This window comes from Mobula hypostoma, chromosome 16 (assembly GCF_963921235.1).
Source record: "Mobula hypostoma chromosome 16, sMobHyp1.1, whole genome shotgun sequence".
NCBI lineage: Eukaryota > Metazoa > Chordata > Chondrichthyes > Myliobatiformes > Myliobatidae > Mobula > Mobula hypostoma.
The window spans coordinates 61,320,076-61,464,254 of record NC_086112.1 but is presented as its reverse complement, the minus strand read 5'-3'; positions in this window follow the sequence as shown (position 1 = coordinate 61,464,254).

Sequence of the window (144,179 nt, the reverse complement as noted above, 5' to 3'; positions counted from 1 at the left end):
GCAATTGAGAAACAGTGCATGAAGAGGTGAACCATAGCAATTAGTGTTCAACCTCTCTCTTGGAGAGGGAGAGAAGCCAGCAGGTGGAGGCTGAAGATAGTTGCAATCGAAATGGATACGTGGGAATCAGAAGGAGAAGGTAGGAGGTGAGCAAAGGAAATGGGAGAGGGAACCATGGAGACTAATGGAAAGAGGCATTTGAGAGGGGCATTTAGGAGAAAGGAATTATAGGCAGGAACACCGAGGGAAGGGATCAGCAAGCAGTATATGACAGAAGGGAAATGAAAAAAGGTAGTGTATAGACAACTATGTGCCTGTGTTCATGAAGAGTGGGGAAGGGAATCCATCTATGTGTACTAAAAATATTTTATGTCTGTGCAGCAAAGCCTGGACTACAATTGTCTTGGACTTGCTTGCCATTTGGCTGTTTGCACTCCTCAGCAGAAGCAACTCATTCTTGGTTACAAGGGATTGCCTTTAGAATATGAACAGAGTCATATTCTATACCAAGAAGTCCATTATTGCATCCTGCACAACTCTCTGTGGAGATGTAAAGAAAGCGAATGGAAGAACCAAGTAGAAATGAAACAGGAGACAGCTGAAATCAGCCAGCAACTAACCTACCGGTAGCTCATAATGCCTTTAAGTAGATCAGAATCAGGTTTATAACATTGGCATGTGCCATCAAATTTGTTGTTTGCAGAAACAGCACATTTCAATACATAATAAAAAAGCTATAATTTGCATTAGAATTATATATAAAATTTAAATTAACTAAATAGCAAAAAATGAGATGTAAAGAAGTGCTACTCACTTTGGTTTCAGATTTCATTGAAGTTATTGCATTAACATTGGAGAAAAAGAAAATCAATGAAACTGTAGATGCTCTAAATCTGAACTGAAACCAGAAAATGCTGGTAAAACTTAACAGGTCAGGCATGATCTGTGGAAATAGAAATGGCAAGAAAGATAAGGACAGCAAGTTCCTGGGGGCATCTCCACCTGGAAGTTGCCCTCCAAAGCACACGTTATCCCGACTCGATAATAAATCAATGTTCCTTCACCATCGCTGCATCGAAATCCTGGAAATCCATCCCTAACAGTACTGTGCATATACACTTTTCTCAAGGATTACAACAGTCCAACAGGGCCTCCCAGTACCAGCTTGTCAAGCGATGGACAAGTAACTGTTGGCTTAGCCAATGGAATCCACATCTATTGAATGAATAAGAAAAAGTTAATGTTTCCAATCTGAGACCTTTCATCAGAACTGAGAAAAAGTCCAGGTCGGGAAAGTAGTGTAACACCAAGAAGTACCCTGAAAAGGTGAAATAATGTAGCTGCTATGATTCAGCTAAGTTCCTTGTCTGTGTAATATACTGCAATTGTCATAATGCTATTTAGCTTCGCCTACTAAGTCTCGCCCATAGCAACTGACCCAGTTTTCCAAGGAGTTTCCTGATTTATTCCCATACTGCGGACATTGTTCTTTGTAATTCTACATAATATGTACAATTGCCATTACATCTTAGATCTTTATGGAATATTTCAGCTGCTAGGCATACAAAAACATTTGAACTTTGAAGACTTTAGTTCAGTTAAACCTGAAAGGCTGCACATTTACCAAAATTTTATCCTTTTTTGGCTCACAAGTACTAAACACACAAAAGGAGTAGATAGATAGATAGATAGATATATAGATAGATAGGTATACTTTATTGATCCCGAGGGAAATTGGGTTACATTACAGCCGCACCAACCAAGAATAGAGCATAAATATAGCAATACAAAAACCACAAACAATCAAACAACAAAATGCAAACTATGCCAGATGGAAAATAAGTCCAGGACCAGCCTATTGGCTCAGGGTGTCTGATCCTCCACGGGAGGAGCTGCAAGTTCGATGGCCAGGCAGGAGCGACCTCCCGTGCCACCAAGTATTGTATCTCGGTGGAATATGGCCAAAGTCCAACAGTAAAAATTCAATATCCGGTCTACAAACACGTTCCTCGATCGTAATATGACCCGGATTGCACCATCTGTTGTTAACCAGAACAGTAAACACCCAACTCCTTTACGCTTACCGCTCTCAGTGCACTTCCGGTCAGCCCAAACGGTCTGGAAACCGTCCATGGAAAAGTTTTGATCGGCTATGTCCTCGTGCAGCCCCGTCCCAGTGAAACACATAACACTGCACTGCCGAAATGTTCTCTGACGCCTGGCTAGCGCCGTGAACTCGTCCATTTTATTACTCACCGAACTCCACTTCTCCATAAGTCTCTGTTGTCAAGCTAGTATTATGCTAGCTTGGGTGAGAGTGCAGACCTTCACATTTTGCCTTTGTCAGAACCTTTGTAAAGTACCTACAGCTGAACAGTTTATAAACTTGTCACTGTCGCATCAGGAATGACATTATGATTATTTATGCCCAGAAACTGGACAGAACCGAGATTTGGTGTGAGATGGTTGTGTTTAGCATTAATACCATAACATTGATGAAGCTTCTTTATCTGCTAAGTGTTGCAGGATTCCCCTGGCTTGATGCAGGTAACAGATCTTCACTTTGAGGAGACCAGATGCATTTTCTGCAACTATCTTAGTACACGCTTAGCTCTCCTAATTACCGAGAGAACACGCTGGCACGATGAGCCAGGGAAGTCAAGTTCAGCTCTTGTCCCCCAGAATTCAGCCCTCTGGGCTGTTTCCAGTGGCATGGCATTCACAAGGAGGAAATCTTTCTTGAGATCCACAACGTTAAGGGTATGGAAACCTTTCCTGTTGGAGAAATGGTCTGAATTTGTCATGGGGGCTTTTACTGCATTTAAGTGTAGGAGTGTTGCTGTCTGAGTTCATGGAAAACCAACTGAGCCAGCAAATTCACTGATGTCACTGCCTCCTCAGTGAAATCCAAGTGGATGAAAACATTTCTTCTTGAGTACAGTAGCTGGGTGGCCTCTCTGATGCAGAGATGGGAAGCATAGCAAAAAAATAGCTGGAAACAATTTGAAGGATTCTGTGGAGAAGAAACTGTGCACCAGTATGACCTTGACCTCCACAGAGAGAACAGTGCAAGCATGAGATTATGGACTGTAAGTTTTACTGCAGAATGTCACATCTCAGGGAAGACAGTCATGGAAAACGTTTTATATCTTTGGTGGCTTCCATTGTCTTCTTTTGTAACTTTTTTTCCTGTTCACTTTGTCTACAGAATATTTTTGGATTTTTTTATTCATTTAGTTATGTATTTATTCAGAGATACAGTGCTTAACAGGCCCTTCCAGCCCAGTGATCCACAGCACCCAGCAACCCACCCATTTAGCCGTAGCTTAATTACAATGACCAATTAAAGTACTAACCAGTACGTCTTTGGAATGTGGGGCTAGCCTGAGCACCCAGAGGAAATGCTCGCGGGAAAGATATACAAGCTTCATACAGACGCCGAGCTCCGGCACCCAGAGCTGTAATAGAGTCGCGCTGAATGCTACACTATAGCGGTGCTACAGTATCATGCAAGTTGACTGGTCAGCAGTGGAAAGGGGGTGCAGCTTCAAGTTCCTCATTGTCAGAGGATCTACCCTAGGGTGAATACATGACAAAGGCATGCCAGCAACTCTGCTGCTTCAGGAGATTGAGGAGGTTTACTACGTCATGGAATTGCAAATTTCGACATAAGTATGGTGAGAGCATTCTGGCCGTTTGCATCATAGCTTGATATGGAGGTTCCAACACATAGGATCGCAAGGGGCTGCGGAGTGTTGTAGACACAGCCAGATTCATCAAGGGCACATCTGTAGCCACCACCAACGTCAGCAAAACTAAAGAACAGGAGGAAGAAACCGGAGATCCATGAGCCAGTCCTCATTCGGGGGTTAACAGAGCTGCACAGGGTCTATAGCTTTAAATTCTTTGATGTTAACATATCAGAAGATCTGTTCTGGGACAAGCACTGAGGCTTCATCATAAAGAAGGTATGGCAACACCTCTATTTTCTTAGAAGTTTACATAGATTTGGCAAATCACTAATGTCTTTGACAAACTTTTATTGATGCAGTGTAGAGAGTATCCTAACTGGTTGTATCACAGCATGCTATGGAAACACCAATGCCCAGGAATGGAAAAGGTTACAGAAAGTGACGGATAATTCAGTCCATCACAAGCAATGACCTCCTCATCATAAAATATAATTACATGGAGCGCTACCACAAGAAAGCAGAATCCATCATCAGAGATCCCAAACATCAAGGCTATGCCTTCTTCCTGTACATACCATTAGCAGGAGTTACAGAAGCCTTAGAAGCCACACCATCAACTTCAGAAGCAGTTATCACTCTCCAGCCAGGCTCCTGAACCAGTGTAGATAATTTTAATCACCACTAATCTGAACTAATTCGACAACCAGACTCCCTTTCAAGGACTCTTTACAACTCACGTTCTCAGCATTACTTTTATTTGCTCAGTTTGTCTTCTTTTGCATATTTTTATTCATAGTTTTGTTGTAAGATTTTATTTTATTGTTTTGTTATTTTATTGTACTGCCTGCAAGGAAATAAATGAATCTTAAGTCAGTATGTGGTAACAAACATTATGTATTTTAATAATAAATTGCTTTGAACTTTGATTTGAACTTTGGTTAACAGATTAGCTTTGTTGTTCAAAATTCTGGATAGAGATCTGAAATCATTACTACTGGTTCAAACTGAGTGCCATCATAAAGCAGCACTGAGATTACCACAGTGCAAAACTGCTGACTTGTAGTTATTGCAAACAAATTCTATACCGATCTTTCTGTTTACCTCATAGATCACTTCATTTTTAAGTGGGCAGCACGGGCTGAGCCTGCATTAATTTAGCCATTCCCAGTTGCCCTTGAGATGTGGTGGTGAGCTGGTTTCATGGACTGCTGCAGTCCTTGATGTGTGGGCGTATCCACAATGATGTTAAGGCAGGGGATCCAGGACTTTGATCCAATGACAGTGAAAGATCAACAATATATTTCCAAGTCAGGATGGTGGAATCAAATTCCAGGTGATGGTGTTGCGGATGTCATGGTAAGGCAAGGGTAGCCTGGGGTAGTTGTAGTCAAGTGAGACCTTTGAAATGAGATTGCCAGAGACAACTATGCTTACTACAGATAGTGTGCTCTCAAGCCAAACGAGTGAGGCCTCTGGTAGTGAGATTATTTGAGAAAGGTCTTACTAAAACATAGATTCCCTTTGCACAATAGCGGGTGCAGGAGACAGATGAGATAACAAAATGATGTGAAGCATACCCAACAACTAAGGCTGTACACAAGGAAATCTGCAGATGCTGGAATTTCAAGCAACACACATAAAAGTTGCTGGTGGACACAGCAGGCCAGGCAGCATCTATAGGAAGAGGTACGGTCAATGTTTCGGGCTGAGACCCTTTGTCAGGACTAACTGAAAGAAGAGCTAGTAAGAGATTTGAAAGTGGGAGAGGGAGGGGAGATCCAAAATGATAGGAGAAGACAGGAGGGGGAGGGATGGAGCCAAGAGTTGGACAGGTGATTGGCAAAAGGGATATGGGAGGATCATGGGATGGGAGGCCTAGGGAGAAAGAAAGCGGGAGGGGGGAAGCCCAGAGGATGGACAATAATGGATGGGGTACAAGGGGGAGGTGGGGCATTAGCGGAAGTTAGAGAATTCAATGTTCAACTAAGGCTCTATTGTCTTTACTAATTTCAAAATGTCATCACCTGTCTGCTTGCAGTTTCAATTGAATTTAACACCTCTTTTGTGAATGGTAAATGATCTTGTGAGTAACGTATTCAAACATATGCAATTTTCAATAATCAATATCTGTAACTTATAAGCCAATTCTGTATCAAAAAGCAGTTTTCTGTTCAGACTTCAGAACAGTGTGGGTGACAGGGGCCATGCTGTTCTCCTTGTGCAAAAGTAAAATAAAAGGAATGTTTGAGCTATATGGGAGCGTGTGTTCAGGCCCCAGTTGCTTTCGTTATTTTATTATCACTGATGACAGGTGTTTTAGGAGTTACTTGGAGATTCCACAGTGTTAGATAACCGCTGGCTTTGTTATACAGGAGAAAGGGATGCAGCTCCGGTAGTCAATCAGTCCTAAACCCTAGGCTACTAATAATCGAGCAAGGAACTGAATCTGGTGCTGGAACACACCTCTCCTCCTGCATGGAGTTGTCAAGAAATGCCATTTTAGACATAGGAAAACTGCAGTGTAAAAAAAGAAGATGAGTTTGCGGTAGGCCGGGTTGGAGTCCTCCACGAGGTGTTGACATGGGTCGGGTTGGAGTCCTACACGAGGTGCTGACATGGGCTGGATTGGAGTCCTACACGGGGTGTTGCTATGGGCCGGGTTGGAGTCCTACACGAGGTGTTGACATGGGCCGGGTCGGAGTCCTTCACGAGGTGTTGACGTGGGCCGGGTCGGAGTCCTACACGAAGCGTTGCCATGGGCCGGGTCGGAGTCCTACACGAGGTGTTGACGTGGGCCGGGTTGGAGTCCTACACGAGATGTTGACATAGGCCGGATTGGAGTGCTACATGAGGCGTTGCCACAGGCCGGGTTGGAGTCTCACACGATGTGATGCCATAGGCCGGATTGGAGTCCTACACGAGGTGTTGCCATGGGCCTGGTTGAAGACCAACACGAGGTGCGACAGGGGCCTGGTTAGAGTCCTACACGAGGTGTTGACATGGGTTGGGTTGGAGTCCTACACGAGGTGTTGCAATGGGCCGGGTTGGAGTCCTACACGAGGTGTTGACATGGGCCGGGTCGGAGTCCTACACGAGGTGTTGCCATGGGCCGGGTTGGAGTCCTACACGAGGTGTTGACATGGGCCGGATCGGAGTCCTACACGAGGTGTTGACATGGGCCGGGTTCGAGTCCTACATGAGGTGTTGCCATTGGCCGGGTTGGAGTCCTCCACGAGGTGTTGACATGGGCCTGGTTGGAGTCCTCCAAGAGGTGTTGCCATAGGCCGGGTTGGTGTCCTTCACGAGGTGTTGACATGGGCCGGGTCGAAGTCCTACAAGAGGTGTTGCCATGGGCTGGGTTGGAGTCCTACACGAGGTGTTGACATGGGCCGGATCGGAGTCCTACACGAGGTGTTGTCATGGGCCGGGTTGGAGTCCTACATGAGGTGTTGACATGGGCCGGGTTGGAGTCCTTCACGAGGTGTTGCCACGGGCCGGGTCGGAGTCCTACACGAGGTGTAGACATGGGCCGGGTCGGAGTCCTACACGAGGTGTTGACATGGGCCGGGTCGGAGTCCTACACGAGGTGTTGACATGGGCCGGGTTGGAGTCCTACACGAGGTGTTGACATGGGCCGGATCGGAGTCCTACACAAGGTGTTGCCATGGGCCGGGTTGGAGTCCTACACGAGGTGTTGCCACGGGCCGGGTCGGAGTCCTACACGAGGTGTTGACATGGGCCGGGTCGGAGTCCTACACGAGGTGTTGCCATTGGCCGGGTTGGAGTCCTACACGAGGTGTTGACATGGGCCTGGTTGGAGTCCTCCAAGAGGTGTTGCCATAGGCCGGGTTGGTGTCCTTCACGAGGTGTTGACATGGGCCGGGTCGAAGTCCTACACGAGGTGTTGACATGCGCCTGGTTGGAGTCCTACAAGAGGTGTTGACATTGCCCGGGTTGGAGTCCTACAAGAGGTGTTGACATTGCCCGGGTTGGAGTCCTACACGAGTTGTTGACATGGGCCGGGTCGGAGTACTACACGAGGTGTGGACATGGGCCGGGTTGGAGTCCTACACGAGGTGTTGACATGGGCCGGGTTGGAGTCCTACACGAGGTGTTGCCATTGGCCGGGTTGGAGTCCTACACGAGGTGTCGACATGCGCCTGGTTGGAGTCCTACAAGAGGTATTGACATTGCCCGGGTTGGATTCCTCCACGAGGTGTTGACATGGGCCGGGTCGAAGTCCTACACGAGGTGTTGACATGGGCCGGGTCGGAGTCCTACACAAGGTGTTGACATAGGCCTGGTTGGAGTCCTACACGAGGTGTTGCCATAGGCCGGGTTGGAGTCCTACACGAGGTGTTGACATGGGCCGGTTTGGAGTCCTACACGAGGTGTTGACATGGGCCGGGTCGGAGTCCTACACGAGGTGTTGCTATGGGCCGGGTTGGAGTCCTACACGAGGTATTGACATGGGCCAGGTCGGAGTCCTACACGAGGCGTTGCCATGGGCCGGGTCAGAGTCCTACACGAGGTGTTGACGTGGGCTGGGTTGGAGTCCTACACGAGATGTTGACATAGGCCGGATTGGAGTGCTGCATGAGGCGTTGCCATAGGCCGGGTTGGAGTCTCACACGATGTGATGCCATAGGCCGGATTGGAGTCCTACACGAGGTGTTGCCATGGGCCTGGTTGGAGACCAACACGAGGTGTTGATAGGGGCCTGGTTAGAGTCCTACACGAGGTGTTGACATGGGTTGGGTTGGAGTCCTACACGAGGTGTTGCAATGGGCCGGATTGGAGTCCTACACGAGGTGTTGACATGGGCCGGGTTGGAGTCCTACACGAAGTGTTGCCATAGGCCGGGTTGGAGTCCTACATGAGGTGTTGCCATAGGCCGGGTTGGAGTCCTACACGAGGTGTTGAGATAGGCCGGGTTGGAGTGCTACATGAGGTGTTGACATGGTTTGGGTTGGAGTCCTACACGAGGTGTTGCAATGGGCCGGATTGGAGTCCTACACGAGGTGTTGACATCGGCCGGGTTGGAGTCCTACACGAAGTGTTGCCATAGGCCGGGTTGGAGTCCTACATGAGGTGTTGCCATAGGCCGGGTTGGAGTCCTACACGAGGTGTTGAGATAGGCCGGGTTGGAGTGCTACATGAGGTGTTGACATGGGCTGGGTCGGAGTCCTACACGAGGTGTTGCTATGGGCCGGGTCGGAGTCCTACATGAGGCGTTGCCATAGGCCGGGTTGGAGTCTCACACAAGGTGATGCCATAGGCCGGGTTGGAGTCCTACACGAGGTGTTGACATGGGCCTGGTTGGAGTCCTACACGAGGTGTTGCCATAGGCTGGGTTGGTGTCCTACACGAGGTGTTGACATGGGCCTGGTTGGAGTCCTACACGAGGTGTTGACATGGGCCGGATCGGAGTGCTACATGAGGCGTTGCCATAGGCTGGGTTGGTGTCTCACACGAGGTGATGCCATAGGCCGGATTGGATTCCTACACGAGGTGTTGACAGGGGCCGGTTTGGAGTCCTACAGGAGGTGTTGACATGGGCCTGGTTGGAGTCCTACACGAGGTGTTGCCATAGGCTGGGTTGGTGTCCTACACGAGGTGTTGACATGGGCTGGGTCAGAGTCCTACACGAGGTGTTGACATGGGCCGGGTCGGAGTCCTACACGAGGTGTTGACATGGGCCGGGTCGGAGTCCTACACGAGGTCTTGCCATAGGCCGGGTTGGATCCTACACGAGGTGTTGACATGGGCCTGGTTGGAATCCTACACGAGGTCTTGCCATAGGCTGGGTTGGAGTCCTACACGAGGTGTTGACATGGGCCGGGTTGGAGTCCTAGACGAGGTGTTGCCATAGGCAGGGTTGGTGTCCTACACGAGGTGTTGAGATGGGCCGGGTCGGAGTCCTACACGAGGTGTTGCCATGGGCCGGGTCGGAGTCCTACACGAGGTGTTGACATGGGCCGGGTTGGAGTCGTACACGAGGTGTTGACATGGGCCGGGTCGGAGTCCTACACGAGGTGTTGACATGGGCTGGGTTGGAGTCCTACATGAGGTGTTGACATGGGCCGGATCGGAGTCCTACACGAGGTGTTGCCATAGGCCGGGTTGGAGTCCTACACGAGGTTTTGACATGGGCCGGGTTGGAGTCCTACACGAGGTGTTGACATGGGCCGGATCGGAGTCCTACACGAGGTGTTGCCATGGGCCGGGTTGGAGTCCTACATGAGGTGTTGACATGGGCCGGGTTGGAGTCCTACACGAGGTGTTGCCACGGGTCGGGTCGGAGTCCTACACAAGGTGTTGACATGGGCCGGGTCGGAGTCCTACACGAGGTGTTAACGTGGGCCGGGTTGGAGTCCTACACGAGGTGTTGCCATTGGCCGGGTTGGAGTCCTACACGAGGTGTTGACATGGGCCTGGTTGGAGTCCTCCAAGAGGTGTTGCCATAGGCCGGGTTGGTGTCCTTCACGAGGTGTTGACATGGGCCGGGTCGAAGTCCTACACGAGGTGTTGACATGGGCCGGGTTGGAGTCCTACACGAGGTGTTGACATGGGCCGGATCGGAGTCCTACACGAGGTGTTGCCATGGGCCGGGTTGGAGTCCTACACGAGGTGTAGACATGGGCCGGGTCGGAGTCCTACACGAGGTGTTGACATGGGCCGGGTCGGAGTCCTACACGAGGTGTTGACATGGGCCGGTTGGAGTCCTACACGAGGTGTTGACATGGGCCGGATCGGAGTCCTACACAAGGTGTTGCCATGGGCCGGGTTGGAGTCCTACATGAGGTGTTGACATGGGCCGAGTTGGAGTCCTACACGAGGTGTTGCCACGGGCCGGGTCGGAGTCCTACACGAGGTGTTGACATGGGCCTGGTCGGCGTCCTACACGAGGTGTTGACATGGGCCGGGTTGGAGTCCTACACGAGGTGTTGACATGGGCCGGGTTCGAGTCCTACACGAGGTGTTGCCATTGGCCGGGTTGGAGTCCTACACGAGGTGCTGACATGGGCCTGGTTGGAGTCCTCCAAGAGGTGTTGCCATAGGCCGGGTTGGTGTCCTTCACGAGGTGTTGACATGGGCTGCGTCGAAGTCCTACACGAGGTGTTGACATGCGCCTGGTTGGAGTCCTACAAGAGGTGTTGACATTGGCCGGGTTGGAGTCCTACACGAGGTGTTGCTATTGGCCGGGTTGGAGTCCTACACGAGGTGTTGACATGGGCCAGGTCGGAGTCCTACACGAGGCGTTGCCATGGGCCGGTGCGGAGTCCTACATGAGGTGTTGACGTGGGCCGGGTTGGAGTCCTACACGAGATGTTGACATAGTCCGGATTGGAGTGCTACATGAGGCGTTGCCATAGGCCGGGTTGGAGTCTCACATGATGTGATGCCATAGGCCGGATTGGAGTCCTACACGAGGTGTTGCCATGGGCCTGGTTGGAGACCAACACGAGGTGTTGACAGGGGCCTGGTTAGAGTCCTACACGAGGTGTTGACATGGGTTGGGTTGGAGTCCTACACGAGGTGTTGCAATGGGCCGGGTTGGAGTCCTACACGAGGTGTTGACATGGGCCGGGTTGGAGTCCTACACGAAGTGTTGCCATAGGCCGGGTTGGAGTCCTACATGAGGTGTTGCCATAGGCCGGGTTGGAGTCCTACACGAGGTGTTGAGATAGGCCGGGTTGGAGTGCTACATGAGGTGTTGACATGGGCCGGGTCGGAGTCCTACACGAGGTGTTGCTATGGGCCGGGTCGGAGTCCTACACGAGGTGTTGACATGGGCCGGGTTGGAGTCCAACACGAGGTGTTGACAGGGGCCTGATTAGAGTTCTACACGAGGTGTTGACATGGGCCTGGTTGGAGTCCTACACGAGGTGTTGCCATAGGCTGCGTTGGTGTCCTACACGAGGTGTTGACATGGGCCGGGTCGGAGTCCTACATGTGGTGTTGACATGGGCTGGGTTGGAGTCCTACATGAGGTGTTTTCATGGGCCGGGTCGGAGTCCTACACGAGGTGTTGACATGGGCCAGGTCGGAGTCCTACACGAGGTCTTGCCATAGGCCGGGTTGGAGTCCTACACGAGGTGTTGACATGGGCCGGGTTGGAGTCCTACACAAGGTGTTGACATAGGCCGGGTTGGAGTCCTACACGAGGTGTTGCCATTGGCCGGGTCGGAGTCCTACACGAGGTGTTGACATGGGCCGGGTCGGAGTCCTACACGAGGTGTTGCCATGGGCCGGGTTGGAGTCCTACACGAGGTGTTGCCATGGGCCGGGTTGGAGTCCTACACGAGGTGTTGCCATAGGCAGGGTTGGTGTCCTACACGCGGTGTTGACATGGGCCTGGTCGGAGTCCTACACGAGGTGTTGACATGGGCCGGGTTGGAGTCCTACACGAGGTGTTGACATGGGCCGGGTTCGAGTCCTACACGAGGTGTTGCCATTGGCCGGGTTGGAGTCCTACACGAGGTGCTGACATGGGCCTGGTTGGAGTCCTCCAAGAGGTGTTGCCATAGGCCGGGTTGGTGTCCTTCACGAGGTGTTGACATGGGCCGCGTCGAAGTCCTACACGAGGTGTTGACATGCGCCTGGTTGGAGTCCTACAAGAGGTGTTGACATTGCCCGGGTTGGAGTCCTACAAGAGGTGTTGACATTGCCCGGGTTGGAGTCCTACACGAGTTGTTGACATGGGCCGGGTCGGAGTCCTACACGAGGTGTTGACATGGGCCGGGTTGGAGTCCTACACGAGGTGTTGACATGGGCCGGGTTGGAGTCCTACACGAGGTGTTGCTATTGGCCGGGTTGGAGTCCTACACGAGGTGTTGACATGGGCCAGGTCGGAGTCCTACACGAGGCGTTGCCATGGGCCGGTGCGGAGTCCTACATGAGGTGTTGACGTGGGCCGGGTTGGAGTCCTACACGAGATGTTGACATAGTCCGGATTGGAGTGCTACATGAGGCGTTGCCATAGGCCGGGTTGGAGTCTCACATGATGTGATGCCATAGGCCGGATTGGAGTCCTACACGAGGTGTTGCCATGGGCCTGGTTGGAGACCAACACGAGGTGTTGACAGGGGCCTGGTTAGAGTCCTACACGAGGTGTTGACATGGGTTGGGTTGGAGTCCTACACGAGGTGTTGCAATGGGCCGGGTTGGAGTCCTACACGAGGTGTTGACATGGGCCGGGTTGGAGTCCTACACGAAGTGTTGCCATAGGCCGGGTTGGAGTCCTACATGAGGTGTTGCCATAGGCCGGGTTGGAGTCCTACACGAGGTGTTGAGATAGGCCGGGTTGGAGTGCTACATGAGGTGTTGACATGGGCCGGGTCGGAGTCCTACACGAGGTGTTGCTATGGGCCGGGTCGGAGTCCTACACGAGGTGTTGACATGGGCCGGGTTGGAGTCCAACACGAGGTGTTGACATGGGCCGGGTCGGAGTCCTACACGAGGTGTTGACATGGGCTGGGTCGGAGTCCTACATGAGGCGTTGCCATAGGCCGGGTTGGAGTCTCACACAAGGTGATGCCATAAGCCAGATTGGAGTCCTACACGAGGTGTTGCCATGGGCCTGGTTGGAGTCCAACACGAGGTGTTGACAGGGGCCTGATTAGAGTCCTACACGAGGTGTTGACATGGGCCTGGTTGGAGTCCTACACGAGGTGTTGCCATAGGCTGCGTTGGTGTCCTACACGAGGTGTTGACATGGGCCGGGTCGGAGTCCTACATGTGGTGTTGACATGGGCTGGGTTGGAGTCCTACATGAGGTGTTTTCATGGGCCGGGTCGGAGTCCTACACGAGGTGTTGACATGGGCCAGGTCGGAGTCCTACACGAGGTCTTGCCATAGGCCGGGTTGGAGTCCTACACGAGGTGTTGACATGGGCCGGGTTGGAGTCCTACACAAGGTGTTGACATAGGCCGGGTTGGAGTCCTACACGAGGTGTTGCCATTGGCCGGGTCGGAGTCCTACACGAGGTGTTGACATGGGCCGGGTCGGAGTCCTACACGAGGTGTTGCCATGGGCCGGGTTGGAGTCCTACACGAGGTGTTGCCATAGGCAGGGTTGGTGTCCTACACGCGGTGTTGACATGGGCCGGGTCGGAGTCCTACTCGAGGTGTTGCCATGGGCCGGGTCGGAGTCCTACACGAGGTGTTGACATGGGCCGGGTTGGAGTCCTACACGAGGTGTTGACATGGGCCGGGTCGGAGTCCTACACGAGGTGTTGACATGGGCTGGGTTGGAGTCCTACATGAGGTGTTGACATGGGCCGGATCGGAGTCCTACACGAGGTGTTGCCATAGGCCAGGTTGGAGTCCTACACGAGGTGTTGACATGGGCCGGGTTGGAGTCCTACACGAGGTGTTGACATGGGCCGGATCGGAGTCCTACACGAGGTGTTGCCATGGGCCGGGTTGGAGTCCTACACGAGGTGTTGACATGGGCCGGATCGGAGTCCTACACGAGGTGTTGTCATGGGCCGGGTTGGAGTCCTACATGAGGTGTTGACATGGGCCGGGTTGGAGTCCTACACGAGGTGTTGCCACGGGCCGGGTCGGAGTCCTACACGAGATGTTGACATGGGCCGGGTTGGAGTCCTACACGAGGTGTTGACATGGGCCGGGTTCGAGTCCTACACGAGTTGTTGCCATTGGCCGGGTTGGAGTCCTACACGAGGTGTTGACATGGGCCTGGTTGGAGTCCTCCAAGAGGTGTTGCCATAGGCCGGGTTGGTGTCCTTCACGAGGTGTTGACATGGGCCGGGTCGAAGTCCTACACGAGGTGTTGACATGGGCCGTGTTGGAGTCCTACACGAGGTGTTGACATGGGCTGGGTTGAAGTCCTACACGAGGTGTTGACATGGGCCGGGTTGGAGTCCCACTTTTTGTTGGTTGGAAAAGTGTGGTACTTGTGTTATCATTGGCCAGGCATGCTGCCTGTACATCCCTGTCCAAAAATATCACCAATTTAGCTGTGTGCATCCGATTCGAAGCAGATAAGGTTAGAACAATTGAGAAAGAGCTGCACAATGCTCCATCCTCACCCTGGGGTCCGTTTAGCTGTCTTCACTCTTTACTTGAGAGCTGGTGCAACTCCATCGTACAATGGCCAATGGGAGCCATATTCTTGATGTCCTATCCCTTTCAGTCTCTTGCCTGAGGTGACTCTGTGGATTGTTAGCCCACAGAGCAGCTGCCTCCATCATGATATAACAGCTAATTGACCCTGATGAAATTGTCAGAGTTTCGAGACCCTATGTTATTGAAATTTAGTAGGATTTATGTTGCCCTCTACAGGAAAAAGTGGAGGGTGTGTGGAAGTCATGGTAAGCCTGGGGCAGTTGTACTCGAGCAAGACCTTTGAAGTGAGACTGCCAGAGTTACCTCTGTTTACTACAAATAATGCATACTCAAGCCTGATGAGTGAGGGCTTGGTCAGGAGACTTTTCCAGAAAGGTCCTCCTAAAACATAGCATCCCTTTACTCAATAGGAGGTGTCAGAGACAGACGAAATAACAAAACAACGTGAAACATTCCCAACAACTCAGGCTCTATTGTCTTCACTAACTTCAAAATATCATCGGCAGTCTGCTTGAAGTTTTGATTGACTGTAACACCTCTATTATGAATGGTAATTGATCTTGTGAGTAAGGAATTCAAACATGTACAAATTACAATTGACAATATCTGTAAATAGTATAACAGTAGCAGTTTTCTGTTCAAACTTCAGACCTGGGCCCTCGCTGCTTTCCTTGTACACAAGGGGTAGTAAGAGTCTGTGTGTGTCCTGGACTCAGATATTTCTGTTACTTTGTTTTACTTCAGAAGTGTCCCCATGCTTTAGCTGCCCTTTCAGCTGTTAGTGATTGGGGTTTTGAAGTGGCTTGGGAAATTGTTCTATCTTACTCTTCCATATTTTTTGACTAGTGCTGTATGATGCCATTGTAAAGAACAAAACCCTTCACTGTCAGTACAGGAGTCAAACGGACTGTATCTTTTCACCTTCCCTAGCTGCCATCCTTCACCTCTTGGGAAAAACCTGCCAATTGTGTATAGAACGGGCAACAGCCTTTTCAGCCTTAACTGGTTCAAGGCCAAGAACAAGGTCAGCACCAGCACTATTCTGGAGCTTCAGTATGTGGATAACAGCACCATTGCAGCACACTCTGAAGAAGACTTCCAATGTATCCTGAATGCCTTTGTCAAAGCATATTGGGCCCTAGGTCATGTCTTGAATGAAAAAAGACGAAGGTCCTATATCAGCCACCAACCAACCAGCCATTTATCCAGCCCTCCATAAAAGGTGATGGTATTGCCCTTGAAAATATAGACAACTTTCCCTATCTTGGCTGCATTCTCTCCGCAGAAGCAAACATTGACTCACAGATCAGCCAAAGATCAACTGGCTGACTGTGGTCTACAGGCCTGAACAAAACTTTTGGTCTACAGAGCAGCTGTCCTTCCTTTATGACTGTCTGGAGCTGAATCATGGACGACCTACAGTAGACACCTGAAAACCCTGGGGCAATAATATCAGAGAGCCTTGCGGAAGATCTTGAGGATCAGCTGGATGGACAGCCACACTAACACCAGTGTACCAGAGGGGGCCAATGTGAACAGCATCTCCACCATGATAAAGCAACGCCAACTCCGATGGATAGGTCATGTCCTCTGGATGCCTAATTCACGCCTCCCTAAACAGATCTTTTACACCCAGTTAAAGGACAGTCAGTGAGCCCTAATGTGCAAAGGAAACACTTCAAAGATAACGTCAAAATTGGCTTTAAAAAGTTCGGTATTACATCTAAAAACTGGGAAGACATTGCGCTCAGTTGATACACCTGGAGAAATCTGTTCAAGAGGGAGCTGTGCTACATGAGAACGATCTCGATGATGCCGCAGAGAACAAGCAGCGGCTATGAAAGGAGAGACTGAAGGACCACTAACCAGATCCACCACTTACACTTGCCCACATTGCATCAGAACAGGTGGATCCCTGAACCACATATTCTGAAGCAATACAGCCATCTGAGGGACCCACCAATGGACAACCCCTTAGGAGAACATTGTACATGACTTGAGTGATTGCACTACTGCTATGACACCATGGACTTGCTGCTCATCTTACTCCGTGCTCACTTTTCTCTTTGACATTACAATTCCACAGCATGCAGTAGCTTGTGTATGTTGTGTCACTCGTTGCATGTGCAGTGCTGCTGTCTGAAGCTTTTACTTATTTTCTTTATTTATTGAGATACAGTATGGAACAGGCCCTTCTGGACTTCTCAGCCGTGCTGCCCGACAATCTCCCAATTTAAACCTAGCCTAATCACATGGCAATTTACAATGAAGAATTAACCTACCAACCAGTATGTCTTTGGACTGTGGGAGGAAACCAGAGCACCTGGAGGAAACCACACGGTCATGTGGGTACAGTCAATGGCGGAACTGGGGTCGCTGGTACCGTAAAGTATTGTGTAACTACTATGTTATCTTGCGGCCCCAACATGATTTCTAGGTAATATCATGAGCCAAGTGTAATCAGAGATCATCAATGAAAAGTTGAGCAGCATAGGTGCTTGAAAAAATAGAGGTTATTTTACAGTCAAATTTCTCTGGATTTGATGGGACATTGTGAAATATACTTGTGCTCTTTGGATAGTGAGATCTTTGGTGTGATGTGAGGTGCTACATTTTGGTAGGACTAATCAAATTAGCACATACATGGTAAATGGTAGGATTTTGAAGAATGCAGTAGAACAGAGGGATCTAGGAATAATGGTGCATAGTTCCCTGAAGGTGGAATCTCATGTGGATAGGGTGGTGAAGAAAGCTTTTGGTATGCTGGCCTTTATTAATCAGAGCACTGAGTATAGGAGTTGAGATATAATGTTGAAATTGTATAAGGCATTGGTAAGGCCAGATTTGAAGTATTGTGTACACTGCTGGTCACTGAATTATAGGAAAGATGTCAATAAAATTGAGAGAGTACAGAGGAGATTTACTAGAATGTTGCCTGGGTTTCATCACCTAAGTTACAGAGAAAGGTTGAACAAGTTGGGTCTGTATTCTTTGGAGTGTAGAAGGTTGAGGGGGAACTTGATAGAGGTGTTTAAAATTATGAGGGGGATAGAAAAGAATTGATGTGGATAGGCTTTTTTCATTGAGAGTGGGGGAGATTTAAACAAGAGGACATGAGTTGAGAGTTAGAGGACAAAAGTTTAGGGGTAACATGAGAGGCAACTTCTTTACTCAGAGAGTGGTAGCTGTGCGGAACGAGCTTCCAGCAGAAGTGGTTGAGGCAGGTTCAATGTTGTCATTTAAAGTTAAATTAGATAGATATATGGACAGGAAAGGAATGGAGGGTTATGGGCTGAGTGCAGGTTGGTGGGACTAGGTGAGAGTAAGAGTTCGGCATGGACTAGAAGGGCCGAGATGGCCTGTTTCCATGCTGTAATTGTTATATAGGGCATGGATAGGGTGTTTATGTCATAGTTACCTGAGCACTATTGAGTAAAGTTTTGAATGTTGTTGTAATATTTTAATATTGGCATACAGTGTTACCTATATTGTTAGAATTGGAGAGATGCAGAGCTGTAAGCAAATCCATAAAGTGATGTTCAGGAACTGAGTTCCTATTGATGTCAAAATAATTTATACTTTCTGAAAAAGATAGTAATAGTAATGCACACTGCATTAATAAACAATCACTTGAATTAACTTTCTGAACTACACCTGCATTTGCAAAGCAAAAGTAATCTTTGAAATGTCTTTAGTTTTAATGAAGATTTTTTCTGGATCTTTTGATGCTTCTATTCGACATTAATCCTTTTGTTATTACTGAAAGGCAAGATTTGAGGCACTATTTATAAGCCTGCCTTGCTATCAATCAAGATGTTATTATTAGTTCAGAAATGGCAGATCATAATAGCAATTGTTGAAGGCTTGACTGCATTGGGCTTATGCACAGTAACACAAGTGCAGGCCAAGAATTTTCAGTCGACATTGTGACACACAGTCACATGAATCGATTTGTCTACCCTTGTTGGGGTTTCACTTTAACTGCCAGACTGGGCATCGTATATTTATGCCTGCGTCTCCTCAAATACGACAGTTGTCAGACTACAAAAAATTTAAAAAGATTTCACACAAAGGAGAGGACATAGAGTAATTTTATCGCTTTCTTTACAATTTCATAGAGCAACACATTCTCATTATTTTCATAAGGCAATAGAGCTCATTCACATTGAGTGGGATCAAAGTAGCAGAAAAAATTTTTTTAGAAGCTATAAAGAACCATCTAATTGGCTCTGTTGTTATCCTAGGTTTTGAATATCTTCCTAAAATAATTGTGTATTTTCTCACATCTTCAGCATAATTCTGGACAGGTTAGATGACATTGTCAATTGGGCAACCTTAACTCTGTTTCTCTCTCACACACACGTTGTGCCTGATTTGCTGAATATCCCTATCATTTATCTTTCCAGGATCTTCTGCTTTTACATTTATCAGCTAGTTTAAAATATATTGTAGTTTCAGCCTGTTTACTGAGGGAAATCTTGAATTAATGCAGTGACTCATCATATTCTTAGGAATTTCTGTGACATTTCAGAAAACACATTTGTCATAAATTTTCTAGGAAGATATTTATCACTTAGACAACAGCATTATCCTGTTGTTATTATTATGTTACTGTTTGTGTTACATATGCACAAATTAGCAGTTGCATTACCTACCTTGCAGTAGGATTTTATTTGTTGGTAAGATTGTGAAATATTCTATACAAATCTAAGTCTTTTTTTACTTAATTAATTCATATTCACTGCTACATTAGAGGCTGTTAGAGTGATTTTTGGGTTCAGTACTTTTACATTTCGCAAATGACTTCGGCCACCAGTCCAGAGGTCTGAGAGTATAAATTGTGGATTTAATTTGGAGTGCAGCTCTGAATAATGGATCCTAAAAGCTGTGAACTCCAGACCAGACAATGATGATTAAAATTCATTTGGATGTCTGTGGTGTGGGTGCTAATCGGAGGGGTGAGGGGTATGTGATGTTTCTGTAGTTTGAAAGAAATCATTGTTGATACATTGTAAATATGGAATTGTCCTTTGATGTTTAGCACAGAAAATACCGAGCTGCACATTGGGTCAGCCAGACCTTTTGACTGAAAGAATCTCCATACAATTCCTGCTGTACCTTCTTTTGTCAAATAAAGAAGCGGCTTTGTATTTACCAGTACTTTTTTCCAGTGACTTCATTCACACAACAACAGAAGTGACAGTAGAAACTGAGTATATACAGTAGACACAAGCTGATGTCAGAAAATGTAATTAATTATGGGACAATCTAGTTTTAAGGAATCATTTGAGGAGTTCCCACCCAATGTGAATGAACACTTACTGCTCTTTTAATCATGTGGTTGAATCTCAGAACAGAAAAGTGAGCCATCTGTTTAATACTTTTTCTGAAAGATGAACCTTTCACATTAAATCTTTACCTCACATTTGCAGTGAAGTGTCAGTTTTGATTTTACACACAGATTAATTGTATAATGGTGAAGTTACAGCGCTAACACTGGGTAACCGGCCATCTAAGATTGGCCTTGAGTCTCCAGAAAATGGAGGGTAATTTTCGGAAATTAGAGCGAAACTTTGGGACGTTAAACGAAACTGGGAGTTTTCATTTTCTTTGAACATTGCTACTTGCAATTATAAATATCAGAGCTGGGAGTAAATACGGGTTTACTGACAGTGAGGGATTACCCAATCAGAAGTGATGTGTCTTTTTGCTTTCTAATTGGCATGGGATGACAGCAGTTTGGTAAGACAAACACAGAGGACAGACAACAGTAGGGGCAAAGAAGTGGGCGATCAATGGAACTAAAAGCTTTGCATTTTACTTTCCTGCAGTTCTTAATTCTTTAGTTTAAATATTGCATTTGTGGAAACTAATATCATTCCTAAAAAAGTTGTCTCTGATTATTTTTGAATGTTTTAAAATCTATTAACAATTATCTGTCATCAGTTATTCTCAAGCTGTGTAAATGCACCAGCAAATCTTCCTGTCATTGCTCTTAGAAGTAGGGGAAAGTCAGTATTATAAGGGAGGGCATTATTGCTCATAATACTCTAATAGTTTAGCATAAACATAAAACTATGTTCAACTTGCTGGACTCATTAAAATAATAAATACCAATTGGCCATATGTCACAACAAAGTTAAGAACTAATTTCTGGTGAAGTTTGCTTTTATATTCATTGTTAGGGATCATTCTGGAGTTATGAAAATAAGGATAACATAATTAAGGATTAATTAAAATGAGAACCAGGAAATCAGGAAATAAAGCCTGTACACAATTTTTACTTCCAACTGATAATTTGTGGTTAGTGAAATCAATTATTGGGTATGGGACATTTTGATTCTATCCCATTGAAACTACATAGGAGAACACAATGGATGGATATGTTGAAGGTGTATCCTGCCACTTCAGGGTTTTGTCTCTTAACCTTCCAGTTGGTTATATATTCTTGCAGCCATCCTTCAACACTGTAACAAAAGGGGTATATTGTGGGTGTCTGGAGTTCATACTAATGCTTTAGGAACAGACTCCAGTAATTGATATTCAAAGGGGGTTCTGTTTGTTGGGATGTGCTGCCATTGAATACATGTAAGCCTGTAAATTTACATGACTCTGTTCCAAACGTTAAAAATGAGTAGATTACATTAATTCAAACTGGAATTAATTATTTACTGTTAAATTTGTAATGATGAAGTATAACACATCATGTCAGGAGAGTGACATTCTCTTGGATCTCCTTGACACTCTCTCCTGAAGGTTCGATGTGTGAATAAAGACCTATGTTTCCCAGTTACAGCTTCCTTGTGGTTCAGATTTAGTCCATCACAACATTACTCCATTAGGAGTTGGAAGAGATTTGGTATGTCAACAAAAACACTCAAAAACATCTATAGTTGTACCGTGGAGAGCATTCTGACAGGCTGCATCACTGTCTGGAGGGGCTACTGCACAGGACTGACAGAAGCTGCAGAGGGTCATAAATTTAGTCGGCTCCATGTTGGGTACTAGCCTACAAAGTACCCAGGACATCTTCAGGGAGCTGTGTCTCAGAAAGGCAGCGTCCATTATTAAGGACCCCAGCACCCAGGGCATGCCCTTTTCACACTGTTACCATCAGGTAAGAGGTACAGAAGCCTGAAGGCACACACTCAGCGATTCAGGAACAGCTTCTTCCCCTCTGCCATCTGATTCCTAAATGAACATTGAACCCGTGAACACTACCTCTCTTATTTAATATATATTATTTCTGTTTTTGCATGATTTTCAATCTATTCAATATACGAATACTGTAATATATTTATTTATTCATTGATTTTTTTTTTAACTTCTTCTATATTATGTATTGCATTGAACTGCTGCAGCTAAGTTAACAAATTTCCCGACACAGGCCAGTGATAATAAACCTGATTCTGATCTTCAGCTATTTGTAAGTCACTGCTCCTTCCCTGAGGGCAGAGGAGATAGAGCATAAAGCCCCTTTCTCTGTACTCCTTTGTGCAATTATCTACTTCCTTTCTCAGTTGCTGGGTGGAGTTACTAGGTCTACCTTATCTCAAGAACTGTGATTCCACTGAGATGCACCATTCTCTTTAGATTTTATTCTCAGTCTTCTGCTAAATGAGGGACTCTAGTGATGCTAGAATGCTCTCAATTTTGCAGAAAAAGGGTTCACTTTCTATAGTTTTAATGTGGTTGACAGCTATGACACTGAACTTTGGTTAGAAGATCACGGGTATTCATTAAGGCATGAAACTGTATCAGGAAGATTCAAGCCTTCCAGTGAATCTTATATTTAGTAATTTTATGTGCCTGTTCACAGTGGCTGGATGGACAAGAATTCCCACAATACATTACAGCAAGCAAAAATGATATCAATCATAAAGAACTTTTGTTTTTAAATTACCATCTGTTGATGCAGGCTGGCTGCTCATTAAGGCAAGTTCTTGTTTAAAATTTTGACAACGGAAGTTATGTTAGGTAGTTTGCATGATAAACAGTTGATCGACATGCTAAATTTGTTCCTGGGTGGTAAGCAGAAAATTCATCCCAGAGCTATATTTTCATCCAAAGAATAGAGAGATAATTGTGTCCAAAGAGATAGAGGCATTAATGGTGCAAACATGAGAAAATCTGCAGATGTTGGAAATTCAAGCAACACACACGAAATGCCAGTGAAATGAAGCAGGCCAGGCGGCATCTATAGGAAGATGTACAGTCGACGTTTCGGGCCGAGACCCTTCATCGGGACTAATTAAAGGAAGAGCTAGTAAGAGATTTGAAAGTGGGAGGGGGAGGGGGAGATCCAAAATGATAGAAGAAGACAGGAGGGGGAGGGATGAAGCCAAGAGCTGGGAAGTTGATTGGCTAAAGGGAAACAAGGCTGGAGAAGGGGGAGTGTCATAGGACAGAAGGCCTTGGAAGAAAGAAAGGGGGAGGGGCGCACCAGAGGAAGGTGGAGAACAGGCAAGGAGTTATTGTGTGAGGGAAAGAGAGAAAAAAAGATAAAAATAAAAATTAGGGATGGGGTAAGAAGGGGAGGAAGGGCATTAATGGAAGTTAGAGAAATCAATGTTCATGCCATCAGGTTGGAGGCTACCCAGACGGAATGTAAGGTGTTGTTCCTCCAACCTGAGTGTGCTTTCATCTTGACAGTAGAGGAGGCCGTGGATAGACATATTGGATTGGGAATGGGACGTGGAATTAAAATGTGTGGCCACTGGGAGATCCTGCTTCCTCTGGTAGACAGAGCGTAGGTGTTCAGTGAAGCATTAATGGTAATTGGTTTACTATTGTCACATGTAACAATTAATGCTCACACACTTAGATCAACTGTCCTAGCACTCTGCTATGCACCTGAAAAATACTGTTCACCTGTGTGGAGCAGATCAGCCCATGCGAAGAAAATAGACCCGTTGCTTAACGAAGCCTGCCGAATAATCACGGGCACACTGCGTCCCACACCCACTAACATCATTTACAGACTTGCAGGCATTGCTTCCCCAGAGATCCGAAGACACACTACAACAAAAATTGAAAAAAGTAAACAGAACTCAGATCCACAGCACCCACTACATCATCATATGCCAGTTTCCAACAGCCTAACATCGAGAAAAAGCTTTGCTCCAGTGGAGGAACTACCACACGGAACATCCCCCCAAACATACAGGATTGACCTCTGGCAACAAACAGAAGCCAGAACCCCACCAAACAAAACAGTGCAAGACCCCACAGAAATGTTGCCGGACAGGGCACTGCTTGACAGACGGAAGTGGTGCGCTCTCAACAGAGCGAGAGCGGGAGTTTGCAGGACGAGAGACAATATGGTGAAGTGGGGTTTAAAGACCAGCGAATCCTGTGAGTGTGGCGAAAGGGTGCAGAATATTGAACACGTTCTGCGCAACTGCCCACTCTCACCTGATTTAGCTGACACTGACCTGCTCAACATCAACCAACCAACACTAGAGTGGCTGGCTGCCTGGTGTGACAAGCTTTGATGATGTAACAAGTTACAGTAAAGCTTTTGTTTGCATGCTGTACAGATAGATCATTCCATACCATACACAGGGTCACCTATATATATATGGTATAAAGAGAATAAGAGAAAACAAGATGCAGCATATACACTCAATGGTCATTTTATTTGGTACCTCCTGTACCTAAACAGGTGGCCACTAAGTGTATGCTCATGGTTTTCTGCCGTTGTAGCCCACGCACTTCAAGGCTCAATGTGATGTGCATTCAGAGATGCTCTTCTGCACACCACTGCTGTAACACATGGTTACTGTCACCCTCCTGTTGGCCTGAACCAGTCCGGTCCTTCTATTCTGACCTCTCTGATAAACAAGGCAATTTCGCCCACAGAACTGCCACTCATTGGATGTTTGTGTTCCTTTTTTGCACCGTTCTCTGTAAACTCTTGAGGTCGTTGTACATGAAAATCCCAGGAGATCAGCAGTTTCTGAGATACTCAAAGCACCCCATCTGGCACCAACAATCATTCCATGGTCAAAGTCATTTAGGTCACATTTCTTCCCCTTTCTGATGTTGGTCTAAACAACAACTGAATCTCCTGACCATGTCTGCGTGCTTTTAGGCATTGAATTGCTGTCTCATGATTGGCTAATTAGATATTTGTATTAACAAGCAGGTTGACAAGTGTACTTAATGAAGCTGGCACTGACTGTAGTGTTACAGTTACAAAACTATGCAGTGCAGGTAGAAAAAATAAAATGCAAGGCCCATGATAAGATAAATAAAATGATTAAGTGTTCTTCTTTATCACGTAGGAGATCTATTCAAGTGTCATATAAGAGTGGGATAGAAGCTGCTTTGAGATTGGTGCTTTGTGACTCAAGAATTTGTCACCTCTGCCTGATCAGAAGAAGGTGCAGAGTGAAAGACTGGAATGAGAGTGGTTCTTGATTATGTTGGCTGCTTTCTTGAGCAAGTGGGAAGTATAAGCAGAGTCAATAGAATGGAGTTGGTTTTTGCTATAGATGGGCTGTGTTCATAGACATTTAGTATCCACCTCTAGCTGTCTTTACAAATCCTACACCTTGGGCAGAGCAGTTGCCATACCAAACTGTGGTGCATCTGTAGACAATGGAGAGATTCATCGGGCATGCCAAATTTCCTTAGCCTTCTGTGGAAGTTGTAGATCAGATTTGCTTCCTTAACCATAGCCTCTACATGGCTGGTCCAGGACAAACTGTTGGTGATACTAAACCAATCAGTGGAGAGCAAAACCGAAACTCACAAATAAAGATTTCTTTCTCGAATGGGCCAAATATATTATCTTCCTTCTAAAATCTTCCATATCTTTAAATTATCTTCAAACTATGCATCCACACTGTTTCAGTTCTTTATTTGTCACTGTTGTAACAGCAACACAAATACAGTTTCCTTGTAATTCATATAGTAACAGGTCGAACGCCAGACCTTAAGACTGAACGAAAGACATTGAAGCAGAGAGGCAGCAGTTCTCCGTGCTGTAGCTTTACCACTGTGTCTTTAATATTGTAAAGAACCTGAATCTGAGACTCACAGTACAATATGCTGGTACTACTATACAGTATATCTAGAGCTACCTGTTGTGGATTTAATATTTTAGTAATATTTGAGTAATCATGTAAATATGTTGTTGATTATGAAATAAGTAAATTACATACGGCACGATGCTACCATATGATATGTGCTCCTTGTTTTTCTTTTACTTTGTTCAATGTTTTGAAGTGTTGAACTTGCAAAGCAATGGCAATGAGGTATTTTTAAAAATGAACCCGAGATGGCTACTGACCTGTTAAAGCACTGTGAGGCATTCGATTTTAAAAAAAGCAGCACAGCATGTGTTCTTTGGAAGAGAAGACACAATCAAGTTGACAAAAAATAGCCAAAAATGGAAGAATTCATAGGTTCATTAACAGTGAGTACTGGGTGATAAAAAAATCATTTAAAAAAAGCAGAAATGGCTGGCTAAATCAGAAAGATTGATTCCCTATCCCTTCCTTCCCCCATCCCTATTTCACTTTGCACCCTCCCCCAGCTGCCTACTACCTCCCTCATGGTTCCGCCTCCTTCTACTACCCATTGTGTTTTCCCCTATTCCTTCTTCACCTTTCCTGCCTATCCCTTCCCTGCTTCCCCTCTCCCACCTCTTTATCTTTTCCCTTACTGGTTTTTCACCTGGGACCTACCAGCCTTCTCCTTCCCACCCTCTCCCCACCTTCTTTATAGGGCCTCTGCCCCTTCCCTCTTCAGTCCTGACGAAGGGTTCCGGCCCGAAATGTTGACTGATCATTTCCACGGATGCTGCCCGACCTGCTGAGTTCCTCCAGCGTGTTGTGAGTGTTAGATTGATGCGTTTGATTGCTTAATTGGTGTTGCTCATGTATACTGAGCTAATTGAACAGTATTTTGAAGCAAATGAAATAGCCAATGAGAAACAAGTACCAATTTTGCTGAATGCATTGGGTTTAAAGGTACACAGCTTGGTCTGAAGTTTGACTGCTCCAACAAAACCAGCATAAATGATTTTTGATGATATTGTCAAAGTAATACAGGATCACTTAGAACTGAAGCCATTGTTGATTGCAGAACACTTTAAGTTTCATAAGCAGAATCAGAAGACAGAGGAGACCATTTCAGTTGAATTGAAGAGATTGCCAGAGTATTGTCAGTTCAGTGATGGCCTTAATGATGCATTGAGAAATTATTTAGCTTGTGGAAACTTACAGAAAAACATTCAAAACTGGCTCTTTATTGAAGTACAATTACGCTTAAAAGAGCAGTTGAAGTCATTGTTTCATTGGAAACTGCAGACAGAGATGCAATTGAGTTGCAGTTGGGAATGAAAGTGAACGTGCACAAAATTGGACCGTCTAAACAGAAGACAACCTGGCTGAACCGAACGTGTTATCGTTGTGGCAGGGGCTCACATGCACCAGACCAATGCAGATTTAAAGGTGAAACTTGTAGAAAATGCAACAAAGTAGGAAACATACAAAGAGTATGTTGGGCAGATAAAAATAAATGGATTGCACAGGGAAGAGATGAAGATAAGAAGCCAAGTTGCAGTTTCATAATAGCACTAATCTGCATGCTGTTGATGAAAAATCTGATAATGATGAAAGTGACACCAGACTGAGTAGACTTGAGATTTACAATGTGAAAACTAACAATAGACAATCAACATGTCTTACACACAAAGTGAACGGCAAATTAATTAAAATGGAATCAGACACGAGTTTGGCTGTTTCAGTCATTCCACAAACCGAGTTTGAATGGCATTTCAAAGATACTAAACTGAAGCCTGCAGATATACAACTAACAATTTATACTGGAGAAAAGATAACTCCTGTGGGCATGACATTTGTGACAGTGAAATACAACAACCAACAAGCCACATTGGGCGTGTATGTGGTAAAAACAGGAGGACCAGCATTGTGGGGGCATAGGTGGCTGAGGCAACTACAACTTGATTGGAGATTCATCCAGCATTTGCATAGCCCAGCCCCTAAAATGAAACCAACTGAAAGGGAAGTAAGAAAGGTACTGAATGATGCCACAACTGTTTTCATGCTGTACACTATGAACAACAGAAGCAAACAGGTGTTGGTGCCAACCTCTATGCCTCTGGATGGAAAGCATATTAGACCAGGGAAGGACCATGCTGCTCAGAGCAATCATGAAAGTAATGAAAACAGTGATTCAACTACAACAGTTTCTGCTGGCAACATTTCTGAGAAAGCTTCTGATATGTTAATCAGGCAGTTGCAAAACGTAGCTTGGTTTTAAGCTGGACGAGAGTTCAAGGAGCTTCAAGAAGATTGCAAACATTCAGCCTTTGTGAATATAAAGGACCAGAAGCTACTCTGCATGCATTAAGGTTGTTTCCTGAACTCCAAGTGGGAGACAAAAAGTTGCTTCTAAGAGTGGATGCAAAGGCCAAAGCCCAGCTGGATGAATGGAAGGCGAAAAAGAAAGGAATCAATGGAAATAGGAAAACAAAGGATTCGTCAGATGATGTTGTGGATGAGGATATCAAGAGAAGAGATCACAGCGTAAATGGATCAATGGAAGGATTAATAAGAAAATATTCCTGTGAACTAAATGCACCTTTTCTAGATCAAAATGCATAAACTGGAATAAGAAAGGAAAGAGAAGAAAGGTTTCCAGAGCTGTCAGAACCACTTACCGCAGTCCCAGAGTCAACTCCTACAACCACCATGGAGGAGGTCCCAGAACCCTAAGATTGTTTCATAGCCACAAATCTCATCTGCCAAGCAGAATGACCTCCCTAGTCAGGTAAGATGCTGTCCCACATGAGTAAGAGATCCTCCATGGTGATTAAATCTTTTGACCTGAATGGGACAATTAAAAATTTACTATGCAGTGGATATGTGTATTGTATAGTATAGTAATTGTATTATATAGTATACGGTCCATATAGTTGAGATGCTAAGCAGGGAGGAGTGTTGTGTATATAATATTTCAGTGGTATTTGAGTAATCTTGTAAATATATTATTGATTAAGCATTCTTTGTTTAAATTTGTTATGGGTTATATATAAATATAAGTGAATTACATGCATCATGATGCTACCATGCGTGCACCTTGCTTAAAGTAAACATGAACTAAGACTCACATCTCTCAGCTCCTTGTTTTTCTTTTAATTAGTTTAATGTTTTGAAGTTACAAAACATAGCACCACCAGCCAGATATAAATTTGTATGCTTTCCATTTATGGAACGTGCCTTTCCTGGGTTGCAAGCATTTATTATCCTCCTCTAACTGCCTTTGAGAAAGCACTGTGAATCATTTTCCTGAATTATAGCATGAAAACAAAAAATGCAAATAAACAAATCCTTCTCTTGTTGGCAGGTTGTAATGAGTGGGGTACAGCAGGGATAAGTGGGCTTTTCATAGTCTATCTCAACAATGTTGGCGAGGAGATCAAATGTAATGTTTTCAGCTTTTCTGATGATGCAAAATGGCAGGAATGAGGAGGATGTAAAGAGACTTCAGGGGATATAGACAAGCTGAGCCAATGGGTGTGAATATGACAAGAAAAATATTGTGTGGAAAATTGTGCGGTATCCATTTTATTGCACAAAACAGAAAAGCAGTCTTGTTAAAAATTGGTGACATATTCGGGTTGTTGTTCAAGGGAACTGGGGGTCCTTGTGTACAAGTTGCAGAAGGCAGGATGGTAAGTGGTTTGTTTCCTTTCATTGTGAGAGCATTTGAGTGCAAGAGTAAATGTGTCCTACTGCAATTATATTAAGACTCGGAAGACTCCACCACCCCACTAGGAATAGGGTTCCCCTGGTTCTCACCTACCACCCCACCAGCCTCCGGGTCCAATATATTATTCTCCGTAACTTCCGCCACCTCCAACGGGATCCCACCACTAAGCACATCTTTCCCTCACCCCTCCCTCTGCATTCCGCAGGGATCGCTCCCTACACAACTCCCTTGTCCATTCGTCCCCCCCATCCCTCCCCACTGATCTCCCTCCTGGCACTTATCCGTGTAAGCGGAACAAGTGCTACACATGCCCTTACACTTCCTCCCTTACCACCATTCAGGGCCCCAAACAGTCCTTCCAGGTGAGGCATCACTTCACCTGTGAGTCGACTGGGGTGATATACTGCGTCCGGTGCTCCCGATGTGGCCTTTTATATATTGGTGAGACCCGACGCAGACTGGGAGACTGCTTTGCTGAACATCTACGCTCTGTCCGCCAGAGAAAGCAGGATCTCCCAGTGGCCACACATTTTAATTCCACATCCCATTCCCATTCTGACATGTCTATCCACGGCCTCCTCTACTGTAAAGATGAAGCCACACTCAGGTTGGAGGAACAACACCTTATATTCCGTCTGGGTAGCCTCCAACCTGATGGCATGAACATTGACTTCTCTAACTTCCGCTAGGCCCCACCTTCCCCTCGTACCCCAGCTGTTACTCATTTTTATGCACACATTCTTTCTCTCACTCTCCTTTTTCTCCCTCTGTCCCTCTGAATATACCTCTTGCCCATCCTCTGGGTCACCCCCCCCCCGTCTTTCTCCTAGGCCTCCTGTCCCATGATCCTCTCGTATCCCCTTTTGCCTATCACCTGTCCAGCTCTCGGCTCTATCCCTCCCCCTCCTGTCTTCTCCTATCATTTTGCATCTCCCCCTCCCCCTCCAGCTTTCATATCCCTTACTCACTCTTCCTTCAGTTAGTCCTGATGAAGGGTCTCGGCCTGAAACGTCGACTGCGCCTCTTCCTATAGATGCTGCTTGGCCTGCTGCGTTCACCAGCAACTTTGATGTATGTTGCTTGAATTTCCAGCATCTGCAGAATTCCTGTTGTCTGGAGTATTGAACACAGTTAAACTTAAAAAGGATATGCATGTCAAAGAGGGGGATCAGCAAAAATTCACTGCACTGATTGCAGGAATGAGCGGGTTTGCTTTATGAAGATAGATTGAATTGAATAGGCCTGTATTCTCTAGAGTTTAGTGGAATGAGAAGCAATGTCACTGAATCTTACAAAATTCTTATGGGGTTCGGCAGGTTGGTTGCAGGAAGGATCTTTTCTCTGGTCAAGAAAGAGTGGAGATCACAGTCTAAGAATAATGTAAAGACCATTTAGTATTGAAATCAGAAGGAATTTCTTTACTCAAACGGTGGTAAAACTTTGGTATGCTCTTGTCCAAAGGGCTGTGAAAGCTCCATCATTGAGTTACAGTATTTCAAAACAGAGATCAGCGGATTTCTGGATATTAAGAAAATCAAGATAGATAGGATTCTGTAAGTAAAATTGGCTATGTTCTTATTGAATGCAACAGTAGCCTCCAAGAACAAATAACTTGCTCCTTTTTCTAATACTTATGATACCTATGATATTGAGCACATCTACAAGGACTGCTGTCACAGGAGAGCAGCATACATCAAGGACCCTATCATCCAGTCCACACTCTTTTTTTGCTGCTGCCATCAGGAAGGAGGTCTGGGAGGCTCAGGACCTACACCAACAGATTCAGGAATACCACCCCTCAAGCATTAGGCTCTTGAACCAGAGGGGATAACTTCAGTCATCCCAACACTGTTCTGTTCCCATAACCAATGGACTCACTTTCAAGGACTCTTCATCTCATGTTCTTGATATCTATTGCCTATTTATTTATTTATTTGTTTTCTTGCTTATTTATTTATCTATCAATTTATTTTTTAATGTTTCTTTTTTTTTGCATTTCACAGTTTGTCGTCTTTTGCACATTGGTTATTTGTCCATTTTGTGTGGATTTTCATTGACTTTATTGTGTTTCTTGGTGTTTACTGTGACTACCCACAAGAAAATGAATCTCAGGGTAGTATATGGTGACACATATGCATTTTGACAATTAATTTACTTTGAACTTTGGACTTTGAATACCCATAGTGCTGCTGCAGGACATGGATACAGTGATGATGACATGGGACAGTGATGTCTGTATTTTCAAGTCAGGATGAAATCTGATGTGGAGAGGGATCTGCAAGTGGTGATATTCCCACTTGCTATTGCCCCTGCCTTTCATGAATTGGTGAACTGGTAAATTAGGTTATTATGGTCACGTACCAAGGTACAGTGACCAAGTCATTTTTGCATGCCATCCAAATAGATCATTTCATCACATCAGTACATTGCTGGAAAACAATCACAAAATGCAGTATAATGATTTACCAGTTAAAGAAAAAGTGCAGTACAGACAGACAATAAGATGCAACATCATAACAAAGTTCTGTAGATTAAGAGGTCAAAAGTCCATCTTTTTGTACTAGAAATCTGTTAAATTGTCTTCTAACAGTGGGATGGAAACTGTCCTTAAAGCTGGTAGTATATTCTTACAAGCTTTTGGATCTTCTGCCCAGTGGGAAGGGGAAGAGAAGGAAAGTGGGTGGTGCCGTTGATTCTGTTCGCTGCTTTATCGAGGCAGCAGTAAGTGTTGACAGAGTTCATGAGGGGAGACTAGTTTCTGTGATGTGCTGAACTGTGTCTACTAAGTTCTTGGGCAGTGCGTCGCCATATTAAGCAGTGATGCATCCAATGCATGATAGTCTTACTCACTGTGAAGACCATTATTTAAACAGTAGAACTTAAATAATGTAGCAGTTGAAAGTCATTAATTTTTTAACTTCATGCCATATTTCTATTTTAATATAAATATTAACTTGCACTTGCTTTTCCTTTTAAAAATAATCTACCCATAAATTATGAGGAAAGTATATGGCATATGAAGCTCATAAGGATGATTACCACCTGGACATTATTTCACCGTACTGTTCAAAGAAAGAGAGGAAGCCCTTTCCACAGACTCACTGTCCTGTAACCATAACCTGTATTTTATGTTCCAATATCAAAAGAAATCCCAACCACAACCAGTGTTTGTTGGATACAAAACGTATTACAGGCTGGATCTCACTGGCCAACATCATGATGCTCTCAAGGGAACTGATGGCGCAGTATGGACTTTTCTGCATTCCTTTAGTCAAACAGGACATATTGATAATTTAGAAGTCCAAGTCTGTTTTGCCACTGGGCTTCACACAACCAGTAAGAATCTTATCTAGAGTGATCTATTTTCAATCATCTCCTGACAATGCAAACCTCAGCCCCTCTCTCCACCAATGAATTGAATAATCCTTCTTCTCCAGCTACTAATTTGTCAACAACTTTCAATTGATAATTTCCCAATAACACTGGTCCAATCTGATATCAACTACAAATCTTCAACTTAACTCTCTGACAAGCAAGCTTCTGACTTCCATCTAGTTCGCCTATTTCATCCCCATCTAAATTTTCCCTTGACATCCGTACAGATTACTGGGGAGTCAATTCTCCACTAATCCCCTCACCCTTCCAATCTTTGGCCACCCGTACAGATCTTCCAGTCTGACCCCACTACTGACCCATGATTTTCTCCCCACCCCCAGATTCAGACCGATCTTTCTGATGAAGGACTTCAGCTTGAAACATTAACTCTGCTTCTTCTTCCACAGATGATGCTCAGCCTTCTGAGTGTTTCCAGTATTTTCTCTCTTTTTATGCCAGACTTATTTGATTTCCTTTGTACATTCTGCAAAAGTGAAGAAAAAGCAAAGATCTTTGGTCCTGTAAGGCCAGACTGGCAGTAAATTGGCCTTGTGTTTTACTAAATTTTGCATATGGAAAATCCATTTTTTTTTACCGTTTACCACATTACTATTTATCTTGCCTTTACCAATACAAGTATGTTTCTAAAACTGTGAGTAAGGAATATTTCTGCAGTGGGTGTAGAGGCAATTTCAAGGTTATATTTTCTGATCTAACTTTTACGTAACAGTTAACCAAGACATTAGGAAAGCAGAGGCCAGAGTTAACTATTATAAGAGCAACTTACTGAAATATAACAATGACTTTCTGTAATGAATTGAAATCATGCCATTCATCCAAGTAGAGCATTGTAAGACAGTCAATGCATCTCAGTGGTGAGACATATGGAGGAAGTGTCACTTTCCAAAATCTAATGCAATTTTTTTTGAATATTGCCATTCTGCTATACCATTTATGCATATGTTCTATTAAACACCATGAACATCACCATTATTTTAACAGAAAGATCTGACCAAGAGTTTTATTTATGACACTGTTATTATGATGGAATGCTATAGCCTGAAGGTGCATGGCTTTTGTACTGACCGAATATAGATAATACAATCTATCTAAACTGACAGCAGAAGAAATCCATTCTTAGCACCACTCTTCCAGAATCTGTCTGACCTTAAATGGTCTTTAACACTTCAGCTTTTGTCAGGTATGTTTTTTTTATAATGCAGTTGCACTGAAGAACTGATGTGTAATCAACTCCTTTGGAATTGAAGTACTGAAGAAGAGTTAACAAGGAAGTCATTGATGATGGACGGAAAGGACAGGCTGGAATGGAGATGGATGAGGAGAATTGGAAACAAGAATCTTCAGTCTGATTGAGGATTGGTTAGGAAATAGAATGAGGGCAGGAGTGTAAGAAAATTGTCAGAAACCTTTTAGGATTTATGAGGAAGGGATAACTCCCTCACAACACTAATCTTGAATGTCTGGTTCTCTGTCCTCAGAAGCTTTTAGACCATCTGTGTGAATTAGCTTGTTCCATCAAAGGTGTTTGAACCTTCAGAGGTATCTTTTCAGTTATAATGTGCCAGCGCTGTAAATATATTCTTTAAAGGAACCAAATATCAGACACAAAATATTGAAGTAAATGAGGTCATTGCAGTTTTTGAAATTGTATTAAATAATTGTTATCATCAAATCAATTTTATCATTGTCTTTAAGGACATAAAATCTCGAGAGCCTCTACCAAGACTTTACCGTAGGTTTCCAAGGTAATGTCTGCTTGTCATGATAAATAAATCTTTCATATCCACCAGCTTTTACAGTTTGTCCAATGACTTAGAAGAAGAAATATATTCATGGTTAACTGCTGAGCAGAGGGAGAGGAGCAATATAGGGTCATAATGGGAGGGAATAGTGTTTAGATGGATTTTAAAAAATAACCTCTCAGAGATTAAATAAAAAGTTAATAGCAACATTAAATTAACTTCTCAATGTAATGAACTGAAGATGTTTACAGTTGATGTTCAAAGTTGCAATCCTAAAATTGAAAATGAGGCTGCTCCCAACTAATGTTGCAATCAACACTAATGTGCCATACAATTTTGAGTCAATTAACTTTGAGCGGCTGGCCTCCCCTGACTTAACCAATCCATAACTACCTTCCCCATGCCAGAAACAATTGTGCTGGAATCCAGTCTTACAGAAAGAACTGATGAGTGTGAGCTATTTATTATTGAGGGGCTAAAGGCAGAAGTTTGAAGTAGCATCAGATCAATGGAACAATATTTGGAAATTTGCAAGACAGGTGATGCTATGACAAAAGATCATGAACAATACTAAATTAAGTAAAATGGATGGCAAATTATAACTGTGACAGAGGGTGTAACATGGAGTCTTAATGGAAATAATCATTATGTTAGTGAAGGAGTCAAATGTATTTTTAATGTTTCTCTTCTATTGGCTGGACTTGGATCAATTACTTAGAAATCAAATCATGTCCTGGATTATACATTTCTTGATCCAGTTACTGTGAAAATTAAAGTGTGATGAAAGATCAGGTAACTAGCACATCAATCACATCTGTGAGTTTACCCCAGGTATCTTTGTGTGTCAGCTGACTGAATGATTTGGATCCCAAAATATTCCATGTTTATCCAATGAAGTGCAACATACATAGAAACTTGAGTTCTTGGAGTATTTTTTTTTGCATCAGAGTGACCTGAATCAACAACAGCCAATTTATTCACAAGCAGAATTCTACCTGATCTAAGAAGCCACCATCTATTTAAAGAGGACTTTCCAAAGCAGGTACCGCCTGGCTAGAAGCCAGTCTCTGGTAAATCCCCTTTAAGTGACTTACTTAGTGGCTCTGCTTTGAGTGCTCTCATTCTCTTCAGTGCCAACTCTAACTGCTAAACCCCACCTGTCAAATTTTAGACGTCAGATCTACCTGATTGCCCTCATCCACAGATCACCCTACCAAACCACTCCACCTTCTCTCAGCCAACCTGTCCATTCCTCCCTATGCACAAAACCATCTTTAAATGGTAATCACAGGATGTTTTCACCCATTCTGAAACTTCACCCTAGCCACACCTCCCTCCTTGATCCCCAATTTACATCTCCACCCCTTTGACTTCCCACAGCAGCCCTTAGATCTGGATGCTGCTCTGGCATTAACCTATGCTTCCCGTGTACAGCTCACTGTCCAAAGGAAATAATCTTGAATTGTAAGTCATTTACTTTGGACACTGTGTCAGTGAAGATTCACTGGGTCCTGAGGCTTTGGGTCTTGAGTTTCAATACATTTCCAACTGTGTTCTCATAACCAAAATGTGCATCAGCCAGCGCACAAAGAGCAGTTAATGCTGCTTTGCAGCTGCTGAGGAATTTCTCAACTTGTATATTCAGTGATGTGAAATATGATTGTCAGGGCTAGACTATCACATTTTAACTTCAGGTTTGCTGGCAGTAGGTGGAGGCCTTACTCAGCTTTTTCAGGTCCACCCATCTTTTTTTCTGAAAGGATATTTCCTTTTTTTAAGCCTATTTTAAGTTTTCACTTGATTTTAGTTGCATCCACCTCTGCTCTTATCCATTTGAGAAATTTGCAGCCATTTATTTCCAATTCAAGATTAGTGCAATGGAATTCCTCTGTCCCTCTGACCAAGGGGATAAAACATGCTGGCATTTCATTTAGCAATCAGACCAATGCATCTCATTTGTTTCTGGGTCGTCTTCTGACTATTCCCTTCTCTAATGCTCCTGTTATGCAATCCTCCACCATCCTCCATCAACACCACAATTATTTCTCATTTTATGTTCAAAGTTCATAAAGTTCAAAGTAAAATTTAGTAGCAGAATAATACACGTCACCACGTAAACCCGGAGATTCTTTCACTTCCCTGTTAATCCTTCACGGTGCGTTTAGCTGTCAATGTGTGGTGGGTCTCCCCTCTCTACCAATATTTCCAGCTAACAAAGTAGATTAAACACATCTATTTTCAGTGATACATGTTTATATTCAAACAACATTCTTAAAACACATTTAAAACTTACAGAGGATTTCAATCTTCTAAAAGACTTCCAAATTACAAACCATTTCCAAAACACAAAGATTTCCAAAAAAGAGATACAATTCCTATAAGCTAAAAAATATATGCCAACAAATTCCTCACAGAAATATAAGGCAGCAGAAGGGATACTAATTCACCCTATCTTTCTGTCATTCTTCATGACGTTCCTGGACCATTCCTAAAAAGTTATGTTTTTACAAGCCACTTGGGTGACTTCACATACATGTGACAATTTTTCAAATAACTTTTCAAACAGGTGGTGTAAAAAATTCCAGAGACAGAGATCCCAGGTACCCACAATATATGCTGCCAATCTGGCTCTTGTGAGTTTGCAACCTTTTCAATGATTAACATATCAACTATTTAATATGCTAAGTGATAATATCAATCTGCTTTGCAAGTTTCCTTGAACTTAGCAACTGAGCCAACATTGTCTGGTTCAAAATTAGCCCAATTAAATAACCCATTGTCTAACATTGCACCTCTTGAGCAGTAAGCTCAGTTGTTGTGGGCCAATAAATCTGTTCTACAGACAATGCTTGTTTACAAAGCTGTTCTTTTAACTTCAAACTGATTATTGCTTGCCTGCTCCATTAAGAACTGAAGACTGGTTCCTGTTTATGACAAGTGGCTGCAAACCTGAGACCAGGATGCAAAGGTCCTGGGTAGAGTGGAGTCTTATATGAATGGTTTTGTCATGAATTACTTCATTCATAGTCTGGAGCTATACAAATTATATCTTTAGAGCAGAAGAGATAGATAGCTGTATTTAAAAATTGGCAAGGATGAAGAGAAGATAGAGAAACTAATAATAAGAGGGAAAGCAAGCATTTGTGATCTCAGATTCACTGTGTGAATGGTTGCGGAAGCATTTGAAATGGGAATTGGATGGATACAAGGTAGAAAAAATAGCAAAAAATGTTATGGAAAGAGCTGGGGAACGGGAGTGAATAAATTGGTTTTCCATGGGTTCAACTAGCAGAATAGCCATCTTCCTGCTATGAGGATTATATCTACCAGAGCTTGAGTGTTTTGGAGACACGTTACAGACCTCACATTTTCCTGGGTTTAACAGATGAAGAAAAAAACGTCAAAATAATTGTGGTAGAGTTGAAATTTACAAGAAACAAAACTGATTCAGTTTCTACAATGGACAGCAGTTTTACTCATGGGCAGTAAGTTGAAAATTGAATCCTTTGTCTTCTTCATTATCTCTCTCTGAGCTTGACATGCTTTTGAGGAGAAACATGAATAGTTTCATTTGAAAGTTTAATGGAATCACATTTGAAATCCATCACTCAGTTTGTATTTGATTAATTTTCAAAGCACAAATTGAAATATGGCTGTGAACAGAGCCACAATTTTATTCCATTGGGAAAAGTCAATATTTTATAATTTAAATGGGAAAAAAATGACACAACAGATGTGTAATCATTTATGCTTGAAACCAATTTCTGTTTTGGGACTCTCTCTCACACTTAGCTAAAAAAAAACAACACATCAAGTAAAGTTTAGCTCAGTTAAGTTCGTAAATTTTTCTACCACATCAAATAATTTTGAAATACAACTGAACAGCTGTTACTGAAAACTGAAACAAAATACTCCAGTGATTAAGATGATTAAATTTTGCAGAAGCATTCTGGGAAATGTGTATTTACTTAAGTTTAGATAATTGGTTCTTGATTCAGGTCTGCTACAAAAAAATGTAGCCCCAAGATCAGTCTTCAGAACATTCAAATTAGGAGTAAGTTCCACCGTTTAATATAATCAGAGCTGCCTCAATTTAACCTCATTTCCATATTTCTCCTTAAATTTTTACAATCTTGCTTATCAGAATCTATATACCACTGACTTAAATATATTTAAAGGCTGTCTCCACCAGTCTTTGTGAAGGAGAACTGCAATGGTTTACAGCCATCTGAGACAAAAAAAAGACAAGCCTTCTCTCTGCCTTCAGTGATATCCTCTTTCCTTGAACTCCTGGTTCTAGATCCCTCCACTAGGGGTAGTGCCCGCTACACATTTTCCTTGTGAAGACCCTCTACAATTCTGTAAGTTTCAATCCTGTCAGTGGTTACGCTTCTAAACTCCAACAGATACAAGCCGAAACAGTTCAACTTTTTCTCCCAAGACAACTGAACTATACCAGTTACTGCCAATAAACCTTTTCAAAACAGCTTTTAATGCACTAAGGGAGACACAAAAGGATTTGCAGATGCTGGGAATCTTGAGAAACACACACAAAATGCTGGAAAAACTCAGCAGGTCAGGCAGAATCTATAGAGATAAATGAACAGTCAATATTTCAGGCTGAGACTTCTTCAGGACATTTAATACATTAAAACCTCCCATTAAATAAGGGCACCAATATAGTACATTGTTTTATTGTTTATAAATAAATGATTAATTTGCCTATTTGCAATTAGTGTCTTCTGTCTCACTTTACAAACCTGTGAACCTGCTTCCTCATAAAAGCTCATCTATCACCTTCCAGCTCGTTCCTTCCTCTCCCCCCACCCTTTTATTCTGGCACCTCCCCCCTCCCTTCTCAGTCCTGAAGAAGGGTCTCAGCCTACCTATTCATTTCCATAGATGCTAACTGATCTGCTGAGTTCCTCCAGCATTTTTGTGTAAATCTTTTCTGCACTCTTTCTAGTTTAATGACTGCTTTCCTATAACAGGATGACCAAGACAGTAAACAGTACACCAAATGCCATCTTACCAATGCCTTATCTAATAACTTCCCATCTCCTACACTGACTAATGGAGGCCAGAGTAACAGATGTCTTCATCACCACCCAGTACACCCATGATACCACTTTAAATGAACTATACACTTGCACTCTCAAGTTCCTCTGTCCGTAACAATAGGACCCCATGAGCTACTAGTTTAGATTCATTTTAATCCAGGTAAGTGTGAGGTAATGCATTTTTGATCTCCCAAAATGCATTACCTCACACTTACCTGGATTAAAATGCACACATCCTAGGCCCACGAACTTGGTTGATCAAGATCCCCCTGTAATTTTTCACAAGCTTCTACCCTATCTACAAAATCACCTATTTTAGTATCACCTGCAAACTTATTAAACATGCCCTGTACAGCCTCAACGAAAGCATTCATATAAATTACAAGCAACAAGAGTACGGTGCCCTGTGGTATATCACTTGACACAGGCCTCCAGTCCAAGAAACAGAACTTGATCACCATCCTCTGCGCTGTACGACTGAGCCAATTATGAACCCTGTCCGCTCTCTCCTCTAGGATCCCGAGCAACCTAATCTTCCAGAGTAGCGAGCCATGAAGGACCTTGTCAAAGGTCATGCTAAAGTCCATATAGTCAACATCCACTACCCTAGCCTGATCTATCCTCTTGCTTACTTCCTCAAAGAACTCCAAGAAACCTAACCCCCTTCTCCATCCCTATTTCACTCTGCCCCCTCCCCCAGCTGCCTATCACCTCCCTCATGGTTCTGCCTCCTTCTGCTACCCATTGTTTTTTCCCCTATTCCTTCTTCACCTTTCCTGCCTATCACCTCCTTGCTTCCCCTCCCCTACTCCTTTATCTTTCCCCTTACTGGTTTTTCACCTGGAACTTAGCAGCCTTCTCCTTCCCACCCTCCCTCACCTTCTTTATAGGGCCTCTGCCCCCTCCCTCTACAGTCCTGACGAAGGGTTCCGGCCCGAAACGTTGACTGATCGTTTCCACGGATGCTGCCCGACCTGCTGAGTTCCTCCAGTGTGTTGTGAGTGTTGCTCCAAGAAACAAGGGACTTCTCAGACATGACTTCATGCAGATAAAGCTGTGATAATAGACAGTAAACAATAGGTGAAAGAGTAGGCCATGCAGCCCTTCGAGCCAGCACCGCCATTCACTGTGATCATGGCTGATCGTCCACAATCAGTAACCCTTTTCCTGCCTTCTCCCCATATCCCTTAACTCCGCTATCTTTAAGAGCTCTATCTAACTATTTCTTGAAAGAATCCAGAGAAGTGATGACTATCCTGAATCAGACCTTGTCTTTTCAACTGCTGGGCAATCCCTCAGAATCCTCTTAGAAGCAATTGCATTGCATAGTCACTCCCCAGTCCTTTGGAACTTCATCTGAAGTCAGAGATGAAGCAAAAATTTCCACGAGGGCCTCATCAATTTTACCAGCTTTCCTCAGGGTCTGAAAATGCACCAGGTCATGCCCCGGGAATTTAATCACATTAATGCACGTTAAACCTACAATAGCTCTTCCCTGCTACTTTGTATGTGGTCTATGACAACGGTACTCATTTCTCCCATTTTCTGATCCTCTATTGACACAGTAGAAAATGAGGAGAAATATTCAATAAAAATCTTTCCCATTTCCTTTGGTTCCACATATAGATAGCCATGATGAACTTTAAGGAGGCCTATTCACTCCCTAAATGCTTTTTACTCTTAGAATGTCTATAGTATCTCTCTGGATTTCGCTTCACGTTGCCTGCTAGATCCTTCTCATATCTTTTTTTTGCCCTCCTAACATCTCTCTAAATGCACTTCTATGCTTCCTTGTCATCAACAAGAGATTCACTAGTTTCCAAATGCTCTTGCACAGTGCAGATCATTACCCTCAAGCAGAATGCAATTGGGTGCACTTGTTACTGAGCACAATGGCCACAGGGGAACCCAGTGGTCACTCAACTATCTGAAGCTTTCACCTTAGGCAAGACAACCTCACTAAAGCTCTTGACTATGATGTCCCTAACTTCACAAATAATTCTGTGTGTTCAAGCCCAGTTCCAGTTCCTCAATACAGTCAGTTAACAGCTGCACCTGGACACATTTCCACAGCTGTCGGCTGCAGGGACGAGAAGAGTCTCTCTGATCTCCCACATTGTGCAGGAGGGGTATACTACAGCTCTACGCTCGTTCTAAATAGTAAAGTTAAAAAGGATTTACCAAACCTTACCTGATACTCCCTTCTGCTCAGGCTCCTTTTGCCAAAGCCTCTGCACATTCCTCAAACACTGCAGGCTGTCGCTTTGGTGATTTCCAAAGGCAGTTATTATCTCCCTAGTTCACTTGCATGTTAACTTTCAGTGCCCTGTGCACAGGGACAACCAGGTTCCCTGGAATAGCAACAATTCCCATCTCTCACCATTTAAAAATACTCAGTTTTCTGTTTATTTTCCCTGAAGAAAATAACCTTTTATTTTCCACAGTATCTTTCAATTGCACTGTTGTTACCGACTTAGCTGTCGTATCATGTAATGTCCCTTACATTACTCGTCACTACTTACATTCTGTTTCATTCAGCAAAATTGGAAATTACACAGAAATAAACCTTAAAATTTGTCTTGCTTCATTTATGTTTTTGCTCACCAATGGTACCACTTGTTTTAATATTTACTTATTGAGATACAGTGTGGAGTAGTCCCCTCTGGCCCTTTGTGTCACACTGCACAGCAATCCTCTGACTTAATCCTAGCCTAATCACGGGACAATTTACAATGACCAATTAGCCTACCAACCGGTACAACTTTGGACTGTAGGACGAAACTGGAGCACCTGGAGGAAACCCAGATGGCCACGGGCAGAACATTCAAGCCCCCTGCTGGCAGCGATGGGAATTGAACCCAGGTCACGATTACCGTAAAGCGTTGTGCTCAATAATCTCCTCGCTCCTCTACATCTTCTAAAATACATATTCTAATTAATAGCTTTCTACTAACATACACTAGCTTGTGTTTATTTATTTTGAATTTCTGCTAATTCTTTGTCCAGTCTGTAAGTTTATAAAATTTTGCTGAAATTTGTTACATCCCTGTTCAATAATGGCGAAGCTGTCTGACTTGGTGCTATCCAATCACAAACAAGAGAACATCTGCAGATGTTGGAAATTCGAACAACACACACAAAATGCTGGAGGAACTCAGCAGGCCAGGCAGCATCTATGGAAAAGAGTACTGTTGACATTTTGGGCCGAAACCCTTCAGCAGGACCTGCTGATTCCAGCATCCAGTATTTGCAGATTTTCTCCATTTTGTGTATGTTGCTTGGATTTCCAGCATCTGCAGATTTTCTCTTGTTTGTTTGTGATCGGATAATACTACACCACAAACTCTCTTCCAGGGATGCCTAACCTGAAGAAGTTTAAATCTTCCAGTACTGCAGAAGAGTTTTGGCCCGACACGTCAACTGTACCCTTTTCCATAGATGCTGAGCTCCTCCAGCATTTTGTGTGTGTAATTTGGTGTTATCTGCAGGCTTAGACATTGTGATATTGAACACAGAGTCTAAGTCATTAATATAAATGATGATACCAGTGAAACACCTTAAACCATTTTGTTCCACTGTGAATAGCTTCATTCATGATATTGCCTTAGTGAAGGGTTATGCCATGTTCATCAGTCTTGTATTTCATTCACGTCATCGTATAACATTACTACTCCTCTTTCTTGTGTGATATAGCATTGAGATTTTCACTTCTACCATGATGTACCATGATTAAGGATCCTGACTGTCTAGGGCATGCCCTCTTCCCTTTACTGCCATCAGGAAGGAGGTACAACAGTACTCTCAACATTTTAAGATCAGCTTCTACCCCTCCAATATCAGATTTCTGAACAGTCCATGAGATCATGATTGGGCCCTCCATTGATCAGGGTCAGCCATGGATGTTGTGTCCTAGCTGTCTCTGAAATGCGCAAGCCAGGGAAGTACGTAATGGAGAGCAAACTGTTGCCTTGTAGCAGGTTCCTCCTCTCGAAGCGACTGATGAATCCAAAGGGACATCAGAGACCGCAACAGTTTGGCACCAGGAATCGCAGGAGTTGCCAGTCAGCGTTGAACTCAATGTTATTCAGCATTTTCATATGATGTAATTTGACCATTTCCAAACTTATTTTACTTCTCTGTAATGTTGGTTGAGAGGAACGGAGTTGTCGACACTAAGGTTTTCTTTTCTCCCATTTCTTACGATGTTAAAACAGCCCAGGTCTTTTTTTTTAGTTCAGTTGATTAATTCTGTTTAGATTAGTTTTTTTTGAGGGGGTTATTTTATTTTTTTGTTTCTTTTTTCTTTTTTCATGATTTTTGTCCAGATTTTTTTTTGTTCTGTATTATTCAATGGTACCCTATGATTGGGAGTTTTGTTAACTAAGTACTATTTGGTTCTATAATTACTCATGTTAAGTACAACAATGTATTCCCAATAACTTTGTACTATTATTGCATTATGTTTATATTTTATGAAACTAATAAAAAGATTGAAAAAGAAAGAACTCAATGTAGGGCTGCCTTAGGGACTCCAGCTCTGGAATTTTCCCTCGGGGTTTACTCCCAAAGTCTTCCCATGAGTGGGTGTAGCTGCAAGGTAGTGCAGTTTTGAGATCAGAGTTTTTCTTCTCCTAGATGAGCTGCCAAGCATGGCTGACGAGCCCCACCCGCCCGAAATGACGGTTTTTTAGGGCACCAATAACCTGCCTTTGCCCCTTCTGTCAGTAGAAACAGTTCCATAAGCTCATGAACATAGCCTCAGAAGCAATAAGCATTGGAAGAGTTTAACAGGTCAAGTGGCATATATGGAGGGGAATTAACAGTCAATGTTTGGGGCTGAGACCCTCATCAGGACTGGAAAGGAAGGAGAAGGAAGCGGGGAGAAGCCAAACACTGCCTACAATGCTGCTTTCAAGTCTGCAGTCAGATCAGCTCACAGAGCAGCCAGGGAAGACCTCATCGTAGGTATCAAGAGGGCAAAGGTCACCTATACACAAAAAAAATTCAAGACCTCCTGTCTGATAATGATCCCCAACACATACGGCTGGGCATCAAGGACATTACTGACTAGGCAAGGTTAGCCAGCATTGACTGTACCAGTGACACCTCCCTCCCTGACGCTCTATACAACTTTAATCCGCTCTTCGAGGTATGCAACACAATGCGTGCCACACAAGCAACACCCCTTCAAGGTGAGCAGCCGCTGTCTGAAACAGCAGCAGACATGAGAAGGACTCTGCGGAGAGTTATCATCCCTGAACCAATAAACTTTTACAACTTCAGAGCTGAACAACTTCTGCCTGGTGACACTAATGCAAATAATCATGAGATGCTTTGAACGGCTGGTAATGATGCACATCGGGGACTCCATCCTTATCGCATTGAACCGTCACCAATAGGCTTACTGACAGAACCACTCTACAACAGATGCCATAACATCTTTCATTCACCTGGCCCTGACGCACCGAGAGAACAAGGATACTTATGTCATAATGCTATTTCTGGATTTCGGTTCAGCATTCAACACTGTTGTCCCACAGACCATGATGAAGAAATTCCAGCTCCTCATTCTAAAAACACGAATGAGTGACTAGGTATTGGACTCCTTAACCAACATGCCTCAGATAGTCAGTATGCACAACTGCTCCTCCCTTCCCATTTTCCTCAAAATGGGTGACAGTCATTGCTCTCTTCTCTGCCACACGTGACTACATAGCCAAACAAGGAATCAATCACATTGTCAAGTTCACTGATGACACAGCAGTAGTGGGGCTCATCGCCAACAATGATGAGATGGCCTATAGAGAGGAGGAGGACGAGTTCGAGGTCTGGTGCTGGATAAATAACCTCCTTTTCAATGTCAACAAGACAAAAGAGATGGTTATTGACTTCAGAAGAACTCGCATCACTCACACCCCTTTTTACTTCAATGGCACAGCAGTTGGAACTGCTGAGAGTGCAAATCAGGCACAACCTCTCATGGTCCCTGATATATCCACCACAATCAAGAAAGCACACCAATGCCTCTGCTTTCTGAGGATGCTGAAAAGAGATGGACAATACACATATACACCCACAGCGGCTTCAGAGGCTGCTAAACAAGACGAGTCCACGATATTCCAGGAAAAATACGAATGTAGATAGACAATTGGCTGACTGGTAGGAGTCAAAGAGTGGGAATAAAAGGGGCCTTCTCTGTTTGGCTGCCAGTGACTAGTAGGTTCCTCAGGGATCGATGTTGGGACTGTTGTATGTCAATAATTTGGATCATGGATTGATGGCTTTGTGGCCATGTTTGCAGATGATACAAAGATAGGTTGAGGGGCAAGTAGTATTGAGGAAGCAGGGAGTCTGAAGAGGACTTAGAAAGATTAAAAGAATGGGCAAAACAGTGGCAGATGGAATATAGTGTTGGAAAGCGTATGGTCATGCATATTGGTAGAAGAGATAAAGGTGTAGATTATTTTCTAACTGGGGAGAAAATTCAGAAATCAGAGGCACAAGGGGACTTGGGAGTCCTTGTACAGGATTCCCCGATGGTTAATTTGCAAGTTGAGTTGGTGGTAAATACAATGATAGAACTCATTTTGAGAGGACGAGCAAGGATGTAATGCTGAGGCTTTATTAGTCATTGATCAGACCACACTTGGGGTATTATGAGCACAATTGGGCTCATTATCGAAGAAAAGAACTGCTGGCACTGGAGAGGGTCCAGAGAAGATTTAGCTTAGAAGAATAATTCCTGGAATGAAAGAAAGGGTCAGGATATGAGGAACATTTGATGTCTTTGGGCCTGTACTCCCTGGAGTTTAGAAGAATGAAAGGGGATCTCATTGAAAACTATTGAATATTGAAGGGCAAACACGAGAAAATCTGCAGATGCTGGAATTTCAAGCAACACACATAAAAATTGCTGGTGAATGCAGCAGGCCAGGCAGCATCTCTAGGAAGAGGTACAGTCGAAGTTTCGGGCCGAGACCCTTTGTCAGGACTAACTGAAAGAAGAGTTAGTAAGAGATTTGAAAGTTGGAGGGGGAGGGGGAGATCCGAAATGATAGGAGAAGACAGGAGGGGGAGGGATGGAGCCAAGAGCTGGACAGTTGATTGGCAAAAGGGACATGAGAGGATCATGGAACAGGAGGGCTAGGGAGAAAGAAAAGGGGGAAGGGGGGGTACCCAGAGGATGGGCAAGGGGTATAGTGAGAGGGACAGAGGGAGAAAAAGGAGAGAGAGAAAAAGAATGGGGTACGAGGGGGAGGTGGGGCATTAGAAGAAGTTTGAGAAGTCAATGTCCATGCCGTCAGGTTGGAGGCTACCCAGACGGAATATAAGGTGTTGTTCCTCCAACCTGAGTGTGGCTTCATCTTTACAGTAGAGGAGGCCGTGGATAGCCTAGATTGAATGGATGTGGAGATTCTACCTACAGTGGGGAGTCTAGGACCAGAGGGCACAGCCTCAGAATAGAGGTATTTCCCTTTAGAAGTGAGATGAGGAGGAATTTCTTTAGCCAGATGGTGGTGAATCTGTGGAATTTAATGACAGAAACAGCTGTGGAGGCCATGTCATTGTATCTATTCAAAGTGAAAGTTGATAGGCTCTTGAATAGTAAGGGCATTGAAGGTAACGGAGAAAAGGCAGGACAATGGGATTGAAAGGGATAATAAATTAGCCACAATGGAACTGCATAGCAAACTTGATGACATAATGGCCTCATCCTGCTCCTATGTGTCATGGGTTTATGTAACTTTTACAGATCTGCAGCAGACAGGATGCCTCTACAGATGACAATCAAATCTGCCCAATGACTCACCAGCATCAGCCCACTCACCATCAAGGACAGATATACAGAAGGGTGCTGGGAAAGGGCCAGTAACATCATGATGGATTCCACCTGCCCTGTACATGTACTGATTGTCCCCCTCCCATCAGGGTGGACTCTATGTAGCATCCACACAAGGACGGCCAACCCTTAAATAGTTACTTTCCCCATGTATTAAAGCCGATCAACACCTCCACCTGCTAACGCAACCCACCACCAGTATTTTATAATTTCCTTATGTACTGTCATGCCTGTCCCGAGTGTCATTTTATGTGCATGCACCCAATCAATCTATGTATATCAACTACAGTATCTTATGTACTTATACTTAATTTGCTTTTTATTATTATTGCGTTCTTTATCTAACTGAGCTTTTTATTGTGCTGATCGGATCTGGAGTAACAATTATTTCATTCTCTAAGCTTGTGTATAGGAAATGACATCACAACTTGAATCTTGAATGGGAAGATGGGAGGAGGAAAAGGATCACATGCTGGCAAGTGACAGGTCAAACCAGGTGAGCGGGAAGGTAGGTGGGTGGGGCAGGGGAGGATGACCTGAGAAGTTGGGAGGTGATAGGAGGAAGAGGTGAAGGACAAAAGAAGAGAGAGGTGAGTGGACCATGAGAGAAAAGGGAAGGAGGAAGGACACCAGAGGGAGGTGAGGAGAAGAAAAGTGGTAAGACGGGAGCCAGAATAGGGAATGGAAGAAGAGAGAAGTGGAAAGTGGGAGAAATTACCACAAGTCAGAGAAATCAATACTCATGCTGCCCAAATGGAACATGAGGAATTACTCCTCCAACCTGAGAGTGGCCTCACCTGAGAAAAGGCCATGGACCAACATGCTGGAATGGGAGTGGGAAGTAGAATTAAAATGAGTGTCCACTGGGAAAGCCCTCCTTTTGAGGTGGATGGAGTGAAGGTACTCGATGAAGCGGTCCCCCAATCTACGTCAGCTCTCACTAATGTAGAGGAGGCCATACTGGGGGCACCAGATACAGTATACTCATTCTCCCACTTTTGTACAAATTATTTATTTTATTTGTTACTGTTACTGTTACGGTAATTTTTTTTTGTCTTGCACTGTACTGCAGCCACCAAACAATGAATTTCCTGATATACAGTATGTCAGTGGTAATAAACCTGATTTCCAATTCTGATTCTACCATGGTTCAGTTATGTCAGGATGTTACATAGTGCAAGTCTTTTCTTAGCACACTTAGATAGAAACAGCAGTGAACTGCCTGCTTGAACAGCTGTAGGCTACGTGCTACTCCAAGGGAGTACCATGGTTTTGATGTAGCAACTATAAATGAAATGAAACATGTTTCTGAAGTGACTTGGTGGATTCTTCAAGCAGTAGTGATCCAATTAATATACTACCTTTAGTCTTCTAAGTGAAAAAGGTTAGTAGTTGAGAAATACTGTTGAGGGAACTTTGCTGATGCGCTACCATTCAATCGTGCCATAGAGCCTTGACATTGTCCTGACCAGATAAACCAATTTAATCTGAAATTTGGCACTGATGTGAATTAAATAATTACAGCAGATTATATTTTCAGGGTTTGAAATGAAGCTCAATATTGTGAATGCAATCATGTTTAAAATAGATATTGCAGACTCTCTTCCAGCCTCAGCATTGGCTAGTTCAAGACTGAGACAGTTGTTCATTTCTGAATTATTAATTGCAGTAGATTTAATACTAATTTAGTCTGATTACTATTTTCTGGCAGTTTTCAAGCTTTTAAGCTACTTTAATTTCCTTTTAGCCAATACATTTTTACGTCAAGTGTGCTGGTTACATTGTAGGTTTTCACAAATAAAAATGGCTTTGGCACTTTACGTTGAAGGAAAACAGTAGCAGCTCATTTATTTTACTCCAAGCACTGAATGCAAATTGTGGTAAAAGTACTTTACATAATTACATCATCACGTCAGACCAGCCGCTTAAAGTGAACCCCAATTCGATGTCAGTGGCTCTGAAATATGTATGTTTCCACCAATTACATTATCTACAGAGACACCCAACAACCGCACCCCGCGCCCCCCCCCGCCCAAGAATTGCCTAAAACTGGCATTGTGATCCAGCCCGGCTCGGGTCCTATGACCCACGGGTGGAGGAACACCAGGTGCCTCGAGCTCATCCAGAGATCTGTTGACTACTACTTGCTGTGTAAATTTGGTGGCAACTTTAGACAACTTTAATTTCCTTATTCTGATATATTTTCATGTCAAGCGTGTTGATTATATTTCTGACATCTAATGTAAAAGTTCACATAGAAAAGCTCAAACTTATGAATGAAATGAAGAGAAACATTCTGTACTAAATAATCTATGATAAAGAACAATGAATAAAGATTAAACGAAACAACCAAACAATCATTTACAGCAGAAGGCAGTGAAAACAGACTACTGAAGTCAGCTCAAATAATGCAGAACCTTCAACCTTCAGCTCATGAAAGATTAAGCAGGGAAATCCTTTGAATAATCTTCCTGTCAGATTTTTTCAAAGAAAATATAAGCAAATATTTATTGGAAGCTGACTATCTGCCTGATTCCTACAGGGTATAATCTTTTTAAAGAATTTGATGTCTGTTCTTGCCTATGGAGGTCCATTTTGTCTCATCTGTTAAGGCTATATCAAAGTCAAAAGGAACTGGCATATCCAGTGTGACTGGAGGAAAAAAATACATTTCCACAAAGTCTTTGTGGTAGCATTACCATCAAGACCTTTTATTTGCACAAGAAAGTTCCAACAAATAAACTGAAATGCATCATATTGTTTGATAAGTGCTGTCAGCTATAGCAGCATTTGGTTCAAGAGCTTAGGTTCGGCCCTTCATTGTTTCTGTTGCTTGGATAAATATACTCAGTAATTGTTTACCCTTTTTGGTCAGTAATCACTATTAATGGGTCCTTTTAGATTTAATTTGTGCAGATAAATAGAGATACACTTTCCTGTGTGGCAGATGTCATTTAGTGGCAGATATTTTTTGTTAAAGAATTAAGCAAACAAAAATTATATAAAGGTAATATGCTAAAGAAGGAATATGCCAACAAGGTTACAGTATCTCCTCCAGTGGTTTTCCATCAATACCCCGATATTCATTTTCCATTTTAATACTGTAGTTGTTTGTATGCCCATTATTAACACTGAGTATAAACATAGCCCACAATAATATTTTAATCCTTTCTGAAAGCTAAATTTTACAGTTATTGTTGCACTTTGATGCATAAATTAGCACTTAAAATAGACCTGTCCTGTAGGCTAAAGCGTTTCTGATTGTAGTTGTTGGTCCATCATCGGCTCCCTGATTGGGTAAGTCACAGAGCTGTGATCTTTCTTGCAAGTGCAAAAGAGGACAAATGATTCACACTCAAACACGCCACACAAATGAATCGCGAAAGGTTGGTTTGCAGGTGCAGCAGGCTATCAAGAAGACAAATGGAATGATGCCTTCATTGCTAGAGGGATTGAATTTAAGAGCAGGGATATTATGTTGCAACTGTACAGGGTACTGGTGAGCCGCGTCTGGAGTACTGTGTGCAGTTCTGGTTGCCTTACTTGAGGAAGGATATATTGGCTTTGGAGGCAGTGCAAAGGAAGTTCACCAGATTGATTCCAGAGATGAGGAGGTTAGACTATGAGGAGAGATTGAGTTGCATGGGACTGTGGTTGCTGGAATTCAGAAGAATGAGAGGAGATCTTATAGAAGCATACAAAATTATGAAAGGGATAGATAAGATAGAGGCAGGAAAGTTGTTTCCACTGATAGGTGAGACTAGAACTAGGGGACATAGCCTCAAGATTTGGGGCAGTAAATTTAGGATGAAGATGAGGATGAACTGCTTTCCCAAAGAGTATTGTATTTGTCCAATTCACTGTCTAATGAGACAGTGTAGGCTACCTCAGTAAGTATATTTAAAACAAAGTTGGATGGAGTTTTGCGTAGTAGGGGAATTAATGGTTATGGGGAAAAGGCAGATAGGTGAGGATGAGTCCATGCTCAGATCAGCCATGATCTTATTGAATGGCGGAGCAGACTCGATAGGCCAGATGGCCTACTCCTGCTCCTATTTCTTATGTTCTTATATTCTTAATTCATAGCATTATTGACTTTCTCCAAACCGAGTTTCTTGGCCTGTATAGCTTGTATTGGAAAAGAAAGATTGTGTGGCCATTTGTTGTGAAATGTGTTTACTGACAAGGGAAAACTTTTGCTAATGAGTCATCCACCTAATAGCAAAGAGATATTGGTCTTTAAAAAGAGGACTATGTTTCTGTGCAGATTACCTCTTGACATTACTGGAAATCATTGCTGGCAGCTTAGTGTATACCTGCAGAATGATTTACCTACCTGTAGCCTTTACCTATCTCTGCCAATTACTTTTTCAATTTTCCTCCTACATTATTCATTTCTCAGACCATAAGTTTGTGAGCTGACTATTAGTATTCATTCAATACTAGCAATTTGCTGATCCAGCATTAGCCAAGCAATATGCTGCTGGTGCGATCCCTGAGTCCGCTACCCAGTTGATACAGGTGTAAGTTGTATGTTTACCATCTTTTATCAAGCTATAGCTAGAAATAGTGTATTACCATGTGTTTTCTACAATCAATTTTTCCGGCCCCTGAGAGAGTTCTTAACTGTTTCCATTACTTCCTTATTTATTTAAACTATCGTGCAATAAACTCAAATACAGGACTACAAAGATAATCTGCAAATTACAATATACTATCTTATAGAATTATAGAGCAATACAGCACAGCATTCAGCCCCTACCAGTCAACACCAGCAATAGTGTTCACCCAGCTAGACACAATTTCCTGCATTTCCATTGAGCTCTGCCTTCTGCATACTCACAGTGTCTATTAAAAGTATTCACTCCCCTTCTGTGTGTTGCTTGAATTTCCAGCATTTGCAGAATTCCTCGTATTCACTCCCCTTGGAAGTTTTCATGTTTTATTGTTTTACAACATTGAATCACTGTGGATTTAATTTGGCTTTTTTTGACACTGAACAACAGTAAAAAACTCTTTTGTATCAAAGTGAAAACAGATCTCTACAAAGTGATCTAAATTAATTACACATATAAAACACAAAATAATTAATTACCTAAATATTCATCTCCCCTTTAATATGACACACCAAATCATCACTGGTGCAGTCAATTGGTTTTAGAAGTCACATAACTGGTTAAACGGCTATCGCCATGTGCAATCAAGGTGTTGTAATTGATTGTAGTAAAATACACCCGTCCGGCTGCTGGTGAGTCAGTATCCTGGCAAAAACTACACCATGAAAACAAAAGAACACTCCAACCAACTCTGAAAATATTATTGAGAGGCACAAGTCAGGAGATGAATACAAGAAAATTTCCAAGTCACTGAACATCCGTTAGATAACAGTTAAGTCAATCATCAAGAAATGGAAAGAATATGGCACAGCTGTAAATCTGCCTAGAATAGGCTGTCCTCAAAAACTGAGTGACCATGCAAGAAGGAAACTAGTGAGAGAAGCCAGCAAGAAATTGGGGAGGAGTTACAAGCTTCAGTGGCTGAGATGGGAGAGACTGCACATACAACAACTGTTGCCTGGGTGCTTCACCAGTTGCATCTTTATGGGAGAGTAGCAAAGAAAAAGCCACTGTTGTAAAAATCTCCAATGAAATCTTGGCTGGAGTTTTCCAGAAGGCATGTAGGAGACTTTGAAGTCAGTGGGGAGAAGGTTCGATGTCTGATGAAACCAAAGTTGATCGTTTTGGCTATCAGATTAAACGCTATTTTTGGGGTAAGCCAGACACTACACATCATCAAAAACACACCATCCATGTTGGTGGCTACATCATGCTGTGGGGATGCTTCACTGCAACAGGCCCTGGAAGGCTTGTCAAGGTAGAGGGTAAAATGAATGCAGCAAATACAGGGAAATTCTAGAGGAAAACCTGATGCAGTCTGCAAGAGAACTGTGACTTCAGAGAAAATTTGTTTTCCAGCAAAACAATGACCCCAAGCATAAAGTCAAAGCTACACAGGAATGGTTTGAAAACAACAAAGTTAATGACCTGGAGAGGCCAAGTCAGAGTGCAGACCTTGATCCAATTAGAATTTGTGGCTGGATTTGAAAAGGGGTGTTCACTCACAATCCCCCTGCAATCTGACAGAGCTTGAGCAGTTTTGTACAGAAGAATGGGGGAAGATTGCAGTGCCCAGATGTGCAAAGCTGGTAAGAGACCTATCCACACAGGCTTAAGGCTGTAATTGCTACTAAGGGTCCATCTACTAAATACTGACTTGGAGGGGGTGAGTACTTATGTAATCAATTATTTTGTGTTTTATATTTGTAATTAATTTAGGTCACTTTGTAGAGATCTGTTTTTGCTTTGGTACGAAAGAGTCTTTTTCTGTTGATCAGTGTCTAAAAAACCAAATTAAATCCACTGTAATTCAATGTTGTAAAACAATAAAACATGAAAACTTCCAAGGGGGAGGGGAATACTTTTTAAAAAGAGTGCATTTAAATAGTACTATATTCATCTGCCTTAAGCACTTCTTCCAGCAGTTCATTCCATATACTCACCACCCACTGTATGGAAAAGTTACCTCTCAGGTCCCTTTTAAATCAATGCTCCCTGGTTTTAGATTCCCTTACCCTGGGGAAAAGACTGTGATCACCCATGTTATCTATGCCTCTCATAATTTAAAGCATTTCTGTATGATTGCTCTTCATTCCCCTATCTTCCAGGGAATGAAGGGTGAGCTTAGCTAACCGCTCCCCATAACTCGGACTCTTTAGTCATGGAAGTAGCCTTGTAAATCCTCTCTGCATTCTTTCCAGTTTAATCATATCTTCCCTGTACCAGAGTAACCAAAAACTGTACAAGGCTTTCCAAGCATGGCTCCGACTCATTCGGCTGATGCCTGTTCCGTAATCATTTGTGGAAGAAAGTATGAAGAACTGTGATAAAAATCCATTTCCTATACATTCATAGACTCATTATACAGCATGATAGCTAGCAGGCCTGTCAACACACGTGGCCTTTGCAGACCAAGGTGCCTTCCTGAGCTCGTCCCATTGCCCGTGTTTGACCCACATCCATCTAAACCTTTTCTATACATGTGCCAGTCCAAACGCCCTTTCAATGTAATTGTACCTGTCTCCATCACTTTCGTTGGCAGCTGATTCCATATACCCAATGTTGTTTATTTAATATTTCACTAGTATTTTAGTGATCTTGTGTATCTATTGGTTAATTAAGCATTCTTGTTTGTTTATATAATTCATTACAGGCTGTATATCAAATTATGTTAATTACATACATCATCATGCTACCATATGATACATGTGCACCTTGCTTAAAGTAAGTCTGAAGTTAGATTCACATTTCGGACACCCGTGGCTTCCTTTGAATTAATTTAATGTTTTGAAGTTACAGAACATAACACCCAACACCCTCTATGTGAAAAATATTCCTCTCAGGTTCCCTTTTAAACCTTTCTCCTCTTACTTTTAATTTAAGCCCTTTACATTTAGATTCCACCATCTGAGAAAAAGACTGACAATTTGTCTTATCTATACATGTTACGATTTTATAAACCTCTATAAGGTCACCCCTTTAGCCTCCTTCAGTCCAGGGAAAACAGTCCCAGACTACTCAGCCTCTTTTTTTATAATTCAAGCACTCCAGTCCTGGCAATATCTTTGCAAATCATTTTCTGCACCCTCCCCAGCTTAATCATATCCATGGAAACAAGAACTGTACCCAGTATTCCTGTTGCAGTCTCATCAATGTCTTGCATAGCAGTGACGTGATGTCCCAACTCTTGTATTTAAGGCCCTGCCCATAAAGGTAAGCATAGTCATTCTTCACCACTTTTCTACCCGTGTTACCAGATTCAAGGAACCATGCATGTAACCCTAGGTTTCTCCATGCTATAATACTCCCCTGGGTCCAGTCATTCATTGCCTAATGTCTGCCTGTTTACCTCTGCAAGATACTTATCTGAATTAAGTCCCATCTGTTATTCCCTTCCCCATTTTTTCATTTGATCTAGTTGCTGGTGTAGCCTTCGACGACCTTCTTCACTGTCCAGTGCACAACAGTTTTGCTGATATCAGCAAACTTGCTAATCATGTCACCTGCATTTTCATCCACATCTATATACAATATATACTGTATGACAAAAATTGTGGAGCAGTATCAATCCCTGTAGCATACCATAGGTCCTCCAATCTAAACACAACCCTCTAATATCAACCTCTATCTCCTTCAACCATACCTATTTTGTATCCAATTAACTAGCTGATCCTGGATCCCATATGATCTAATCTTCCAGACCAGCATACCTTTCAAAACCCTTGCAAAACTTCATGTTGACAATGTCTACCACCCTGCTCTCTTTTTAGCTGACTCTTGAGGACAGATTTGTTAGAGGCATACAAAATTATAAGGGATATAGATATGGTAAATGAAAACAGGCTTTTTTTACCACTGAGGTTGGGTGAAAATGGAACTAGAGGTCATAGGTTAAGTCTGAAAGGTCAAAAGTCTAAGTGGAGTGTGGAATGAGCTGCAAGTGGAAGTGGTGAATGTGGGTTTTATCTTAACATTCAAGGGAAGGTTGGATAAGGACATTGATTGGAGGGGTATGGTCCATGTGTAGGTCGATGGGACTAGACGGTATAATATTTTGGTATGGACTAGATGGGCCAAAGGCCTGTTTCTGTGTTGTAGTGCTCCATGACTCTATGTTGAGTTGTGCCATCCATTTAATATTCTTAGCATTTCAAGTTTTCATTTTCAACGTAACTGATAGGGTAATTCAACATAAAACAAATGCCTGCTCATTCAAGTTATCATAAACAAATAACCTAATTTTTCTATTACTGAGAAAGTTAAATGTAGGAGTTAGCCAGAGAGAGGCATGCTCGGTTAGCTGCAGTGTGCTTGTGTCAGCTGTTTTATACTTAATTTCAGACATTGTTTGTAGTCTCTTGCTGCACTCACTGCATGTTCCTTCTCCTGAAGGCTCAAAAGAGATAGAATACAATCAGAGAGCAAATTACATGACTCTTGCTTCAGTGATTCAGAAAAGGAGAAATGTTCAAAGTTCCTTTTAACTGTGAACTTTTCAAATATTCTCTGATGGAGTTTTTTTTCTTCAAACCTCTGCACTGAGCAGTTGGTGCACATTACTCATGATTTGTGAAATATTTTGCCTCCTTTTTGTTTTATTTTCTTGGCTATTTATTCTAAGAAGTACTCCTTAAGTGCAGCTAGGAAATTTTTAATTTAACTTATTGAAATGTTAAGTTGTTCATAGAGCCTAGAACACTAAACTATTAAAACTAATGATGCTTACATAATCTATCCCCTTCTGCCTACACATGGGCCAGGTCCCTCCATTATCAACATATTGTCCACGGTCCATGTTCCATGCACATGATCAATGTCCCTTCATTCTCTGTGTATGGTCCATGGTCCATGACCCATGTCGATCTATTCTCTGTGTACGGTCCATGGCCAAGATCCATACACATGGTCCATGTCCCTCTATTCTCTGTGTGTGGTCCATGGTCCATGTCCCTCCATTCTCCATGTATGGTCCATTGTCCATGACCCTCCATTCTCCATGTATGGTCCATGGTCTATGTCCCTCCATTCTCCATGTATGGTCCATTGTCCATGACCCTCCATTCTCCATGTATGGTCCATGGTCTATGTCCCTCCATTCTCCATGTATGGTCCATTGTCCATGACCCTCCATTCTCCATGTATGGTCCATGGTCCATGTCCCTCCATTCTCTGTGTATGGTCCATGGTCCATGTCCCTCCATTCTCTGTGTATGGTCCATTGTCCAGGACCCTCCATTCTCCATGTATGGTCCATGGTCCATGTCCCTCCATTCTCTGTGTATGGTCCATGTCCCTCCATTCTCTGTGTATGGTCCATGGTCTATGTCCCTCCATTCTCCGTGTATGGTCTATGGTCCATGTCGCTCCATTCTCCATCTATGGTCCATGGTCCATGTCTCTCCATTCTCCATTTATTGTCCATGGTCCATGATCCATGCACATAATCCATGTCCCTCCATTCTCCGTGTATGGTCCATGGTCCATGTCCCTCCATTTTCCTTGTATGGTCCATGGTCCATGTCCCTCCATTCGCCATGTATTATCCATGGTCCATGTCCCTTCATTCTCCGTGTATGGTCCAAGGTCCATGATCCATGCATGTGGTCCATGTCCTCCATTCTCTGTGTATGGTCCATGGTCCATGTCCCTCCATTCTCTGTGTATGGTCCACGGTCCATGTCCCTCCATGATCCATGTATGATTCGTGGTCCATGTCCCTCCATTCTTCGTGTATTGTCCAGGTCCATGTCTGTCTTTTCTCCATGTATGGTTCATGGTCCATGTCCCTCCATTCTCTGTGTATTCATGTACCTATTTTATAGCCTCTTAAATGCCTTTATCATATCTGCTGTTGTCTTTCCTGGAGAGAAAACAAAATGGTATCCACCTCTCTCCTGGTGGATATCCAGTGGGAATACACAATAGAGATACAAGAAACTGGAGATGCTGAGATCTGGATCAACAAACAATCTTCTGAAAGAACTCAAGAGATCAAACAGTATCGATGGGAAGAAGGGAATTGTCAACAATCCTGCATCAAGACTAAATAGATACATTAAATTTGGTAAAAATAGTGGGAAGGTTCAAATGCCAACATGTGGGGGGGGGGGTGTTGGAAGGAGGAGAACAAGTATTGTCAGTTTCTTCTATAATTGTAGAGAGCAACTAGAGGTGACTGTGCAAGTGCTGAACTCACACAATTGCTATCAGCAGCTCACAGTACTTTTCACAAATTCTTTCTGATGTTCAACTCTACAGAGAGTTGGCAGTTAACATGAAAATGCGGCAATGCCATAACACACAGCAACAGTGAGACAAAGGTAAGATTTGCTTAATTTGCATTGAAAGTATTATTTTAAGTGTATTTTAATTGTTTGTTACTTAATAATAATAAGTACTTTATTGATCCTGAATGGGAAATTATTTTGTTACTGCAGCAACATTTAAAAACACACTGAGCAATAATAATAAATAATAATAATAAATAAAATAATAATAACTAAAAATAAAAGTACAGAATAATATACACATAATAGTTTACCAATGTGCAATACTGTGCGATAATAATGTACGAAATAATAAAACAGAGACTATTGTACTATGATAGAAATGTAGAAACATAGAAAACCTACAGCACAATACAGGCCCTTCGGCCCACAAAGCTGTGCTGAACATGTCCTTACTGTAGAAATTACCTCGGCTTACCCATAGCCCTCTATTTTTCTAAGCTCCATGTACCTATCCAGGAGTCTCTTAAAAGACCCTATCGTATCCACCTCCACCACTGCCGCCACCAGCTCATTCCACGCACTCACCACTCTCTGCGTTTAAAAAAAAACTTACCTCAGTCAACTCCTCTGTACCTGTGTGCTCTCCTATCACACAGAGGTGAACTGATGAATATGCTTATTGTATTTGATAGGAAAGATTTTCTGTAACAATCCTTGTGACAGTGGAGCTGAATGAATCTATTTGAAAGGGTGCTCTCTGGCTTATTCAGTAGGTCATGAAGAGGATGTGCCTGATTGTCCGTAATGGATAACAGTTTGTTTAGTGACCTCTTCTCCACCACTAACTCAAAGAGTCCACGTTGATCTAGCCTTTTTGATGAGCTTATTTAGTCATTTTGTATCACCAGCACCGATGCTGCTCCCCCAACATAAAGCCGCAAAGAAGACTGCACTTGCTACAACAGACTGGTGAAAGATCTCCAACATCCTGCCGCACACATTGAAGGATCTCAGCACCCTTAGAAAATAGATTCTGCTCTTCCCCTTCTTGTAAACAGCCTTGGTGTTGGTTTTCCAGTCAGGTCTGTTGTCGAGGTGGACGCCCAAATATTTGTACTCCTCCACCACTGCAACTTCTTCTCCCAGAACGTATACAGGATTCAACACAGTATTTGCAGTATTCAGTTATTTTATTCTTAGATGTTACTAATAATTTTTGAAATGTTGTAACCATCAGGTAGATTTTGTAACAATCACTGTATTTGACAGTTTTGGAATTGGTCAATCTCCGGGTGTATCTCAGACGTTTCGTGGCCAGGTGTCAGTTTGACCATCCCTATATCCACCCCTTATTGAATAGCATTTAGACACTTATGGATCTATGGTCATAGAGGCCTTGGTCCCGGTTCAGTGCATAAATTTTTGGCAGCGTTCCACTGGTGGGAAGACCAGACTTAATGTGTAGGTGGTGGTAAGAATGGGGCAGTTTGCTGCAGCATAGCTCCAGCAATCCCAGTTCAGTCCTATCAATGGTTCTTCTTGCTGCTCTGTGACATTTGCTCTGCTCTCCGCTGCACTGAATCTGAGGCCGTGGGCCTGCTCCGGATGTTTTGCTCCGCTGTTTGAAGAACTGAGGCCTTGGGCCTGCTCTGGCTGTTCTGGGCTTTGTGTCCATAGGCTCTGGACGTTTTGCTCCGCTGCACTGAAGCTGAGGCTTTGGGCCTGCTCTGGCTGTTCTGGGCTTTGGTTCTGTGGGCTCAATTTCGTTCTGAATGCCAGTTGCTTGCACAGTTTGTTTTTCCTGTTTCCGTCTGCACACCGGGTGTTCGTTGGATTTTTAAAAATGGGGTCTTTTGAGTTTCTTGTTTTGTGGCTGCCTCTAAGGCGATGAATCTCAAGGCTGCATAATGTGTAAATACTTTGATAATAAATGTACTTTGAGCTTTGAACTTCGAAATTTTTTCTGTCAATGTGGAGTTTGCACAATCCCCTTGTGACATAAGGGCTGGACAGTTAATTTGCTACAATAAATTACCCTTCATCTAGGCAAAAGAATCAAATAGAAGATGGTAGGCATGTGAGAGAAAGTATGTAGCAGGGCGAAGGGAAGTAAAAAGGGCAAAGTAGGAATGATGGTATTGTTTTGATGGAAGCTAGTATAGACTTGATGGTCCCAATAGCCTCCACCTATGTTGTAGGCAAATTAAATCATTTATTCTCAAAGGATTCGGATAGATATTGAGAAAAGAAACTGATCCTTCCCTAATAACTAATTCATTTGAAAATACTTATTTAAGTTAAATATTGAGTTATTCCTTCACCGGATTATTTTGCTCAGAATTTGCCTGAATGGAACATATCAAAACCTTCACGTACAAAGTGCTGGAAGGGCAAGTTGATAACAGCATTGTAACACCAGGGAGCATCTGGAACCGTAGTTTTATCTACCCAACTCAACGTGGTTTAAGGATTGGAAGGAAGCAGAAAAAGTATGGTGATGGAAATAGACTGAAAAAGCTACAAAAAGAGAATTAGATGGATAAATTGTGTAAAAAAGGAAAAATGGGCAAATAAAGAAATAGAAAACAACATTTAAAGTTAATGTACTATCAGAAGAAATGATGATCCACAGTTTGATCTTTCCCTCTTTAGCACACAAGTTGCTTTATCATAATGGGAGTTTCACCTTTTCTTTAGGAGGATACTTATCCTGTTTATTTCAGGCCTAACTTCCTGCAGTGACTTTGCTTCACAATTAATGTAGACATGCAGCACCTTTGTGAAGCTCCTGGAGATGTTGTGAGTGAGCTGCCGTTTTTGTGTTGCAAGTGCCGGAACATCTTGAATTAGTCCGAAAAATGCAGTGATTCACAATTATTGAGTATCTCTTCCTTTCTGCAAATTGCCAAGTATTGAACAGTATCTGCTTAACAAATAATAGAATTAGTCCATTGATTAATGTCAAAGCCACATGCATTTGAAAAAAAAAACCTGTAACCTTTTATTTAGTGTTCAAAGAAGTAAAAGCTATATTCTGGTGTCTCTAGGTTTACAATTGACATTCTAGTTCTGCAGTTGCAAAGGGCAAGTTATTTATGTGGGCTTGATAAACCTTATTCATCCTGAGCCAGTAGTGGCAAACTATTGTACTCTGAAATTACTTCTATTGACTTCAATGGAATGAATTTTGAAGACAGGATCAACAGATTGCCCTGACTATTTGGCATGTTTCATGCCATTGAACGGGAGAGGCATTTCTTGGCAAATATTTATTGATATAACCAACTGATTTTGGTATCAAAATAAAATTAAATCAGGGCATTGTCAATAAAGTAAAGAAATAATAGATTTGGGTTGCTGCTTCAGGAACAGGTGAAACACAGGTGCAATTTGAATTCAAACTTGCATTCAGGTTAGGGATAGAATTTCTTATTAAATTAATTTGCCTATTAGACACAAAGATTTATATGAACCAATGGATTGATAATGTTGTGAAAAAGGATTGTTTTATTTTCCAAAAATAATGTCTTGATACATTTAAGAATGGTAAAAGGCTAAATTTGACTGACATAGTTGAGGAGCAGTTAATAAAAAATGCACTATTTTAGTTGAAATATCCAAATCACCCACTCTGGTTTGCCTAATTTTCAATCATTTTCATTCAGAAAAGATTGCTTAGTTGCTCTGGGTATTTTAAAAAATCCAACTCTGAAAATACCCCCAAAAAATGTGCTTTGTCCCTTGGATTGAGTAATAATTGCTCATCGATCTATGCCTCCTGTGATAATCCAAATTCTAAGGAGGAACAGATTGCATTATAGCAATGGAAATGAATAAAATTTGCATGCCTTCAGATGAAAATGAAGTAGAATTGCACTGTTTTTTAAACAAGCATTTTCTGGATAGATTAAACCTAAAAAGACATAACAAAAGTGAAGCTCTCAAGGCCAGACATTGTCTTTGAACAAAATCTTGCGAGGATGTTAAGTAAGAAGCCAAGAACTAAGTGGCATTTCCATTCCTCATATCTCTAGAGCCAGATTTCTGGTAATGCAATGATGGCATTTATTGCTAATGTCTTGGTTTTGTCATTTTCTGAGATTTTTCTGAATATTATACAGAAACAAACCTTCACTGGGGGACAGATAAAAATAGAGGACCTATCTGAATTAATCAAAAACTAAGAACAGATTGTGCAACATGCCATTTCAAGATAAAAATGTTTGACCTCTGAACCCAGAGTTTTAACATAACGTTTTTAAATATGGGATCACATACTATTTTGAGAAAACACTCACTGCTTGATACTGTCTAAAGGCAATCTGCACTGAGCAACTCAGACTTTAAGTTGTATCCTTCACTTAGAAAAATCGCTAAAAGCATTTCAGAAAAGATTTAATCAGAGAAAAAAGAACCCTGGGTGTTGAAGAGGGAAATAGCACAAGGAGAGGCTGAATGCACAGTTGAAGAAAATCTTCAAGACAAGTGGAAGTATATTTCTGATACTTGGCTAAAGAAGAGCATGGCTGGCAGCCTAGTATTTCAAGTTTTACAGGTTTCAAACAAGACTAAGAGAAAGTAAGTTTACTGATAATATTAGTTAAATAATTATTACACTGTGAAAAGGAATAATATATTAGAAGGATCTTTTAATGAGTCTATGAGAGTTGAACTAAAGAATTTTTAAATCAGACTCTTGGGATTGTTGAGAATTCTGAGCAGTCCAAGGAGCAAATATACATGTCTAGCGAGTCCAGTAGGAAGGGTCGGCAGAGATGAAAAGAAAACATGAGAAGGCCGGTAGGCGTTTGCATTGGCTTCACAGCGAACCCCCAGGTGGGACAGATGATCTGAGAGAGTGGATCATTCATGGGATTATGATACTGCTGCAATCAAAGAAAGATGGCTGAGGGAAGGGCAGGACTGGCAGCTCAATGCTCTGAGATATGCAAGCTTCAGGCGTGACGGAGGGTGGGGGTCTAAAGAACATGGTGGTGTTATACTAATGATCAAGGAGACCATTAGAGCAGTGCTCGGGGAGGATATCCCAGAGGGACTGGCCAATGAGGCTCTATGGGTACAATAAGAAATGGTGCTTATTTTGATGGGGTAGTACTGTAGGCTTCCTAATGCTCAGAATCAGGTTTATTATCACCGGCTAAATGTTACAAAAATAAATAACTGTGCAAATAATAAATAATGAGGTAGTGTTCCTGGAGGGAGATCACACAAGGGTGTATAATTAATAGGGTTATAATAGTGGGGGATTTTAACTTGTCCATGATTAATTGGGACCGCCTTAATTCAAGGGGCTTACATTGTAAAATGCACTCTGAAGAATCCTGTAGAGAGATCTGTTGGGGAAGGTTGGTACTTGACATTATTGTAGCAATGAAAACAGGCAAGTGATTGAACAGTTTGTGAAGGAAACCTGTTGGAACAATAACCGGAGTTCTGTAAGCTTCAATGTATTAATGGACTAAGATAGCTTTGTTCCTTGAGTTAGGGTTCTACACTAAGGAAGCCAGATTGTGATAGTGTACTACCAGACCTGGGAGACACAAAATGGGAAGAGTTGTTAAGAGGCAAAACTGTATTTGATAAGTGGAAGGTGTTTAAAAGTTTAAAGATAGTTAAAGTTCGGGGTCAACTTATCCCTGAAGAGGGGAGAAGCAGAGAAGGTAACTTTAGGAAACTCTGGTTAAGGATACGTATTGAAGACTTATTCAGGGAAAAGAAGGAAACATATTTCGGGCATAGGGAATTGTTATCAAACACGTTACTTGTCGTTTATAGAGGTTACAGGAGAAAACAAGAAAGAAATTAGGAGGACAAAAAAGTCCATAAAGTTCAAAGTAAATTTATTATCAAAGTACGTATACAACCCTGAGATTTAGTTTTGTGAGGGCATATTCAGTAAATCTAAGAAACATAATAGAACCAATGAAAGACTACATTTGACCGGTTGGACAAATACCCAATGTGCAAAATACAACAGGTTGAGCAAATACAAAAGAAAAAAAGAGTAATAATAAATAAGTAAGCAATAAATATCGAACCTGAAATGAAGAGTCCTTGAAAGTGAGTCCATAAGTTGTGGAAACATTTCAGTGACGAGGCAAGTAAAGTTGAGTGAAGTTCAAAAGCCTGATGCTTGAGGGGAAATAACTGTTCCTGAATCAAGGGGTGTGGGTCCTGAGGCTCCTGTACCTTCTTCCTGATGGTGGCAGAGAGAAGAAAGCCTGGATGATGGAGGTCTTTGATGATGGCTGCTGCTTTCCTACAATAGCACTCCGTGTAGATGTGTTCAAAGAGGGGAGGGCTTTACCTGCGATGAACTGTGTCGTATCCACCTCATTTTGCAGCATTTTCTACTCATGGGCATTAGTGTTTCCATACCAGGCCGTGATGCAACCAGTCAATATACTTTCCACCACATTTTTGCAAACTCGTAAGGAAATAGAGGCACTGCAGAGCCCTCTTCGTAATTACAGATATGCTGGGGCCAGGACTGATCCTCTGTAATGATATCACTGAGGAAATTAGAGTTGCTGGCCCTCTCCACCTCTGATCTTCCAATGAGGACTGACTTGTGGACCTCTGATTTCCTCCTCCTGAAGTCAACAATCAGCTCCTTGGTTCTGCTAACATTGTCTGAGAGGTTGTTGTTGTGGCACCACTCAGTCAGATTTTCAATCTCCCTCCTATATGCTGATTTGTCACCAGCTTCAATTCGGCCAATGACAGTGGTGTCATCAGCAAACTTAAGTACTTTACTTACCTTATTACTTTATTGTCGCCAAACAATTGATACTAAAGCGTGCAATCACCACAGTGATATTTGATTCTGCGCTTTGCGCTCCCTGGAGTACCAATCAATAGCAAATATAATAACATTTAAATTATAAATAATAAATAGAAAATAGAAAAGGAAAAGTAAGGTAGTGCAAAAAAACCGAGAGGCAGGTCCGGATATTTGGAGGGTACGGCCCAGGTCTGGGTCAGGATCCGTTCAGCAGTCTTATCACAGTTGGAAAGAAGCTGTTCCCAAATCTGGCCGTATGAGTCTTCAAGCTCCTGAGCCTTCTCCCGGAGGGAAGAGGGACAAGAAGTGCATTGGCATTGGAGCTGTGATTAACATTACAGTCATAAGTATAAAGCGTATACAGTAGGGGGCTCAGCACACATCTGGAAAGTTGGGTAGAGCAGTGACAGATGGAACTTCATGCAGACAAGTATGACTTAATGTACTTTGGCTGGGACCTTGGGAACATTGATATATAAAACAACCTTAAGCTGCAAGTCTGCAGCCCCCTGAAAGGGGTGACGCCTTCACTAGGATAGTGAAGAAGGTATTCGGCATGGCTGCTTTTATAACTCGAGGCACTAAAGACAAGAGTTGGGATATTATATTGCAGTTATGCAAATCATGGGTTAGATTTCACTTGGGTATTGTGTGCAGTTCTGGTATTGGAGACATGTAGTTACAACAGAGCCCGTAAAGAAGAGATTGACTAGGATGTTGCCTGGAATGGAGGGCTAAGAACGGACTGGACAGACTGAGTTTGTTATTGCCTTATTGAGGTTTACAGAATTATGAGGGGGAACAGACAGGGTAGATAGTCATAGTATTTCTTCAAAATAATTGGCTGAAAGTTTGAGACAAGATCAGAAATTCTTTTCACCCAGAGACGGTAAGGATGTGGAACGTCCTATTTTCATGTTTATTAATAATACAAAACAAGGTGGGATGGTGAATGCCGAGGAAGATATAAAGACAGTTTGAGTGGGTGTAGACAAGCTGAGTGAGTGGATAAGAACATTGTAAATGCAATATTTTATGGCAAAAATATCAACCTGTTCACTTTCGATTCACCAAACAAAAAATATTTGTTAAGTGTGATGAGAGATGAGATAGTCTTGATGTTTTAAAGTCACAGGAAGCTGACATACAGTTGCACAGGTAATTAAGATGAGAAATGGTATGCTGGCTCTTCTAACAAAGTTATTTGAATATATAAATAAAGATGTATTATAACAATTATATGGGGTCTTGTTAAGGCTGCACCTGGAGTATTGTGTAAAGATTTAGTTTACTTAGCTAAAAAAAATGACTTGCCACAGAAGGGCAACACTGTTTTTAATTTCACTACTGCGAAGCCTCTTCCAGTGATGCCTACGCTAAAGAAGTTTAAATCTTCTCTTCGATAGGAGTTTAGTGAAACCCTCTCTCACTGCTCCCATCTATAATTTCTTTGGCGCTTCAACTTTTCGACCACATTTTGACCCAGACCCGCTACTACAGCCATATATCCTTCCTTGGAACGTGTCTTCGCCTCCAGCTTACTCCAGTTGGCTTCAGGATTCGTTTTCGAGCCTCTCAATTTGGACCTTCTGAGGATCCCAGGTACTCACATTTAACTGACTCTGCCTCCTATTACTTCTCCCGTCGAGCTCTGAGGGTGACACTCTCCGCCCTGAGGAGGTATCTGGCGTCCCTATCCTAGTCCCTTCTACACCTCCGGGACACTTCCTTCGCCATTTGTAATGGACCTGCCCGTTATTTCAACCTCCGTCGGATCCATGTGTGTAATCACAGTTTCTTTGACTTTGTCATGTTAAGCAAGGATCGCAAGATCTTCCACCTGTAGACCTCAGAGCCTGCTGGCTCCGGCGCTAGCAGGCATAAACTTTGGATTGGGGCCCCCACTGTCGATCTCGGCGGCTCTACCAGCCCAGGGCATTTTCAAAACCCAGACTCCAGCACCATCAAAACCTTAAGCCATCCTCCTGCCACCCCACTAGGGATAGGGTTCCCCTTGTCATCACCTACCACCCCACCAGCCTCTGGGTCCAACATATAATTCTCCGTAACTTTCGCCACCTCCAGCGGGATCCCACCACCAAGCAAATCTTTCCTTCCCCCACTTTCTGCTTTTTGCAGGGATCGCTCCCTATGCGATTCCCTTGTCCATTCGTTCCCCCCCCATTCCTTCCCACTGATCTCCCTCCCAGCATTTATCCTTGTGAGCAGAACAAGTGCTACACATGCCCTTACACTTCCTCCCTCACCACCATTCAGGGCCCCAGACAGTCCTTCCAGATGAGGCGACACTTCACCTGTAAGTTGGCTGGTGTGATATACTGCATCCGGTGCTCCTGATGTAGCCTTCTATACATTGGCGAGACCCAACGCAGGCTGGGAGACCGTTTCACTGAACACCTACACTCTGTCTGCCAGAGAAAGCAGGATCTCCTGGTGGTCACACATTTTAATTCCTCGTCCCATTCCCATTCTGATACGTCTACCCACGGCCTCCTCTACTGTCAAGAGGAAGCCACACTCAGGTTGGAGGAACAACAGCTTATATTCCGTCTGGGTAGCCTCCAACCTGATGGCATGAACATTGACTTTTCTAACTTCTGTTAATGTCCCACCTCCCCTTTGTACTCCATTTCTTATTCATTCATTTGTTTGTTTGTTTGCTTGTTTATTTATTTGTTTGTTTATTTATATATATTTTCTCTTTTCCCTTTTTTTCCTCTCTTTTTTCTCCCTCTGTCCCTCTCGCTATAACTCCTTGCCCATCCTCTGGGCTTCCCCCCCTCCCCCTTTCTTTCTCCCTAGGCCTCCCATCCCATGATCCTCTCATATCCCTTTTGCCGATCAACTTTCCAGCCCTTAGTTCCATCCCTCCTCATCCTCCTATCATTTCGGATCTCCCCTTCCCCCTCCCACTTTCAAATCTCTTACTATCTCTTCTTTCAGTCAGTCCTGATGAAGGGTCTCAGCCCAAAACATCGACTGTACCTCTTCCTATAGATGCTGCCTGGCCTGCTGCTTGCCACCAGCATTTTGTGTGTGTTACTTGCCACAGAAGGTGTGCAGAAAACATTTACTAGATTGGTACCAGGATGGTAGGTTCATTGTATAAAAAGAAATTATGCAAGCTAGCAACACAGGCAAATCAATGTTAATTTCTGGAAAATGCAGATTTTCTCTTGATTGTGTAATCTGCTTGTGTTCTCTAGAGTTTAGAAGAATGAGATGTGCTCCCATTGAAACTTCCATTATTCTCAGGGCCTAAAGTATGAACTTCTTTGATGAGGGGTGATGAGGATTGCAATTTTCAAGGGGTCTGGAGCCATGGATGCCGTTTTAGAATAAAGGTAGGTTATCAAGGACTGAGGTGAGGTCAGGTTACTTTTATACTTTCTTCTTTATTGTCGCCAAACAATTGGTACTAGAACGTACAATCATCACAGCGATATTTGGTTCTGCACTTCACACTCCCTTGATTACAAATATTAAATATTATAGATATTAAAAATAGTTAAAATTAGTAAATATTAAAAATTTAAATCATAGATCATAAATAGAAAATAGAAAAATGGGAAGTAAGGTAGTGCAAAAAAACCGAGAGGCGGGTCCAAATATTTGGAGGATACGGCCCAGATCCTTCACACAGAGATTGGTGAGTCTTTGGAGTTGTGTATATCAGAAGGCTGTGGAAGTTCACCCACTGAGCTCATTCAAAGTAGAGATTGACAGATTTCTGTATGTAAGGGGGTTTCGATTTTTATGTTACTGCGGAGGCTAATTAAAATGGCGTCTTTGTTATGTTAATCTGGGGAATGCGGCTTTGTTGTGTTAAACACCAAGAAAGTTTGCGCTAACAGTTTGTTTTTGTTTTAGAGTCTGATAAGAGAGTGCTATTAACCAACTGGGATAGTTGTTATGGTTTTGGTGTATTTGAAGATACTGTATGCGTGGGGTTTTGGGGCAGAAGGCGCGAGAGCGAGACAGAGGATGGACGAGCTGCTGTGAGTCCGCTAACGGGGTCGGACCCCGAGTGGGACGTTCGGCGAGGAGACAGAGACGGACTCGTGTGGAGTGTCTGGTCGACCACCGTTGTTGGTCCCAGGCGGCCGGTCGAGGTGGTCCGAGGGGGTCGCAGGGTGAAGAGGAAGGTCCTTGAGCTCCAACGGTTTTTGTGCACGAAGAGATTGAACTTTGATAAGTGTGGCGCCTTTTATTTTCCTTTTATATTTTATTCTCTTTTAATTATATAGTTCCAGTAATATCTATAAACTGTAAATCATTTAATTGCATCTGGTGTATTGTCTGTTATTTGGGCGGGGTGGGGTACCTCACACAGCATCCACACAAACGAATTATCCAGTTTGGCGGGGCCGAGGCTGTTTCCCTAGACGACAGCGAGCCGAGCGACCCTGAGGGTGGCTGGGGGGGGCTACATGTATATTAAGTGAATTGGGGAATATGGGTTGCCACAGGATAAAAATACCAAGATAATCATTGATGAATGGCAGAACAGGCTCAACGGGTTAAATAGCCTGCTCTTGCTCTGGTAAGGTTACTTTCTTTACCTTGGTTTTTTTTAATTTTTTGCTTCAGATTTCAACGTCAGCAGTCTCTTGCGTCACAATATTTATGATGATATCTGCTAGGGGTTGGAAAAGGGCCAAAGATGATCTGAAGACTCTGGAGTTAATGGTGAAGGGACAAGGAGGGAGCAATCATTGGAGATGGTTTGACTATAAAAGAACAGGTAAGACTTACTGACCCAGACAATGAATGAGAAAGTCCAAAGGAAGAGAATATTTTGACAATGTTGAAGTTGGTATTGGGAAAGAAGACTTTAGCTCAGATATTTTTGGTGCTGTAATGGGATGGAAAGCCAGCTGGAGAAAGTTAACTATGATAGTATTTCAAAAGATAAGTCTACAATTTCTGGGGTGAGGGCACCATGAAGAACATTGAGGGTGAAATGAAGTGTCAGTAGGATCATAACGAGAGGGATAAGTTTCATGGACACAATTAATTTAGTTAAGCATGAGAGACAGGAAAGAAATTAACAAAGAAGGTACATGCAAAGCTAAGAGACTTCAATGATATATACAAGATGACAGGTGAAATAACAAATAGCGAAAGAGTTAGTTGTATTTTTGATTCTAATGAGTGCATGATTTCCTTAGAGGTGAAGGTAGAATGCTGAAAAGGAAGAAGTCGAAGGACATTTAGTTCCAGGCAGTTCACGAAGGTTGACTATTTCAGTAGTAAACGGCTTCACCCACTGAAGAGTTTCGTGCCAAAGTCACCTATAATTTCTTCCAAGCAGCAACAAGCCAAAGAGAGCACCGTCTGTCCATTACAACTAAGTTCAACATACCTGTCTCTGTAATCATTTGTTATCTTCAACAAGATGTAAAAGATCTTTAGAAAGGACTCAAAGAAGACCAATGAATTCATTTAGTCACCCGGTTAATGTTTTAACCTCACAACTCTACCACTAAAAATAGCGTATTTTGTAATTTACACTTCTGCTCTGTATGATCTTAATATGCAAAATTTGGCAGCATTTTTGACCTACTGTATAATGTAAGCAATTAAAATCACTTCAATACTTACATGATAAATATTCCATTCTTCCATTCTGTTTTGTTTATCCAGCGTCTGATAAGGGACGTGCTGAAGCAAGCAGCAAAAAGATCCTCTATTTGGCAATGTCCCATGTATCTTCACTTGCATGTTTCTTGGGGTCCAACTTCACAGGTCCATGAAGGTGCCTACACAGGCCAATAGGGTGGTTAAGAAGGCTTATGGAATGCTTGCCTCTGTTAGTCGAGGCATTGAGTTCAAAAGTCAAGAGGTTATGTTGCAACTTTCTGAAACTCTGGTTGTGCTACATCTGGAGTATTGTGTACAGTTCTGTTTGCCCCACTATAGGAAGGATGTTGAGGCTTTGGAGAGGGTGCAGAAGAGTTTACCAGGACGCCGCCTGGTTTAGAAGGCATGTGCTATTATGAGAAGCTGGACAAACTTGGAGTGACAGAGGCTGATGAGTGATCTAATAGAGGTTTATAAGATTATGAGAGGCAAACACAGAGTAGACAGGGAGTATCTTTTTCCCAGGGTAGAGGTGTCTAATATCAGAAGGCATGCATTGAAGGTGAGAGAGGGTAAGTTCAAAGAGGAAGTGAGGGGTAGGATATTTACTCAGAGAGTGATAGACGCCTGGAACGCGCTGCCTGGTACGGTGGTAGAGGCAAATATATTAGAGACTTTTAAGAGGTGTTTAGATAGGCACATGGATGTGAGGAAAATGGAGGGAAACAAGAGAAAATCTGTAGATGTTGGAATTCTGAGCAACGCACACAAAATGCTGGAGGAACTCAGCAGGCCAGGCAGCATCTATGGAAAAGAGTATAGTTGACGTTTTGGGCCAAAACCTTGAAATAAATACGGATATGGATCTTGTGTAGGTAGAAGGGATTAGTTTTTGGGGAGTTTTTGATTTACTTGTTAGCTGGTTCGCACAAAATTGAGGGCTGAAGGAGTTGCTCCTGTTCTGTACTGTTGTATGTTCTATGGAACAAATCAAACAGAAGAAAAGACCAAGTTAAATGGAGTTACCTCTTCTTTCATTTTCAGAGAAAAAAACTATGATAGAGGATTTAGTGAACTTGTGCTGAAATCATTGGTGTATATGTCATTATTACCTAAGAGTCTCACTGGGAGATCCATTAGTTCTCATGTCATCTGGAACAAAACGTTTCTAATTTCATTTTTAATTTTGAATATACTGTATGTTTGCTTGTTGCCCAGCACTGAACAGGAAATGCTTTCTTCAATATTTGCTTTCCAAGTTCTTTCCAAATTATGAATGCTCTGTTCTGTACTCTCATTGCCATGTTTCTAACAATGAATCAGATCCCAATGTTCTAACTGAGAGTTGTAATTTAATCAGAATGGTAGCACAAATAACAATTGGGACTGGTAGAAAATGCAGAACCCAGTTAGATGATTGGTATAGAGGAAAAATAGCTCCTTTGGGAGGGGTTCTATATATTGGAAAAAAATTGCATTTTATAATATCCTCTAAACAACGGACGTAGAAATTGATTCACATCTTAGGTGCCTGTGTACCTGTTCCTTTATTTCTGAGTTGAATTTGCTTATGCATGCGGAATATGCCATTTCCTATCACAGAATTTACTACTGTTATTGTCATGAACTAATTTATTTTAAGAGCAAAGCCTACCCTTTGAAATGTATACTTTTGGTTATTGGGTATTGTTTTTTTTTCAAGCTGCAAGATTTTTTGGAAAATCGGTCTGGAAATTATTTTCAGCATGTTGGAAAATGGCAAGTTTGCTGAAAGGATATGATTATGGTAGAACAGATGTTGTAAGTAAATGAATAAATTAATTTCTGAAACAAAACAAATTGCATTCTAAAGCTACAACGATTTCTGCTTCCTACTGCAAAAAGAATCACAGAAGTTAACAGTGATAGTTTTGCAATGACAATGCAATATACTTGAGTTAGATTCGTTCAACTCGGTTTAATAGCTAGCAGGAAATGAACTGGAGGAAGAGCAGAAGTATTTATTTCAGTCAGCTTACATAACCTTAAATTGTTATGACATAGGCACAAATCCAGGAAATATACACTTAGATTTTGAATTAGCTGCTTTCATCTGCATCTAATTTGGCCATTCTATAGCAAGTTTATAGAGAGGAAAAATGGCCTTGCAGATACATTGTCTGATACTCTCAGCCATAACCAGTTCCAGCTGGCATTCTCAATTGCATTTCCTCTAACCTTGTTGGTCCATGATAGTAAGCTTTTATAAACATTTTGGAAAGCAGGGCAAAAAATCAATGCTTCAGCAAATCATCTATGTGCTGCTGTGTAAACAGCAGCCTGCATTTATAGTGAAACTTTAATATTGGGAGTATTCCATTGGGATGATGAAAACAGGAAGTGAAGAGAATACAGTAAAATAATAAAGCATCAAGTGACAAACCTCAGTGGAAGCATTAGGAAATATGAGCTAAATTATTGGTTAGTTGTGAGGTTATTGAAAACAAAAAGGCTTAAGGAGGATTACCCAGAAAATAGGACTATGGTAGGAGAAAGTAGTAAGTAATTTAACAACACAGAGACAGAACAAAGGTCCAGAATCAGAGTGTTGAAAAGCAATGAAGGACATGTTATGTTGGATGAGATTCAACAAAAAAAAGGAATTGGAAGGAAATAGGACTATTGTCCCCCAAACCTTCTCTCTCATTCAACTACATTTCAGCTGATCTATCTAGCTCAATGTTACATTCCTTCCAACCTCAACCCATATCATCTGATTTCCTCGATGCCCAATAATCAAGCAGCCATATGACTTGAAAATACCTACCTTCATTTCACTTCCCTTAATAACCTTCCCAGCAAAAATATATTGCTCTTGTTCCTGCGGTCTTCAGTTTTGAAGTTTTGAAGGCAAAAGGTGGGGGAGTGTGTTTCATGATAAACTCTCGGTGATATCTGATGTACTTTTGTTCCCCCAACTTGCAACATCTAGCAGTTAAGCACTTACTGTTCTACATAGCAAGAACGTTCTCCTCTGTGATCCTGACTGTAGTTTACATACCACCAAATACTAACAGTAATGAGGCACTTGAAATGTTGAATACTACTATCACCAAACAAGAAACCGTCCACTCCGATGCATTTCAAATCATAGTTGAGGACTTCAGTTAGGCTTCTTTGCAGATATCTCTGCCCAACTACCATGAGCATATAACCTGCAGCATTGGGGATCCCAACATATGAGACAACGACTATACTACGATAAGGAATGTCTACCATTCCATGCCCAGACTGCATTTCAGGAAATCTGATCACTTGGCTGTCTCTTTCCTACCTGTAAACAGGCAGAGACTAAAGAGCAAGGCTCCAGAAATTAGGACAACAAAGAGGTGGTTGTGGGAGGTAGTGGAGCGCCTGTGGGATTGCTTCCAGTTGGTGGACTCAGCCGTATTCAAGGATCAGAAGATCTGAATGAATATCCCATGGTTGTCACGAACATTATAAAAACAGTCATAGATGAGTGTGGCCCCACAAAATCATTCAGAGTCTTTCCAAACCAGAAGCCCTGGCTGAACCATGAGATCTACAATCTGCTGGGGGGCCAGATAAATTCATAGAGTCATAGAAAAGTACAGCATAGAAACAGGCTCTTTGGCCCATCTAATCCATGCTGAACCAATTACACTGCCTACTCCCATCGACCTGCACCAGGGCCATAGCCCTCCATTCTCCTACCATTCATGTACCTATCTAAACTTCTCTTAAACATTGAAACACAAACACGAGGAATTCTGCAGATGCTGGAAATTCAAGAAACACACATCAAAGTTGCTGGTGAATGCAGCAGGCCAGGCAGCATCTTTAGGAAGAGGTACAGTCGACGTTTCGGGCCAAGGCTTTTTGTCAGGACTAACTGAAAGAAGAGCTAGTAAGAGCTAGTAACCTCTTACTAGCTCTTCTTTCAGTTAGTCCTGATGAAGGGCCTCGGCCCAAAACGTCAACTGTACCTCTTCCTAGAGATGCTGCCTGGCCTGCTGCGTTCACCAGCAACTTTGATGTGTGTTGCTTAAACATTGAAATTGAGCTTGCATGCACCACTTGCGCTGGCAGCTCAATGTATGCTGTCATAACCCTCTGAGTGAAGAAGCTTCCCTTCATGTAGCCCTTAAATGTTCCACCTTTCACACTTAACACATGACCTCTGGTTGTAGTCCCATCCAACCTCAGTGGAAAAAGCCTGCTTGCATTTTCCCTATCTATACCCCTCAGTAATGTATACCTCTATCAAATCTCCTCTCAATCTTCTAAGTTCTAAAGAATTCAGTTCCAAACCTATTCAATCTTTTCTTATAACTCAGGTCCTCCAGTCCCAGCAACATCCTTGTAAATTTTTTCTGTACTCTTTCAACCTTATTTCCATCTTTCTTGTAGTAGGTGCATACAATACTCCCAATTAGGCTACACCAACTTATATAACTTCACCATAACATCCCATCTCCCGTACACAATACTTAGATTTATGAAGGCCAATGTGCCTTAAGCATTCTTTATAGCCCGATCTACATGTGTTGCCACTTTCAACGAATTATGGACTTGTATTCCCACCACACTCCTCAGTGCCCTACAATTCACTGTGTAAGACCTACCAAAGTGCAACACCACACACTTGTCTGTATTAATTTGCATCTGTCATTTTTCAGCCATTTTTTCCAGCTGGTTCAGATCTCGCTGCAAACCATGATAGGCTTCCTTGCTGTCCAAAACACCGCAATCAGAATAAGAATGAGGTTTATTATCACCGGCATGTGTCGTGAAATCTAGAAGAAGAAAAGTCAATCGATCAATTACAGTATATGAATACTGGAGATTAAAAATCATGCAAAAACAGAAATTATATTGATAAAGTGAGGTAGTGTTCACGGGGTTAAGGTCCATTTGGGAATCGGATGGCAGAGGAGAAGAAGCTGTTTCTGAATTGCTGAGTGAGTGAGTGATGGTAACAGTGAGAAAAGGGCATGCCCTGGGTGCTGGGGGTCCTTAATAATGGATGCTGTTTTTCCGAAACACTACTCCCTAAACACGTCCTGGGTACTTTGTAGGCTAGTATCCAAGATGGAGTTGGCTAGATTTACAAACTTCTGCAACTTCTTTCGGTCCTGTGCAGTAGCTCCCCCCTCCCCCCCCCACCGATACCAGATAGTAATGCAGCCTGTCAGAATGCTCTCCACTGTATATCTATAGAAGTTTTTGAGTGTATTTGTTGACATACCAAATCTCTTCAAACTCCTAATGAAGTACAGGTTAGTTCCTCAGAGATCTTGACACCCAGGAACTTGAAACTGCTCATTCTCTCCATTTCTGATCCCTCTATGAGGATTGATATGTGTTCCTTCGTCTTACCTTTCCTGAAGTCAACAATCATCTCTTTCATCTTACAGACTTGGTGTAATCTGCAAATCTGCTGATCTATTTAACCACATTTTCATCCAGATCATTGACATAGATGACAAACAACACCAGATCCAGCACCGATCCCTACAGCACTCCACTAGTCGCAGTCCTCCAGTCTGAGAGGCAACTGTCTACTACCCCACCCTGGCTTCCCCTAGAACACCAACGTCAAATCCAATTTACTTCCTCATCTTGAATGCCAAGGAACTGAACCTTCTTGACTAACTTCCCATACAGGACCTTGTCAAAAGCCTTGCTAAAGTCTATGTAGACATCATCCACTGCCTTGCCTTCATTCACTTTCCTGGTAACTTCATCGAAAATACTCTATAAGATACTTATACTTTATACTTTATTGTTGCCAGTCAATTGGTACTAGAACGTACAATCATCACAGCGATATTTGATTCTGCGCTTCACACTCCCTGGATTACAAATATTGAATATTAGAGATATTAAAAATAGTTAAAATGAGTAAATATCAATATTTTAAATTATTAATCATAAATAGAAAATAGAAAAATGGGAAGTAAGGTAGTGCAAAAAAACCGAGAGGCAGGTCCGGATATTTGGAGGGTACGGCCCAGATCCGGGTCAGGATCCATTCAGCAGTCTTATCACAGTTGGAAAGAAGCTGTTCCCAAATCTGGCCGTACGAGTCTTCAAGATCTTGAACCTTCTCCCGGAGGGAAGAGGGACGTAAAGTCTTTTGGCTGGTTGGGTTATCCTGGCAGCACTGCTCCGACAGTGTGCGGTGTAAAGTGAGTCCACGGATGGAAGATTGGTTTGTGTGATGTGCTGCGCCGTGTTCACGATCTTCTGAAGCTTCTTTCGGCCTTGGACAGGACAACTTCCATACCAGGTTGTGATGCACCCTAGAAGAATGCTTTCTACAGTGCATCTATAAAAATTAGAGAGGGATTTAAGGGACAGGTCAAATTTCTTTAGTTTTCTCAGGAAGTGAAGGCGCTGGTGGGCCTTCTTGGCATTAAACTCTGCCTGGTTGGACCAAGTCAGGTCGTTTGTGATATTGACCCCGAGGAACTTAAAAGCTTTTGACCTGTTCACTTGCGCACCACCGATGTAAATTGGGTCATGCGGTCCGCTACTCCTTCTGAAGTCAACAACCAATTCCTTCGTCTTACTGACATTGAGGGATAGGTTATTGTCTTCGCATCATGCCACCAGGTTCTTAATTTCCTCTCTGTACTCAAACTCATCATTACCTGAGATACGCCCTACAATTGTTGTGTCATCAGCAAACTTATATATTGAGTGTGATGGAAACTTGGCTACACAATCATGGGTGTACAGTGAGTACAGCGGGGGGCTGAGTACACAGCTTTGTGGGGCACTGGTGCTCAGAGTGATTGTAGAGGAGAGCTTGTCCCCTATTTTTACAGCCTGAGACCTGTCTGTGAGGAATTTGAAGATCCAGCTGCAGATCTGAGCGCTAAGGCCCAGGTTCTAAGGTTGGTTAGACATGGCCTGCTACACACAAAGCCATGCTGACTATTTTTAATCAGTCCATGTGGATCCTCATACTTATATATCCAGTCCCTTAGAGTATCTTCCAATAACTTTCCCACTACTGATGTCAGTCTCACAGGTTTATAGCTTCTTAGATTATTTTAGAGTGTTTCTTAAACAACAGAACAACATTGCTATCCCCCAGTACTTTTGTACCTCACCTGTTGCTAAGGATGATTTAAATACCTCTGTTTGCGCCCTGGCAATTTCTGATCTGTGGCATTCAGGTCTGATGACCAAGCAAGATACAAGAAATCCAGGTATGATCTCCGGAAAGCAACCTCACAGGCAAAGTTGCAACTCTGGATGAAACTTGAATCACTGAAGGAAGCTTGACAGCTGTGCTAGGGCTTGAATGCTATCAGCTCTTACAAAATGAAACCAAACGACGCAGGTGACAGCAATGTTTCGCTCCCAGAAGAGCTCAATGCCTTCTATGCTCACTTTGACCATCAAAACATGGAGGAAACTTAAACAACTCCCACAGCCCCTGATGACCCTGTGATTTCAGTCTCTGAGGCTGACATGAGAGCATCTTTCAGGAGGGTGCACCCATGGAAGGCATCTGGCCCTGATGAGATTCCTGGCCAAGTACTAAAGACCTGTACTGTTCAACTGGCTGGAGTGGTCACTAATATCTTTAACCTCTCGCTTTGGCAGTCTAAGGTACCCATCTGCTTCAATTACCTGGTTACTGGAACGTGGTAATCTGCCTCAGTGACTATTGACCAGTAGCTCTTACTTTCACCGTAATGAAATGTTTTGAGAAATTATTGATGGAACATTTCAACTGTTGGCTGAGAAGCCACTTGGATCTGCTCCAATTTGCCAACTGGCACAACAGGTTCACAGCCAGTGCTATTTTATTGGCTGTTCACTCAACCCTGGAACATCTGGGTAGCAAAGATACATATATCAGATGTGACTACAGCTCGGCCTTCAATACTATTATCCCCTCAAAACTAATCAATAAAGATCTACACCTGGCCTCAGTAACTCCTTGTTCTGGATCCTCAGTTTGCTCACTTGCAGATCCCAATCAGTTCAGATTGGCAACAACGTCTCCTCCACAGTCATTATTAACACAGGTGTACCTGTGTGCTTGGCTCCCTGCTCTTTTCACTTATGGCTGTGAGACTAAGCACAGCTCCGAAACCACATTTCAGTTTGCTGACTGAACCATCGTCATTGGCTGGATCAAAGGAGCTGATGAATTCGCATATAGGAGGGAGATTGAAAACCTGGCTCACTGGTGCCACAACAACAACCTTTCACTCAGTGTCAGCAAGACCAAGGAGTAGGACACCAGAGGTTCATGAGACAGTCCTCATTCGGGGATCAGAGGTGGAGAGGGGTAGCATCTTTAAATTGCTTGGTGTTATTACAGAGGATCTACCCTGGGCCCATCACATAAGTGTAATTACAAAGAAAGCATAGCTGTGCCTCTACTTCCTTCAAAGTTTGCGAAGATTTAGCATGAATCTGAAACTTTGACAAACTTCTATAGATGTGTGGTGGAAATTATAGTAACCGGGTGCCACTAAAATAGCGGTTAGCGCTATGTTATTGCAGCTCGGGGCATCGGTGTCTGGAGTTCAGCCCTGGTGTCCTTTGTAAGAAGTCTCTGTAAGTCGTCCCCATGGAATGCATGGGTTTCCTCCCACTGTCCAGAGTTGTACTGGGTAGGTGAATCGGTCATTGTGATCAGGTTAGGGTTAAAACAGGGTTGGTGGGTGTTGCTGGGGGGTGCAGCTCGAAGAGCAAGAAGGGCATATTCCATGCAGCATCTCCAAATAAATCCAAAATGGACTGATTGCAGTGCAGCTTGGAAAGCAGCATTCATCATCAAGGACCCCCTCACCACCCAGGCCACGCTCTCCTCTCACTCCTGCCATCAGGAAGAAGGTACATGAGCCTCTGGACACACAGCACCAGGTTCAGGAAAAGTTATTGTCCCTCAGCCATCTGCCTCTTGAACCGGAGGGGATAACTTCACTCAAGCTCACTCACCCCATCACTGAACTGTTCGCACACACTATGGACTCTTCATCTCATGTTCTCAATATTTATTGCCTATTTATTTATTAATATTATTATTATTTTTTCTTTTGTACTCTTACAGTTTTATAGTGTTTTGCACATTGGTTGTCTGGGTGTGGCTTTTCGTTAATTTGTAATTAATTTAGATCACTTTGTAGAGATCACTTTGACATGAAAGAGTCTTTTTTCTGTTGATCAGTGTCAAAAAAGCCAAATTAAATCCACTGAGATTCAATATTTTAAAACAATAAAATATGAAAATTTCCATTGGAGGGGGTGGTGAATACCTTTTATACTTGTATTTATCAAATGTACATCTAAACATACAGTGAAATGTGTTGTTTGCATTAGCAACTATCACAACCTAAGGATGTGCTGGTGGCAGCCCGCAAGTGTCGCCACACATCTTGGCACCAACAAAACACACCCACCAGGTTTGCAAGACAACACATCCAGCACTCCCAACAACAAAACAACAAAAGCAAAGCGAGCCCTTTACCTCCCTCACACCCACCAACCTAGGACAGACCATTTTTGGGCCTCCTGCCTGCAGTGGGCACTTGAACTTCCAGACACTGGGCCTCCAGCTTCCCCACCGGACTGGAATTGCCGACCCAGGGCTTTGGCTATCAGGCCTCAAATTCTGGACTTTTGATCAATCTTTGGGCCTCAGTCATCACTACTGTCACCAGAACTCAGCAGTTGACATAATAGGATCCCAAACTCCAGGCTGTGAACTCTGGACTCGCAATGATGGGACACAATGCCTTGAAGTCCAGTCTTCCCAAATTGTGTACCTGGCTGCCCACACAGAACTCCAATCCCAGAACTCACTGATGACTCACTGACTGGCGGCGGAGGTGGATTGTTGGCCTGCAGATCCGACATCCATCCACAGATGTCCTTCATTTCATGTTCACGTCACTGGTCTTCGAACGTGAAGCACTGAGTAGCGGAGTAGCCTCCGGCTTGATCTCTAACTCCTCTACATCCTTATCCCTAAACCTAACCTGATCCCTAACTCCCCTCTCTGTCCCCAAAACAATCCCTATGAACTTAGAGAAACAATTAAGTCTGAACAACAACCTGTCACAACGACGGATTTGACAGCGCAGCACATACTTCAATTGTGTTCGTGAATATGGACGTGTCAGCTAATTATTATTTCATTGTGATGGTATTTAACTACCTTCTTTTTGCCATAGCACTTGTTGAGACTTGAACAAAGCACAGCAACGTTTTGCTGCCTGTTTGCATTTGGCCTTGCCTGAGAAATTGGACTGTTGAATCAACTGACTGAAGACTAACAGTATTCATTTTATATTTAGCTATTCCTTTCAGCCGCAGTGTTGGTTTTGTTTTCTATTTGAGAGTTTTAGTTAACGACCCTGTTTGGCCTAGCATTTATTGTCTTCTTTTCCCTCTAACTCTGTTCGCATTCAAGTCTGTGAACTATTGACCTGCTTCAATGTCTCTCGCTCCACACTTGGGCCATATCCAAACGTAGTGACACAACCTTGATAGAGACCGCAGTTCAGTGCCATCTTGACTAGAAGAATAGCAGATGGAACTAGTCACCTTGGAACAGGTTGGCAATTTCTGGAGGGTTTAACTAGAGTGCTAGAATGGGGATGTTGTCTGATCCTATTGCCTTTGCTTAACCAATGTTCTCAGACATTCCTTGATATCACATAAAATGAACAAAACTACCCAAAAACTGGTGGTTTTGGGAAGAAGTTGAGGTAATTTATCCACTTGACAATTCTGACTGACTATGGTGGTAGAAGCTTCATCTTTGGCTTCAGCCAGCTGCCAGAGACCGAGTAGTCCTGTGAATCTCCCCTTTCCCACAGCTGTTTATTTGTTCACTACAATTCATGATGAGCTGTGTGAGAACTGCAAAATCGAAATGGGATTAATCCACTTTCATTTCAGCCATTTCTCTGATCCAACCACTTTCTGAAAAAGGAAGAGATTTCAGTTCAGCAATTTCACACTCGAGCTATGAGACACGTTAGCTGTGAAATTGGCCTGTGAAGCTAAGGGTACTATTTACTTCCAAGGCTATTTGTCAATTTGAAATACGTACTTATTACACATCCGATGCTTCATGACAAATTGTAAAGAGTGGCGGTGAATGTGTTGCATACACATCCTTTGATTGTGTGGAACAGGTGGCATCAGTGTGTCTGGTTGGTGATATAATGCCAGCATAGCATAGACAAGGGAAGCAATTACAATTGAACACCAAAATCAGGAAGTTGCCCTCAAAACCACACATTTGACTGACTTGGAAACATATCACCATTCCTTCACCATTGCTGGGTCAAGATCATGGAACTCCATCTCAAACAACAGAGTGGTCATAACTGTATCTCGAAGAGTGCAGTGGTTCAAGAAGAAAGCTCACCGCCATCCAAGACTGCCCATTATCAGTAGTACATACATGAATCGCTGGCTCAAAAAGGCACAGCTTCCATTAAAAATTCCCACCATTTGGGTTGTACCATCTTCTTGAAGCTACTATTGGGTAGGAGGTACAGAAGTCTGAATTCCCATGTCATCAGGTTCAGGAACAGTTACTTCCCTTCAACTATTCTGACCTTGAACCAATACGCACAACCCTGATGACCACCTCAGCGTCACAACACTATGGCCTTTTTGATAACTTCGTTTATTTTTCATTCTAAGTGCGTTTCATCCTGTAGAAATAATTTATGTTAATGCTTTTCCTTGTGAATGCTGTTTATCTAATGCTATATACCTGTGACACTGCTGCAAATAAGTTTTGTATTACACCTGTGCGTGCATGTACTGGTGCTAGTGGCAATAAACTTGACTTTGAATTTGCTACTATCAATAGATGTGTTAGGATGTTGAAAAAATTCCGTTCTTGCTAGACATCTGCCATTCTTTTAATAATCTTTGAAGAAAGGTAGAAGTCATAAGATTGCCTGAACCGGATGGAAAAGACTGTGAATAATGACAAGATAGCCTAGAGATTGGATTGAAGATATCCACTTGTGCCCATACTTTTTGCACAAGCAGCTCATATATTGATTTTGGAACATTTTGCTTGTTATTTCCTGGTGAAGTCCTGCCTATAAGGAAATTCAACCATGGATTCCTGTTACAATTCATCCAATTGCTGATGTTATTTTCTTCTTGGACTAAAAGAAAATACATCTGATTTTTCAATCCATAATAGAAGAGGTATTGCCGGTAGAGATAAAGACGGTGCTGGTAACCTGGATTGAATCCTAACCTCTGGTTCTGTCTGTGTGGAATTTGCATGTTCTCCCTGTGATTGGGTGGGATTTGGTTTCTTGGTCTAGTTTCTTACCACTTCCCAAAGACGCATGGGTTCGTAGGCCTATTGTCCTCCCAATGTTTTCGCTGTGTTCAAGTGAAGGGTAGAATCTAGGGGCAGTTGATAGGAGTGTGTGGAGCATAGGTCACAGGGAACATTGGCTGGTGAATCGATTGCTTTGTGAACCAGTTATGGCCATGTAGGCTAAATTATCCTCTTTAAATTGTTATGAAATATTATGTCATGTTGCATACACCAAAAAAAAATTCTATTACTACCAACATTTGTTGTTGCAACTTCATTCTCTTTAAAATTTAATCCCACCTTCCAAACATTTCCTTTTTATACTCCCTTTCCCTTTCCCTGATTCCATTTTCACTCCAGTCGAATGCTCCTGGCTCCTGTGCAGAGACACTGGTGACACGTTCCTGACTATAGATTTTTTCCCAAACGTTTCAAAGATCATTAACCTAAAATATTAACTCTGTTTCTCTCTCCACAAATGATCTGTTGAGTATTTACAACATTTTCTATGAGCCATTTCACTTTGTTTTTTAGGTTGCTTTCAATATTGAACCTGTAAAAGAAACCGTTCTACTTTAATAAGCAGTTGTTCTGAAGAACTGGGTTATTATGTACGCAAGGAGACATTTGGTTGCTCCCCTTGCATTTCCAGTTTTGCTGTAAGACATATGCTTTACATTGTGAACAGTAGGGTAAAATAGTTTACATTAATGGATGTGAAACTGTGTTCTGTTCATTCCAAAACTTTGGAAGTAGGCTGCTAGCATACAAGTCCCCCACTGGGAACATGCAGCAGAATATTTTCAGATTGAATTCTCTGCTTACTTTCGGACAAGGTCTTTGTCTCAGTGTACTGTATCTCAAATGTTGCTAATTAATTCCATAAACCATGGACGTATTCTCAGGCTTAGTTGGCAACTGTCTATCTGAGACTACAAGTCCTCAAGTGTGACAAAACCATGGACGACAAAAACAAAATAAGCTTTAGATAAAGTTACAAAGCCAACATCTGCCAAATTATTATTTATCTCATACCTCTCCAATGTCTAGATTTCAGTGGAAACAAAGGATCCATAAAGACTTCCATTTTGATCACCAGTTCAGAATATAAAATAGAATTTGTTCTTAATTTTCATAGAGTAAAACAGTTGCTGTCACTGTAGTGCAAATCATTTACTAAATCCACTGCTGATGAGAGCTTTGGGAATGTGTGAAAATTGTATCATTTAGCACTGAATGTTGCTCAGGAGGGAGCAGAGTTTTAATTTTTTATATACAAATAAAACCTAGCCAAGCACAAATGTTGATTCTTCTGACTCAGCTATTGCTTCCCCAAGACATTATACTAGTTCTTGTCTGACATACTGAAACCAGACCGTCAGCTAATTAAACTCAACAGATTGAGCTGAGTCTAACTGTTCTTCTTCATCCACAAACTCTGCACCTTGTTTCAAAGCAAACCGTCTGCTCTACCTTGCACATGCAGATCTTTAAATCTGAGGAGTTCAAAGGCAGTCCTTCACTTCTGAGAGGTAGATGTTGTTAGCTAAATGATTGAACTGCTACCTTCAAGGTTAGCTCTCAGAAACGTTGCACATCAAGGCTGCAGTTAAGCTGTTAATGATAATACTGATGAATCCTTCGGATCAATCCAACAAAAAGCAGAACATTTACATGAATAATCTTTGAGTTCTGTAAATTGTTTCTCTTTCCTCTGGTGAAATATCAGTAATATGTATTTGTTTATAGGGGGATCCTGTCTTTGTACTGATCCAGTGTTGAAGTAATGGTGTCCATTCTGAAGAACCCCAATGAAATTGTTGATATAAATCTCTTAATCTGTGCCTAGTAGATATAGGGATTAGATTAGATTAGATTAGATTAGATTATGAGGACACGCAGTCCTCTTTTATTGTCATTTAGTAATGCATGCATTAAGAAATGATACAATTTGTTCCTCCAGAATGATATCACAGAAACACTACACAAACCAAGCCTAAAAAAACTGACAAAAACCACATAATTATAACATATAGTTACAACAGTGCAAAGCAATGACGTAATTTGAGGAAGGACAGACCATGGGCACATAAAAAAAAGTCTCAAAGTCTCCCGTAAGTCCCATCATTTCATGCAGACGGTTGAAGGGAGGAACTCCCTTCCATGAGCTTCCAGCGCCGCAAACTTGCTGATGCAGCATCCTGGAAGTACCCGACCACAGTCCGACTCAGAGTCCGTCCGAAAACTTCGAGCCTCCGACACCGAGCACCGAGCACCATCTCTGCCGAGCGCTTTGACCCCAGCCCCGGCAACAGGCGATAGGCAAAGCCGAGGATTTGGGGCCTTCCCCTCCAGAGATTCTCAATCGCACAGTAGCAGTGGCAGGAATGAGTAATTCTCTACAATAATGTGAGAACAGTGACTTCATGGATGCCCCAACTTAGATTCTAACCCATGCAGTCTGAAAGTGTTAATTACAAGGGGTCATTGCTACTGCTATTGTTAAAGGTCAAAGGGAAGGTAACTTGCTTTCTCCTGTTGACTGTGGCCACAATCTGGGGATCCAGATATTGCTGGCCACATAACCTGGATGTCATTCATGTTTTCATAAGTTGAAACTTGTTGCTTCATTAAAAGGAGATACACGCTCTGAAATTATCTGCAAACTACTGTACAATGACTTATTAGGGAGAGTCAACATGGCTTTGTGCGTGGTAGGTCATGTTTGACCAATCTGTTGGAGTTTTTCAAGGAGGTTACCAGGAAAGTGGATGAAGGGAAGGCAGTGGATATTGTCTACATGGACTTCAGTAAGGCCTTTGACAAGGTCCCGCATGGGAGGTTAGTTAGGAAAATTCAGTCGCTAGGTATACCTGGAGAGGTGGTAAATTGGATTAGACATTGGCTCGATGGAAGAAGCCAGAGAGTGGTGGTAGAGAATTGCTTCTCTGAGTGGAGGCCTGTGACTAGTGGTGTGCCACAGGTATCAGTGCTGGGTCCTTGTTATTTGTCATCTATATCAATGATCTGGATGATAATGTGGTAAATTGGATCAGCAAGTTTCCTGATGATACAAAGATTGGAGGTGTAGTAAACAGTGAGGAAGGTTTTCAGAGCCTGCAGAGGGACTTGGACCAGCTGGAAAAATGGGCTGAAAAATGGCAGATGGAGTTTAATACTGACAAGTGTGAGGTATTGCACGTTGGAAGGACAAACCAAGGTAGAACATACAGGGTTAATGGTAAGGCACTGAGGAGTGCAGTGGAACAGAGGGATCTGGGAATACAGATTCAAAATTCCCTAAAAGTGTCGTCACAGGTAGATAGGGTCATAAAGAGAGCTTTTGGTACATTGGCCTTTATTAATCGAAGTATTGAGTATAAGAGCTGGAATGTTATGATGAGGTTGTATAAGGCATTGGTGAGGCCGAATCTGGAGTATTGTGTTCAGTTTTGGTCACCAAATTACAGGAAGGATATAAATAAGGTTGAAAGAGTGCAGAGAAGGTTTACAAGGATGTTGCCGGGACTTGAGAAACTCAGTTACAGAGAAAGGTTGAATAGGTTAGGACTTTATTCCCTGGAGCGTAGAAGAATGAGGGGAGATTTGATAGAGGTATATAAAATTATGATGGGTATAGATAGAGTGAATGCAAGCAGGCTTTTTCCACTGAGGCAAGGGGAGAAAAAAACCAGAGGACATGGGTTAAGGGTGAGGGGGGGAAAGTTTAAAGGCAACATTAGGGGGGGCTTCTTCGCACAGAGAGTGGTGGGAGTATGGAATGAGCTGCCAGACGAGGCGGTAAATGTGGGTTCTTTTTTAACATTTAAGAATAAATTGGACAGATACATGGGTGGGAGGTGTATGGAGGGATATGGTCCGTGTGCAGGTCAGTGGGACTAGGTAGAAAATGGTTCGGCACAGCGAAGAAGGGCCAAAGGGCCTGTTTCTGTGCTGTAGTTTCTATGGTTTCTATGGTTTCTATGGTAATGAAGTAGCTGAAATTGATTGACCTAAAGGTTCTCTCCTATGAATCTCATACTGCAACATTCTGTCCTGCAGTGAAGGCTTCTGAAAACCACAGGCATCCTCCTGTGTATTGGACATGGTTCCACTTGGAAAATGCTTTTCCTTCAACTGCATGTATCTTGATTGTGCTATTTGTCCTTGGCTCCATATTTTAACAGAAAACCATCTTAATATCAACAATTCAATTCACCTCATTCTTCTTGTCATTTGGTATTTAAATCCAAGTCTGTACAAATACTCTGATGTAGTCAGGATTAATTTCTTGCGGACGAATGTAGAGTTAGTGTTGGGAAGGAGGAGGGTTCAAAGTTCAAAATAAATTTATTTTGAAAGTACATATATATCACCATTTACACCCTGTGATTAAATTTCTTGCAGGCATATTCAATAAATCTAAAACAGAATATAACCGGAATAGAATCAATGAAAGACGACTGCAACGTGGGTGTTCAACAAGTGAGTAAATTACACCAAACTGTGCAAATACAACAAGAAAAGAATTATGATGATAATTAAATAAGCAATAAATATTGAGTGCATGAGATGAAGAATCTTTATAGAAACATAGAAATCTACAGCACGTTACAGGCCTTTCGGCCTACAATTTTGTGCCAACCTTGAAAGTGAGTCCGTAGGTGGTGGGAACATTTCAATGACGGGACAAGTGAAGTTGAGCAAAGTTACCCCTTTCATTCAGCAGCCTGATGGTTGAAGAGTAATTCCTGAACCTGGTGGTGTGAGTTCTGAGGCTCTGGTATTTTTTCTTGAAAGAAGCAGTGAGAAGAAAGCATGGTCTGGGTGGTGGGGGTCCCTGATGATGGGTGCTGCTTTCCTGTGTTAATGCTTTGTGTTAATCTGCTCAATCACACCTACTAAGCCCTATCTGTTAGGGTGTATTCCGGAGTTAGGGTACACAGCAAATATTAATTTCAACAGCAACCAATGTTCAGATCTGAATGTGGATCACGGATTGAATTTAAAGTGCAGCTCAGAACCATGGTCTTCCCGGAGCTGTAGACTGGGGACTGTGTGGCTAGGTATAGCTCAAATACCATCTACAAACTTGCTGATAATATAACCAGTGTAGGTAAAATCTCAGATGGAGATGAGAGGGCATGCAGGAGTGAGATATAGCAGCTATTTGAGTGGTGTTTCAGCAACAGCCTTGGACACAATGTCAGTAAGATGAAAAAGCTGATTGTGGACTTCAGGAAGGGTAAGACGAGGGAACACAAACCAATTCTCATAGAGGGATCAGAACTGGATGGAGTGAGCAATTTCAAGTTCTTGCATGTCTAGATCTCTGAGGATCTAACCTGGTCCCTAAATAACAATGCAGCTATAAAGAAGACAAGACAGTGGCTATATTTCATTAGGAGTTTGAAGAGATTTAGTTTGTCACCTAAAACCCTTCAAACCTTCTATAGACGTACCGTGGAGAGCATTCTGACAGGCTGCACCACTGTCTGGTATTGGGGAAATCAGGTAGCTTCTGCACAAGACTGAAAGAAGCTACAGAAAGTTGCAAAATTAGTCAGCTCCATCTTGGGTACTAGTTTCCTTAATATCCAAGACATCTTCGAGAAGTAGTGTCTCAAAAAGGCAACGTCCATTATTAAGAGCCCCATCACCCAGGGCTTGCTCTCTTCTCATTTTTACTGTCAGGATGGAGGTACAGAAGCCTAAAGGCACACGCTCAGTGATTCAGGAACAGCTTCTTCCCCTCTGCTATCCGATTCCTAAACAGACATTGAACCCATGGACACTACCTCACGTTTTTTTTTATATATATTATTTCTGATTCTGCACTATCTTTAATTGATTTAATGTACATATATATACTTACTGTAATTTATTTATTTATTTTCTTTCTCTATTATTATGTATTGCATTGAACTGTTGCTGCTATGTTAGCAAATTTCACAACACTTTCCAGAGATAATAAACCTGATTCTGATTCTGAATGCAAACAGGAAACACCCATTCACCTGCGATGTCTGCAGGTGCTTGAATGCAGCTGAGACAGAGGTGATCAACACTTATTTTGAGTGTGTTGGTGTGATGATCTGTGTGTTGGTGTGAAGATAATGTGAAGTGTCTGAAATTAAATGCAACTCAAAGGAAGGCTTATGAAAGCATTGTAATGATAGAAATTGTCCTGTAGCTACCTTTGTCCTTTAACAAATAAAATGTGATGTAATATTGCGTTAGGAGGTCTCTTCTGCAAAGAGTGCCCCAGTACAATGCCTGCTTGTTGTTCAGAATGAAAACTTCTATATAACCAGCTTCAGTGTCTCCCGATGACTTTGATCACAGTCACAACTCTTATGTACTACCTTTTGTCGAATTTTCCATTCAAGGGCATTGGTGTTTCCATACCAAGCTGGGATGCATTTAGACAATATACTCCTTGCCACACATATAGAAGTTTGTTAAAGTTTTAGATGTCATACCGAATCTTCGCAAATTCCTAAGAAAGTAGAGGTGCTTTCCTTGTAATTGCACTTACGTGCTGGTCCCAGGATAAGTCCTCCGAAATGATAACACCGAGGAACTTAAAGATGCTGAGCTTCTTTCTATCTCTGATCTTCCGATGAGAACTAGCTCAGGGACCCCTGGTTTCCTCCTCTGAAGTCAATAACCAGCTCCTTGGTCTTGCTGACGTTGAGTAACAGGTTGTTGTTGTGGCATCACTCAGCCAGATTTTCAATCTCCCTCCTATAAGCTGGTTCATCACCACCTTTGATTCGGCTACTGACAGTAATGTCATCAGCAAACTTAAATACGGCATTGGAGCTGTGCTTAGCCACAGTCATAAGAGGAAAGCAAGTAGATCAGGAGGCTAACCACACAGTCTTGTGGTACTCATGTGCTGATAGAGATTGGAGAGGAGATGTTGCCAGTCGAACTCACTGGGTCTGCAAGTGAGGAAATCAAGGATCCAGATGCACAGGGAAATATTGAAGTTAAGGCCTTGAAGTTTATTGATTAGTTTTGAATCGATGATACTATTGAATGCCGAGCTATAGTGATAAAGAGCATTCTGATGTCTACCACCCCTCTACCACCACTCTCCTTCGTCTAGTGGAATTAGTCCTTACTCTTAATAATTTCTCCTTTGGCTCCTTCCACTTCCTCCAGACTAAAGGTGTAGCCATGGGCACCCATATGGGTCCCAGCTATGCCTGCCTTTTCATTGGCTTTGTGGAACAATCCATGTTCCAAGCCTATACTGGTATCTGTCCCCCTCTTTTCCTTCGCTACATCGACGACTGCATTGGTGCTGCTTCCTGCATGCATGCTGAGCTCGTTGACTTCATTAACTTTGCCTCCAACTTTCACCCTGCCCTCATGTTTACCTGGTCCATTTCCGACACCTCCCTCCCCTTTCTAGATCTTTCTGTCTCTATCTCTGGAGACAGCTTATCTACTGATGTCTACTATAAGCCTACGGACTCTCACAGCTACCTGGACTATTCCTCTTCTCACCCTGTCTCCTGCAAAAATGCCATCCCCTTCTCGCAATTCCTCTGCCTCCACCGCATCTGCTCTCAGGATGAGGCTTTTCATTCCAGGACGAAGGGGATGTCTTCCTTTTTTAAAGAAAGAAGCTTCCTTTCCTCCACCATCAACTCTGCTCTCAAACGCATCTCTCCCATTTCATGCACATCTGCTATCACCCCATTCTCCCGCCACCCCACTAGGAATAGGGTTCCCCTTGTCCTAACCTACCACCCCACCAGCCTCCGGGTCCAACACATAATTCTCCAGAACTTCCACCACCTCCAACAGGATCCCACCACCAAGCACATCTTTCCCTCCCCGCCTCCGTTTCTGCTTTCCGCAGGGATCACTCCCTATGCGACTCCCTTGTCCATTCGTCCCCCCCCCCCATTGCTTCCCACCGATCTCCCTCCTGGCACTTATCCTTGTAAGCGGAACAAGTGCTACACGTGCCCTTACACCTCCTCCCTCACCACTGTTCAGGGCCCCAGACAGTCTTTCCAGGTGAGGCGACACTTCACCTGTGAGTCGGTTGGGGTGATATACTGCGTCCGGTGCTCCTGGTGTGGCCTTCTATATATATTGCTGAGACTCGATGACCCGACGCAGGCTGGGAGACCATTTCGCTGAACACCTACACTGCCTTCCAGAGAAAGCAAGATCTCCCAGTGACCACACATTTTAATTTCATGTCCCATTCCCATTCTGATATGTCTATCCACGGCCTCCTCTATTTTCAAGATGAAGCCACACTCAGGTTGAAGGAACAACACCTTATATTCCGTCTGGGTAGCCTCCAACCTGATGGCATGAATATAGACTTTTCTAACTTCTGTTAATGCCCCTCTTCCCCTTCACACCCCATCCCTTATTTATTTATTTAATATATTTTTAATATATTTTTTCCCCCCTTTTTTTTCTCTCTCTTTTTTCTCCATCTGTCCCTCTCACTATAACTCCTTGCCTGCTCTCCACTTTCCGGGCTCCTCTCCCCCCTTCTCTTTCTCCCCAGGCTTCCCGTCCCGTGATCCTCTCCCTTCTCCAGCCTGGTATCCCTTTTGTCAATCAACTTTCCAGCTCTTAGATCCACCCCTCCCCTCCTGTCTTCTCCTATTATTTCAGATCTCCCCCTCCCCCTCCCATTTTCAAATCTCTTACTATCTCTTCTTTCAGTTTGTCCTGACGAAGGGTCCTAGCCCGAAACGTCGACTGTACTTCTTCCTATAGATGCTGCCTGGCCTGCTGCGTTCACCAGCTTTTTTTGTGTGTGTTGCTTGAATTTCCAGCATCTGTAGATTTCCTCGTGTCAGCATTCTGATGTATGTCTCTTTGCTGTCCAGATGTTCCAGTGTCTAGTGATGAGTCAATAAGAGGGCATACGCTGTGGACCTGTTGCATTGGTAGGCAAATTGGAGTGGATCCAAGCCTCTTAGGCAGGAGTTAGTCAGAACACTTCATCACAGTAGATGATACAGTAAGTGCTACTAGATGATAGTCATTGAGGCAGATCACCATGTCCTGGTAACCAGACATCAGCAGAATTGAAGCCTACTTGAAGTAGGTAGTGAGGAAAGGAGGGGCTCCAAGTCAATGCTCTTCTATTGCCATTCACTGAGAAGGACATTGGTTGGGCAATCTACCCCAGACATGATTGAGGTGCAGTATATTACGTTATGAGGGAAATTGATAGGATCAGCTGCAAAGAATTTTAACCCACATCAAATTTGGTTAACCTTCATGGTGTACATACAGGGTAAGGGGGGATAGATTTTGAGGGGATATGAGGGGAACCTTCTTTACACCTGAGAGGATGATTGTGATGAGGAGAAGATGGCCTCTCCGGTGAATGATATCTGTATTTGTTAGTAGGGGACCGTGCACAATTCTGATTTGATGGAGACAGACATGAGAAGCACGGAGGAACATCTGGAGAAACTCCTGAAATGCCCACTTTTCTGCCGCTGCTACTGTGCGTTGGAGAATCTCTGGTAGGGAAGGCCCCAAATCCTCGGCTTTGCCTGTTGCTGGCGGCCAGGGTTGGGGTCGAAGCGCTCGGCAGAGATGGTGCTTGGTGCTTGGTGCTCGTTGTTGGAGGGCTGGTCGGAGGCTCGAAGTTTTCGGGCGAACTCGGAGTTGAACTGTGGTCGGGTGCTTCGAGAGTGCTGCATCGGCAAGTTTGCGGCGCTGGAAGCTCCTGGCAGGGAGAGTTTTCTTCCTTCTACCGTCTGCGTGAAATGATGGGACTTTTGAGAGACTTTGAGACATTTTTTTATTGTGCTCATTGTCTGTTCTTTATCAAATTATGGTATTGCTTGTACTGTTGTAACTATATGTTATAATTATGTGGTTTTTGTCAGTTTTTCAGTCTTGATCTGTCTCGTGTTTCTGTGATATCACACTGGAAGAACATTGTATCATTTCTTAATGCATGTATTACTAAATGACAATAAAAGAGAACTGTGTGTCCGCATAATCTAATAATCTAATCTCATGTCAATGACCAATATAGTCCAAGAATATGCTGGCAGCAGCCCACATGTGTTGTCGTTCTTCCAGTGCTAATATAGCATGCCCACACCCTATGAACCCTAGCCCGTATGTCATTTGGAATGTGGGAGGAAAGCAGAGTATCACACAGTCACCAGAGGAGTGTACTTTAAAGCTCCTTATGCTCTGCTATAGGGAAAATGCCATTAATCTGGAAAGAGTGCAAAGGAGATTTATGAGGATGTTGAGGGACTTGGATTGTGTTGTGGAGAGGGGCTGAACAGGTTGGAACTTTTGTCACTGGAGTGTTGAAGAATGACGAGCTGTGTCATAGGACGTGGGCTATAAGGGTCTTTCCATGACCATGATTGTTCTTTACAAATTTTTAAACAGAAGTGGTTTGCCCATTGCCTTCTTCTGGACAGTGTCTTTACAAGATGGATGACCCCAGCCATTATCAATGCGCTTCAGATATTGCCTGGCGTCAGTGGTCACATAACCAGGATTTGTGATATGCACCACCTGCTCCCATGGCTTCATGCAATCCCGATCGGGGGGCTAAGCAGATGCTACACCCTGCCCAAGGGTATCCAGCAGGCTAGTGGGGGGAGGAGCATTTTACAGCTCCTTTCGTAGAGACATATCTCCACTCCACCACCAGGTGATCTTGTAGAGATGTGTAAAATCAGGAGGGACATCGAGGGGGTCAATGAGCACAGCCATTTTCCCAGGGTTGGGGAATCAAGGAACAGAAGGCATGGCTTTAAGCTGAAAATGGAGAAATTTAATAGGAACTCGAAGGGTGATTTTTTTCACCCCGAGGGAGGTCAGTATATGGAATTAACTGCCCAAGGATGTGGTTGAGGCAAATACATTAACACCATTTAGATGATACTTTGACAGGTACATGGATAGAAAAGGTTTAGAATGATATGGGCCAAATGTGGGAAAATGCATCCAGCTTAGATGGGAATCTTGGTCAGTCAGTCAGCATGGACCAGTTGGGCTGAAGAGCCAATCCTGACTAAGTGTCTAATCATGATGTAACAGAATTGCTGCTGGAGGTTCAATCTGGACATGATAAACTTTGTGGGCATTACTGAAACACTGTCACAGGTGGTTAGGGTCTAGAATGAAATATGTAACATTATAAAGTCCATTTAAGAGACTGGGGACAATTGTAGGAAAGGACAGGTAGCCTCAGTGATGAAAGATTAAATTACTTCAATAATGAGGAAGCATATATTGATGAGTAATCAGACTCTGGGAATCAATGTTTCTATTCTTTCAGTGGATGCATGAATTATTGTATTGCCCATCCTTAAAAACGTGGTGATGAATTATCACTGGAATTGCTGCAGTCTGTTTTGCTTGGTTGGTAATCTCAGAGAGCTGTTCAGTGATGACAAAGGAACAGCTGTATATTTTGAAAGCTACACACACAAAATGCTGGAGGAATTCAGCAGGTCAGGCAGCATCTATGGAAATGAACAACCAGTCAATGTTTCAGACCGATACCCTTCTTCAGGACTGGAAAGGAAGGCAGAAGAATTTGGTGGCAGATTCTTCTCCCTTCTGATCCAATCCTGATGAAGGGTCTGGGCCCAAAACATTGACAGTTTGTTCATTTTCATGGATGCTGCCTCACTTTCAGAGTCCCTCCAGCATTTTGTATGTGTAGCTTTAGATTTGCTGCATCTGCGGACTTTCTTGTGTTTAGTATATTTTGAATTGGTGATAGTAGGTCACTCAGGGTGAAATCGGAGGATGGCATTGATTCCTCTCAACTGTTACTCTTTTCCTTTTAAGTGGTAGACAGTATTGTTTAGAAAATGATTTGTCTTTTTTTGGTATTAAAGCACTGCAGATCATCTTAATTCTGTGAATGTCACCTAAAAAGTGAGAAATTTAATTGTGAGATTCGTAGAGTGGTGGTGTTGGGTTTCTTGTGTAAGGTCACACTGGACCTGACAATGTGATGTGTTACAACTTCTCTCAGTCCTCAGCAAATAAACCAGTTTATGTTTTCTTTACAGTCAACTCTCAAAGGTATCCCCGCAGTCCTGCTCTCTCAGTTGTGCTGTTTTGCTACTGAATGCATGAATGCTCCAATATGAATGGGGCAAGAGAGAGAACTTCCTGGGGTTTAGGAGACTCTGATCATTCTGGGGATGAACGGGATCCACAGGAAACATGATATTTGTGCAGGAGTGTGGAATCCTCCAGGGATCTGGCAGCACAGTTGTGCACTTAGTAGAGCCAATGTCCCATAGCATGAGGGACAAGGTTCAATCATGACCTTACATGCTGTCTGTGTGAGATTTTCATGTTTTCTTGATCATGTGGGTTTTCACAGTTCCCATATAGATATGTTTTTGGTAGCTTAATTGGCTATGGTAAATTGCCCCAAGGAATATAGGCGAATGATTTGGAAGGGGTTGATGAGATTGAAGGATGAATTAAAGGAAAGGTGATCTTGTTCACAAAGATGTCCACCTCTCGAATCTTGGTGAGGGCAACTGATTTCTGATGATCCCTACTCTGGATCTCACCTGTGACAGTTCCTGTGGGGAACTATGTTGCCTCCTCGCACAGTAGGCGATGGAGGACAAATATATCCCAAAGATACATCTCTACGTCTTGAAGTAGTAATTTCCAGCAACAAACGCAAAGCAAAGTGTCTAAGGGACTAATACCGTTTTTTTAAACAGAAGCTCCAAGATTCGTGGCTCTAAAATGTGCATTACAGTGTTTGCCAATTAAAATATTACTTTCCTGTGGCTTTAAACAATACTGGTACGAGTCCCCCTGTGCAGCATTAACTTTATACATGATTTTACATGCAGCAGAATTTCTAGCCCCATTATGTTCCATCATTGCTGATGGCATTCTAAAACCTCTAATGGAGAGTGCAGATTATTCATTCTCTTTGATCATTAGAGTTTCGCCTAGTTCCACTCTCATTTCAGGTCCCCATGTAGCCAGTGTTCACAAGATAATGACCAGGAGTGGGCAATTTAGGAGACACAAGAGGTTCTGCAGATGCTGGAGATCTTCAGCAACACACAAAAAATGTAGGAGGAACTCAGTTGGTAAGGCAGCATCTATAGAGAGAAATAAGTTGATGTTTAGGGCCGAGACTTTTCATCAGTCGACTGCTTATTTCCATCCATAGATGCTACCTGACCTGCTGAGTTCCTTCTGTACTTTGTGTGCATTTGGTAAGTTAGGTTCCATATTCCTCTACATGTGGAATATGAGTGCATCTCTTAATAAAAGTTAATTGATTAATTTGTTTTCTTTTGTCTTTATAATAATTATCACCCTAACTACGGTACATTTTTGTTATCTAGCATTTACGTAGATGCAAAATAAAAGAAATGAAGCTACTTATTCTGTATTTCCTAATTGCTTCTTATGGATAGAAGAAGTCATTTGACTGTAAAATGCCAGTATATATTCTATTTGTACTCGGGGTAGAGGAATGAAACAAGGTGACAGGACAGGGAAATGAGGAAATAAATGTAAAGATTTATTCAGAAACGATGTGGAATATTGTAGAGGTCAGCACAGTATATCACACTTCTTCAATGAGACATCTATTTGTTCTCTCTGTTTCACTATTTTAATTAGTCTGGCTTACTACTGATAAGAAAACCTCATATCTCTGGAATTGATTGATAACGCTGAAACTAAAAGGAAAGGTTTTCCAATCTGGTGAAGATATTTTTGTTTTGTTGGATGGGATGTGACATGAATATAATTAAAAAGGGTAAAATTGCCAATTGAAGAGAAGAAAAGCATGCAAGGGTCCTTCATACTCAACGATGTAGCTGCCAGCTTTGAGGTCATGCCAAACACAGTCGAGTTAATAACTGATTGGTATGGAGATTAAACTGCCTGCTGCTAATTAAGAGGAGTTGGTGTCAATTAAATCATCTTGGGAATTTGAATTAGATTTTGACTCACTTGTACTCAATTCAATATGATGTCTAACACAAAAATTAGTTCAGAGATACAAATGGCAACCAATAAACCTCTTTAAAAAATATTTTGACACAAAAATGTTTATGTCTGTGTGTTGTGCTATTACATTAGAAGTGATTCTGCATGTTATTTTCTGCAGTGCCCAGATGATCAGAGGACTATAAATTACTCTTCAATCTGCTGACTTAATGGTGAATTAGTCAAAATTGCTTACCACTGGGATAATTTATTGATATCCAAATTACACTAGGTTCAGCTGGGAATTATAATTGCTTTTAAAAGAGAGAATAAATACTTCAGTCTCCCCAGAATTGCTTTATTTCAAGCAGGTCTCTTTTTAAAAAAAATCAGGTCTCTACTTTAAATCAGTTTCACTCCAATTGTTGAATCACTTAGAAATGCAACCCCAGATATGTCTTAATATCTTGGGCATATACATTGAAATGATAAAGAGCTACCAGCTTATCACAGATGGTAACATCACTATCTATTACTGCAGCTTCATTTCTGTAAGGAAATGTATAGGCTAACTGAAGGTATTTTGTGCTCAAGATCATTTTCATAAAAGTACCTAAACTACCAGTTTTTATTAAATTGTATGGAGAAAGTATAATAGAGAGTGTTGATAAGAATGGAAGATTTAAACTTCTTCCATATTGCTCTAGGTCCTTAAAAACTGATAATGAAACACCATTCTTCAGTGCTTTTTAGGGAGGCTGTCAGATGCTATATAGCACAAGCTTTTGAAATGTGAAAATTAGAAGCATTAATTAATCAGAAAGTGAAATTTATTTCTATTTATGTGCCTTTTAAGCCTGTTTAAATAAACAAAGGCATGTGATATGGTAGGTGTGTTCTGTGAACATGGCAGCCTCTTTGTGATTTTATGATCAACCTTCTTGTACTGTGTTTCTTCACAGCTGTATTCTAAAGAGAGTGGAGGCTTCTGGCTGGATGCTGTGTGTCTTTCTACTACTTTCCACAGAGTGGTGGTAAAGAGCAGCGCCACATTAATAAATATGCATATCTGAATATGAACCTGGTGAGACTGAGATTTTTAATCATTCATCAACTAAGAATAAAAGAGCTTTTCATTTTGATTTTTTAAAGTAGGTGCCACAAAATTTCTTCCGGCTTTGTGCTATTCCCATTTTGATCTGCCGTTGTACATTGTCAGCAAATTATCTCAAAATTCTAAGTTCAAAGTAAATTTATTATCAATTACATATGTGTTACTGTATAATATCTCGAGATTCAATTTCTTGCAGGCATTTATGAGAAAATAAAAGAAATACAATAGAATTTCTGAAAACTACTTACAAAGAAAGACCGACAAGCAACCCAATGTGCAAAGGAAGACAAAATGCAAATAAAAACTAATCCTGACAACATGAATTGTAAAGAGTCCTTGAAAGTGAAACTGTAGGTCGTAGAGTCAGTTCAGAGTAGTGGTGATTGAAGTTATCCACACTGGTTCAGGCGTCTGATCGTTGTAGGGTCATAGCTGTTCCTAAAAATGGTGGTAGGAACCTTGGGCTTCTGTACCTCCTGCATGGTGGTCGTAGTGAGAAGAGACCATGGTCTGGATTGTGGAGGTCTTTAATGATAGGTGCTGTTTTCTTGTGGTAGAATTCAGTGGTGGGGAGGGCTTTGCCTGTGATGGACTGGGCTGTGTCCACCACTTTCTGCAGCCTTTTCTGTCCCTGGAGATTGGTACTTCTTTACCAGGCTGTGATGCAACCAGTTAGGATTCCCTCCACTGTCTTTTAGGCAACCATTAGTCTCATGAGACCATGGATATGCGCCTTGGAAGGTTTTCAGGGCGCAGGCCTGGGCAAGGTTGTATGGAAGACCAGCAGTTCCCATGCTGCAAGCCTCCCCTCTCCACACTACCGATGTTGTCCAAGGGAAGGGCACTAGGGCCGATACAGCTTGGCACTGGTGTCGTCGCAGAGCAATGTGTGGTTAAGTGCCTTGCTCAAGGACACACATGCTGCCTCAGCCAAGGCTCGAACTAGCAACCTTCAAATCACTGGACGAACGTCTAAACCACTTGACGCTCCACTGTCTATCTATAGAAGTTTACCAAAGTGTTTGGTGACGTACTGACTCTATGCAGACTTCTAACAAAGTAGACTTGCAGTTATGCTTCTTTATGTGCCATTTTTTAAAGACCTCTTTAAAAGTGGAGAACATTTTTTTAAAAATCGAGGAGCTCAATGATATAGTTAAGCAGATTTTCTTGCACTTACAGTGCTGATTGAAAAAAACAATTAGCTCAAAAGTACAAAATTGCACCAATGTCAAGTGACACCTGTCACAGACATTCTGTAACTTGCATCCAATCCACTTGCACACATAAACTATTCTGCACATTTTAGATTGTCTAAGTGATCTTTTCTGATTCCATTAGCGGCTATTGGGAAGTTACCTGTAGCTTGGACAATTTTAGATGTGATTGGAAGGTGACCATGGTAAGCACTGATATAATTTTACTTTCCTTTTGTCAATTCTAGAAACTCTTATGTTGTTAATTACTCGTAGTGAGTATGCTTCAGGGTGGAAGCCAGGTACTGCTTTCCATTAAAAGGATAAGCAATATTTATTGTGCATTGTTATTAATTTCTCAACTGAAAGATTAATACATCTAAAAAATGAGTTCTCTCATGTTGTGCTGCATATGTGTTACAAATGACCACTCCAACCTTCTGAAAAAATTTGCAAAATTGATTATTTGTATTTCATTCCTAAAATGGGATGCCAGCAGACCATGTTGGAATGTTGAGAATCAGAATCTGGTTTATTATCACTGTCTTACATGGTTTGAAAATTGTTATTTTGTAGTAATAGTGGAGCACAAAGACAAAATTACTATAAACTACTGTTCAGAAATCTGACATCGTAGGGGACGAAGCTGTTTTTCTCTGTGTAGAGCTTGGACCAGCTGTGTGACTGCTGCACTGACTGCCGGGAAGTGAGTGATTAAGAATTCTATTTGTGGTAGCCACGCTACTGCAGCAATAAAGCATACCATGGAGATGAGGGAACATGTGGTAATGTGGCTTTTTTTGGGTGTGTCTGGATCCCAAACCTCCATGAATTGATCTGCTTTGATCACCTTTGGTGACACCATTGCCCCCAAGCCACTGGATGATGCAGGCCAATGGTGACAGCATATTGGTCACAAACGGTCACTGAAAATGTGCTAGGATCAGCGAGCGAAGCTCCAGTGGATTATTGAAGATTACTCTGATCTTTGGAAAGCAAGGCAGGGAGAAGCAGCCCACAGAGTGAACCCTTTAACACCAGACATTCCAAGGCAAACTACCTGAGCCAATTTCCCAGTGGCTGTTAATTGACCTGAAAGTGATCCTTAGTGTAATCTAACATACACAATACATCAGTTATGTCTGCAATTGGATATAATTTCTAGCCTTTAGTTTATATAACTAACAAGGAGTTCAAAATCAGTGGACTTGATGGGGTCTTGACAAAGAAACCTTTTTCTCCAACTCCTCCAATAGTTGCTTAATTTCTGCAGATCTCATAACATGTGAAAATAATGTGCTATGTATAAGATAATGAATATTATTGGACATTTGAAGACAGAAAGGCCATGATATGTAGGACCATTCATAGCTTAAAAACTTTAGGGAGACCTGAAATTTTGTTACATGAGTAACACTGCACACATTTCACCAGGAGTTTGGTTGGTGCATTTATAGTTTAGAACCATTCACTATTTCTACATTAATGTGCACCAAACTCCTTTCAATAATGAATTTCAAGATGCTGTTGCAGTTCTGTAAATGACACGTTGGCTTGCAAAGTTCCCATTGGCAGAACCAAGGCTTGGGAAAAGGCAGCTGACCAGCTGCTCAGATTTCATGAAATGAGAGCTTTCCATTTCGTTGTGTTTGGCCGTGCTTTTGTATTTCATACTGGAGACCATCACTCTCATAGACTGAGTACTGTTATTCTGGGTCAGTTCAAATTATAAATACACTTGAAGCAAATCGTTTCAATAATAACTCATGTCACACTTTGTGCACCTGTTATGTGTAACAAAGCCTATTCTTCATCCATATTCAGTTTTCAGTTTTTAGAGTAGAAACCTACTTCGCCAATCTGGCTGCTGCCAACATCCAGTCATGATGCAGGGTTTTGACCTGAAATGCTGACAGTTCCTCCCCACCTCACCCCACAGATGCTATTTGAACCTCTGAGTTCTTTTAGCAAGTTGTTTATTGCTCCAGATTCCAGCAACTGCAATCTCTAATTTCTCCAGTCCTGACCTCTGTAACCCAGAACACACCTAGGACTTAAGTTTAAAATGCCAAATTTGTACTTAATACAATTTCTGTCAGCTAGATAATATGATTTATCGAAATGTCTGAAATCTATTTTCATTATAATCTACAGCAACTCCTTTGGTGCCAGCTAACAGATGAAATCTCTATTTTCATGAGGAAACCTCACTCATCTAACACTGACATTCTACGAATTGTATCAATTGGTGCATGCGCAGAAGACTGCAATTATTTGAAGATCTTTAACATTATTAATTAAACATTTCTGCAAAAATTACAGGGAAAAATAACACTGGAACTGTAAAAGCAGCCACCATCCTTCACGTTAACTGGTGAACTGTTAGTGCATGGGCAAGATATGTACTCAAGCCTGCTCCACCATTTAGTGGCTCACTAAATTGATAAAATTGAACGTCAACCTCTGATGTCTGTCCAATGGATCACCCAGTCACTGGTTTGATCATCCCCCTGACCTTGGCCGGAACTTCTCTTCAACTAACAAGCAAGCAGAGGAAAGGCCTTCGCATGTAACAAAGTATACAAAGCTAGTTGCATATAACAGATCAGCCTGGGGCTCATAAAGTTTGCTCTAGGATGGGCCTCAGGCAAAACTGCAGAAGACATTTACTGTATTCTTACCTGCACTACCATTTCAGTGTGACTTTTCAGAATCCTTATGATTCCTAGGCAATAGATCTTCTCCCATAATTCAAGTAATCCGCAACATTAATAGAAATTCAGTACCTTGCAGATGCCAAACAACAGCTCTTAGATATCTCATACCTTCTGCAGTCCATGGTCCCACCAGTGAACAGTGCACTACTTCTCCTGGACAATGGCAGATCTCATTCTTTCAGGAGATCTCTCCACCACAGCCTGATAATGCTCCAAGTCGACATTCCCACATCTCGCTCTTTCCCAAGAGACACACACAGGTCTTTCTTGGCTGACCTGTTGTTTTTGCTTGTTCTTGCCCCATTCCTAATGAAATATCTAACTGTTCATACCTCGACTCTATCTTGTCTCCCCTTGTCCAGTCCCTTCCCACCTACAATGTGAACTCCTCTCATCCCCTCCATCATTTTGACAACAACCTATTCTCTGGCCCGAAATGTCTCATCTTCACCATGGGTGTCCAGGTTTCCACCCCGCTCCACAAGAGCTAGGGACCTTGTCTTCTTCCTGGAACAAAGACCTAAACAATTCTTCACGATGTTCTCAATCACCTCGCATAGCTTGTTCTTTCTTTCAGCTGACATTCTTTTGATTATTCCCACTTTCAATATTCAAAGGTATAACCCTGGGCATGTTGGATCCAACTGTTTAATTATAAGATTAGGCTGACAATTAACTGCTTGTATTTTATATAATTACTTGTATACAAGTAACTGCTTACAATGATTCTTTGTGGCTAGAGTATGCACATAACAGTTTAATATGCCTTTAGTGGTCATATAGTATAATTCTGGAAGCTTCTTTCTTCTGCATTAAGTGTTTTCTAATTGGTGAGGTAGATTAGAATGGAATTTTCCCTTATCTCTGGGTATACAATAGCTAAACACAAGGCAGCACCATCTTAATCTGGTGAACGCAGCAGGCCAGGCAGCATCTACAGGAAGAGGTACAGTCAACGTTTCGGGCCGAGACCCTTCGTCCTGATGCTGCATTGCCTGCTGTGTCCACCAGCATTTTTTGTGTGTGTTGCTTGAATTTCCAGCCTCTGCAGATTTCCTCATATTTCTTCTTAGTCTCTTTCTGTAAGCTTTCTGCTACTAGATTCTGCTCCTGTTCCTTTGTTCTGTCAACACTTAATAAAGTGCTTGTGAAGTAACAAGTTATGTGCGTTGTTGCTGATCTTTAAAAGAGCTTTGGATTTAAACACCAAAATCTATCAGACACTTACAATAGATGTACCACAGCTGTTCTTGATTGTATGGAACAGTCCTTCCTCCAAAATTATATGGCACTACCCCTCAATTCCTCCTCCACTACATCGACAACTCCACTGGTGTTGTTTCCTGAACTTGTGTGAAATTCGTCAAAATCATCGACTTTGTTATTAACTTCAACCCAACTTCAAATTCATTCGGTCCATTTCTGAGACTTATCTCCTTTTTCTGGATTCCCAATCTCCATCTCAGGAGACAAAGTATTCGCCAATCTCTACTATAAGCACACTGACTCCCAGAGCTGCACCTCCCATCCCGACTCTTGTAAGGATGTCGTTCTTTTCTCCCATTGTCTCCATCTCCACCACCACCATTCTCAAGACAAATTCTAGGATTGCAGAAATGTCTTTATTTTTCAGGAAATGTGTCTTCCTGTCACCTCTATTGTGGTTGGCGGAACCCTCACTTGCATGTCCTCTTTCCTAGTTCCCTTCTTTCACAAGCCCTCCCCCCATCCCCACCCCCAGCCCCAAACAGAGCAGGAAGAGAGCTTCCTTGGTCCTCAGCCGTCACCTGCCTTGCCTTCATAACCAGTATTTCACCCTTTTCCATCACCATCGGCTGCAACCTAATTCCACGAACAGCCACATCTTTCACTTTTGCCCCCCACCCCCACTTTTCTGCTTTTACAGGGACCATTCTCTCCATGGTTCTCTGATCTGCTTACCTCTCCTCTCCCCCCTCCCCCGTGTCCCATGTCTCTTGTCCCGAGGTACTTTCCACAGAAACCATAGAAAGTGTAATTCCTTTTGCTACTCCTCCTCCCTTACTACCATCGTCCATGAACTTCCTACTCTCTTCCCCACTTGACCCAATCATTCCTTGATCACTCTTTCCATTTCCTGCCCCCACTTATATTTACCTAAACCCATTGTCCTCCTCCACCTGGTTCCGCCTATGCATCTCCCCTGCATCATCTTCCTTGGCTTGCTTTTCCGAACCCTTCCCTTGTCTAATTCCATTTGCCTATCATGCTTCCTTTTTCTGATCCAATTTATCACCTTCCAACCTACATCACTACCTTTCCCCTGCATTCCTCCTTCCTGGCTGAATCTGACCTTTTCTCTCCTTATATGCTTCCATCTATTACACACTCCCAGCCTTTTCTCTAGCTCCCTCCTCCTTCCTCCGCAGTTGGCGCCACCTGCCCATCATTTCCCACCTCACCTGATTCCACCCTTCACCCAACAGCTCCTGTCCGTACTTTCAGTCCTGATCCAAATATCAACTATCCCATTGCTCCTATGACCGTCTGGTTGAGTAGAAAAGATCCCCACTTTATCACTGTTGCAGCTGCACTGACTGGTAAAATGGTTTAATTATTACAAGGTTAATTTGAGGGAAAATTGTCAGGCGCTAATTTTTTTTCCCTGATTTCATTAAGTCTTGTTACAGAGCTAATTGGCCAGGACAATTTAACTTGCAATTTTTTATTTTGGATGTTCTCAGTGTACAACTACATATTCCAGGCTAAAAATATATAGAGTTTTCAAGGATATCTTTGCATGAAAGATGCAGATTGTGATCATACGGACACGGTGGAAATATTGGGAGTTTTTAAAAAATTGTGAAATTAGAAGGAAAGTTACTTGGAGGCATTGGCAGTCTAGTGTATGTTTTCATTGAGCAAAACTGAGCCCTTTTGACATTGTTGAAGCTTTTGATCGTCTTCTTGATCACTGAGAATCTAGCAGTGAGGGAGTGTGTGACCTTAAGTTGGCAGCACATCCATCTGATCTTCAGCCCTCCAGCTGGTATGTTTGATCTAGAAAAAGCAAGTTCTGCTCACTATCCAATTATTTTCCAGTGCCATTAACTGAAATAAAATAGAATTTAGCAGGTTTTGACTGAGATGGAAATCAACGGAACATTTGAGAATTCCCTTTTCTTTCCAGTTGAGGATTTTACAAAGATGGGTATTAATTTTCAAGGAATCTTGACTGGATCTTCTAAACTCTCCAGTTGCTGTTTGATTAAGACACCATTAATGTTCCGAGGATTAGGAAGATGGAAGGTTGGTTTAATAATTTATTGATTTATTGTGTTTCAATGGACCTTCTATTGAACCAATAATCTAAATCTTGTTTTTTTTTTAATGTAGATTTAAATAAGAGTACTTTTCATTTTCCAGTGGAATCAGTTGAGTTCTCCAAGCTAACATCTTCTTAGATCGGTTAAGTGTGCAGGTGATAGAGAGGAATTGTTCTGAATAGATGTTCTATGAGACTTTCACTGTTCAATGCATAATTAGAGTGTTACAGAGTCATACAGGATGGAAATTGATTAGTTGGTCCATTGAGTCTGTACTAGCTATCAAGTACCCATTTTAAACCAAGCCTTCACTCATCCATTTTCTTCTCCCTGCTTTTCTCTCAACTCAGATCCTGCCACTCACCTACACAAGAGGGTCTGTCTGTAGTGACCCTTTCTCTGCGCATCTTTGGGATGAGAGAGGAAATCAGAGCACCCAGAGGAAACACCCCCCCCCATGATCACAGAGAGAACAGCAAGGTCCACAGGGTGTATGAAGGTAGCTTGAACTGCAAGGCAGCAGCTTTACCAAGAGCATCACCATGCTAACTGTAAATGAGTATTAACAACAGTGGATGCTACCGTGACTGCAGAACACTTTGTGGAATATGATCTACTGATTATGTGTTTCACAAGCCACCTACTACTCTCAGTTGGACATGTACTCAGTGCCAAAATTATGGGGTACTGGAATGTTATCCTCTGTGGTCATCTACTGTTGTAGCCCATCCAACTCAAGGTTCAAACTGTTGTGCATTCAGAGATGTTCTTCAACACGCCATTGTTGGAATGCATGTTTATTTAAGATACTGTTGCCTTCCTGTCAGATTGAACAAATCTGGCCATTTCCCTTTGATTAAGAAGGCACTTTCGCCCACAGAACTGCTGCTCACTGGATACTTTTCTTTGTTTTTTACATCATTCTCTGTAAATCCCAGGGACTGTTGTGCATGAAAACCCCAGGAGATTAGCAGTTTCTGAGATACTCAAGCTGTTCTGTCAGGCACCAACAATCTAAGTCACTTAGATCTCAATTCTTCCCCATTTTGATGTCTTGTCTGAACAACAACTGAACCACTTGACCACGTCTGCTTGCTTCTATGCACTGAGTTGTTGTCACATGATTGGCTCATTAGATATTAGCATTAATGTTCAGGTGTACCTAATAAACTGGCCACTGGGTGTATATTATGGTTCCTTCATGGTTGCTGCAACTACAGAAGGATTGCAGTGGCTTGTTATCACTTCTCAAGTGCAATTAGGGAAAGGAAACAATTGTAAACTCTGCCACATCCATATCTTGGAAAATAATAAGAGCACTAAAATATTTTGCTGTTAGCTGACCAAATGATGGAAGCATATAATAGTTGCCTTTGAAACAATCTGGTGGTATGTACATAAAAAGACAATAAAATACAAGAAAGTACAAATTAAATTATGACGTTCTGTGCATAGCATTTGTGAGCTTGTGTCTGAAATACCGTTCCAATTAGGTCATATTAGCAATCATAATAAAATGAATAACGGTGTAGATTTAAACATGGTAAACACTTTAAAATTTTGGATTATTGTTTTGTGTTGGTTTCTCTTTTATAGATCAGTTATTTTTGGGAAATGACCTTGGAAAGGAGCAAAGTTTCTTTTAAATCAACAACGTAAAGAATAGACTGAATATGCTTAGGATCAGACTCATTGGTTGTAAGGTAAGGCAGCTGTGGGAGAAACATAAATTAAGGAAAAACTCCTGTATGCTGAGTAATTTATCATACTAAGTGACAGTCTATTGCATTAGTTAATGCTGACCCAGTTAAAGCACTCATGTAAAAAATACGGAGAGGTGCAGGATTAATCCCAAAGCAGGAGGAGAGTGAGAATAGTTTGTGCAATCGTTTTCCTGATGGCTCAGAGTAATTGCAACACCTGGTGTACTGAGCTAAACACACCAGGAAAGGGCTGCCTTTAATTCCTGGCTGTTGCTGATCACGGGATATTATTGACTCTGGACTAGGAAAGAGAAATAAATAGTCTGGTTCACTGCTGCAGATTGCCATGCAATAAATAATGCTGGCCAAATGCATATTTGTAGATGAGTTTGACTGTAATTTATTTTCTTGATAAAATATCCAGTTAGCTGCTGACGAGTTCTCTGCTCGAGAGATCATTTCCATATTGTTCACATGGTAGTCACCAATAACATTGCTCTACTTATACTGTGAAAATTCAGAGGAACATGAGCGTTTTTCTTTCTTCCTGTGATACAACAATTAACTAAGATCACATCATGATAAGCCTTTTAAGCGTTTGGCATCACTGGCGCTTGAACATAATGGTGGAGAGATAATGACACTTTAGGAGCCAGACCACATTTAGTACCTTCAGGAGACTGGGCAGAAAATGAAAGTTAAGAGAAGGCATCTGTGCAGTTTCTGAACACACTGAGACTGTGCATTAATTGCATGGTTTAGTTCTCATCTTGTGTTCCCTTGAGAAGGTGTTGAAATTTTGTTTGCACAAGCCTTACAGCAATCACATAGCAACCCCTAAGATCTCCTGTCTACCTGCTGTAATAACACATATGTGTATATATTCTTTCTACTCTGTAGTTTAATCTATTGGTTTCACCCTGCTCCCTTCATTCCTTCACTATAAACCTCTGGTTTACAGACAGACTGTCAGACAAATCATTCTTCTCTTTCCTGCCTTGTTGCACATTATTCTTGGAAAGCCTTTAACCTGCTACATTATGAAGTGCCACAGCTTGAGAAATGTTTCCAAGTTCATGCAACTGCTGACTGTGGGAATTACAATTATTTTAAACAAGCTCACCTATTATGTTTTCAATCCAATGCATGAAGTTGAAGAGGTCATTGCTCAGACTTAGTTGCACTTTTTAGGTTAGTACGGATGGTTTGTGAGCAGGACCGGGGGTCAGTAGTCAGTTTAGAGTTTAAGTACAGGGATGAGGTCTGCGAGCCTGCAGGGACTGGTGATGCTGGCCCTATGCCTATGAGTCTGGGAGTCCTGGGCTAATGAAGCCCGGGGGCAACTTGTCCTGGAGATGGAGGTCTGTCTCTGTGTGTGTGAGGGGGTAGGTGGGTGGAGGCTGTGAAAGGGACCTGTTTTACTGTTATTGTTTTGTTATGATTGCTGTTGCTTGTGCTGCTCTGTTGAACATGGTAGGCATGGGATGGGGAGGCGGGGGGTGGGGGGCTACTGCACAGGACCAAAAGAAGCTGCGGTGGGTTGTAAATTTAATTGGTTCCATCTTGGGTACTAGCCTACAAAGTACTCAGGACATCTTCAAGGAGCAGTGTCTCAGAAATGCAGTGTCCATTATTAAGAACCCCCAGCACCCAGGGCATGCCCTTTTCTCACTATTGCCATCAGGTAGGAGGTACAGAAGCCTGAAGGCACACACTCAGAAATTCAGGAACAGTTTCTTTCCCTCTGCCATCCGATCCCTAAATGTACACTGAATCCTTGAACACTACCTCACTTTTTAAATATGTATTATTTCTGTTTTTTGCGCAATTTTAATCTATTCAATATATGTATACCGTAACTGATTACTTAATTATTATTATTTTATTTATTTTTCTTCCATATTCTGTATTGCATTGAACTGCTGCTGCTAAATTAACAAATTTCATGACACATGCCGGTGATAATAAATCTGATTCTGAAACAGATTCAGAAACCAGGGTTCTGGCCCGAAACGTTGACTGATCTTTTCCACGGATGCTGCCCGACCTGCTGAGTTGCTCTAGCATGTTATGAGTGTTGCTTTGACCCCAGCATCTGCAGAGTATTTTGTGTTTACATTTAGAAATCTGATGGCAGAGGGGAAAAAGCTGTTCCTGAATCGCTGAGAGTGTGCCTTCAGGCTTCTGTACCTCCTACCCGATGGTAAGAATGAGAAGAGGACATGTCCTGGGTGGTGGGAGTCCTTGATGATATCACCTACTACCTTGTACTTCTTCCTCTCTTCCCCCCACCTTCTTATTCTGACTTCCAATCTCTTTTTTTCAGTCCTGGTGAAGGGTCTCGGCCCGAAACACGACTGTTTACTCTTTTCCATAGATGCTGCCTGGCCCGCTGAGTTCCTCCAGCATTTTCTGTGTATTACTCTGATTTCCAGCATCTGCAGATTTTTTTCTTGTTTCTGAGGCAGCGTTCTTTGAAGATGTCTTGGATACTATGGAGCTAGTGCCCATAATGGAGCTGACTGTTTTTCTAACTCTCTGCATGTCACATTGATCCGATGCAGTAGCACCACCCTCACCCGCCCCCCATACCAGTTGTTAATGCAGCTAGTCAGGATGCTCTCCACACAGAAGTTTTTGAGTATTTTAGGTGACAAAACAAATCTCTTCAGACTCCTGATGTAATACAGGTTTCGCCCGCCATCCGAAGGTAGAGCATTCCTATGAAACGGTTCGTAAGCTGGAATGTCGTAAAGCGAAGAAGCAATTACTATTTATTTATATGGGAAAATTTTGTGAGCATTCGCAGACCTAAAAATAACCTACCAAATCATGCCAAATAACACATAAAACCTAGCATAACAGTAACATATAGTAAAAACAGGAATGATATGATAAATACACAGCTTATATAAAGTAGAAATACTTTTCCACAATCATTGCCTGAACTGTTCTCCGTAGCGAAAATCTCATGCAAGCGCTGTTGGCAAAAACATGACGCAAGCTCTCTCCAGCAACCTTTAAGCTATGAAGCTGCCAAATCATACCAAACAACATGTGAAAATACACAGCCGATATAAAGTAGAAATAATGTATGTACAGTGTAGTATCACTTACGGGAATCGGGAAGACAGCGCAGAGCACACTGATGGTGGTGTGTTAGGCTGAGTTGTCGGAGGTTTGGGTGGTGCAGTGGCCCCCACCCTCCGGGCCGCCAACCGATACATTGCCGCAAGGCATGCAGGGATCCAGCAGTAGCTAGGAGGCACACAGCACATCTTTAAGAAACAAGCCAAAATAAACAAGCTAATTAATTAGGTGCTGCCCGGCACGTAATTGTCAGCCCAGATCAGAAGCGATGCAATCGGCAGTCGCCTCTGATCTGGGCCGACATTTATGTGCTGGGCGGCACCTAATTAATTAGCTTGTTTATTTCAGCTTTTTCCTTAAAGATGTGCTGTGTGCCTCCTGGCTACCACTGCATTCTCCGCGAATCGGTATCTGTCCGCGGCCCGGGGCTTAGGGTGGTGGGACACTGGGGTGTCATCTCATCGTCAATCAGGGCAAGCAGGTTATCCTCTGCTATCTCTGCCTGCCTCGATGTCGAAGGTCGAGGTTCGTCGTCTGCTGTGGTTGATGTGGAAGGCTTGCTTGACTGCTTAGCCTTGCGCATTTTTCTATCATACAGTTCTTCGTAAGGACTCAAACCATCTTGCAAATATGCCCGAACCGATGTACCCTTTCAAAATTAAAGTCATACTTTATCATTACTCATTCGGTTTCGATTGTTATCCTTTCCTCTTCCAATTGCATCAGCTCTTCATCTATCAGTTCTTGGTCATGGGATGCCAAAACCTCTTCAGCATCATCTTTATCAACTTCCACAAGTCTTACTCACTTTGTCCTTACTTCGTTCACCACGATCGAAATGCTTAATAATGTCTATTTTTACACTAAGTGTAACACCCTTACGAGCTCTTTTAGGCTTTTCCGATACCTTAGAACTCATCTTGCTAACGGCTGCTCACGGGCATGTGTTAAAGCAATGCTGGCTAGAATGCAGTTCCGAATCCCGGGGAGAGCGGCTGGTCAGGGTGCGCGCTGTTTTTCTTCGTAACAGTGAAAACACCTTCTGTTAGTGAAAACAGGGAACTAATGTAGGTCTTTCGTAACAGTGAGGTTTCGTAAAGCGAACGTTCGAAAAGTGGGAGACAGCTGTATAGATGCATTGATATGTTGAGATGAGGTTAGCTCCTCAGAAATATTGACACCCAGGAATGTGAAATTGCTCACTCTTTCCACTTCTGATCCCTCTATGAGGACTGGTTTGTTTTCCCTCGACTTACCCTTCCTGAAGTCCATGATCAGCTTTTTCATCTTACTGACATTAAGTGCAAGATTGATGCTGCAACACGCTGCACTAGTTGGCATATCTCGTACCTCCACGCCCTCTCGTTACCTCGTACCTCTACGCCCTCTCGTTACCTCGTACCTGTACGCCCTCTCGTTATCTCATACCTCTCCGCCCTCTTGTTATCTCGTACCTCTGCGCCCTCTCATTATCTCGTACCTGTGCGTCCTCTCGTTATCTCGTACCTCTGCGCCTTCTCGTTATCTCGTACCTGTGCGCCCTCTCGTTATCTCGTACCTCTGCGCTACCTGTGCGCCCTCTCGTTATCTCGTACCTGTGCGCCCTCTCATTATCTCGTACCTCTGCGCCCTCTCGTTATCTCGTACCTGAACGCCCTCTCGTTATCTCATACCTCTGTGCCCTCTCGTTATCTCGTACCTGTGCGCCCTCTCGTTATCTCGTACCTCTGCGCTACCTGTGCGCCCTCTCGTTATCTTGTACCTGTGCGCCCTCTCATTATCTCGTACCTCTGCGCCCTCTCGTTATCTCGTACCTGAACGCCCTCTCGTTATCTCGTACCTCTACGCCCTCTCGCTATCTCGTACCTGTACGCCCTCTCGTTATCTCGTACCTGTACGCCCTCTTGTCTCCACCTGAGAATCTACCAGCAATGGTTGTATCATCAGCAAACTTATAACTGGCATTTGAGCTGTGCCTAACCAGTCCATCATGGGCATAAAGAGAGTAGAGCAGTGGGCTAAGCACACACTCCTGAGATTCATCTGTGCTGATTGTCAGCAAGGTGGAGATGTTATTACCAATCTGCATGAATTGTGGTCTTTTGGTTAGGATGTCAAGGATCCAGTTGCAGAGGGAGGTACAGAGACCCAGGTTCTGTAGCTTTCTGATCAGAACTGTAGGAATGACAGTGTTATACACTGAGCTATAGTCAATAAACAGCATCCTGACATAGGTATTTATATTGTCCAGGTGATCCCAGGCCGCTTGGATAGCCTGTAAGATCACATCTGCTGTAGACCTATTGTGGTAAGAAGCAAACTGCAGTGCATTCCGGTCTTTGCTGAGACAAGAGTTGATTCTAGCCATGACAAACCTCTCAAAGCATTACATCATTAGAGATGTTAGTGCTACTGGCCATAGTCATTAAGGCTGCTCACTCTGCTCTTCTTGGGCACTCGCATAATTGTTGCCCTTTTGAAGCAGGTGGGAACTTCCAACCATAGCAGCGAGAAATTGAAAATGTTTTTGAATAACCCCACCAGTTCATTGGCACAAGTTTTTAGAGCCTTCTGTTACTTTAGTTGTTTTTCCATCTCTCCAAGGAGTGCTGACACAGAGTTGCAAAAGACTTTTAAAGAAATTCAAGTTACCACTGGTTTATTGGTTTCCTAACTCCTAAACAGTTCAGGATCTTGAGATCCTCTCTGTTGGGGTATACTCTGGAGTTAAGCCATATAACAAATATTAATCTCAACAGCAACCTGTCTTCAGATCTGAAAGTGGACTGTAGATTGAATTTAAAATACAGCTCAGAGCAATGGTGTTCCTGGTTCTGCAGACTCTGGTTGATTGCAAACCAGGAAGCACCCATTCATCTGAGATGCCTGCGTATGTCTGAATGCAGCTCAGAGACAGAGGTGACTAACACCCATTTTGGGTGAGTTGATGTGAAGATCGAGGTGTTTGAAATGATGTGCCACTTAAAGAAAGCATTATGAATGCATTGTAACATTAGAAATTGTCCTGTAGTTACCTTTGTTCTTTAACATATAAAATGTGATGCAATGTTGGTTTCGAAGACCTCCTCTTCCAAGAGTGTCTCCAGTATGATGTCTGTTTGTTTTGCTGAATAAAAATCTCTATATTCCAGTTTCAGCGTCTCTCTGGTGACTTTGTTCACAGTCACAACAATCTCTATTTTGACTGTTCTGTGGAAGTGACAATCGAATAGCGGTAGCAGAATATTGCTGGTACTGTTTAATATTGGAGGTTTCTCACAGGTACCTTCATTGATGAAGAAATGACTGGGAGAAGATAAGTATCAGTAAATGAACTTTTTAAGGAGCAGTAGGTGCTGCAGGGAAGGCTCTGTCTTTATTTCCCTTGATTAATTGCCCATGAAGAACTGACAGCGAGCTGCCTTTGTGAAATTTCTTAGTCCTTCTAGTAAGCGTTTTCACACAGTGCTGTTGAATCGGGAGTTTCTGGAATTAAAAGCCTTAATGACAAGGGAAAGGCAAACTGTTTCCACATTAGGATGGTGCTTGATCTGGAAGGGCGCGAACAGATGGTGGTGCACTCCTGAGAGCTGCTCTTGTTATTCTTGGTCGCAGAAGTTAGACTTCTGGGAGATTCTCTTCTATTGGAATTGTCTACATAGATTTAGTCATTTCAGTGAGCAATTGAAACATTCGGGGGTGGTAAACTTTGCTGACATTGTGTGCTGGTGGCGGAAGGAAAGCTTCTTCTGTGTAATAACTGGATTGCCGATGAAATAGTCACCTTATCCTCGCTGGTGTTGAGATTCAGGGGTGTCAGCGGGGCTGTGGTGGATTCCTTGCAGAATATCTGCCATCAGACATAAGAGCAGGGTTAGAGCATTTGGCCCATTGAGTCTGCTCTGTCATTCAATCGTGAACTGATTCTTTTTTTTTCCCTCCTCAGCCCCACTCCCTAGCCTTCTCCCCATAACCTTTGATGCCATGTCCAGTCAAGAAAGTATCAAGCTCTACTTTAAATACACCCAGTGACCTGGCCTCCACAGATGCCTGTGGTAATAAATTCCACAAATTCACCACCCTCTGGCTAAAGAAATTTCTCCTCATCTCAGTTTAAATGGACAACCCTTTTCCCTGAGGCGGTGCCCTCTTGCCCTAGACTCCGCCACCATGAAAAACATCCTTTCCACGTCTACTCTGTCTGGGACTTTGAACATTTGAAAGGTTTCAATGAGATCCCCACTCACCCTTCTGAATTCCAGTGAGTACAGACCCAGAACTTCAAACATTCCTCGTATGATAACCCTTTCATTCCCGGAATCATCGTTATGAACCTCTTACGAACCATCTCCAATGCCAGCACATCTTTTCTTAGATGAGGAGCCCAAAACTATTCATAATACTCAAGATGAGGCCTCACCAGTGCCTTATAAAGCCTCAGCATCTCATCTCTGCTCTTGTATTCTTGATCTCTTGAAATGAATGCTAACTTTGCATTTGCCTTCCTCACCACTGACCCTACCTGCAAGTTAACCTTCAGGGTGTTCTGCACAAGGACTCCCAGGTCCCTTTCTCCTCACTTAGAAAATAGTCTGCACATTTATTTCTTCTACCAGAATGCATGACCATGCATTTTCCAACATTGTATTTCATTTGCCACTTTCTTGCCCATTCTCCTAATCTGTCTAAATCTTTCTGTGGCCTACCTGTTTCTTCAACACTACCTACCCCTCCACTAATCTTCATATCATCTGCAAACTTGGTAACAAAGCCATCTATTCTATCATCTAAATTATGGATAACAGCATAAAAAGAAGCGGTCCCAACACCGACTCATGCAGAACACCATTAGTCACTGGCAGCCAACCAGAAAAGGATCCTTTTATTCCCACTCACTGCCTCCTACCAATCAGACAATGCTCTAACCATCCCAGTAACTTTCCTGTAATATCATTGGCTCTTAACTTGATAAGCAACCTCATGTGTGGCACCTTGTCAAAGGCCTTCTGAAAGTCCAAATATACAACCCCTTTATCTATCCAACTTGTAATCTCTTCAAAGAATTCCAACAGGTTTGCCAGGCAAGATTTTCCTTTAAGGAGACCATGCTGACTTTGTCGTGTCTTGTCCAAGTACTCCATAACCTCACCCTTAACAATTGACTCCAACATCTTCCCAACTACTCAGTTCTGGCTAACTTGTCTATAATTTTCTTTCTGCTGCCTTTCTCCTTTCTTAAAGAGTTGAGTGACATTTGCACCATGCCAGAATTCAATGATTTTTGAAAGATCATTACTAATGCTTCCACAATCTCTACTGTTACTTCTTTCAGAACCCTAGGGTGCAATTCATTTTGCCCAGGTGACTTTGTACCCTTAGGTCTTTCAGCTTTTTGAGCACCTTCTCTCTTGTATAGTAACTGCACTCACTTCTCTTCCCTCACACCCTTCAACATCTGGCACATTGCAAGTGTCCTCCACAGTGAAGACTGATGCAAAATACTCATTTAGTTCATCCACCATCTCCTTGTCCCCCATTATTATTTCTTTGGCCTCATTTTCTAGCGGTCCTATATCCATTCTTGTTTCTCTTTTATTTTTTACATGCTCGAGAAAGCTTTTACTATTCACTTTGATATTTCATATTTCATGTTTCCCCTTCTAATGATTTTTTTAGTTGATTTCTTTAGGTTTTTAAATGCTTCCCAATCTTCTGTCTTCCCACTAATTTTTGCTTTGTTGTATGCTGGCTGTTTTGACTTTACATTTGCCTTGACTTCCCTTGTCAGCCGCAGTTGTACTATTTTGCCATTTGAGTATTTCTTTGTTTTTGGAGTATATCTATGCAGAGATGTACATGGACAGCATGCTTAGAGATGTAGCCACACTACCAACAAACAGTGCACAGACAAGAAGGGAATGAGTGCGTGCTAGATACAGTAGGTGAAGGGAGATAGTGTAGGATTTCTCTGTTGCCTTTCACCTCTCCAACAGATATTTGGATGCTGAAAGGGGAAGTGCTTTATCAGGGAAGGCCGCTGCAGCAGAGAAACTCTGATGCACAGGAAGGGCGGACCACAGTGAAGGGAATTGACTTGCAAGGGGAGCCAAGAGGCATTTCTGCAGCCACACTCAAGGCTCAGGACGAAATGTCGTCGTATTACTGAGGTCAGGGGTGCCTCAGAACAGCTGCAGAACACCCTGGTGGTGGGGTATCAGGGGAATATTGGGAGGTGAATGGTGCTGTAGAGGTTAGTGTAATGCTGCATAGCACCAGCAACTGGGGTTCACTTCTGCTGCTCTCTGTATGGAGATTGCATGTTCTTCTCATGATCACGTGGGTTTTCTCAGGGTGATCTGAGCTCCTCCACATTCCAAAGGAATACAGTTTATTAGATTAATTGGTTACATGGGTTAATTGGGTCTGAGGCCTGTTAGCATCATGTATTTCTAAATAAAAATAGAATAAATTAAAACTGATAAATTCCTCCATTCTTAATGTAGGGAGTTAGGCAGTGAATTATAAGACTACGACCTTAAAGGTATTAATCATGGGATTAATGCCAGTGCCATGTACTAGTCAGAGTATATATTTTTTTTATGAAAATACGGCATGAAACAGGACCTTCTGGCTCTTCCGGCCATGCTGCTCAGCAATAATCGGATTTAACCCTAGTCTAATCACAGGACAATCTACAATGACCAATTAATCTACTAACCTGAGCACCCGGAGGAAACCCATGCAGTCACTGGGAGAATGTACAAACTCCTTATAGGCGGTGGTGGGAATTGAACCCCAGTCACTACTACTGTAAAGTGATGTGCAAACCGCTATGTTGCCCTGAGATTAAGAATGTCAAAAAGACAAACCTAAAGATTTTGTGTCTTAATGCATGGGGAACTCACTACAAATGGATCTAAACAGGCATGTTATAACTGGGGTGACAGAGGTATGTTTGCAGGGGGAACCAAGGACAGAAAATGATCATACATGGATAGGTATTCAATAGTTTGGGAGGACAGGCAAGAAGGAAAAGGGACTGGAGTATAGCTACAGTTTAAAGGGAAGATTATTGTTTTAAGAAAAATGATATCAACACAAATGATGTAGAATCTTCATAGGTTGAGCTAAGAAATCACTTGGGACAGTCATAGTCATAGTCATACTTTATTGATCCCGGGGGAAATTGGTTTTCGTTACAGTTGCACCATAAATAATAAGTAGTAATAAAACCATAAATAGTTAAATAGTAATGTGTAAGTTATGCCAGGAAATAAGTCCAGGACCAGCCTATTGGCTCAGGGTGTCTGACCCTCCAAGGGAGGAGTTGTAAAGTTTGATGGCCACAGGCAGAAATGACTTCCTATGACTCTCTGTGTTGCATCTCGGTTGAATGAGTCTCTGGCTGAATGTACTCCTGTGCCCACCCAGTACTTTATGTAGTGGATGGGAGACATTGTCCAAGATGGCATGCAACTTAGACAGCATCCTCTTTTCAGACACGACCGTGAGAGAGTCCAGTTCCATCCACACAACGTCACTGGCCTTATGAATGAGTTTGTTGATTCTGTTGGTGTCTGCTACCCTCAACCTGCTTCCCCAGCACACAACAGCAAGCATGCTAGCACTGGCCACCACAGACTCGTAGAACATCCTCAGCATCATCCAGCAGATGTTAAAGGACCTCAGTCTCCTCAGGAAATAGAGATGGCTCTGACCCTTCTTGTAGACAGCCTCAGTGTTCTTTGATCAGTCCAGTTTATTGTCAACAGGAAACCTAAACAGGAGCTCCAATCAGTAGTGTTGATGTGGGCAATGTATTGTACAGACATTAGAGGCATGTGTAGTCAGGATACAATTTTCATCATGGGTGGCTTTGGGATAACCAGATTTGTCTGGAGGAGGAATTCATGACGTATATACAGCATAGTTTTCTGGACCAAGGCACTGAGGATCCAGCAAAGTATTAGACTAATCTGGACTGGGTATGGTGTATTAAAAAAGGATATATATCAGTCTTCTCCTGTGAGGTCCTTTGTGGAGCTTTGATCTGATAGAATGTTACGGAAATATTGTAATATGTAAGAGGCTGATGGTGAATTGGCAATGGCAAACATTTAATCATCTCACAGATGAGCTTCAGTGATTATTTATTCCTGTCTGCTGTGAAGATACAACAGAAGCACAGCTCAACATTTCCTAAAAAGGAAAGTTCGGGACAGGCGAAGACATGTATATTATCCTAAGAAAGCAATGATCGTAAGCATTGGAAAAGGAGGATCAAGAGATTAATTAAGAGAATGCAAACAGAATATGACAGCAAGCTTGCAGGAACATAAAAACTAACTGTTAAAACTTCTGTAGAAATGTGAGGAGAAAAAGCCAGAAGATAAATGCAGGTCCAAAACAGTCAGAAACAGGGATTTATAATGGGGAACAAATAAGTGACTAAACAATTGAGTACATGGTTATGTCTTCACAATGGAGGATCTAGGATCCAGTGAGAGGAAGAAATGGAAGGAAATCATTGTCAGTAGTGAAATGCTGTCAGGCAAATGAAGAGGGTGAAAGGTCAATAAATCCCTCGCGCCCAGCAATCTGCAGTTCAGAGTAGTCATGAAAGAAGCCCTAGAAATAGTAGATGAATTTGGTGGCCACTTTTTCAGCATTCATTTGACCCTGCATCAGTTTCTATGGATTGGTAATGTAACCCCACTATTTAAAAACAAAAGAAGGAGAAAACAGGGAATTTTAAACAGTTCGCTTGACATTTGTAGTGGGGAAAATGCTGGAGTCTATTGTTAAAGATGTAATAATGCAGCACTGGAAACAATATCAGTTAAAGTCACCAAGCATTTATGGAAGGAAAATCACACTGGAACATTAACTGGAAATGTTTGAGGATGGGGAAGACCTCGTAGACATGTTGTATTGGGACTTTCAGAAGGCTTTCAATAAGGTCCCGCATAAGAGATTAGTATGCAAAATTAACGTGCATGGGATTGGAGGTAACATAGTGATATAGTTAGCGAGCTAATTGGCTGATACGAAACGAAGTAGCAAGCTGTGACTAGTGGGGAAATGCAGTGCTTATATCGTAGCTATTCGCGATATAAGTTAAAGATATAGATGACAGAATTAACTGTATTTTTCCATGTTTGCGGACAACACAAAGCAGGGTAGGGGAGTGATTTGTGAGGAGAGTGCTAAGGGGCTTCATTGTGATTTGGACAGGATGTGTGAGTGACCAATTTCATGGAAGATGCAGTATAGTGTAGACAATGTGGGATTATCCACTTTGGTGGCAAAAATGAGAAGGCAAATTACTATCTGAATGGAGGTAGATGAGGAAAGAGAACAACAACTGGATGGCACTTTAAACAACAGGAATTCTGCAGATGCACTTTAAACCAGTTAATAAATGTAAGTGTGTAGGTGTAGTAGGTGGTTAAGAATTTAAACGGTATGTTGGCCTTCATAGTGAGAGGATTTTAAATACGGGAACAGTGACGTCTCACTGCAGCTGTGAAAGGCCTTGGTGAGACCACATCCTAAATGATGTGCACTTTTGGACTTTGTCTGAAAAGGTGGGAACATACTGCTAGTTCAACAAACCTGTTTCCGGGATGGCAGGGTTGACCGTGGAGAAAGAGTGGGGTGGTTGGATTTACATTTGCTTGAGGGTAAAAGAATAAGTGGGGACCAGAATGAAACTCATAAATCATGTCCGGTCTCAACAGACTGGAGGCAGGAAGGATGATATCAATGGAAGGGCGGTCCAGAGCTAGGGGTCATTGCCTAATGATATGGGTGCAGCTTAGACCATGGGATCACAGTGGCCATTTTGTGCTTGAAGACTTGCTTCAACTTAAATTCGATGAACCAAATGACTTTTCTGTGTGTACTCCTTATTTTTCTATGTCTTCAGACCTTCTCGGTTCTGTTTCTCATTTCACCCAGGCTGAAGAACAATATTACTGTCTATGTACCTGAAGCACTAGTGTTTAAAATATGAGCAGAAATGTTGATGGAAATAATGCCATTGAAAGTAAAATTTGGCAGACTTATAAATGGCGCTGTTATTTTGTTATCACAAAATTGCACAAAATCAAATGAATTCCATTGTTGCAATGACCGGTCTCCCTCGTCATGCTCTTATAAATGCAGATTGGGTGACAAGATATTGTGGACGCTGACCATTGTGAGGTCTGTTGTTGCTTAAAAGCAACATAATGAAATGAAAAGCTATTATTATGTTTACTTGTTTGAATATCATAAACATTCAATGGAATGTCTAACACAGAAACAAGCCATTTGGCACATGCTGTTGTTTAAAATCTATACTCCTCACTTTTGACAAATTGGAGCAGATTTTTTTCTCTACAAATGGTCTGGAAGGCTAACTGTTTCATCACTATTCTGGATATTGCATTGAAAACTCTAAATATTGTATTATAAAGAAGAAAGTAATTAACAAATTAAAACTTCATTTGTTTTAATATATGCCCTCCAATATCACAATGATTTTATATTGCTGTGACTTAATTAAATGATCACAAATTTTAATTAATAGTAACCTACCATTATTAAAGAAACAACATAATTAAAATTGATTAAGCATCTCATTCAGAGGGCAGAAAATCCCTGATCACAACATTTAAAAGATGATTAAACAGTGTTGTGCCTAATTATCTGCAAGTCTACGTTCCCCGAGGTCAGCAGGAGTGTTTGGATGGCAAGTTGCTGGGGGATCATGATAATTTTTTTTTCAGAAATACTTGAATTTTAGAGCATGTTTTCTCGAGAAAAGTCAAAATAACTAATATTTAAAGAAAGATATTGAGGAAAGTGTGATTCAAGTAAAGTGATTATACAACAATTGCTGGGAGAATGTTTCTCTAAATGGAGAAATCTTGGACTAGGGACATAAGAGTAGAACTGGGATTCCCATTCAAGACAGATGAGAAAGACCTTCTCTCAGGAAAAGTGAACCTCTGGAATGCTCTACCCAGAGGAGCTGGATAAACTGAATCAGTGATTATATTCAAGGCTTTCCTAGACAGAGCTTTGGCCTATAGAAGAGACAAGATTTATAGACAACATGTAGGAAAGTAGAACTGAGGCCATAATTCAGTCTGCCATGATCCTAATGAATGGAAACACATTCCTGAAGGAGCCGTTTAATCTACTATTCCTAGTTCTCATGTTTGTATATTAATTTAGGCAATATACAATGATTTCCAGTAAATAAGTGAAGTGCATTCAGTGGATAAAGAAACAACGTTTTTGCTCAACTATGTGACATATATTGCATGCAAAGTATATTTAAAGATTGGAGAAAGAGTTTGTAATTCAAATTAATCCCATTATGGAGAAATCCCTGTAGATTAGGGTGGAAGAATTTGCATACTTTTTATGCTAGTTATTTCAAATCCCTGAAGAAGTATGTATTTGAGGCAATGAATTTCATATTCCTTATTCCATGTTAGTGGCTGCCGAGATCAACTGGAAATCTTGGACTCACTTTTTTCTGCTGAATGAATGAAATCCCTTAGGCTTATTATTTTTCAATGGAAACCCTTGTGTTTTCTTTTATTTGTTTAAAGCCATGCCTACAAACCTATGTATCTGATTTATGAAGCACTCTGCTAGTACAAAATAAATATGCTTTCAATTTCAGGAAAAAGTACTTAACATAGACCACCAGTGTTGTCAGGAGCATAGAAAATGACTAACCCTCAACTTCATCCAACACAGTAACCAGTAAAACAACCATGTGTAATTAATTGATAATCCTTATCACAAGTGAGATGGTGCTTCCTGGTTTTAAATGCTAGATCTTCTGTGCAAGTTGAACATATGGCATTAGCTGCATTGTTGAGAGGCAACATCGCATTTTTCGCATCAAATCAGTGTTGCAACTACTTGCAAAAACCTACTCTCCATATTTCCAGCTCATTTTAGCATCATGTGATTTACTTCTTTTCCCAATTTAGCAGATGGTGTGAATCACCCTGCAATCTGCACAGTTGCATCACCTAGCAAGCTGGCACCTGCAGCACCCAAACAACAGATGCTCTGTTGAAGTTTCCAGACATATTCTTTTCATTTGAATTTTGTCTTTGAAATTTTCTCTTTTCCCATCTAACTCCTTCTTTTTGCCCAGATGCCTAATCACATCTGATCTCAGTTAGTCAGGCTTGGGTTGGGTTAGAACCTGGAAGCTCTTGGTGGATATTTGGACAACAGACAGATGCCATCAACTCACTCTGCCAAGAATGCAAACCAAATTTTGGCAACTCAGGTATCCCAGAGGTAAAGTAATTTTGGGTTTGACTTTGACTTTGACTTCTGCTTCCATCTGGTTCTTTCTCAATTCATCTCTTATAAGTAATTCTGAACTTTTCTTATTGATGAATGGCTTTCCATCCTCCCTCAGTCTACTCCATGTTGTATAAAACTAATTTTTATTCATCAAGATCTCGATTTCTTTTCTGCTTTCATTCATCTTGTATCAAAGTGCATACTTTTTTCCAGTTTTCTTTAGCGTTCTTTGTGACATTCTAGACACATTTTCCTTTCAGGTTGTACTTTCTTAGTTCTGCACATCAGGGTAATATTTAACAAGCCAAACAAAGTTCAAAGTGCAGTTATTATATATCCTTGAGATTCGCCTCCTTACACACAGCCACAAAACAAGAAACCCAAAGAACCCATTAAAAAAAGATTGACGAACCCGCAATGCGCAGAGGGAATAAAAACAAATCATGCAAGCAATAAAAGTAAGCAAATAGCATTTAAAATGAAAATGAGTCCAGGAGCAGCTGGATCAGACCTGTTCCCTCAGCCTCAGCGAAGTAAGCATCATGAAGCCCGCAGACACAAAGCCTGGAGCGGCTGGGACAGGCACACAACTTCAACCTCAGTTCAACACATAGCGAAATAAACATCACAGAGCCCGCAGACATGCTGATCACGCAGCCGATGCTGAGCAGATCAGGATTAGTTCAGTTTATTTTCTGAAATGACTCCCATGTCAGAGGAACATACATCAAAGTTGCTGGTGAACGCAGCAGGCCAGGCAGCATCTGTAGGAAGAGGTGCAGTCGACGTTTCAGGCCGAGACCCTTCGTCAGGACTAACTGAAGGAAGAGTGAGTAAGGGATTTGAAAGTTGGAGGGGGAGGGGGAGATCCAAAATGATAGGAGAAGACAGGAGGGGGAGGGATAGAGCCGAGAGCTGGACAGGTGATAGGCAAAAGGGGATATGAGAGGATCATGGGACAGGAGGTCCGGGAAGAAAGACAAGGGGGGGGGGGACCCAGAGGATGGGCAAGAGGTATATTCAGAGGGACAGAGGGAGAAAAAGGAGAGTGAGAGAAAGAATGTGTGCATAAAAATGAGTAACAGATGGGGTATGAGGTGGAGGTGGGGCCTTAGCAGAAGTTAGAGAAGTCGATGTTCATGCCATCAGGTTGGAGGCTACCCAGACGGAATATAAGGTGTTGTTCCTCCAACCTGAGTGTGGCTTCATCTTTACAGTGGAGGAGGCCGTGGATAGACATGTCAGAATGGGAAGGGGATGTGGAATTAAAATGTGTGGCCACTGGGAGATCCTGCTTTCTCTGGCGGACAAAGCGTAGATGTTCAGCAAAGCGGTCTCCCAGTCTGCGTCGGGTCTCACCAATATATAAAAGGCCACATCGGAAGCACCGGACGCAGTATATCACCCCAGTCGACTCACAGGTGAAGTGATGCCTCACCTGGAAGGACTGTTTGGGGCCCTGAATGGTGGTAAGGGAGGAAGTGTAGGGGCATGTGTAGCACTTGTTCCGCTTACACGGATAAGTGCCAGGAGGGAGATCAGTGGGGAGGGATGGGGGGGACGAATGGACAAGGGAGTTGTGTAGGGAGCGATCCCTGCGGAATGCAGAGGGGGGGGGAGGGAAAGATGTGCTTAGTGGTGGGATCCCGTTGGAGGTGGCGGAAGTTACGGAGAATAATATGTTGGACCCGGAGGCTGGTGGGGTGGTAGGTGAGGACCAGGGGAACCCTATTCCTAGTGGGGTGGTGGGAGGATGGAGTGAGAGCAGATGTACGTGAAATGGGGGAGATGCGTTTAAGAGCAGAGTTGATAGTGGAGGAAAGGAAGCCCCTTTCTTTAAAAAAGGAAGACATCTCCCTCGTCCTAGAATGAAAAGCCTCATCCTGAGAGCAGATGCCTCTTATATATTGGCGAGACCCGACGCAGACTGGGAGACCGCTTTGCTGAACATCTACGCTCTGTCCGCCAGAGAAAGCAGGATCTCCCAGTGGCCCACACATTTTAATTCCACATCCCATTCCCATTCTGACATGTCTATCCACGGCCTCCTCTACTGTAAAGATGAAGCCACACTCAGGTTGGAGGAACAACACCTTATATTCCGTCTGGGTAGCCTCCAACCTGATGGGATGAACATCGACTTCTCTAACTTCCGCTAAGGCCCCACCTCCCCCTCGTACCCCATCTGTTACTCATTTTTATGCACACATTCTTTCTCTCACTCTCCTTTTTCTCCCTCTGTTCCTCTGAATATACCTCTTGCCCATCCTCTGGGTCCCCCCCCCCTTGTCTTTCTTCCCGGACCTCCTGTCCCATGATCCTCTCATATCCCCTTTTGCCTATCACCTGTCCAGCTCTTGGCTCTATCCCTCCCCCTCCTGTCTTCTCCTATCATTTTGGATCTCCCCCTCCCCCTCCAACTTTCAAATCCCTTACTCACTCTTCCTTCAGTTAGTCCTGACGAAGGGTCTCGGCCTGAAACGTCGACTGCACCTCTTCCTATAGATGCTGCTTGGCCTGCTGCGTTCACCAGCAACTTTGATGTATGTTGCTTGGATTTCCAGCATCTGCAGAATTCCTGTTGTTCCCATGTCAGCGGGATCAGCTTAAAGCTGTAGCAAGGAATGCCAGGCCGTCTATGGCACATGCTCTTATTCAAGTGGTTGAGATACCTTGAAGAACATGGATTCAAAAATACAAAATTATTATTTCCCGTGGCTCACTATTCTGCCTCACCTCATTCTGATTAGATCAGTTATTTTAAACCCATACTATTAGCTTTATTTCTCTTTCTACAGATGTTGCCTGACATGCTGCTTGCAGTTTTTCCCATTTTGTGTTCCAGATCTACAGCATTTGAAGATTTATTTGTTATTCTCATTCTCCTTCACTAGAGTTCGGTCATCCAGTTAACTATATGTATTGGCATTTCTCTCTTTAAAAAAAATAGTAAGTGACTCTGACCAGGAAATTGTTATCACAGGAGAGCCCAACTCTAAATGTATGGATGGAAATTACAATGGACATTTACAAAATGGAGACAATAACAGCATCTGTTAATCATAAGTTGGAACAATTTTATTCATGCTGGAAAAAATGGTTTAACTACGTAACACCTCATAGGCCTGATTTTATTCTCACAAGTCAATGAACATGTTGTAAAAAAAAAGATCACTCCCTACTTTGTACATAGTTTTCTTCTTTTGATTGTTCTTTCTTTACTCTCCTTTCCATAAGTGTATACCTCCGATAAATATTATGTGGAGGTTTGTGACAAATATGATTATATGATATATATGTACAGTATCTGAAATACATCTTATGGAAATGTTTGATGATGAATTTCAATAAAAAATAAATTACAAAATAAATAGTAAGTGAATGGAAGGCCACTTGAGAATGCACTTAATATTAACAATACAGGAAATGAGTTTTTCCCTATTTAAAAAGTCTTCTGCTTCTATATCTTTTATTTCTCTGCGGAAGTCCTGGTCCTTGTGGACTTGGCCCTTTTCAGTCCAGATAATACCACTCTGCCTGAGTGCTCTTGTCAGTTTTGGCACAACCAGCTCAATAGACTGACTAGAAAGGCCGGCTCTGTTATAGGAGTCAAGCTACAAATGTAGATACACTGGAGGCTGTGGTAGAACAAAGGACCCTACAGAAAATCCTGGCAATTCTGGACAATGATTCTCACTCTCTGCATTCCACCTTGGCTGAACAGAGGAGTAATAGACTGACACACTGCACTGCTCCAAAAAGTGCTATACGAGGTCAGTCTCACCCTCGGCCATTAGGCTCTATAGTTAGTCAGCCTACAGCCAGAGTAGTGATGACTCCCTCCTGTTGGACTGTTTGAGGTAACTTATTTTTTATTCTTTCTTACTTCTCTTCTAATATTTGTATATCTGTGCACTTGAAATACTACTGTGACACTGTAATTTCCTTTGGGATCAATAAAGTATCTATCTATCTAACTATCTATTTTTATTGGAAAGCGAGACCATTGTTGGAGGGTTTCAATGGTTCAGAGGACTGCCTTTCCTCAAATAAGCACTCAAATCCAAAAAGAAACTGCTTAGGTCCTCAGATCCCTTGGATGAGATGTTTGTTAAGATCAGAAAACCTCTTAAGGTAGTCAATGTGGTTACATGTAACAACTGTGAGTTAATCAGTAAATAAATGTTTTCAGAGGCTGTTCTCTGGTAAAGTGAGTTTACTAACCACAGTTGAAAAAGAATAAATTGGGGTCATTACTGTTTCTTCCCTGTGTGTAGTTTGTCTCTCAGAATGGCAATGGTGCCTTGACATTCTTTGGTCATTTATATAAATTTAGAAGATTTCTCCCTGCATTGTGTGTAGAAGCTTTGGAAATGTCTTCAAAACGATTTTGACTACTATCTCTGTAAAACAAAGTTTTTCAGTGTACCTCGATACATTTGACAATAATAAATCAGTTACCAATTGCCAATTCCCTCTGATGAATGAGCAGCCCCGTTATCCCTTGTACAGAGTTGATTCAATAACACCTCTTAAATGTACGGCTCGAATCTGGGTCCCCTAGTGTGGGTGCTGCATTTCCCACATCACCACCAGCTTGCCTCGCCATGTTACTTTGCTCTCTTTGCCACACAAATTACGGCTTTGAATAACCAGTGACAGCATGACCAGTGAAAGTCCTGGGATGAGACATTAGTGAAACAATTATGTAACCTGTTTGTTGGGTATTAGTTCTACCCTAGTGCCAAAGCACCCCTGAGGGCTCGACGTATGATACATAAAAGCATGATGGCACTGACTCTGCATGCAGCTTTGATGGGCCTAGTTGCACTCACATCTACCATGATGAATTGCTCTGAGAGTTTTGCCAAGGCCAGAATCAACTCCTGCCTAAGCAATGACCTGGACCCACTGCAATTTGCCTATTAGCACAATAGGTCTACAGTGGATACTATCTCACTGGTTTTCCAGTCAGCCTTAGATCACCAAGACAATAGCAATACCTGTGTCAGGCTGCATTGACATTGTATATATACATATGTATTATGTATATATAATATGCATATTATATATATATATACATACACACACACACACACACACACACATATATATACATATACATCCATATTGACTGCAGCTCAGTGTTCAGCACAATCATACCTTCAGTACAACCAACGAGCTACAAAACCGAGGCTCCTGTATCTCCCTCTGCAATTGGATTCTTAACTTTCTCATTGAGCGACAACAGTCAGTGCAGATTGAAAATAACATCTCCTCCTCACTGACAATTAACACCGGTGCACTTCAAGGATGCGTGCTTCGCCTGCTCACTCTATGCCCAAGACTGTGTGGCTAAGCACAGCTCAAATGCCACCTATAAACTTGCTGATGACACAACTACAGTTGGCAGAAATTCAAATGTTGATGAGGAAGCTTACGGGAGTGAGATAGGTCAGTTATTTGAGTGGTGTTGCAACAACAACCCTGTATTCTACTCAGTAAGACCAAGGAACTGATTGTGGACTTCAGGAAGGGCAAGTCGAGGAAGCACACACTAGTTTCCATTGGGAGGTCAGCAGTGGAAAGAGTGAGCAGTTCCTGGGTGTCAACATCTCTGAAGATCTATCCATGGCTCACCATGTTGATGCAGTTTCAAAGAAGGCAGACAACAGCTATATTACGTTAGGAGCTTGAAGGGACTTGGGATGTCAACAAAGACATTTGCAAGGTTCTACAGATGTACCGAGGAGAGCATTCTAGCTGATCACATCACCACCTGGTATGGAGGGACCACTGCACAAGGTCAGAAATAGCTGCAGAAAACTGCAACCTCAGTCATTTCCATCATTGGCACCAGCCTCCCCAGCATCAAGAACATCTTGAAAAGGCGATGGTTAAAAAAAGTGGCATCTGTCATTAAGGACCCCTATCACCCAGGACATTCTATCTTCTCATCTTTACAATCACAGAGGAGGTACAGGAGCCTGAAGACATACACTTAACTTTTTAGGAGCATCTTCTTCTCTCCCATATTTCTAAATGGATAATGGACCCTTGTATACTACTTCATTATATTTTGCTCTTTTTGCACTACTTATTTAATTTAACACACATATATATATTTCTTGTAATTTATGGAGTTTTAAAATTATTTTGAATTGTAATGTGCCTCTGCAAAATTGCTGTGTACATACATCTATTGATGCTTCTGGACACATCTTCAGTGATGTTCCTGGAATCATCGGGTGTTTCGGGTCTTTCAACATCATACAACCTCCTCCAGGTGACCCAGCCGGGGCTGATCAGACCCCAGCTTGTGTCCAGATGGCTAGCTACTTATGACTCCATGGCTCCCCTCTTTTGAGCCACAGCCATCTTGAGGCCCTCTCTGCCACATCGGTGGTACTGTGGATGGCTCTCCTCTTCCTCTCTCCCTTGATGCCCAAAATGCTGAAGGCTCTAACTAAAGAACGGGCTACGAATCCCCTACAACTAACCTCCACTGGGAGACACCTCGCTCTCCATCCAGCCTGCTGACAGTTGCTGACCAGTCCTGTGTACTTGGAGAGCTTCCTTTCAAAGGCCTCTTCCAAGCTATCTTCCCATGGGACTGTCAGCTCCAGCAGCACCACTTGCTTAGTAGACTCAGACACTAGGACAATGTCTGGTCGCAGGGTGGTGGCTGCGATATGGTTGGGGAACTTCAGCTGCCCTTCGAGGTCCCCCAACAGCTGCCAGTCCCTTGCAGAGGTCAGAATGCCTGCAGATGTACTTTTGGGAGGTATTGGCTGCTCCCCAGCTCTGACAAAGGCAATGGTCTGCTTAGAGGGTCGGGACCACTTCACCCACTCAACTCCTGCACTGATGGCTTCAGCGATGGTCTTCAGGACCTGATCATGCCTCCACCTGTACCGTCCCTCACCAAGTGCCCTTGCACAACCGCTGAGGATGTGCTCCAGGGTTCCTCGCTTGGAGCACAGTGGGCACGCAGGTGACTCTGCCTTGCCCCATGTGTGCAGGTTTGGTGGGCTTGGAAGCACATCGTACACTGCCTGGATGAGGAATTGGATGCGGTTTGGATCGGCTTTCCAAAGATCAGCCCAGGTCACTTTCCTCTGAACCGCATTCTGCCATCTTGTCCAAGCTCCCTGTTGCTTCATTCCCACCGCCTTGCAGTCTCTCATCTCCTCCACTACTGCTCTCACCTCCTCCTGAACTAGACAATGCCTTTCCTTCCCTCTGGTGTCCATTTGGGGAGTTGGAAAAGATCCTAGCCCAGCTCAGCCTCGCGTGACCACTCCCACCAGCCTCCTGTGACGCAGCCTCGCCTCTGCCTCCTGAACAGCTTCCTCTGCCCTCCACTTCCTGCCAGTACTTACTTGGATCCCTGCTCTAGCCACCTTTGGATCACTTAAGTCCCTACACTGTAGCATTTCTCTGGCTCTTGTTACCTTGAATTCTTCCTCCAAGGATTTGAAGGGCAGTCGCAGTTTGTTGTGGTGTCCATAGAGTACGATGCTGCTCAGGCTCTTTGGCAGCCCCAGCCATCTCCTGAGGTGGTTGCTGACCCTCCTCTCTAAGGTTTCGACTGTCGAGATCGGAACTGCATAGACGAGGAGGGGCCACAGGATTCTGGGAAGAATGCCATGCTGATACACCCAGGCTTTAAACTTCCCAGGTAGGCCAGACTTATCCACAGATTTCAGCCAGCCATCCAATTCGGTGCAGGTTGCCTGAATGGATGTTGTGTCCCTTAAAGAGTTGTCAAAAACTTTGCCTAAGCTCTTGACTGGCTTTTCTGTGATGGTTGGGATGGCTGTGCCTGCGATGCTGAACCGGAACTTATTCTCCACCTTCCCTTTCCTCAGCACCATCGATCTTGATTTGGCAGGTTTGAAACACATTCGGGCCCACTCCACCAGCTTTTTGAGCCCTTGCAGAATCCTCCGGCAGCCTGGGACTGATTCTGTGGTGACTGTGAGGTCATCCATGAATGCCCTGATAGGCGGTTGCCGTTGAGCGGAATTCATTCTGGGCCCACTGCACTCTGGTTCAGCAGACTTAGTGAGCATGTTCATGGCTAGGGAGAACAGTGTCACTGAGATAGTGCACCCTGTGATGATGCCAATCTTCACCTTGTGACAGGTTGATGTAATTGCTCCTGAAGAGACCCTCATCCTGAAGTTGCTGTAATAATCAGCGATAATGTCTCTGATTCTGCTGGGGACATGATATTTGGTCAGTGTGAGCTGCACCAGCTTGTGCGGAATGGAGCCATATGCATTTGCCAGGTCGAGCCACAACACTGCCAGGTTGCCCTTGTTCTCTCTGAACTCCCTGATGAGCTGTGTGACCACACCGATGTGCTCTAGACAGCCCGGCATCCCTGAAATGCCACCCTTCTGGACTGATGTATCAATATAGATGTTCTTTGCTAGGTAGTTGCACAGCCGGTTAGAAACTGCACTGAAGAAGATCTTCGCCTCGACACACAGCAGGGAGATGATGCGGAACTGATCTATCTAGGTGGCATTTTCCTCCTTCAGGATCCACATCCCTTCAGCCGCTCTCCACTGTTCTGGGATTTTCCCCCTTCTGCAGAAGGTTCTCAGGATCTTCCACAGCCACAGCAGGAGTTTGGGGCAGTTCGTGTACACTTTGTACGAGGTGTTGCTTGGTCCTGGAGCCGAGCTTGCCCTTGCTTTGCGGACGACCTCTCTGACTTCCTTTAGTTGCAGCTCTGACATGTCGAACTGCACATCCGGTTCAGGTGGGTTTATTAGGATGCCGCATTCTCCCAACTCCTGCTCTCTTTCAGGATCATTATATATCTTCTTCAGATGTTGGTCTATGTCTTCCCGTGAACAGGCCAGTTTCCCACTGCACTTCTCCCCCAGCAACTCCTTGGTGAATTTGAAGGGGTTGGCGATAAAGGCAACACGTTTTCGGGCCCTTTCACGACGCCGCCTCCGATGCCACTCTGCCCGGCGGAGGACCCTGATCTTCTTTCGTAGTATGCACATCAGCTGGGCCAAGCCAATGCGCTCCTCTTCTCCTGCCTCCTTGTATTGGGACTTCAGCGCTTTCATCCCCTGCCTGATGTTGTGGATCCTCAATGCTCTTTGGTTCTTCGAGTAAGATGTTTTGGAGCTTTCCTTCTCCTCTTCTCCGAACCGTTCAGCTGCAATACTGACAATAATTGTTGTCATGGCTTGCAGCTTCCTATCAATCACTCCCTTTGCTGTTGCCTCCAGAATTTGGTTAACATCTTAATCAAACTACTTCCACAGTGAAGTCATGTTAGCTGCAGGCCATTTGATCTGCCTCCTGTTAGACTTCATGTTCAAGGGATTAGTTTGCAACACTTGGAGGTTCCGGGCGCTATGGGGTGACTCCGGGCCTGGCCCCTCCTTCGTCTACCAGGTTGGACACCTGCGCGTTGTTCTGCTCCTGCTCCCGCCGAACACTTCATCCTCGCTTGGTAGATCTTCAAGCCGTGATCATTCTTGCAGATTTTGCCACATGCACACTGCTTCCTCATTGCCGTTTGTTCATTGCCTGGGTCTGATGCCGTTGTGTCCATCTGACTGGGGTGCTCATCCTCCCCCACCTCTCCGGCACCCCTGGGGCTATCTTTTCCTTAGATTCTTTGTAGCTTTTGTGAGGGTCCTCCTAATTTCATGACATATGCTAGTGATATTAAACCTGATTCTGATTAAGGAAAAGCAATCAGGAGTTTTCTTGCTATTTGCACCATTGACAAAAGCAATAAGTCAGTGTGCGAAAGAAACCATATACCATAGTTACCGAAAAGAAGGAGAATCCTATCTGCAGGCTGAAAATAAATGGGGAAGACATAAAACAAGTACAGAACTTTTGCTACTTAGGAAGCTGGGTGACATCAGATGGCAGGTGCGATATGGACATCAAAAGGAGATTAGGGATGGCAAAAGACACCTTTACGAGAATGAAGAGTATAATGACCAACACTAAACTAGGCATGACAACCCGCCTCAGAGTACTGAAATGTTACGTTTATCCCGTTACATTATATGATCAGAATGTTGGACAATATCTAGTAACATGTGGAAATGAATTGAAGCAGCAGAGATGTGGTTTTTGAAGAGGATGCAAAGAATATCATGGACGAAACAAATATCTAATGATGTCATGAACAGAGCAAGCACAAGAAGAGAAATAATGTATGAGATCATGAAAAGGCAACGTAACTTCATTGGACATGTGATTAGGAAAGAGGAGTTAGAATGCACGGTAAATATGGGAAAAATTGAAGAGAATAAAGCAAAAGGAAGGCAAAGACAAATGATGATGGAGACAGCAGCCAGAGAACTGGAAAAGAATACCAACGAATTGATCCACCTGACCTGAAACAAGAGTCTGTGGGCAATGGCAATCAAAGCTCAAACTGGGCATGGCACCTGATGATGATGATGACCAAAACATATCACCAAAAAGCTCACAGATTTCCACAGATGTACTATGGAGAGCATTCTAACTGGCTACATCACCGTCTGATACGGAGGGTGGTGGCGGCGGGGGGCTACCACACAGCATTAAAGTAAGCTGCAGAGAGCTGTAAAATTAGCCAGCTCCTTCATGGGCACTTGTCACTGTGGTATTCAGGTCACCTTCAAGGAACTGTGCTTCAGAAAGGGGACATCCATCATTAAGGACCTCTATCGTCCAGGGCATGCTCCCTTCTCATTGCTACCACCAGGAAGGAGGTACAAAACCCTAAAGACACACTCTCAATGATTCAGGAACAGCTACTTTCCCTCTGTCATCAGATTTCTGAAAGGACATTGAACCCATGAACACTACCTCGCTACATTTTTTCTATTTTTTTACACCGCTTATATAATTATTTAACTATATAATATATATATACAAATGTACTTACTGTAAGTCACTAAGGTTTTGTTTTCTCTCTATTATCATGTATTGCTTTGTACAGCTGCTGCTAAGTTAACAAATTTCACAACATGTGCTGGTGATATTAAACCTGATTTGATCATTTTCATTTGCAATTTATCCTCATGGCAACCAAAAGAGAAGTTCTTGTTTTCTTTCCACCTCTGCCCATAGTTTGCATTCTGTTGTTAAATTTATGTTTCCAGCAACTACAACTGTATGTCATTAATTCTATCCTCTTTATGGAAACTGTGACATAATATAATGAGTTAGCTGAATTAATGAAGCCAAAACCACCTGTCCTTCATTGCATGTCTCATTTCCTGCAGATTTGTATCATCATGGTAGAGTGGGCTCCAAGGGCCAATGTTGCCCTTATCTTTTATCATCATTAGATGGTCTTTGTTGATACCGACTAAATTATTGAGAAGAACATTTCATTCAAAATACCATCTGTAGTTTCTGCTGTGTGATTTGAAGGTGAAGTACGAAATCTGAAGTGATAAAGACTATATTTTTGTGAATGAATAACATTTTATTTTGTAGTTGAATTATTCAGGTGGAACCTGCTGGGAAATGTCAATATTTCCATACGCAACTGCAGTATTTTTTATTGCAAGTGCCAACGTATTTAGAATTCCTGTGCAAACAAAAAATTCCTGAATTTGCTGGTTGAACATTAGTGACAAGTCACGAGCTGTGTTCCAACATTGCCCTTCTCATGAAGTTGTAGTAGTTAGGCAGGAGAATCAGCCAACTGGACTCATACCAAGTTAGACTTGGCCCGGAAACAGTGAGCCCATTTAGTTGAATAAGGAGAACCGGTTAGTGACATGAATTCGGCCAAGGTAATTAAAACTCAAAATGCAAGAAATGCAGAGCGGGTCAGATAGCATCTGTAGAGACAAACAGCAATGTTTTAGCTCACTAAATCTTCATCAAAAAAGGGAAAAATGGAAAAGTACATTTTAAGTTGCAGAGAGGAGGAGGGTGGTAATTTACTTTACCTGGATTTACTTCAGTTCCTCTAAAGGCTTTTAATTGTTTATAAGTGTATAATTACTTGGTTACAATTTAATTTTGTAGTCATATTTTAACGTCTCTAATTTTTAAATGATTTTTAAGCCTTTGAATTTTCAGAATGTTTCTGCATGTAAAGGACCTTCAGATGCATCCAAAGTCTGACTATTGGGAAGTGCATCTTAGCCAGCTGTCAAAGATACTTGCAGTCATCTTCTAGGAAAGGTTTGTTCTTTAGTGTCTTTGCAGTTGTAAGATTCAAGTTTCCAGCTGCAAAATATACAAGTTCTGTCATGGAAATTAACCACCTTCATCAAGATCAATTCTGGTCACTGGTAAGATCCAGGATATTGCCTGGGCAGGAGTTTGCAATGGTCATACTTGAACCATATCAGATTGATTCCGAGAATGTGGCTAAGACGCACTTGGCCAATTGAAAACCTGGTGAAAGACTGGGCCTCTTACAGATAGAAGGCTCACTCCTTTGCTGCAGGCTTTTGAGTGTGCATGCTTTCATTTCAGCAGGTCTAGTTCATCACTCCTGCACTGTGCATTGCCAGATGGCACAGCAGCTAATGTAACTCAGTAAAAACATTCAATTCCACTGCTCTTTTAAGAGACTCTTAGAATGGTACATGGGGCTTAGAGAAATAGAGGGCTAAGAAAATTATTATTGAGTCTTTAATTCTTTTAACTGTTTTGGATGCAGAAAGAGGGTGTCAAAATTAAAACAACAAAATAAATTTTAAAAAAAACACAGTTGCTGCTGGTACAATCTCAGCTTAAGTTTGGTCCACACACTTGTGTATCAACTAGTATTTATGCAGTATGAAAATAAATAAAACAAAATATACAAAATCAATGCAGTAGTGGCAATTCTAAAAAGCAATACAAATAACGATAGAATCCCGTGTAAGGGGGTTTCGTCTCTTATGTTACTGTGTAGGATAATTAAACTGGCTTCTTTGTTATGTTATACTTGGGAATGCTTCTTTGTTGTGTTAAATGCTGAGGAAGTCCTTCCCGCTAGCAGTTTGTTGAATCACATTACTGATAAGAAGATGTTATGAACCAACTCGGATAGTTGTTATGTTTTCTGTGTATTTGAAGATATTGTATGCGCGGGGTTTTGGGGCAGAAGGCAGGAGAGAGAGAGACAGAGAATGGACCAGGTGCTGTGATGTCCGCTAACAGGGTCGGACCCCGAGGAGGGCGTTCGGCAAGGAGAGGAGATGGAGACAGACTCGTGTGGAGCGTCTGGTCGACCACCATTGTTGGTCTCAGGTGGCCAGTCGAGGTGGTCCGAAGGGTCACAAGGTGAAGAGGGAGGGTCTTGAGCTCCAACTGTTTGTGCACAAAGAGATTGAACTTTGATAAGTGTGGCGCCTTTTATTTTTCTTTTATATTTTATTCTCTATTAATTATATAGTTCCAGTAATATCTATAAACTGTAAATCATTTAATCGTATCTGGTGTATTGTCTGTTATTTGAGCGGGGTGGGGTACATCACACAGCATCCACACAAACTAATTACCCAGTTTGGCTTGGCCGAGGGCTGTTTCCCTAGACAACAGCGAGCCGAGCGACCCTAAAGGTGGCCAGTGGGCTACATTGTGGGGGCTCGTCCGGGATTGGGTCTGCTGTTATGCTGTGTGGGTGCCCTGTTTAAATCTGTAATGTGTGTCTCTGTGGGTTATTTGCTGGTTATTGCTGTGTGCGTGGTGGGTGCGGTCATTGTTCGAGTTCAGGCTGGCATTGATGAGTTGCAGGTGGCACTCGGGGCTGTCCATGCTGTTGGGAGAGAGAGGAAAGAGTGGTCTGATTTGGAGGTAGTGTCTGCGAATAAATGTTCCAGCTCTGGCAGGCTCCGCCTGGCGTTTGGAATAGTGTCCACCCCAAGAGGGGCGGAGGTGTGTGAGACGCGGGCGGAGCGGATCTCTCAGTTGTTAGAGGAGTGGCAGTGCTCGGTTGAGGGAGAGCGACAGGGATTGGTTAAAAGTTTGAGTAGGCAGTCTGGTGACGATGTTAGAGCTGTCAGGTTCACTTACACCGTAGTGACAGCTGTCAGTTATTTGAAAGAGGGGGGAAAGTTTTCAGTGTGTCTTCTCTGGCTAGGGGAGCAGCTAAATTGCTTGCAGTGCCAGGGGGATCATTTCAGGGGATCAGCCCCTCCTTCAGTTGTTCAGCTGATCAGAGAGGTGTCGAGAAACTTAGTGGAGGACCAGAGGGGTAACGGCTTGGAGTCTCTGGGGAAGCATGTTCCCAGCAATGTACCAATGAACTTCCGAAAGGAAAAGACCCTATTCCTGAAGGCTTAGAGGGATCACGCCCTGGGTGTCATTACGGATAGAGGGAAGCGATGCTAAAGCCATCCTCAACCCCGGGGCGCAGGTCAAGTTGTTGTACAGTCGTTTTACAACCGGTGTCTGAAGCATTTACCCTTGACAACCACAAGGTCACTGGAGATTTTGGGTACCGGTGCCAGTAGTTATCCAGAAGACGATGATTGGTTAATGATCCTGGAGTTCATGGGGGCATTGTCTGGGCACCCATCGTGTCGAGTTGCTTCTGAGGACCTGTGTAGCAGCCTTGGGCCGGTACCAAATTTAAGCGAGACCCAGCTGTGGTACAGCCTGGGGGAAGTAGCTGAGGGTGAGACCCTCCGAACTACCACGAGGGAGGGGAGTTGACCGCTGAAGACACCTCAGTAAGAGAGAGGTCGCGGCAACTGGACCCTGGCGCCCTGGAAGATGGATGCAGCGTGTGTGCAGATTATGCAACGTGGTTTAATGTGCTGGATCTGAGGAGTGGATATTGTCAGATCCCGAGGAGTGCAGCTGTTGAGCCGAAGACGGCAGTTATTAGTTTCTTAGGATTCTTCCGATCCGAAAAGATGCCTATGGGCATATCCGGAGCCCCTGCATCCTTTCCACGGGGCACAAGGAAGACCATGGGGGAAGTGAAGGTGTGTGGAGTTTTGGTGTATGTGGATGACCGCCTAGAGCTTGGATTCACCTGGGGGGACTATGAGGCTAGGTGAGTGGCTGAGCCCAGGTGACAGAAGCGAAGTGTCAAATGTGGAGAAGTTCTTGGCCGGAGGAGTTTGGTGCAATGTGAGAAAAATGACCCGACATACCAGTTGAACATCCTGGTGTTGGAATAGATGGTGGTGGACCTGGGGATGGAAACCCAGTTCGTCAATCTGAATGAGACACAGGGGGGGAGAGGGGATTTGCACCGCTGAACTGAGTGTTCAGAAATGCCGGCCGGAGTCTGAGTGCCGCACTTGTGGGACGACCATTGCAGACTTGGAATTCACGCTCGTCAACGTGGAGAAGGAGCAACGGAATTTCGAGCCGACACTGCTGTCATGTACTGATGAATTAATCCAGCGAGAAGAAACAATGACTCACCTTCGAAGGGATCAGCAGAAACTCAAGACGTCGATTCAGAAAAGAGTGGAAAAACTGAAAATTCACCTGGAAGATGTCAACAGGAAGGAAGAACTGGAGGCTGAACTTCCTTTAACTGCTGTTTTTCGGGTCAGGGTGGAAGAAGCTGGTGGGGTAACTGTGTCCCAGGTTGAGGTGGCCAAGAACCCTGAGTCAGAACTTTGGAGGCTGTGGCGAGAGTTGAAGGAGTCCCCGAAGAAGCTGACGTCTCGACTGCAGGAGGCTGAAGGGGTAGCCCCAGCTAAGTGTTTCAGTTTGGAGAAACTTAAACGGCAGCTACCGATCGAGGGAATGAGGAAGAATATGGATTCGAAGGATGATGTGCTGCACATGTGGAACATGCTGCCTTTCGCTAACTTCCCCGTGATTGAGGAAGAGACCTTTGGCCCTTCTCCCACTGAGTCAGGCGTAGTGGGGAGGGCTAGCTTTGGGCAGTGTGAGTTATGGAAGGATCAGGAAGGAGGAGAGGTGGGGCCCCGGACTCCGGACTGGGGGCGCCAAGCTGTAGTGGTGGCCTGAGTGAGAGAGGAGTTGGCAAGTAGGCCCGAGGTATCCCTAGTAGTGTCTGAGCCATTGGGGTTTAGGTGAGGGGGTACGGAGGTCTCGGAGGGTTAAGAAACTCCCACATAGGTTGGCCTATGTAGCGCCCGTGGGACGGGCGTAAGGTCCACTGTTTGGGGAGCACTGTCACTGTGTGTATCTGTGTATGTGTGTGTTGGTGTCTGTAGGACTGACTGGCGAGTTATTTAGAAGTCATGAGGGCATGACTTTATTTGGTGGGGGGAGAGTGTAAGGAGGTTTCGTCTCTTATGTTACTGTGCAGGCTAATTAAAATGGCTTCCTTGTTATGTTATACTGGGAATGCTTCTTTGTTATGTTAAACACTGAGAAAGTCCTTCCCACTAGCAGTTTGTTGAATCACGTTACTGATAAGAAGATGTTATGAACCAATTGGGATAGTTGTTATGGTTTCGGTGTATTTGAAGATATTGTATGCGCGGGGTTTTGGGGCAGAAGGCGAGAGAGAGAGAGAGACAGAGAATGGACCAGATGCCGTGATGTCAGCTAACGAGGTCAGACCCCGAGGAGGGCATTCGGCGAGGAGGGGAGACAGAGACGGACTCGTATGGAGCGTCTGGTCGACCACCGTTGTTGGTCCCAGGCGGCTGGTCGAGGTGGTCTGAGGGGTCGCAGGGTGAAGAAGAAGGGTCTTGAGCTCCAACTGTTTGTGCACGAAGAGATTGAACTTTGATAAGTGTGACGCCTTTTATTTTCCTTTTTTATTTTATTATCTATTAATAATATAGTTCCAGTAATATCTATAAACTGTAAATCACTTAATCGTATCTGGTGTATTGTCTGTTATTTGGGCGGGGTGGGGTACATCACACAGCATCCACACAAACTAATTACCCAGTTTGGCGGGGCCGAGGGCTGTTTCCCTAGACGACAGCGAACCGAGCGACCCTGAGGGTGCCAGGGGGCTACACCTGCCTACCCTGTACATTATACACAACATCAAAAATAAAAATAAATACATCTCATCTTACCTAAGAGGTATACTCACTTCACTTGGGCACACACGTACTTAACTTCCAAACACATATAAGCTAGACCCTGAAATGAGTTTTCCTCATTCACGCTACACGAACAGAGATTAACACATTCACATTACTCCGTTACATTCATATTCAGTCATAAAGCAATAAAGGAAGACAAAGATAAACTTTTACAAACACTTTTACAATATATCGCCACGTAGATAAATTACTAGAAAGACTAACCTGCTCGGCTGATAAGGAACTTCACATAACCTTGCTATCCAGCATTGATAGATTACTTGTGTAAATCTAAAGCATCCAGATGTAAAACATGTCAAATTACCAATATTCTAGATTTACAAACAGGTATAAACAAATTTACATGGGTATTATCAAATATTATTCACCTGCCCTCACCATACAACCAGTATTCATGGGGGAGAAACAGCTTCTAGAACTTGATGTTTGTCTTTCTAGAATATTGTAACTCTTCTTTCCACTCCCCACGTGTATTATGACGTCACCGTTGTTGGTCAGCAGAAACTACAGTAAGCAATTAGTCGATTTAATGAATCAAGGACAGGGGAAGCAGGCAAACCAATTGTCTTCGTTCCGTTCCATTTTGTGGGCTCTGAACAGACCCTCGGGCAGCTATTTAACATTACCAGGGTGAATACATAAGTACACTTGAACAATAAAAAATAATATTCTGTGTTCACCTGGTTACATAGAAATGATTAAATGTCTGTCACTAGGACCAAATCCTTGGGGCATGACTGGAAGTGCTGTTCTCTCGGGTCACCTTCTGGTACTGACACTTCTTCTTTGCCCTTGATGACTTCCTGTGCCCCTAGGGTACAATCCCTCTCTCGAGGTGTTCAACTCTTCACCAGGAGCCCAAGATGATTTGCTATTTAACTAGTCTCTACCTTCCTGCCTGTGCTGTTCCTGTTGCTGCTGGCAAACTCAGAGGTATATACTGACATCCAATTATGTCTCGGTACACCTGCGGGTTGTAGGGGTGACATTGACTGGGGCTGGCTAGATTTGGCAGTTGCACAGGTCTCCTGAAATAACATGTTAATGGGAAAATCATCAAGTTTGACACCATTTGAGTGCTTGGGTTCTTGCAAGGGCAATGTGCACAATGTACACCAGAGTCATCTGCACAGTAGCATTTTATGGGTGAAACCTGCTCTCTTTTGGCTTACCCAAGGACTGAATATTGGGATGAGTACAATAGCTCAGTTAGTAGTATCAACAAGAGTCTTGAGCTATTGGGTGGCTGGGCCCTAAATGTATTATTTCAGAGATCCCTGCACTTGCCAGTGAAAATCTAGAAGAACTGTGTGGATCCATGCCAGCTAGAGAATGCTGCCTACTTGTAGCATAAAACTGCAACTGTTTGATGATGTTATTTATGTTTCATTTGAGCTCCTGTTTGTCTTTCCCCAACTTTGTCATCTTAATCCTTTTTTTCCATTCTCCTGTTCATCTCCAGCTTATCCATAAATTCCTTCACAGTTTTTACCTCAGCCAGTTCTATCTGCTGAAAATTTCTTCTTTCTCCTTGCTGTAAAGAAGTTGTTGGATCTGAATCTGTATTTCATTTTTTACTAACTGTTTTATGTTGATGGTCTCCGGTTTGTTGGTATTTGTTATTCCACATGAAAGCTGATTTTTTACTTCTTTAAGTAAAGGGAGAGCCAGCAGCAATGGTAACATCTCAGGCAGGAGGGCAGGCATGAGTTTAATAGAAAGTTAGCTTGAGTTGCTGCTGAAGAGTTGGACATTTAGAGTGAGAGGCTGCACCGTACAGATACGGGAAGTCAGCAAGCGCAAAGAAGTGTCAGTGTCAGAGGGTGACCAAGCGAAAAGCACTTCCAGCCATAGCCCAAGGATTTAGTCCCAGTGTCAGATATATAGTCGTGCTAGAGGGGCTGCAGACTTGTGGAGGGTGGGAGAGGTAGTGAGCCATTGAGCACCTGCAATAAACCAGAGTACTTAACAGTTCAAAGTTCAGAGTAAATTTTATTGTCAAAGTACATACTGTATGTGTCACCATACACTTTATACTCAATTATCGCCAAACAATTGATACTAGAACATACAATCATCATAGTGATATTTGATTCTGCGCTTCCAGCTCCCTGGATTACAAATCAATAGTAACTATTAAAAACTTAAATTATAAATCATAAATAGAAAATAGAAAAGGGAAAGTAAGGTAGTGCAAAAAAACCGAGAGGCAGGTCCGGATATTTGGAGGGTACGGCCCAGATCCGGGTCAGGATCCGTTCAGCAGTCTTATCACAGTTGGAAAGAAGTTGTTCCTAAATCTGGCCGTACGAGTTTTCAAGCTCCTGAGCCTTCTCCCGGAGGGAAGAGGGACAAAAAGTGTTTTGGCTGTGTGGGTTGTGTCCTTGATTATCCTGGCAGCACTGCTCCGACAGCGTGTGGTGTAAAATGAGTACAAGGACGGAAGATTGGTTTGTGTGATGTGCTGCGCCGTGCTCACGATCTTCTGCAGCTTCTTTCAGTCTTGGACAGGACAACTTCCATACCAGGTTGTGATGCACCCTAGAAGAATGCTTTCTACAGTGCATCTATAAAAATTAGTGAGGGTTTTAGGGGACAGGCCAAATTTCTTGAGTTTTCTCAGCCCAGAGATTCATTTTCTTGTGAGCATACTCAGTAAATCTATAGAATAGTAATGATAACAGGATCAGTGAAAGATCAACCAGAGTGCAGAAAACAACAAGCTGCTCAAATGCAAATATAAATAAATAACAAGAACATTAGATAATGAGGTAGAGCCCTTATAGTGAGATCATAGTTTGTAGGAACATTTCAATGATGGGGCAAGTGAGTGTAGTTATCTGATGGTTGAGGGGAAATAACTGTTCTTGAATCTGGTGATGCAAGTCCTGAGGCTTTTGTACCTTCTATCTGATGGCAGCAAGAAGAGTGCATGACCAGGGTGGTGGGGAACTCTGATGATGGATGCTGTTTTCCTATGGCAATATTTCATGTAGATGTGCTCAATGATTGGAGGAGCTTTACCCGTGGTGTACCGGGCTGAATCCACTGCCTTTTGTAGGATATTCCATTAAAAGGCATTGGTGTTTGAAGCAGCCAGTCAATATACTCTCCTCTACAAGAAGTATGTCAAAGTCTTAGATGTCATGCCGAATATCTGCAGGCTCCTAAGGAAGTAAAGGCACTGATGTGGTTTCTTTGCAATTGTGCTTATATGCTAGGCTCAAGACTCAGCTTCTGATGAGCTATGAAATACTTACTCTAAAGCAAAGTACTGTAGCTACCAGAAATAGAATATAGAACAGTACAACACAGAAACAGGTTCTCCTGCCCCTGATGTGCTGAAATAATTAAACTAGTAACTAAATGTATGACCAAACTAATCCCTTGTCCCTCAAAATTGTCCATATCCTCCACTTCCTGCACATTCATGTGCCTGTCTAAATGTGTCTTTTGTATTTGCCTCCCTGACCCTTGGCAGCACATTCCAGGCATACACCACTTTAAACAAACTTTCCCAGCTCATCTCCTTTGATCTTATTCCTTCTCAGCTTAAATATATGACCCTTAACTGCAACAGAAAAAGGGTGGAGATTTATAGTGTTTTAACTGAATACTGAGGCAAAGAAATGAAGGAGGGGAGGAAAGAACAAAAGGGGAGTTTTGGGGAGATTAAATTACAAAGGGAAATATGGTGTAGGACCAAAGGAGATACTGAAAGGAGCAACTTCAGAATATGGTGGGCCAGAAATGAAATTTTCTTATTCCTCTCTGACCCCACAAAAATGATTTATAAACAGATTCCCTTTGTATTGGTTCTAGATAAGCATCTGCCAGTCAAACTTAGAACTGTTCTACATCTGGTAATAACTAGAGTTTTCCACTAGCCCTGTTCACTGGCACCCGAAATTCACACCAAGTGTAACAAACACCAAAATAAAAAATTGATTTCAAAGATCTTTATGAAGTTGCCACTTGTCTTCTCTGAGGTAAGGGTATAAGCCAGCTGCCCCAGTTGAAGCTTGCTCAATAATACGGTCATGGTTGCGTTGGAGGTCCAGCTGACACTAGATTCAATTATTAACTTCCCAATACGAATAAGAGAGTCGGCAAGTGAATTATTGCTTTCCCCAAAGCATCCTCCCTTAGTTAATATTTTACAAACGGAACTACAGACGCAGATTCATATTTATTGAAACGTCCTGCACTTTGAATTAAATACTTCCACACCTGACTGCACCAATGAAGCTAAGGCAATTAGGTGAATTTATATGCTAAGATCTTGTTAATGGGATTGTTTAGTCATGTATCCTCTCATCTTCTGTTACAATGCATGTGCCTGCATAGGCAGGGATGATTGGAATTCCAAATTGGGATGCAATGCTATTGATTCACTTGACAGGTCAATATAAAACAATATACAAATTTACTGGAGATGGGAAACTCTTTGGCATAAAACAAAATGATCAATAATCAATTGACAGCCCTATATACTATATACATCACTTGAGTTTTTTTCCAATTGGAAATAAATGGCATCCTTTCCTACATGTTACATTGAAGGCAAATTTCAACCCCATTGACTCTTGGCCAGAAATAATCGTTATGTTTTGTGAATCC